Source organism: Lygodium microphyllum, chromosome 25, assembly GCF_053477565.2.
Source record: "Lygodium microphyllum isolate KBCC chromosome 25, Lygodium_microphyllum_v1.1.10, whole genome shotgun sequence".
In the NCBI taxonomy this organism is placed as follows: domain Eukaryota; kingdom Viridiplantae; phylum Streptophyta; class Polypodiopsida; order Schizaeales; family Lygodiaceae; genus Lygodium; species Lygodium microphyllum.
In genome coordinates this window covers 117955437-118090901 of record NC_141159.1, presented here as the reverse complement: position 1 = coordinate 118090901, position 135465 = coordinate 117955437, and the positions used below count along the sequence as shown (strand labels likewise).

Genomic DNA, 135465 nt, shown 5'->3' with positions numbered 1-135465 from the left:
AGATTATGCAGCCACTGGCGAATATGGAAAAGCACTGGGATCCTGCCAGTGAAGAAGAGTATAACAGCATGGTCATAAAATACTGAAAATGAACGCAATATATTTTTCGGGCCCATCCTGGCTTCCAGAACATCTTCAGTTCCAGAGTCAGAAAAAGCTTCATGATTATGTTGGACATAATCGCCAAGCTGAGTGTTGGCAAACTCCAATAAATGCTCCCAGTCAACATCCTGAGAATCCACAGAATCACAAGCAACCTGAGCATAAGAACGATCCTGATGATGGATTCTCTCTTCCGACATATGCTTGGTACGTTTGCCCGCAGGCTGGAAGTCAGGACCAGGAGACATCTTCTCTGTGCAAGGGACCATATCCTTTGGTTCCTCTGTATCAGAATCCGGACCAAGGGCTGCCACCGTTTCGTCAATAAAAGCCATATCCAGACCAGCCATGTTGTATCACCCATGTTGTATCACTACTTGTACAGGTCAGATGCAGAGGCAGGAGCTCACGAGCGGTAGCAACGAACACAGCTCTCTCTATTTTTTTTTCGTAAAAGGTAATTGTATTAATTACGAAAAAAAGGTACAAGATTACATGATTACATGATTACAAGAGACACGAGGGCCCTAGGCCAACGTGTGGGAAATCCCCGTATTAATGCACTAAAAAGGGTTACACCAATCATGGCAACCACCCAGAGGCAATTGCCATATGCCAGGGAAGCAAATCCTCCCGAGGGAGCAAGTCGGAGTGCCGGATGAGATCTAGCTGCCAATGCAAGAGGCCTTTAAGCCTGGCAATATGTCTCGGTACATTAGAGGCCGAATCAAAGAGAAAAGCATTGCGCGTGGTCCAAATGTGCCAGCATCCCCAGTATCTGAAAAAGTGAAATAAGATCTTCATATGTAACTGTGGCAGTGTGGGGTACTTTGGGCGCACAAAAACCCAATCGAAAGGAGTTAGTGAGGACCCCACCACTGCGCGCCAGATTTGCGACAAGAGTGACCAAATATTCTTGGCAAGCGGGCAAGAAAGAAAACAATGTCGGGCCGATTCCGCAGTAGTGGTACAGAAGAAACAATTGCCATTCGAGATTCTACGCTTGGAAAGGGCCGAGGCAAGAGGAAGACCACCAATCATTACCCGCCAAAGAAAGACCTTGCATTTGAAAGGTGCCTTATTCAGCCAGCCCTCCATCAGCGTTGCCTGCCACCATGACTGCAATTTCCGCAGTCCCCAAACAGTATTAGCTTTCACACCCAGCCATTGGTGATCTTGAATGAGAAGATGATACACCTAATTAGTAGAGGCCTTTTCCAAACTCAACCGGCCTGCAAGGTCCCAGTCCTGCCAAGGACGATCCACAACCAGGGCAGGAAAGGGTTGCCTACCCTGTAGCTCCGACAATAGTTGTTCCCATAAACCACGATATCCGCGCGGGATCCTGAAAAGTCTCCTAGCAGTCCGAAACGATGCGAGGACATTGCGAGTGGCAAGGGTAGCATCCGCAATCGAAGTCACACCTAAACGGGCCATGCGGTTAAATCTCGGTCTGAGCTGATGTTTGTCTTCCCATGAAAGTAATCTCGATACTGCCAACAATTCCAGCTGAAAGGAATTAGTCTGCAAGCGGTCCCCAACTGGATGCCAACGGGCCTTTTGGAGCACCACTTTCCAAGAGCCAACCAAGTGCAGTAACAGAGAGGAAGAGGGACTCGAAAATCGAGAGTCAACATTAAGGACATGCCACCAGGAGGCCCGAAGCCCGCTGTCCTCAAGAAAATAACGGGCTATGATGGTCCACGGGTGATGATCCACACACATGGCACGAAAAAGAGACCAACGAAGAGCCAGCATATGAGTTTCTGCATCCAAAATAGCTCCACCACCCATGCGTTTAGGGGTACATGTATGTGACCATGAAATCCATGAAATACCTGCTTGCAGTGAATCCTTCTTCCATAGCATGAAACGAATGGGATGAGTGAGAGCCTTCAAAGTAGTAGGCGTCCACGGCAGCAATGGCAGGGAATACGTTAGCATTGGTAGCATAATTGTCTAAGCCACTTTGAGGCGGACATGGAATGGCCACGCTTGCGACTTCCAATACATAAACTTCGCCGCCAATTTTTGTGAAATCCACTCCAGTAGGTCCTTTGGCCGTACATCCACCCCCAATGGGTATCCAAGATGCGTGACAATGGAGCCACGGGAAACCACCTGGCCCTGCCAGCCTAATGACTGTAAATCATGCTCCGTGCAACTGAGTATGGCTGATTTAAAGGCATTGATGCGAAGACCAGAGGCCTGACCAAAGAGCGCCCAAACATCTTATGCCTTTCGAATGTTGTCCCTGTCTGCCCGCAAAATCATAAAGGTGTCATCAGCCAAAGATTAGCTAATGAAGTGCTGCCCCAAAGGAAGAGACAATCCTGCCAGCTGAGTAGAAGCCGCCATTGAGGAAAACATTGAAAGGACCGGGTGAGTCGCCAGGGCAAAGAAGAGAGGACTCAAAGGGCAACCCTGTCTGACCGAGCGTGCAAGGACAAATGGCTCTGTAACCCCACCATTGAGCATAACTCTTGAAGAAGCCGCAGCACTAATGGTGTAGATTAATCCGGACATCCGAGTACCAAAACCCATAGCAGACATGAGATCTGCAATGAAAGACCAATCCACATAGTCAAACACCTTTTCCAAGTCCAATTGAATCAATACCACTTCCTGACTGGAGTGCCGCGTATAGTCAATAGCCATTTGCACATTTAAGATATTATGCAGAATGTTGCGGCCCTTAATGAAACCATATTAGAGAGGATGCACAATAGCTAGAAGGTGCTTGTGAAGCCGATTTGCCAGCACTTTGGAGAAGATTTTATACATCGAGCCCATCAAAGAAATTGGTCTCCAGTGTTGCAGCATTGACGGCGAAGGGACCTTTGGAATCAGTTTGATAAGGCCTTCTTTCCATGAGGAATGCATGACCCCTGTTTCCCAAACCGGCTGAAACATGACCGCCAATGGCTTTACCAGCTGCGTGGCCGAGTTCTCAAAGAATTCATTAGTGAGACCATCCCAACCAAGACTTTTATCCTTAGGCAGGTGCAACAAAACATCCATAACCTCCTCCTCGCAAATATCTGCCTCCAAAGTGGCTTGCATATCAAGTGGAACCTACTGGCGCACCAGATGATAGAAGACCGAGCGGGCATGCGTAACCTGGCTAGAAGGCGAGGGACAAGAACCAAGAAGTTCCATAAAATAATTTCTGCACATATTGACAATGGTCTGCGATTCAGTGACCATGCGACCTTCCGAATCCTGGAGTCTAGTCATATTTTCGCGAGCAGGAGAAGCATACAAGGCGCAAAAGAACTTATGAGATTGGCAGGCACTATCTTGCAAGGTGTCAGTCAAGTTATGCAGCTTGGCTTGCTGATAAGATTTCAACTGAAACACTTGAATAAGATGGGCCAAACACCTCTCCAATGACAGCAGAAAATCATCATCTCGGGTATCCACGAGCAACGAACGGACCAAAGCCAATAAGTCCTCTGCTGCATGTCGACGTCGCCGACAAAGAGAGGCATGATGAATCCCATACTGCCGAGCAACCCGCTGCACATTAGAGATCAGCCGTGCAAATGAAGCCAAGCCCTTAGAGGCAAAGTCTAATAAGAACCTCTCAATCAATTGCTGCATATAGCCCTCAAAAATTGGATGCTTCAAATAAGAGGAGTTGAAATGTAAAGGGAGTGTATCCAGCAACTGCATAAAAGGTGCAATAGGTTGTGCCCGCATCTCAAGCTGGAGGGGGAAATGGTCCGACAATGCATATTGCTGCAAGACCTTCATTTCCAGCATCTCGGGAAGAAAATCATCCCCCTGCATGATATACATTCGGTCCAACCGCGACCAAGTAGTTGCATATTGTGCGGAATGAAAAGTAAACCCTAAAAAAGAAGGGTGAAGCCACAACCAAAGATCTTGCTTAAGTATGCGCAAAGCAAAGGAATTCCACACTTGGCTTTCCGGCGTATCTATTACCGAATGCCCTGAAGTGGACTGAGAAGAGTCAACACACATATTGAAATCTCCCATCAAAAACCCCCTTCGGCCAAGTGACATCGAGCCCTGCAAAGTCGAACCCCCTTCGGCCAAGTGACATCGAGCCCTGCAAAGTCGACCAAAGATCCCATCGGGATACGGGATCATTCGGAGCATAGAGGCCCAGCAACCATAAAATCTCTCCTTCAAATAAGACTTCGATTACCAGAAAGCGGCCTTGCACATCATTTTTAACAAGAACAGGATGGTGTTTCTCATGGACAATCATGAGCACGCCCGAATAGTGCGTAGCATGTGTCCCTGCATAAAACAGACGGAATCCATGACAATCCACAACTTTTCCTGCTTCACCATGACTTTTGTGCTCAACTGCACACAATACATCCCACCGGTTCTCATGCAAGACAGTCCACATGGCATTTCCGGCGTATCCATTACCGAATTCCACACCCGGCTTTCCGGCATGTCCATTACCGAATGCTGAAGGGCCTCCTGTGTCGGGGCATCAAGCACCATGCCATCCTTAGGCAGCACAACATGCGCATCCTGAGAAGACGGTTGTCTTTCGGGGCATTCGGCCATAAAATGCCCCAATTTACCACATGAAAAGCAGTGTCCTGCAAAGTTGCCCCATTTCAAGCGAAAATGCAAAGGATGCATGCCAGAACAATTGAGGCGAAGCCACGCACGCCTTTTCCTGGCCGTGTCCCATAACATGCATAAACGGTTTCGATTCATAGCCCTGAGGCTTGGGGGAACCAGCACTGTTCCCACAACTACTATCGCATCCTTCAACAATGGCCAGTAGACCGCCGGACAATTTTCCACTTCCACCCACACCGGGCATTCTCGTTGAAGCAGACGCTGGAAGTCGCCCATAGGGCGCCATGGTACAACATGGACCAAGCGGCAATCAAAGAATAATGGCAACTTGGACAGGAGCTCTGCTCGATGTGTTTCCGATTTAAACAGTACCTCATAAAAGCCGCGAGGTCCAAGGAAGATCTCCTCAACACACTCCCCTTGCAATAAATGGTGCATCCACTGGCGAATATGTGAAAGCACTGGGATCCTACCAATGAAGAAAAGTATAACGGCACGGTCATAAAACACCGAAAACGACCGCAAGACTGATTTCGGGTCCACCGTGGCTTCCAGCACATCATCAGTTCCCACGTCAGAAAAAGTTTCATTATTATGCTAGACATAATCGCCAAGCAGAGTATTGGCAAAGTCCAACAAATGCTCCCAATCAATCTCCTGCGAATCCACAGGATCACAGGCAACCTGCACATAGGAACGTTCCTGAGGACCCATTGGCTCGTCAGAAGTATGCTTGGAGCGTTTGCCCGCAGGCGGCAGTTCAGAAGCCGGAGGCATATCCTCCGTGCACGGCACCATATCCTCCAGCTCCTCTGTATCGAAATCAGGGCCAAGGGCTGCCACCGTCCGGTCTAGAAAATCCATATCCAGGCCAACCATATTGCTGTCTTCTCTCTGAAGAAGCAAGTAGGAGCAGGCTGCGGCTAAGCATGTGCTCTATGACCACAGGCTTCAGACGGCAGGCGTCAGGCGAGCAGACAAGCACAAGCGGAGCAGGCGGCCACAGACGAATACAGGCGGGTGGATATTCAGGCGCGCGGGCAGTCATCAGGCCATCGCGAAGCAAGCACTCGTCAGGCGCGCTCGTCAGGCAGGCAGTCATTAGTCGTCGCGCGGGCAATCGTCAGGCGTGAGGTGGCAATCAGGCGCACTCGTCAGGCGGCAGTCGTCAAATGGGTCTTTAGGCGGCGCACAGGTCTAGGCAATCCTCTCTCTCTCTCTCTCTCTCTCTCTCTCTCTCTCTCTCTCAACGCGGCTTCCTTAGCTCTGCACACGGACGTAAAGCAGGAGACCACAAGCAAACAGGCGTGCACTCGTTCAGGCGTCGATGGGGCAGTCTAACAGGACGCGTAGGTCTAGGCGAAGGTAGGGGCAGTGACTCGCAGGTCAAACGAGCAGCGGTAGGGATAGGCGCACAGGCGACCGCATGGCTGCTCGCTCCGCGATCGCACGCTCTCACCGTTAAAACTCTCTCTCTCTCTCTCTCTCTCTCTCTCTCTCTCTCTCTCTCTCTCTCTCTCTCTCTCTCACACACACACAGAGGGTGATCGAAGAATTGAGGCATGAGCTCGATGAATATAGAAACCAGCTGGACCTACTCAAGAAGGAGGAAGGAGAAATCACCGAAACAACGCCCACCAACGTCCAAACCAAGATCAACGAGCTGAAGACACAAGTAACAAAGGAGCTCAACACATGGGCGAATATAGTGAAACAAGCACAAGCCGAAGTGGCCAAGAACTCCAAATGGATTGAGGTAGCCAAGAAGTCACCAACAAAGGAGGAGAAGTTTGTGAATGCAGCACTGGAGGAGGAGAAAAGGAGAAAGCTTAGAGCGCTCCACATCCGAGTGGTCGGATGGAAGGAAGGGGATAGTCCCCCTGGCAGACGCCAAGCAGATATGTGAAAGCTGGGAGTAGAGGACCCTCAAATAGTGGAGAATGCATGGTGCATAGGGAAAGACCTCACCAAGGGAAGGCCTCTTATCCTCAAATTTGCCAACTTAGAATCCAGACGAGCCTTCCTCTCTAAAAGGACAGCTCTAAAAGGTGAAAAAGTCTACCTGGAGGATGACCTCACACCCGCACAGGTGGCACACCGTAAAGAATGCATGCCACAGATCCTGGAGACTCGCAAAGCGGGAAAATGGACAGTATACAGAGATGGTCGTGTCATCATCACAGATAAACCCCAATGACAGGGCGCGGCCTATGAGACCCACCTGAGGTTTGCAGTGTGGAACTGCAACGAAGCTATGAAAACAGATGCAGGATTATTCCAGGAGACCTTCACCGGCAAGGACATCGTCCTCTACACAGAAACCCACCAAAGCCCAGGCACCTACTTACCAGAAGTGAGGGGATATAGATGGGAGATGGCATGCCGCCCTAGAGCCCGAACAAAAGGAGAGACCCGAGGGTCCAGAGGGGTGGCTGTGTTGTACAGGGAGGAGTTACAGCCCATGGTGCAAGTCATGCGGAAAGATGAGGAAGCCCGGTTCCTGTGGATCCGGATACACACAGATCGCCCCCGAGACATATATATGGCGGTGTGCTATTTCCCACCAGCACACTCCCTATACGCATCACCGAAGGGCAAGTCACCATACCTACCACTGTACGAGGATATCATGCACTACTCCAGCTTGGGGGATGTCATGTTGGCCGGAGACTTCAATGCATGCACAGCACAGAGGCAGACCCCCTTCTTCGAGAGAGAAGACCACATGTACAAAGAGATCGCACTGGAGGAGATAGGACTCAACCGGGCATCACAGGACACAGCTGAATGCACCGAATATGGTGAACACCTACTGGCATTAGGGGAGGCACACGGACTAGCCATCCTCAACGGTCTCGACAGATGGCCCGGGTCGGATGCCCTCACATGCTTCCCACACAAGCACGCGGCCAATTGCATCGGACGGGGGGCACATGGAGCACCCACATAGAAACTGGGAGCAAGCACAATGGACTATATCCTCGGCCCTCTATCACTTATCCCCAACATCCAGTCCTTTAAAATATCACCTCGCCCACTCGCAGTGGCTGCCGACCATGCCTACCTGCAATTTGACATAACCTGCAGGTATGACCTACCCCCCCCCCCCCCCCAACAAGCAACCCCCCAAGATTCCCCAGGTACCACTTTACCAGGCTAACTGCGAGCGCATACTCCGACCATCTCTACTGGAGCCTGCAGGAAATGGACCCCCACGCACCCCTAGAGGAGGTCACAACACAGTTGGTGGGCACACTACACACCTCAGCTGCCGAATACTTCCCCCACACATCCTTCACTCCACCCCTCCGAACAAGAATGTCCCACAGAATAGCTGGTACGACGCAGAGTGCAGGGAAACCCGGTTCCGTCTTCAACAGGACGAAGCACGGGGAGTACACACACATAAACAAGCACGCTTGATCTTCCATCGTCTAGTGCAACGGAAGAAACAAACCTACCTCTCCAAAGTGGAACACAAATTCTACCAGCTATTCTTAGGACAGGACAACAAAAAGGCATGCAAGGCGTTTCAGGAACCCCGAGCCCAGACGCCCATCACCTCCCCGGACACTTCGCACACATATGCAACCTCACTATACCAAGTACCCAAGCAACCCCAGCTACCCCGGCCCCCAGGGAGCAGACCCGGATCATCCACATTCTTTAGCACGGAGCGGGTTCGGGACGCCATTGATAGACTCCAAAATGGCCGTGCCCAAGACCACGAAGGCTTGGTAGCAGAGCATTTGACCCATACCAAAGACATACTGGCACCTCTCCTAGCACACATGTTCAAGAGAGCCCTATGCGAAGGCTTCCCTGCCAGCTGGTCAGCCAACACCATAATACCTATCCTGAAGGCCGGAGACCCCATGGTTCCCACGAACTACTGAACAGTCATGGTTGGCCATGTACTAGCCAAGCTCTATGGATCCATACTGGACCACGAGCTGAGCAAGTGAGCAGAGCAACACCAACATCGGGTGGCAGGACAAGCAGGGTTTAGGAGGGGGTTCTGCACCCTTGACCATATCCTCACACTGAGAGCCATCCTAGAGGAGGGCACAGCACATGGAAGACGGGTGTACTGCTGCTTCGTGGACTTCCCCAAGGCCTTTGACATAGTCCCACGAGCGAGGCTCACGCAGAGACTACAGGAACTGGAGGTCCCAACCGAAATGCGATGGGGGATACTGACACTATACGAATCGGTAACGGGCCAAGTTCGGGCACCAGGAGGGCTATCAAAGGAGATAACCAGCACCATCGGAGTCAAGTAGGGATGCCCACTCTCACCCACCCTATTTGGCCTCTACATTGATGAGATCTCAGAGTACATAGATAGATTGGGCGAGGAGGGATCGAGCCTGGGAGGGACACTAATACCCATCTTACTATATGCGGACGACATAGTCCTCATCTCCAGCACACCCGAAGGGCTACAGCGCCAACTGGACGCACTATAGGCCTTCTGCCAAGACAAAGACCTAAGAAAACCAAGGTCATGGTGTTCAACACATCAACCCAATGGCTCCGATAGTCAGTACCCCCCTTCACATACGGTGGAGAGACCGTGGACGTGGTCCAAAGATACGTCTATCTGGGGATTACATTCTCTGGACCGAGATTTACCCTGAGAAAAGCAGCAGAAGATAGACTAACCCGAGGCTATGCAGCCCTCGGGTCAATGGAGAACCAATGTCCCCGCATACAGTTCCAGGAACCCCGGATAAAGCTCTGGCCTTTTGACACCTTGGTCACACCAACCCTCCTGTACGGGGCTCCCATATGGGGGTCCAGTCTCTACCACACGCAGAGGGCCCCACAGGATCAACCACTGCCTAAGGAGGAGGCCACCTATGAGAGATGGGAGTAGATGGAGAGACCCTTAATACTTATGATCTCACGAATGATCCGAAGCAAGCCCTCCGTACCACACAAGATCATCTGCGCAGAGCTGGGGGCACTGCCCCTCGTGGCTGAGGCCCTCTTCCAGACCGTGACCTTCTTGCACCGAATATGGGACCTGCCCCGGCACCGGTACCCCAGACTCGCGCTGGAGTCATCCAAACAGCTAGCAACACAAGGGACACTGAGTGCTGATATGCCCGAACAAAGACCTGGCTACGGCTCCATGGCCTACACATGGACCACCTCCCCCCACTATAATACAGCCTAGACTGCCCACACCTGGAGCTCAGCCGAGAGGAGGTGAATCGCATCATCAGAATGAATATCATCCAAACAGGACGTGGGTGGCCCCCACATCGGAACTAGGAACCAAGAAGGCTTTCTACCGAGAGCACCTCCTGTACATCTCCCTCGATGGCTTCATCACCCGCCCAAGCTACATGGAGACACACCTGTCTCACAGGGTCAAAAGTGCCATCGGATAGATCCGCACGTCCTCACACCAACTACGGGTCAAAATGGGCAGATACGGGGCCAACCCCCTCTCCCCAGAAGACCGAATCTGTCAGCTCTGCCATCTCGAGCTAGAGACAGAGGAACACTATATCTGTAGATGCCCAGTGTACTATGAAATCCGAGGACGCTTCCACTGCCTATTCAGCGAAGGATTCGGACCACTCTCCAAGGTGATGGAATTCAAAGACCAGAGATGCCTGGGGCTCTTTCTACTGGAAATACGACACCACAAAGACCACCTCCTACGAACCACGGAGCAAAGACAAGGAGCCACCAACCAACGCACACTCAACGAATTCTACCAAATACCAGCTACCCACCCCACCACCAAGTCCCCCACCAGCCCAACCGGCCTCCCGACCTCGGGGGACCACCTTAGAAATAGCCACAGCGAGAGGTAAAGCCCGGCGCCCATGCCCCACCGGCCCCCGTCCCCGCAGAAGACACATGTCAAAGATACAAGGGATACTACGCCACCATCGGAGGGCCCTGCCCTGCCGCTTTAGTCTCTCCATGTTAGACCGACCCATGCGGGACATCCTAGGATGAACACTCCAAGAGCAGTTCCACACCGCACTGGGAGTACCTCTAGATTGTATCTAGTCTAGATATCATTTTGTACCTACTCAATTTAGTTCAACATAGCATAAATGTTAGCTTCACTTGGACTTTTGAAATCTCCCAGACATTTTGTATGCAACATTTTGGTCTCATAGGCCAACTTGGCCTGTTGTAGACGTTAATATAACTTTCTTTCTTCTTCTTTGTAAGCTCTGCAGATTCCGCACAACTGCAAAACTAGGTAACAGCACGGCTGCAGCAACAGGACGGCAACATGGCGCCTGTGCAGAACAGGACGAGCTCGAGCAGGTGAACCGCAAACCAGCAAGGCGTGTGAAATCGTGGGCGTCTGCAGCGTGGCGCACGTCCAGACGACTAACGGCTCGTTCTGTCAATAGGCTCAGCAGGCAAGATGTCGAGGGCAAGGTGTGACGTGGACGTCAGGGCAGAACGAACTCCACGCAGGTCCGGGGGGAGATCGCCCACATCGCGCAAGAGGCACGTCGCCAGGTCACGGGGGAGCCAAGTCCGCCATCACTACTCTCTCTCTCTCTCTCTCTCTCTCTCTCTCTCTCTCTCTCTCTCTCTCTCTCTCTCTCTCTCTCTCTCTCTCTCTCTCTCTCTCTCCCGCATAAAAAGTAATTGTATTAATTACGAAAAAAGGTACAAGTTTACATGATTACAAGATACACAATGGCTCTAAGCCATCGTGTGTAAAATCTCAGTACGAAACGACAGAGTTACACAAGTCATGGCAATGACGCAGAGGAAATTGCCATATGCCAGGGAAGTAAGTCCTCCCGAGGGAGCAAGTCAGAGTGCCGAATGAGATCTATCTGCCAATGCAAGAGACCTTTAAGCCTCGCAATATGTCCCCAAACATTAGAGGCTGAATCAAAAAGAAAAGCATTCCGAATGGTCCAATTGTGCCAACAGCCCCAATGTCTAAGGAAGTGAAACAAGATCTTCATATGCGACTGTGAAGGTGTGGGGTATTTGGGGCGCACAAAAACCGAATCAAAAGGGCTTAGTGAGAAACCAACCACTGCACGCCAAACCGCTGACAAGAGTGACCAGATTTTCTTAGCGAGAGGGCAAGAAATAAATCAATGACGGGCCGATTCCACAGTAGTGGTGCAAAAGAAACAATTGCCGTTAGAGATTCGATGCGTGGAAAGGGCCGAGGCAAGAGGAAGACCACCAATCATCACCCTCCAAAGAAAGACCTTGCATTTGAAAGGTGTCTTGTTCAACCAGCTCTCCATCACAGTTGCCTTTCACCATGAGTAAGATTTCCGCAATCCCCATACAGTATTAGCTTTAGTAACCCGCCATTGATGATCTTTAATCAGAAGATGGTACACCTGGTTAGCTAAGGCCTTTTCCAAATTCAACCAACATGCTACCAAGGACGATCCAAAGCAAGGGCAGGAAAGGGTTGCCTGCTCTGGAGCACTAACAAAAATTGTTCCCATAAATCATAGTATCCACGAGGGATTTGGAAACGCCTCCTGGCTGTACGAAACAATATCAAGACATTATGACTGGCAAGGGTGGCATCTGCAACTGAAGTCAAGCCCATACGGGCCATGCGGTTAAATTTTGGTCTGAGCTCATGTTTGCCTTCCCACGAAAGTAATCTCAAGGCTGCCAACAATTCCAGTTGAAAAGAGTTAGTATGTAAGCAGTCCTCCGCTGGATGCCAACGCGCCTTCTGGAGAACCAATTTCCAAGAGCCGACCAAATGAACAAGCACGAATGAGGAAGGACTAGAAAACCAAGAGTCTGCATTAAGAACATGCCACCAAGAGCTCCGAATTTGTATATTACCATGCAGAAGCCCGCGGTCCTGAAGAAAATAACGGGCTATAACGGCCCACGGGTGATGATCCACGCACATGGCACAAAAAAGAGACCAACAGAGTGCCAACATATGGGTTTCGACATCCAAAATAGCCCCACCACCCATGCGTTTGGGGGTACATGTATGCGACCAAGAAATCCATGAAATGCCTACATGCAATGAATCCTTCTTCCATAACATGAAACGAATGGGCCGAGTAAGAGCATTCAAAGTAGTAGTAGTCCAAGGCAGCAATGGCAAGAAATATGTGAGCATTGGTAGTATAATTGTCTGAGCCACTTTGAAGCGAACATGGAAGGGCCAAGCTTGCGACTTCCAATACAGAAACTTAGCTGCCAGTTTCTGTGAAATCCACTCTAGTAGTTGCTTTGGCTGAACATCAACACCCAAAGGGTACCCAAGATGCCTGACAATGGAACCACAAGGAACAACCTGTCCCTACCAGTCCAATGACTATAAATCAGACTCTCTGCAACTATGTAACAAAACATCCATAACCTCCTCCTCACAAATATCTGTCTCCAAAGTAGTTTGCATATCTAGTGGAACCTGATGGCGGACCAGATCATAGAAGACTGAGCGTGCATGCGTAACCTGGTCAGAAGGTGAATGCGAAGAACCAAGAAGATCTAGAAAATAATTCCTGCACATATTGACAATAGTCAGAGGATCAGTGACCATTCAACCTTCAGAATCCTGGAGTCGAGTCATATTTTCTCAAGCAGGAGATGCATGCAAAGCGCGGAAGAACTTATGAGACTACCAAGCACTATCTTGCAAATTCTCAGCCAAATTTTGCAATTTGGCCTGCTAATAAGATTTCAACTGAAACTCTTTAATAAGATCAGCCAAACGCATCGCCAGTGACAGCAGAAATACATCATCTAGAGTGTCCGCCAACAGAGAACGAACCAAAGCCAGTAAGCCCTCCGCTGCTTGTCGACGCCGCCGACAAACAGAGGCATGATGGATCCCATACTGCCGAGCAACCCGCTGTACATTAGAGAGCAATCGTTCAAAAGAAGTAGTGCCCTCAGAGGCGAAGTCCAATAAGAATCTATCAATCAATTACTGCATATAGCCCTGAAAGATTGAATGCTTCAAATAAGACGAGTTGAAACGCAAAGGGAGTCTATCCAGCAATTGCATAAAAGGTGCAATGGGTTGTGCAAGTATCTCAAGCTGGAGAGGGAAATGGTCCGACAAGGCATATCGCTGCAACACTTGCATTTCCAACATCTCAAGAAGAAAATCATCGTCCCGCATGATATACATGCCATCCAACCGCGACCATGTAGTTACATACTGTGTAGAATGGAAAGTAAACCCTGTAGAAGAAGGGTGTAGCCAAGACTAAAGATCTTGCTTAAGTACAGCAAGAGCAAACGCATTCCACACCCGGCTTTCCGGAGCGTCCATCACCGAATGCCCTGATGTGGATTGTGAAGAATCAACACACATATTAAAATCCCCCATCAAAAAACCCCGTCTGCCAAGTGACAAGGAGGTCTGCAAAGTATTCCAAAGATCCCGGCGGGATAAAGGGTCATTCGGAGCATAAAGGCCCAGCAACCATAAGATCTCTCCTTCAAATAAAACTTCAATTACCACAAAGCGGCCATGTACATCATTTTTAATAAGAACAGGCTGATATTTCTCGTGTACAATCATAAGCACACCAGAATAATGCATGGCATGTGTTCCTGCATAAAACAAGCGAAACCCATGGCAATCCACAACTTTTCCTACTTCACCGTGACTCTTGTGCTCAACAGCACACAAGACATCCCACTGATTCTCATGCAATACAGTCCACATGGCATCCTGTGATATTTTGGCACCAACGCTGGCTCACATCTTTAATAGGGAAATTTGTGAGGGATTTTCAACCTGTTGGTCAAACCATATTATTGTGCCGCTCTTTAAGAGTGGAGACCCTGCGCTACCTAGTAACTACCGAACTATCATGATTGGACACATGCTGGCCAAGATATATGGCTCTATCGTGGAACAAGCATTGAGTGAATGGGCCGAGATGCATGGCCTGAGATCAAAAGGCTAGGCTGGCTTTAGGAGGGGATATACAACTCTAGACCATATCTTTACATTGAGGGCAATCATTGAAGAAGGCAAGGCATTCAAGAAAAAGATCTATTGCTGTTTTGTGGACTTTCGCAAGGCCTTAGACACAGTGTCACGTGCTAGACTCATGAGAAGAATGCAAAACATTGATGTGCCTGTAGAGATACAACGGAGTATCTATGCCTTGTATGAGACAGTGACGGGCAGATTACGAACACCTGAGGGCATCTCAGATACAGTCAATAGCACCATTGGGGTGAAACAAGGCTGTCCACTTTCACCGACGTTGTATATAGATGAAATTTCAGAATATGTGGATAGGACTGGTGGGGCCAGAGCCAACCTAGCTGGAGTGCTGATACCATTACTGCTTTATGCCGATGATATTGTACTTATATCTGACTCACCTGAGGGACTAAATAAACACATGGATGCATTATCAGCTTTTTGCAGAGATAGAGATCTTAATGTGAACCTTGGGAAAACTAAAGTTATGGTATTTAACACTTCAGCTGCTTGGGTGACAAGCTGAGCACCAGTTTACTTTTGATGGAGAGCCAGTGGAGGTGGTTAGGCAGTATGTCTATTTGGGGTCACATTGAAGGAACCACAGTTCTCTTGGAGAGAGACATCAGAGGCTCGTTTGGCAAAAGCATATGCAGCCTTAGGTGCATTGGAGAGGCAATGTGCTCACATACAATTTCATGAGCCGCGCACCAAGCTGTGGCTTTTTGACACCCTGGTTACGCCCACACTCCTATATGGTGCAGCTCCTTGGGGTCCGAGTCTCTTTAACACGAGGAGAGAGCCTTTGGAAAACCAGGATGGACCAGAGAAGGAATACTATGACAGATGGGAGCATATGAAAAGACCACTGGTCATGATGATCTCACGTATGATACGAGCAAAGAGCTCAACCCCACATGAGATTATCAAAGCTGAGTTGGGAGCATCACCCATGGTGGCTGAGGCCTTGGTCCAAGCAATGACATTCATACATAGACTATGAAGCTCCCCCAAGATAGATACCCATGGCTAGCCTTGGCCTCTTCTAGACAACTAGCAGCAGACAGTGACAAACACTGTTGGTATGCTCAGATGAGTACATGGATGAGTCTACATGGGCTGTAGATTGACAAACTACCCCCCTTTGACTATAGCCTGGATTGCCCTACACTTGACCTAAGCCGATCAGAGCTAAACCATGTGATCAGAGCAGACATAGTGAAGTTAGATACGGAGAAGACCTGGATCCGCCGACCCCCCTCCCCCCATGGCACGAGGATGGCACACTACCAGACCCACTTCCTTCAGGTATCTGAGGATGGTTTCATCACCCAACCTAATTACATGGACACACAATTGCCTCATGGACTACGCACAGTCATTGGTCAGATCCGCACCTCATCCCACCACCTGAGGATTGAGACAGGCAGATGGGAGGGTATACAGACAGAAGAATGCATATGCCCACTATGCGATAGAGAGCTAGAGACAGAGGAACACTACATCTGCCGATGCACTATATATTATAACATACGAGGTAGATACCACTGTCTGTTTCGAGAGGGTTTTGGACCCCTGAGACGGATCATGCAGTTTGAGGATCAGAGATGCTTGGGATTCTTCCACTTGGAGCTCCAGAGGTGCAGAGCAACAATTCTACGGAGTAGGAGGCCCCCACAGCTCGGCTCACATAGACAGAGAGGAGTTACTGACTTTTTCACTGATACACGACAGAGTGTGGCAGATACCACTACTACTGCCACACAACCTACAGGAGTACATCATCATTGGACCTCATCTTCTGTAGGTGTCGCTTTGGATAGAGCAGTGGCACTTCGCCGGTCTAGGTGCCCACGTCCACCCGGACGAAGGCCTAGACATCCACACCACAGACAAATTAAAGCCATCATTAAGCGCCACAGGAGACTGATGCCGAGACGCCTCAGCCATGCAGAGATACACCTCCTTAGAGAACATACATATCATTGATGGATAGTTTTCCTCTCTCTACTCTCACTTTCAAATCACTGACATGTTTCCCTTTTATAGGACACTATTTCATTTTTTTCCAGTCTTATAGGCATGTTTTTCATCTTTTTCTCGTTCCAGATGAGAAACACACCATCATTGTATGTATTGCTTTGGTCTCATAGGCCACATTGGCCTTTTAGAGACGTTAATACTCTCTCTCTCTCTCTCTCTCTTTTAATGGGTAATTTTTATTATATCAAATCACAAAAGGCGCTGAATCCTCCCTAGGGAGAAGATCAACATGTTGCACAAGATCTAACTGCTAGTGTAGAAGACCCTTGAGATTGGCACTATGTCCTTCGACACCCACAACAAAGTCTAAGACGAAAGCATTCGAGATGATCGGATTATGCCAACAGCCCCAAATTCTAGAAAAATGGAAGAAGACCTTCATATGTGGCTACACGGGGTGGCATATTTGGCCGTAGCCAAAACCCAATTAGAAGGGTATAGCGATAGACCAGCAACTGCTTGCTTCATATCTGTTAGAAGAGCCCAAATTTTCCTAGCTAAAGGGTAGGAAATAAATCTATGACACAAAGATTTCATGCTGGTTGTACAAAAAAAGCAATGGCCATTGGAGATTCTGCGCTTAGAAAGGGCTGAAGCAAGGGGAATCCCACCAATAATCTCTCTCCAAAGACAGACCTTGCATTTGAATGGGGTCTTGTTCAACCCTCCTTTCATCATTGTCATTTTCCACCAAGCCTTGGATTTATGCATGCCCCAGATCGCATTGGCTTTAGTAACCAACCAATGCTTGTCCTTAATCAAAAGATGATACACTTGCTTAGCTGAAGCTTTTGAAGACAAAGACAACTAGCAAGATCCCAATATTGCCAAGGGCAATCCGAGTCAGCTGAAGGAAAAGGTTGCATAGGCCACAATAACCTTTGAATCCAGCCCCATAAGTCACAATATCCACCAAGAATCCAAAAAAGTCTCATGGCCATATGGAAAGACATCATGCCCCCATGGCTCATCAAAGTGGCATCCACAACAAATGACAAACCCAAATGTGCCATACAATTGAACTTGGACCTATCCTCCTGTTTCCCATTGCAAGAGAGCAAGCGCGGCATTGCCAACAATTCCAGCTGAAAGGAATTTGCGTGCAGGATGCTAGTGGATCTTGTGAAGAATGAGCTCCAAGAAGAAACTAAATGATTCACTAAGATAGAGGAGGATGTGGAAAAGTAAGCATCGGAGTTAAAAACGTGCCACCATGATGCCTGTATGCTAGTGTTACCATGTACAATACCTCGGTCTTCCAGAAAAAAACAGACTCTAAAGACCCAACGATGATGATCTGTAGATATTGCTCTGAAACATATGGGTCTATACATCCAAAATCGCCCCAGTACCCATGCTCTTTGGGGTGCAAACATGGCTCCAAGAAATCCAAGAGATACTTGCATGCAACGACTTCATTTTCCACAGATATGTTTGGTAAGAGCATTCAAACAAGCGGTAATCCAAGGCAGGGTAAAAACTAGGTAAGCATGGGTAGCATAATGGCTTGGGCTACTTTGAGGCATACATGAAAGGGTGACGCCTATGTTTTCCAATAGATAAATTTTGCCTCCATCTTTTCGGAGATCCGTTCCAACAAGTATTTTAACTGAACATCAACACCCAAAGGATATCCCAAGTGCCTAACAACATTGCCATAGGGCACCACCATCCCCTGCCATCCCAAGGGCTAGATGTCAAATTCAGTGCAGTTGATGAGGGATGATTTCTCAGCATTAACATAGAGACCACAAACATGCTCAAATAGAGTCCAAACATCCAATGCCTTACGAAGATTGTCCTTCTCTACATGCAAGGTCATAAAGGTGTCATCTAATAGCGACTATGCAACAAAATGCTGTCCAAAATGAAGAGATAAACCCGCCAACTTGTTGAGAAACCCTTCACCCGCCGTTTGCGTTTTTAGCGTTTCTATGTTTTGCGTTTAGGGTTTGCAGCCCCAAAAAGAGGCGCCATCCTAGACTGACTATGCCTATTTATAGGCCACTCTCTCATTCATTTCTCATGGCTGATTCATTCAGTCCGTCACCTCTTCTCTCTAGCCTCTCCGCCGCCCTCACACCCCTTCATGAGGACATTGCGGTTCGTGGTTCGTGGCTTTCTTCATCATCTTCCTTATGCTACGTCACCCTTGTTCCCTTGTATCACATTCACTCCATGATTGAGAACTTCATCATTCCATTCATCAGAGTTTCTTCTCTCCTCTCTTAAGACTCCATGTTTGCCAAGTTCACTCCGTGTTCCTCCCCGCAAACCCTACTGTCTCGCTAGTACGTCATCTTTTGACATGGTATCAGAGTTGGATCAGCTCAAACAGTGGCAAAGACCTCCACTCCAGTGGAGGCAAAGACCTCCACTCCAGTGGAGGCAAAGACCTCCACTCCAGTGGAGGCAAAGACCGGTGGCGGGTTCCACTTTAGTCTTTTCTTCTTCCTTCTACTGCGTTCTACTGCGGCATTTTACTGCTACGTTCTACTGCTACATTCTACTGTGGCATTCTACTGCGACATTTTACTGCGACATTTTACTGCAACATTCTACTACTCCGTTCTATTGCGGCATTCTACTGTGGCATTTTATTGCGTTGTTCTACTGTTGCATTCTACTACAGCGTTTTACTGCGACGTTTTATTGTTGTGCATTAGAAGATATCATTTTTCTCCCTCCCACCCTCCCTTATCCAGTTTACCACACCGGTACCATGGTGTCTCCCCCGACAGATTGCCCTTCTACTGAGTGCTCCTATTGCAGCACAAATGGTCATCCCACCGAAGACTGTCAACATCGACCTTTGCTCCCCACCCCTCCGGAGTATATGCGTCTTCCACCAAGCACTCCTTGTGCCACCTCTCCTTTCTGGGACACAGAGATCGTTCTACATCGACAATTGGAGTATTATGCTCAAGGCAATAAGCTGCACCCGACATGCACTAAGTCCTTTCGAGCACACGGAGACTCTAAGACCTTACGAGGCGATAAGCCCTCCTGGAGACCACCCCACAACGCAGAGGTTTCCCCCACCCACTTCTTGGTACAGTCGCTTCCACGGCCCACATCTCCTCTACAGTCCACTCTCCTGAGAGCTTGGGACTGTTTCCCACCCTTGGCTCATCCTAAGCCTCCTTCTTCCCACCCTCTTCCAACAGGTTCAAGAGGCCACTTCTGGGTGCTTTCTAGCTTCTTCTTCCGAGCCCCAGATACCTTCTTCGGCACGACCGGCGGCACTTCCTTCGTCATCAAATGCTTTGCAGTCCGTGAGCCATGAGTGGTTAGATTCCCTTTCTCTCTCAAACTCGGATTCAGAGGGAGATTTTCTCACTTCGCCCTCAAAGGGGGCTTCTAGTTCTTCTTCGGCTTCAAAGGGGGATCCTACTTCTACTCCTTCCGATTCAAAGAGGGACCCTAAGTGCCATGAAGTTCTTCATACACCACCACCTTTCACTTTCGAGGAGTGGCTCTCCTTTAAGAAGTCATTTCCTCTACTCATACCCAGGATCTAGAGGATCTACCTAGATCGGGGCCCTTGGGTCTTCAACAGCGACTTGGTGGCTAGGCCTTTGTATTCCTTTCAACATGGAGTCACAGAGCTAGTGGCTTCTCTCCTGAGGTTGAGTTTCAGATTCTACAGCTCATCCTGTCTCTTGATTATCTTCAAAGGTCTCCTTTCAAGTGGTATTCTCAAATTACAGGGTGGATCTTCTTCGTCCCTTGGTCAGCCTGGAGCCACCTCTCGAGATATGGGTATATCCTTATGGTTCTCGGCACCACACAGTCCGACATTCCTCCTATTCATTGCATGTTTTCATCATCTTTGTCCTAGGGTGCTTGGGCAAGTGAACAATTTCCCCATGAGGGACACTGTCCAAGTGGCACCTACTGCATGATCATTCTTCAGCATGCAACATTGCATCTCCACCTCACTCTTCTCTTGTTCCCCTTTTTGGGTCTGAGAGGGGGTGTTGAGAAACCCTTCACCCGCAATTTGCGTTTTTAGTATTTCTATGTTTTGCATTTAGGGTTTGCAGCCCCAAAAAGGGGCGCCATCCTAGACTGACTATGCCTATTTATAGGCCACTCTCTCATTCATTTCTCACGAATGATTCATTCAGCCCGTCACCTCTTCTCTCCTGCCTCTCCAACGCCCTCACACCCCTTCAGGAGGACATTGCGGTTCGTGGTTCGTGGCTGTCTTTATTATCTTCCTTATGCTACGGCACCCTTGTTCCCTTGTATCACATTCACTCCATGATTTAGAACTTCATCATTCCATTCATCAAAGTTTCTTCTCTCTTCTCTTCTCTTCTCCATGTTTGCCGAGTTCACTCCGTGTTCCTCCCCGCAAACCCTATTGTCTCACTCGTACGTCATCTTTTGACACAACTGTCTAGTCCTTACCATATGGGATAACATGATCAGCACTGGATGTGTTGCCAAGGAAAAACACAGAGGGCTCAATGGACAGCCCTTTCAAAGCGAGCATGCAATGGGAAAGGGGTCAATAATTCCATCATTTAACATAACCCTGGAAGAAGCATCATCACTAATGGTATAGATCAACTGATACATACATAGACCAAAACCCATAGTATGCATCAGCTCTACAAGAAAGGGCTAGTCCAAATAATCGAAAGCTTTCTCTAAATCCAACTGCACTACTATCACCTCCTAGTTAGACTGCTCGGCATACTGAATTCCCATTTGTACATTCAACACATTATGCAAAATGTTTCTATATCCCCCCCCCCTTTTTTTCTCAATGAAGCCATGATCATTGGGGTGCACAATGGTAGGGAGATGCCTGTGGAGGCAATTAGCCAATGCTTCAAAGAAAACTTTATACATTGAGCCATCCCAATGAGGCCATCCCGATTCCCAAATAAAGGCATAGGTTTCAAAAACTTCATTAGTAAGGCCATCCCGATTCCCAACCGAGGCTTTTATCCATAAGTAGGTGCAATAAGACATCCATGACCTCATCTTCACGAATGTCACTTTCCAATGCAACCTATATATATCAGATGAAACGTGGTCCTCGACCAAAGCATAAAAAGCCAAACAGGCGGTAGAAATATACTTAAGAGGGGTGTTGGGCCCACCAAAGAAGCTCCCAAAGATAGTCAAGACACATGCAACAAAGAACTACGACTCCATAACCATATGCCCATTTGGATGCTATAGTCGAACCATATACTCATGGGCAAGGAAGGATGTAGAACCCGAAAGAATTTATGAGACTAGCAAGAGGCATCTTCCAAATTGTCAATCAAAGAAATTAATTTAGCCTGCTGATAAGATCTCAATTGGAACTAGAAGATAAGATCGATCGATCACATAGCCAGTGAGGACAAGATTGTATCATCTAGGGACTCGAGAAAGCAATGAATGCATCAAGGCTATAGTTCCTCTACTGCCTGTCGACACTGCCTGTAAAGGGATGCACTCCTCTTGATGGGAAGTCAAACATAAATCAGTCAAACAATTGCCCCATATAATCATTCCAAAGAGGGTGCTTCAAATAAGCCGAACTGAAGCGCAATATAAGCTTTGCCCAAAAACTATTCAAAAGGAATCATCCACGATGCAAGCAGCTCAAACTAGAACATGGTCTGACAAGCCGTAGCATTGCAAGACCTGCATATCCAAGATCTCTAGCATGAAGGTGTCATGATGCATGACGTAAATACAATCCAATCTAGACCATTTAGTGTTATGCTGCGTCAAGTGAAAAGTGAATCTTGGATCCAATGGGCAAAGCCAAGACCAAAGATCTTGTTTAAGAACATTCAAAGCAAGCTCACACCAAACATGGCTCTCACGAGCATCCATCACTAAATGCTAAAAGATAAACTACAATGCATTGATACACACATTAAAATCTCCCATCAGCAAACCTAGTCTACCAAGTGCCAAACAAAGTGCCCAAACAAAGTGCCAACCTATCCCACAAACCACATCTACACAAGGGATCATTTGGGACATATATGCCCCATAGTTACACGAAAAGGCCTAAAATGGCACTTAGGAAGGGGCAAAATGCCAAACAAGGTCAGAGTCTCTTGCAACATGTCTCCTCAACCAAAATGTTTTGTAATGCCCAAATGGCACCACGTGGTATTTAAGCCCGAACCCGAAACGTTTCAAAAAACGTTTAAGGACATAAAAAGTGTCCATGGAATAGCATGCAATATTTATGGTCAAAAATTGAAATTTTGTGCCCTTTTAAGAAAAGATATTCTTTTTTAGGCCACAGATGTGCTGTTTTGCAAGTTGAGCAAGTGAAATCAGATGAGCCATATCAATCACAACCTTTACAAGCAAAAACGGACATACCCTTTCAATCATTATCTTTCATAAAAGAAACATTGTGATTATCCCATATGTGAACATTAAAAGCGAACAACTAAAATAAGGAACATGGCCATGATTTGGTTCCAACTACATTCTACCAATCAAGGCCAACACTTATGACTATCAAATTATGACGCACTAAAATAAGGATCATAACAACGATTTGGTTCCACCTACAGTCTATCAATCAAGAGGAACTCTTATGACCATCAAATATGACCAACAAAGAATCTAATCCCTCTCTCTATCTCTTTTTTCGTGAAGGTAATTGAATTAAGTAAATATTTTACATCAGACCATCAGGTCAGCTTAGAACTCTCTCTCCGAATATATACATCACACCATCCAGTCAGGATTCTCACTAAATCTCTTACATACTGTTACATCAGATCATCAGGTCCTCCAAGAAGGTGACGAAAGACTATTGGGACTTTAACACAAGAAGAAAGTCACACTGCTGGTGTAGAGCGAACAATAGCCAGCCAGGGAGCAGCAATGTCAGGAAGAACGAGGTCAGTTGATATCATAGAAGAAATCTGCCATAACACCAAACCTCGAATACAGGCCACATGACCATGGATGCCCGAGACCGAATCAAAAATAAAGGCATTCCGAGTACGTCAAATATGCCACATGGCAATCCATCTCACGAACGGTAACAGGCAGGAATAATCAGAATGCAAAGAAGGATTTAGGGAAGCTTTCCCATAATCCAAGAATGGGCTGATATGCGTAGCTAAGTAGACGAGAGCCACACGCGAAAAATAAAACACCAGACCTGTCGCACAACTGGACAAGAGACAAAAAGATGAAGCAATGTTTCATCACATGTAGTGCAGAATACACAACGTCCAGCACAAATCTTCCGAGCACGCAGCACCTCTCCAGTTGGAAGACCACCAATCAACAATCTCCACAAGAAGAATTTCCTCTGATAGGGAACCTTGGACTTCCATAGCTTAAGGAATATTTCCTGCCACTTCTTTTTGCCATCCCTAATATGCCATAATTTATTCACATTTGTAGTGACCCATCTCTTGGCCTCCACCATCTGATAGTAAATCTGGTTAGCAGACCTCTTCTCAAAATCATCCGATATCACAAACTTCCAGTCACACCATGGATACAAAGGCTGTAGAATCGGTAACGGAGAGAACCTCTAAAGTTTGACTTGTATGGATCACCAGATATCACCATATCCTCAGGGTACCCGAAAATGTTGACGAATACGCCAAAAAGAGTAAAGCCGGGACTGGCTAGGAATAACACCGTCCAAAATTGTCTACAACCCCAAACGAGCCATCCGATTAAACTTGAGTCTGTGCAAATCTTTGTCCAGCCAATCTAACAATCTGGAGGAGGCCAAGACTTCTCCTTGCAGCGAATTCGTGTCCTTACAAATCTCAGGAGGGCGCCAAACTAAAAAACGTAAGATCTCCTGCCAAGATGCAATCAAATGAGAAAGGAGAAAAGACTGGGTGATCTTAAGAGGCCTCGAGGAATTAAGCAAATGCCACCAAGAGGCACGAATGACCGTGTTACCATGGGAGATGCCAGTCTTTTCAATGAAAAATTTTGCTATGTCTGACCAAGGATGACTCTGTACACATAACGCCTACAAAAGGGCCAACCTCAAGGCTTTCATATGCAAATTAACATCCAGCAAAGCTGCTCCCCCCATTCGTTTAGGCGTAGTCACATGCTGCCACGAAATCCAGACCTGTCCCAAACGGTTCCCCTTCTTTTTCCACAACATGGACCTGATAGGCTGAACAAGTTCCAAAAGGGACTTCTTAGTCCAAGGAAGCACAGGCAAAAAGAATGATATCATACTGATCATAATACTTTGAGCAACTTTCAGTTTGACATGTAAAGGCCAACCTTGAGATTTCCAGTACATGAACTTGTCATGAATCCGGGAGCCCATCCAACCCAATAAGGCCCGGGGTGCTACCTCCACACCAATAGGGTATCCCAAGTGTCTAGTGATATTTCCCTTTGAGATCACAATTCCATGCCAGCCCAAGGCTTGCAGATCAGTCTCCGTACAAGATAGAAGGGTAGATTTCTGAGTATTAATATGAATACCACATGCCAAAGAAAAAAGATTCCACGCCACCATTGCCCGAGTAACATTAGTGCAATCAGCCTTAAGGAACATAAAAGAATCATTTGCCAAAGATTGACCCACAAGTTGAGTGCCACTGGAAAGAGACAAGCCAACTATCTCACCTTGATCAGCCAGCTTATCCATCAAGGAGAGCATCAGGTGAGTGACTAAGGCAAACAACAAAGGGCTGAGAGGGCAGCCTTGCCTAAGGGACCGAGATAAGGCAATTTCTTCTGTGATCCCTCCATTAAGAGCAATATGAGCCACAGCTCCCTGACCAATAGTGTCAATAAGAGAAACCATGCGAGGGTCAAATCCCATTGTAGACAATAATTGCCGCAAAAAAGACCAGCTAACATGATCAAATGCCTTCTCAATATCGAGCTGCAGCATAATTACTTGCTGTCCTGAAGCTTTAGCATAGTCAATACCCAGTTGAACATTCAAGATGTTATACATTATATTGCGGCCTTTAATGAAACCATATTGGCATGGATGAAACAAGTGCGGAAAAACTTTCTGCAATCTGTTAGCAATGATTTTGGAGAAAATTTTATATAACGAACCCATAACAGAAATTTTATATAATGCGGGACGCGGGGGCGCAGGAATTTACGCGGAAAGAGTACGCGCAGGCCAAGTGGCCGAAATAGGCCAATTTTATCGTACGAAATCGTACCGTACGGTACCATACAGATCGTACTATACACACCGTTCCGTCCCACGTACAGAGGCAACTATGATTGGCATGAACATAATCCGACATAAGATTGTTGGCAGCGACCTACATAAACTGAAGAGACCCATCAGTTCTGTGAGCATGAAGCATGAACAACTTGCTGAGGCAAATTCGGGGCACATAAAACCGGTTCATCAACCAACATCTTACGACATTTACCCATCTCATCCCCATCCATCAACTATCCAAAATCTTCAGCCAACAATTCACCATCCAATTCCGCTAAATCTTTGTCTATATGCTGGTCGAGAAAGGCCATATCAATACCATTTGACACCTACAGATTTGCCATAACAAAAATCTCTCTCTCTCTCTCTCTCTCTCTCTCTCTCTCTCTCTCTCTTTTGTTCTCGACCCTCACTGGCTATCTCAAATCTGAACAGAATCCGTCTCCTTCTTCAATCCCTGCATGTATACTGCACCTAGTATACAATCAGACTGTGAAGGACCGCACTTCTGCAACTTGTGCAACAAAACCTCACAATGTGCCTTCAAGCCCTTTGCGCAGGTCGTGAATAGGCAAATGTTCTGTTCGTCAATTAAGCAAGCCGTCAGTCTACTGGCCTTCTCTCTCTCTCTCTCTCTCTCTCTCTCTCTCTCTCTCTCTCTCTCCAAAAAAGCTTGCAACAAAGAAAGATAGACAGTGTTGCTATGCACATATAAGCACATGGTTGAACTTGCATGGCATGAATATAGACAAATTGCCACCGTGTGATTACAGCCTTGATTGTCCCACTTTGAGTTTCAGTCGTTCAGAGTTGAATAGAGTGATCAAAGCAAACATCACTAAAGTGGAGACAAAGAGGACTTGGTCCAAGCCCCCTTTCCCATTAGGCACAAAGATGGCACAATACCAATGTCACTTCCTGCAGCTTTCCCATGATGGTTTGATAATGAGGCTGATATATATGGATGCTCAACTTTCTCATGGGCTTGGAGTTGCTATTGGACAGATCGCACCTCATCACATCAGCTGATGATTGAAACATGTCGATGGAGCCATGTTGCAGCAAATGAGAGGATGTGCCAACTTTGTGGATGGGAGCCAGAGACGAAGGAACACACATTTGTAAATGCATTGTATACTATGATATCCGAGACTCGCTACCATTGCCTCTTTAAGGAGGGCTTTGGAGCACTGAGACAGGTGATGGACTATGAGGACCAGAGATGTCAAGGCCTTTTCTTACAGACCTTTTCAGTATAACTGACCCCCCATCCACTACCACCTTAGACACTACATCTCCTACTGATAGGCGCCATCAAGGGACATCATCAGGCAGCATCATAGTAGACAAAGCTACAGCGTTATTCAAAGCACGACACTTCAGCATACCTCTGCATTTTCTTTTCCACATTGGATGCATGGCAGCTGTCTCCAAGCTACACAGGCTCTCGGATGGGAGGATCCAGTCACTCCTGTGGGATTGGTTTGTTGTTTGTGTGTGTGTGTAAGATTCATGCTTGAAAAAAAAAGGAGGTTGGTGGGTGTGGCCAAAAGTACCCTGTTTTTTCATCCGAAATCGCCATATTGTACGGATCATACTGTACTACATATGGACACAACTATGGCCTTACCAAGCCCAAATCAAGCTGCAAAGAAAAGAGGATCTAGACCAAGCCACAACTTGCACTCTTAAAAGCCCTCCTAGAAAAGGTCTTTCCATGTCTATTCACTTGGTATGAGCCCTCAAATTTTAACATTAACATTAAATGTTAATGTGAAAATAATCACTAGGCCCGCGAGAGCTGCCCATGCATGCAGCTCTTAGGCATGTACAATAGGATCCCCATGCAACTCCTAAAGGAAACTTAGAATAGCTGTTAGATTCCTCCAAAGGGCCCTCTCCTCCTCCCAACACTGCTATTGAGCTCTGAGGACCCAAATCTTGCTCAACTTCTCCATGGCCTCTAGAACCTACTCTAAAATCCATCCATCCTGTGCCCACCCTCTCGTCTAAAGCTGCTCAACTTGCCTTCCCAATTCCTCATTCCCATAGGTCAAGCCCGGATACGATAGGAATGAGGATCCAATTTTGAAGCAAGGGCATCAAGCATGAGGAGCACCAAGGAATGATCTTATAAAGTGGTCCTTGTCAACTATCCCACCTATGCTCTAGTGTACCCCCATTCCCCTATTACACTTATCATGTTCCTCCGAAGTTCTAGTGTGAACGCTCCCTTACCCAAGGGCAGGTTTTACCTTCTAGCTGGAGAAGGGTTTTTTCCTCATCTGAACACCCATCAATGGGTGCGGTATGTCATACCTTAGGGATTGTACTTTCACATCATTTTTACATAGCGGATGTGACATTCTCTTGTTGTTCACTTGTTCACTGTTACCGCATGTGTGTGTGTGTGTGTGTGCATGCACGCATGCACACGTACGCTGCTGAATCCAAACCTAAGCCATACCTCCTCTCAGCCACCGCCGCCGCCACTGCCGCCATTGATCCTCACACTCAGCTACTCTCTCATATACCAGTTTCTGTTCCAGCCTATCAATCGGCACGCTTCATGCCAAAAATGTCCTGCCTGCTGCGCATCAAATCAGTTCCCTGCCAAATCTGTCACCAGCTGTCCCGTCTCCTGCACCATGCCCAATCTGCCCCGACTCTCCTATCAGCCATTCCTGGAGGGCACAGGTGGAAAGGTGGAAAGTGGACAGTGAAAAGGTGGAAAGGGGGCCAAAACGGGACGTCGTGTGGCAGGACAGGTGGGTAGTAAACAGTGTCCAGCAGCACGATGGCATGCGGGGTGGGTGCATGTAGGGGGTGCCACGATATTCTGTCGTGGGGCACCCACGCAGCTTTTGTTTTGTGGGGGTGGGGTGTGGGCAGGGCAGCAGCTCATCAATCCTTATGCTTATGATGTTTACTTACTATATGAGATAGAGATACATGATACGATCTAGACTTGCTCATGTTGTCATAGGCCTAAAGGATTTGCCCAGCCCTCATGTACTAGAGCCTGCAGCATCACGATCAAAGGCCTAGTGGATGATTGGGAGCCTCATAGAGTGGCAAATGTGGAGGGCACAATGCCAGATTACTGCTGGAGAGTGAAGTGAAGCTAGTCACACAGCTTCCCAAATGAAGTGTCTCAACTCCCACCATCTGTCCAAAGACCAGTGCAGATACTCCATTGCTCTCACTGACTAGACCTGCCCATCTTAGAAGTTAATGCTCAAGGTCAACGGCTGGGGACAGTAATAGGCTGCATCGATGCTGGACTAAAGGTTTCCCTGCAGAAAGGGGACAGCCTGATCTCAATCTCAGTGTCAAAGGAGGGAGGCTGGCAGCTCCAAAGAGGAGCAGCTCAAGACAGTGAAGTAAAGCTAGTCACAAAGCTTCCCACATGAGGCATGTCCAAACTCCCAGCATCTGTCCAAAGACCATTGCAGAATACTCCATTGCTTGCGTTGACTGGAGCTGCCCATCTGAGAAGATGAGGCTGCACCAATGCTGAAGTAAAACCTTCCTTGTGGAAAGGAGACAACCTGATCTCAATCTTGGTGTCGAAGGAGGGAGGCTGGCTGCTTAAAAGAGGAGCAGCAACTCCAGAAAGACCCTTGGAGGAGGAAGAGAACAGAAAGAGGTGATGGGAGAGGAAGGGACAAGATTGGGAGATGGCGGCAGCAGTTGTGCAAGCACATGTGGGAGATAGGCGGGAGTAGCGGCTCCCACAGGAGAGTCAGGCAGGATAGGTGACAGCAGCAGTCATGTGCAAGGTCAGAAGTGGCTGAGAGTGGTGCATGACAAGGGGCAGGCAGGGAAGAAGGGAAAGAAAAAATGAAGGGGGGAGGAGGGTATGATGGGGTCAACTCGTAAAACTGTCAAATTCAAAGATAGAAAGGAATCAATCTTGCTCCCTAGCACCATCAGTAAGCTCTACCAAAACCATCTCATTATCATGTAACAATGATGCTAGAAAAGAGAAAAGCCGTCACAGAGAATGTGAAACGTTTAATGAACTATCACATAACAAATATTTAACATGTCTCATAGTGCTGCTATTCACAAAACAGTCTGTTGTGCCCTAAAGATTGTTACACTCTTGACATGAATGAGCAGTAACAGCACAAACCTTGTAGATTAGCACTCTGCAAGTTGGCTCCTGCAAGAACTGATCCTCGGAGGCTTGCTCTTGTAAACACACACCTATCGCAAACAAACTCCATTCAGGAATATTCAAACTAAATAGAATTGGCACTGCTTAACTTAGAGCATCAAAACTACACAGGAATATTCAGGAAGAGCGCATTAATACAGATGTTTTAAAGAGTACTTTTGTAAAGAATGTTCAGAATCCTCTTCTAGTGAATATTGCCTCATTATGATTTACATTAAAGAACAATATTTAGCTTGGATAGACAGCTTGGACTGTTTGGTTGATTCAAATCCAGCAATCTGAAGATACAACCAATAAGCCAGAGACTGATTTGCTGCAAGAGAGCTGCTTGAGAATATAGGGCTTTAATCTTTAGGCAAGACTCTTCATGAAATTAGGATAAAAATAAATGACTTCTAAAAGAAAAGGTGACCATGTTCAAGACCCAAGAGTTCATAACAATCTGAACCATCTTACTTTTATGAATGTCTGGTTCTACGAATCTATTGCATTGTCCTTGTCCGGGCAATCCTTCTCTCAATGGCATGTTTTGCCACACTTGTGAAACGTCGATTCCTCCTTGGATTTATCATCCTTCTTCTCCTTCCCTTCTTTTTTGAATTTGTGTTTTAGCCTGTCACAGTCTCTAAGTTCCCCTTCTATAGAGATTGTAGCTCAAAACAGTCGTCATGATCCAACACAATGGGCACCAACTCCTCCCATGTGATTGTATCAACCCATCTGGAAGTGATCAAAGAAGAATAGAAACCACTCTATCCAGGGGGTAGCTGCACCAATAAGGTAACAGCAATGTCTTCAGAGTATATCATCTTCCTTGAATTCAGGGTCTCCATCTGCAGCTACTGCAGCTTGTTGTTGTGATCTTTCATGGATGCAAACTTGATGGCATCCATGGTCTACATCTATACCCTCATCATGGGTGACGTCCTGTTGTAGAGCTGCTCCCTGTGCCGCCATAAATACTTGCCACCTATCATATGCTCCATATGCACAATGAGTCATGACCAATGGTGTGCAAGAGAGAAATATGAAAGAGTTTATGTGAGTATTCAACTTGTTCCAATGCACTTGTGCCTTTTCCATAATGCTTCCTCAAATGCAGACAGAGTTTTGAGGACTTTGACCGTTGACAGTCAATTTGTATGGTCACCAAGTGCGCAAGGTCAATTTCACTAGTTGTGTGTCTCTCTGTAAAACCGCACCCCCCACCCCAAACACACCTTTTGTTTTGACTACGCTCACTTTCTATAAATGCCCCAAACAACATAGTATGCTCAACAATTATACTATTTTCTTATTTTCAAGACTTAATGTTTCAAGAAAATTAAGAACAACAAATACTTGAAGCTGAATATGACAATTATTCAAAGAATTACAGGCATGAAACAAATGCCCAATGAATTGAGGTAGCAAGAAAGAACAAGAGGAGACATGCAAACAAATAGAATCAATGAATGCAACCATAGAAGAAGAAGCAAGATGAACGAGTTAGGCACTCCGAATCCATGTAGTGGGATGGACCAAGAAAGTTAAGGACCCAAGGGATAACAGAGGGCATATTCTCATGCTGAAATTTGAGAATTTGGATAAGAAGAGAGCTTTCCTCACAAAACAAGGCACTCTAAAAGGGGAAAAGATATACCGCAATGAGGATTTGACACACACCCAACTAGAACATAGAAGGGAAAGCATCCCTAACATATCGGAGGCACAAAAGAAAGGAAATACTTATAGGGATGGCAAAGTGATTATTACAAAACACCGGCCCACAATGATGGTGTGGCCTATGAGATACTTAGGATGTTAGTATGGAATTGCAATGGAGCATTATGCCTAGATACTAGATATTTTGAGGATAATTTTCAAAATTTGGGCATAGCTATGTATACCCAAAAACATCAATGTAGAGGGGGTAAATTGCCGAACATTCCTGGGTACATATGCGAGAGCGTATTACACACACAGGCTAGAAAGCCTGGACGCACTAGGGGTTCTAGGGGCATGGCCACACTCTTTCATGAAGGTCTCAGAGATATCATCCAACTAACACGGAAAGAAAAAGATACACAATAGATGTGGGTTAGGATACACACAAATAGACCACATGATATTTTCATTGCTATATGCTATTTTTCCCCTCCAAACTCAAGATATGCATCACAGGATGAATCATCACTTGATGTATTGTACGAACATATCATCAAATATGCCATCTTGGAAGATGTACTATTAGTACAAGACATTAATGCGCAAATTGGGGCTAGGTAAGTGACTTTTTTATATAGGATGATGCCATGTTCAAGGAAACTCATGTAGAAGAGGTGGGTCTACATAGGATGTCCCTAGATAAAGAAGTAAACACCTACGGAACACACTTACTAGCTCTGGGCACTGTACATGCATTAGCCATTTTCAATGGCCTCTCATGCTAGCCAAGATCAAATGCCTCAACATGCTGAGAACACAAATAAGGGGCGAGTACAATGGATTATTTGATGGGATCACCAACACTCATACCACACATTACAAATTTTGAGATCTTGAGGTGTCCCATTGGAATAGCAGCAGGCCATGCCATCTTAACCTTCTCACTCTACTCTGGATGCATTAGAGACACATTATCATACCTCCCTAGGCACCGCCGATACCACTTTACATAGAAGACCTCACACGTATATAGTGGATCTATGCATGACAATATAAAAATGCTAGCTAAGGACAAATCGTTAGAAGAATGCACAAGAGACTTGGCAAAAGCTCTACATACTTTAGTAATGTATGCATTCCCATACACCATATCATAAAGCAAACCTCCACGCTCTATAATCCCCCAAAATGGGTGGTATGATCATGACTACAAAGAACTAGCACATGCCTACAGAAGGAAACGGATTTAGGCATTTGAACACATGGCTAAGCAAGCACACTTTTCAAACACCTCATATGGAAGAAGAAATGTGCTTGCTTGGAAAAGCTTGAAACAAAAATATATCGGCTATTCTTGGGACAGGACACCAAAAGAGCATGAAGAATGTTTCATGAAAGAAACCCCCTATATATATTCTATCACTTGATGTTTGGTTGCATTATGGGAGACAACTATATGATATACAAGGACAGACACCCATATAGCCTCCACAAGTCTACAAGCCAAAATAATGTGCATTTTTCACCGATAAGATGGTCAAAGAGGCAATTTATGAATTGCAAAATGGAAAGGCACAAGATGAAGATGGTATGGTACAGCAAATCACTTCTCACATGTGTGCAGCATACTAGCACAAACGGTTAATAAGGTGGTTTGTGAGGTATTCCCTAAGATTTGTTAAACCATACCATAGTTCCACTATTTAAAAGTAGTGATCCTTTGATCCATAACTGTGAGAGGAAGCACAGATCAAAGCTCAGTTGGGAGTACAGTTCATAATGTAGAGTGTGAGAGCATGACACCCAGTCTAAAGTGTAAGCTACAAGTACAAAGTACAACCCTTCAACCTTAGAGTTGTAAGAGAGTGTTCACACCCGAAGAGTGTGAAACACAATAGTGCCTAAAACTCTGTAACATAGGCACATAAAGTAAAAGAAATAAATCTAGGGGAAAAAACCTCTCGTACAGAGAGCAAAAAGTACCCCAGTGTCCTACTGAAGAACATCGACACTCCTCTGTGAACATAGGCGTGAATCAAACCCAACAAATCCCCCTCGAGTGAAGAGTGATCAAGGTACAAGGGTCATCCACCAAAGGAGATCAAGTTTAAAGCATTGCAAAATGCTTCGAATTTGTCACTACAAAGAGCTTTGGTGAAGATGTCTGCCACATTATTGGTGATAGGACAGTAGACAAGGCTGATATCACATGCATGTAGCCTCTTTCTGACAAAGTGATAATGGATCTCAATGTGTTTCGTGTGTGCATAAAACACTGGGTTCCATGCCACTGCAATGGCACTCTGACTATCGATGAAGAAAGGAGTAGACTCTATGACAAATACATCCAAATCAGCTAACAATCGTCTAAGCCATACACATTCAACTGTGGTAGTGAAAGCTACCTTGTATTCAGCTTCACATGACGATGTGGCAACAGTGGATTGTTTCTTGCTAAGCCAAGAGATGCACGATGCGCCAAGAAAGAAACAATTACCACTAGTGGAGTGATGAGAATCATAATCACCAGCCCAATTAGAATCACTGTAAGCATGCAAGTGCAGTGGTCCCCCCTTGGCATAGAGCAATCCAAGAGTCCTAGTACCGTGCAAGTAACGAAAAACATGCTTGACAGCTTGCCAATATGACATGCATGGCTAATGCATATATTTGCTCATGGCTGAAATTGCAAACTGTATGACTGGCCTTTCGTTGCATAGATAAATAAGACATCCAACTGCTGGAGCATATGTATGGATATCAAATAAGTCACTCTCATCATGCAATGACGCCTTCAGTTCAGGTTCCATTGGTGTACAAACTGACTTGCAAACTTTTAAGCCAAACCTCTCAAGAAGTTTACCAATGTATCTCGACTGTGAGAGTCCAATGCCTCTAGCATCATGAATGAAATAGACGCCCAAGTAATAGTGTAAAGGCCCCAAATCTAACATCTCAAAAGTTTGCTGCAAATTTTGTTTGCTTGCTGAAATCTGATCAGCATGTGTCCCTGTAAGCAAAAGATCATCAACATATGGACATAAGACCAGCAAGGATCCCCCCTCTTTACATACGTAAAGGATAGACTTTGATGAGTTGTTTATGAACCCCTTGGCTGAGTGAAAAAGCATCAATCTTTGCATACCAAGCTCAAGTAGCTTGTTTCAAACCATATAAAGCCTTCTTCAGTTTGTAGACCAAGTTGTCGGATCCCTCAACTGCAAAACCAATGGACTGCTATACATACACTTCTTCTTGAAATTCCCCATGCAAAAATGCAATCTTTATATCAACCTAATGCACAGTCCATCCATAATGGGCAGCCAAAGTAACCATAGACCTAATGGGGTACTCATGCAGGATGTAGGAGCAAATGTCTCCTCATAGTCAATGCCTTTCTTCAGTACGTAGCCCTTGGCCACAAGCATGGCCTTATATTTGTCAATGGGTCCATCTGCATTCCTTTTCAGCTTATAGACCCACTTTGTACCAATGGCTTTCTTCCCAACAGGCAAAGACACTAAATCCCATGTTTGATTCTTTATGATGTTATCAAAGAGAGCTTGCATTACTGCCATCCAATGCACACTATGTTGTGCATCCTCAAAACATCCAAGCCCCTCATTATCATATGTATTTGCTGCCACAACAAACTCCATGGTATGTGCACCATCATGCATACGAGCTTGTCTTCTAGTACGACCAGCAATAGAGGCATCCAGATGACTATCTTTCATAGTCTACAAATACCATTTAGGCATCTGCCTAGCCTCCTAACTATGTACAAGCTCTTGCTGAATTTCAAATTCAGCACTTTGCTGAATATTCAGATCAGCCATGGGCTAATTTTCTGAATTACCCAATGGAGCAGCTGGCTGAACATTAAGTTCACTTGCTGAAGCTCCAGCTGTATCATCGAAAGAAATGGGCAGCAGCCCTTCAAATACATCATTGGCAGCCTAATATGTGTCAAAACCAGCAAGGGATAATTCTGATTTTTTATCAAAAACAACATCCCTACTGACAAACCTTTTTAGAGATAGGATCATATAATCTATATCCTTTGCTCTCACTGTTGTACCCCACAAAAATGCATTTAACAGCCTTGTTATCCAACTTCTTCCTGAGTATCTTGGGAATGTGTGCATATGCAAGACACCCATAAGTATGAGAATGCCCAACAGAAGGTTTCCGGTTGTTCCAAGCCTCACAAGGCGTGACATTCTTTAATGCCTCGGTGGGCACCTATTCAAGACATGCCAAGCACACATAACTGCTTCCATCCAAAAACTCTGGCAAGCTCTTTGCTTTCAGCATACATTTGGCCATCTCCATGAGTGACCAATTCTTCCTCTCTGCAACCCCATTCTGCTATGGAGTATAAACAATAGTGTACTAATGAACAATGCCCTTCTACTTCAAAAAAGAATTCAGCATAGAGAATATGTATTCCCCCCCTCAGTGTGAATGGAGAGTCTTTACCCTACAGCCAAATTGATTTTCAACAAGTGCTACAAAAGCCAAAAATGCATCATACACTTCGGACTTTTTCACCAAAGAGTAGACCCAACAAAAACGAGTAAAGTCATCAATGAAAGTGACAAAATAGTAATAGCCACCCAATGACTTTGTTTGCATAGGGCCACGTACATGTAAGTGCACAATCTGTAATCTGGCAGTTGCCCTAAAAGCAACATCACAGGAAAATGAAAAACGATGCATTTTCCCCAAAATACTTCCCTCGCATATATGCTCAAGAGGTCTCTCCAAGAGAGATAAACCATCAAGCATGTGTGTACATTGCATAAGCTTTAAGCTACCATAGTTTACATACCCCATGTGAGCATACAATAACTCCGCACGTGACATAGTAGGAGTGAGAGTGGATGCTAGATAGACTAACTAATCAACTAAAAAAGCATCCAACTCATTTAATCCAAGACATAGAGTGCCAATCAGAACCAAAGTCGTGTGTTCCTTCTCTCTCACCATACATCTGTCATCATCAAAGGTGACCTACAAGCCACACCTGGCCAAAGAAGAAATAGATAACAAATTCTTATTTATGCCTGACACAAACAAGGCATCCTGCAAGCGGAGAATAAACAGGGTATGGTGCATTGTTGGCACATTGTACACAGACTTGCTAACTGGGGCTGCAATAACAGAAGCAAACAAATCTCTGCGAGATGTGATGTGCTTGGAAGCACCACTACCACAAAAACCATATGCTCACATCCTCAGTAGAGCTAAATGCTCTATCAGCCCAAGCAGAGTCATAACTACATGTGTAAAAACAATAGTTCTTGTCTACAACAAAGGATGCGGACTCAATGGCAGTAGAAGCTGCATGAGAAACAGACATCCCTGACTTCTTTTTCTCCTTGGCTATGTGCTTTCTAGATTCAGTGTTATAGTGTCCTGGCTTCTTGCAATAGTGGCACTTGCCCTTCTTGGCATGCATGTCCCCCTGTTTCTTGCTGCCCTTTCAAGTGTCTGAAGTCCTAAAGCTCTGCGAAGCATTTTTTGCTTGGCTGCCCTTGCCCTTCTACCTTGCCATAAAAGTCTGCTCAGAGTCTATAACATCCACACCACTGTTCTTTCATGCCTGCTCTTTCTCTAAGAGCAAACTGAGCAACTGAAGGAAAGTAAGTGGCTATGGGGAAATCCTCATGGTGAGGTTCAAGGCCGTATGAAAGGCCAAGTACGAGGGCAGCAATGAATTCAGGGTAGTAGATATCAAGTGCGCATCTAAGTAATACTCATCTACATTCATAAGCTGCTCACGCAAGTCCTAAATTTTATTTAGATGATCTTGCATAGAATCACCCTCATCCATCTTCACAGCCTCAAGCTCTTTCTTCAGGAAAGAGATGTCTCTCTCATTCTTTCTAGCAAACATCTGCTCTAAGGTCAGCCATGCTTCTCATGAAGCTCCTGCAGACCGAATGTGAGGAATGATAGACCACTAAACTGCCAATGCAATCAGCAACAAAGCTTTTGCATCCCACGTATCCCATGCCTTTTGTGCTGCTGATCTCTGGGGAAGTGGCTGAGCTGGAGCAGGCTGAACAGGCTGAGTTGAAAATTATCCACATCCTCCTGGAGGAGTAGCAAGAGCCACAACTCCGGGCCTAACTTCTTCACTGCTGACATCATCCCAAAGATTCTTTGCAATCAGCACATTCTTTATCATGAAGGACCAGAGGGAATAGTTGTTGCCATCCAACCTATCCTCCTTGGATACATATGTAAATACATCACCTCTCTGATTTGCCATGATAAATGTCATTGATCAGAGAGCAAAAGAGCAATATCTCAAGCTGGACCAACCTGGAAATCTCAAAATTTTCAAAAATTACAGCAAGTACTTTGCTATAATTAGCAAATTCAATCACACTCTGGCATTAACTGTCTCAAATGCACGATGTCCAAGGTGCAATAAGTGCTCAGCAGAACTGAAAATACAAAAGTCCCAAAATTTATCATCCCAAAATGCACGAAATCGGTCTATTGCAGACTGACATAGATTTACATTTCTCATACACTAAGCTGACTGCAAAAGCCCCAAACGTCTAGCCCAAAATGCACAAAATATCTGCAGTAATTATGTCCAAGCCACACACGTTGGAACTGAGATTGCATGCCTAGGCAAAAAGTCCCTTCCGAAGAATTAAATGTCAATAAAATTTTGATAAATTTTGCCCGTTTGTTACCTCTTATACGGACTGAGTTGGTCATGGAGGTGACTAAAGGCGGTGCAGACCAAGCTACATCAACAAAAACTGGTAGGGAGACCTCTGGCGGCTCAGCTCTGGCGAACCAAAAAACAGAGGTGCAGGTGGCATACAGATGAGGCGAAATAAGTAAGACAAGCGGGCAGCAGCTCACTGGACCAAAGCTGACGGGTATCTATACTGGTGCAAGTGGTCTGGGCGGGGCCGCGACAAGACTAGGATTGGAGGCGAAACAAACAAGGGGCACTGCACGCAAAGGCGCCGCTTGTCAAAAGATGACATACCAGCGAGACAATAGGGTTTGCAAGGAGGAACACGGAGTGGACTCAGCAAACATGGAGAAGAAAAGAGAAGAGAGAAGAAACTCTGATGAACGGAATGATGAAGATCTGAATCATGGAGTGAATGTGATAAAAGGAAACAAGGGTGTTGTAACACAAGGAAGATGATGAAGACAGCGACGAACCAAGAATCGCAATGTCCCTCTGAAGGGGTGTGAGGGTAGTGGAGAGACTAGAGAGAAGAGGTGGCGGACTAAATGAATCAACCGTAAACAGGTATAGTCAGTCTAGGATGGCGGCCCTTTTTGGGGCTGCAAACCCTAAACGCAAAACGCAGAAACACAAAAACCCAAACTGCAGGTGAAGGGTGAAGGGTTTCTCAACACCCCCTCTCAGGCCCAAAAAGGGAAAGGAGAAGAGTGAGGTGGACATGGAATGCTACATGCTGAATAATGCTCATGCAGCAAGTGCCACTTGGACAATGTCCCTCATGGGGAAATTGTTCACTTGCCTAAGCACCCTAGTACAAAGATGATGAAAACATGCAATAAATAGGAGGAATGTCGGACTTTGTGTGGTGCCGAGAACCATAAAGATATGCCCGTACTCGATCTCGGGAGTTGGCTCCATGCTGACCAAGTGACCAAGGCAAGAAGAAGAGAAGGAAGAAGATGTAGAGGATCCCTAAGATCCAAGATTTCCACTTGAAAGGTAACATGTAGTAAAGAACAGTAGACAGTGCGAACTAGAAAACCCAAAACTCAACCTTAGGAGAGAAGCCACTAGCTCCGTGCATCCATGCAAGAAGGAATACGAAGGCCTCGTCACCAAGTCGCGGTTGAACCTCCAAGGCCCCAATCTAGGTAGATCCTCGAGATCCTGGGTATTAATAGATGAGATGACCATTGGAAGAAAACCACCCATCCAAGGGTAGAAGAAGAAGGTAAAGGCCTCCGCCAGGGTCTGCGAAGGATTGAGAGAGGGGTGGGGATCCCCTTTGAAACTGGAGGAATAGGAGTCCCCTCTGAAGTCGCAGTAGATGTAGATGCATCTGCTCCGGGGATGGGAAGCAAAGGTTGAAGTCGACAAGCATCGGTGGTGTGTCCGATGATTCCACAGAAGGAGCACCCAATAGTCTGATCATCTGTTGATAAAGAAGCCATGGGTACCAGTGTGCCTTGCTGAAGAAGGAAGAGGTCAGCCACGAACCACGAACCACGAACCGCAATGTCCGCCTCAAGGGGTGTGAGGGCAGTGTGAAGTACAAACCACAATGTCCACCGCAAGGGGTGGGAGGGCAGTGGAAGGGTTGGAAGTGAGCTACCAATGGGAGGAGGATGCGACCAGCAGTAAGAGGTTGCAACCAATAGAAAAACACAGGTGAGGAGAAAGAAATACTAAAAACGTAGGAAAAACAAGCAATAGCAATCCGCATGCTAAAATCAACTCCGAACAGTGTGTGATAGGCTCGAAACAAGTGCTAAACTGTTGTAGACAGCAATGGCCAACTTGGACCACGATATCTTCCGTATCCAAGAGTAAGTTGAAATACCTCAAATCTGCAAAAACAAGATTGTTTTCTGAATGGAGAGTGATCAACAACAGTTGCTCTCCTCTAAACAGCTGCAAACTACAGGTGGAAGGCTGGAAACATGCGCCACACTGTAGATGACAACAAGGGACGGTTGATACTGCGATGTCCTCTGCGAAAGGGATGTGAGCAGCAAGCTGAAAACACCTGAAACCAACAAAAACGAGATTCTAATACACCAGAAGACGAAGAGAAGTGGATGCCAAACCCGCCACCGGTCTTTGCCGTCACTGGAGTGGAGGATCTTTACCAGTGTTTGAGCAAATCTAGCTCTAATACCATGTCAAAAGATGACGTACTAGCAAGACAGTAGAGTTTATGGGGAGGAACACGAAGTGAACTCCACAAACATGGAGAAGAGAAGAGAAGAGAGAAGAAACTCTGATGAATGGAATAATGAAGATCTGAATCATGGAGTGAATGTGATACAAGGGAACAAGGGTATCGTAGCACAAGGAAGATAATAAAGACAGCCACGAACCAAGAACCACAATGTTCTCTTGAAGGGGCGTAAGGGTAGTGGAGAGGCTAGAGAGAAGAGTGACGAACTGAATGAAACAACCATAAGGAATGGATGAGAGAGTCGCCTATAAATAGGCATAGTCAGTCTAGGATGGCGCTCCTTTTTGGGGTTGCAAATCCTAAACGCAAAACGTAGAAACGCAAAAATGCAAACTACAAGTGAAGGGTGAAGGGTGAAGGGTTTCTCAACACAGCCTGCTCAGGTGACGAGCCTGGCAAACTGGGTGCTTCTAGGCAAACGTGCTACTTATGGAGCGCTACAGGCGCTCTGGAGTCTTGGCAGTACTGGAGTTCCTAGCGGTACTAGCCAGGAGGGCTACGGAGACCAATGGACCAGCTGGAAGAAGCTAGAGCTATGAGCTAGTGGGTCAGCTAGCAACGGAGCTACTGATGAAGATTGAGGAGCTACTAACGATGGTAGCCGAGAGCTAAGCTAAGCTGAAGCTAAGCTCGGATACCAAATGTGAGAGGAAGTACAAATCGAAGCTCAGACTTAAGGTACAGTTCATGGTGTAGAGTGTTAGAGCACGATACCCAATGCAAAATAGTCTAAAGTGTAAGGTGCAAGTATAAAGTACAACCCTTAAACCTTAGGGTTGTAAGAGAGTATTCACACCCGAAGAGTGTGAAACACGGTAAGTGCCTAAAACTGTGTAACACAAGCACATAAAATAAAAGAAATAAATCCAGGGGAAAAAAACCTCTTGTACTACGGAGAGTAAAAAGTGCCCCAATGTCCTACTGAAGATCATCGACATTCCTCTGTGAGCATAGGCATGAGTCAAATCCAACAATAACAACTCCAGAACCATCATGGTTGGCCACACATCGGCCAAAATATACGGATCCATATTGTAACATCAACTTAGCACATGGCGGAGAGGAATGATACAAATACATAGGCTAGTCTTTGGCATGGACACACCACATTGGATCACATCCTCAAACTCAAAGCAATCATTGAGGAATATTGGACTCCAAGCAAGAAAATCCACTATACTCCTGTAAGACATTCAATACAATACCTCGAGCATATTTCATGCAAAGATTGCAACAGTTAGTGTGACAAAGTGTATGTTATCCAGCATCTATGCATTGTATGAGAATGTGATAGGCCATATATGAAACCAACCTTCCTTATTTGATGAGGTGGTGGTGAAGACCTGATTGTGTACTTAATTACAGCATTTAAGAAATTCACACACTCAAAATACAAATTTTACCATGCAATCTTAGACCTTCGACACCCCGATTGGCCCCAACACTGGCACCCCTCGCAGTATTTCTTTATCTTATATTGCAATTGGATGGAGGACAACCAAACTTCTACAATCTCCTCCGTTGATCCAAATGCCCCTTTTTATCGTAAATGATCAGCAAGCCTTTTGATCAATTTGCCCCTTGATTTTCACCCAAGACTTGTCTAAATATGACCCTTAACTAGCCCAATGCTGCCCCAAATCAATTGGGATGGACTAGCATATGAAATCATCCGCAATTTTTCCAATTTCAGCTATTGATTTCAGTCTTCAATGCCTCTTATTGCTGGCACAGGTCCCAAGGTAGCTGCAAAAGCCCAATTCTTACTAAAAACTAGGGTTCAAAGCAGAAATTCCTCTGTTGTCCACCGGATCCGGTTGAGATCTACTCCAAATGGCTAAGAATATCAGAGCATAGGCTACAGAAGGTAAGAGAATGTTGTAGAAAGATGAATTTCTGAATTTCATCATGGGAAAACCTTGAAAATGGCTACTGCCTTGTCAAAGACTGCTCAGAAATTGTCACCTATTGTCAAAAGGCTTGGAGAATGCTGTCACCAGCCCATGGCTGCTGTCGCCTGCTCCTAGGAAGGTCATAAATGCTGTCATCTGCTGTTGGTAGCATATTTTTTGCAGTTGCCAGCCTACAGATGATCAGCAGCTCTCTCTCTCTCTCTCTCTCTCTCTCTCTCTCCTTACATCCACAGAATGAGGCTCCAACCACCCCCAAACAGCCTCTCCCCTCTTGCATGGGAAGTTTTGCCAAGTGGCAGCCTTCTTTATCCATATTCCAGCTGTTCTCAGCCACATAATTAATTTTCAAAACTAATTAATTCTGAAAATTAATTCAGCCCTATCTGAAAATTAATTCAGCCCTATTTGAGCCTGCCCAAAATTAGATATGCCCATCCACAAAGTAATTGCCTATGCCATTTGCAGCCCCAAGTGGTCCCAAGCCTTAATTGACCCATGAACAGGCATTAATTAATTTATTAATGCCTAAACCCTAGTGTCACCACTGACACTTATAGGCCAATTAATTATCCTAGGGCCAAACTAACACCAACATTCACCTAGGTGACATAACTTCTAACAACTTTTGCCTTTGACTCCCACTCTCTCCTCAGGGCCTTGGGACTATTTTCGTGAAATACTTGCTAGCACAACGTGTGCAAGATAACAAGTGTCTGTTAAAAATGACAAGTGTAGAGAAACTTTGTCTCTTCAAAAAGACACATGTCCTCTTCTAAATACCACATGTCACTTTTCTAGAGAAAAAAGCTTTCAAACCTTCTACTCTAAAAATCTCTCAAATGGTTAAAATTTTGAGATAGCTACTGAAGTCAAAATTGTTCCTTGCAAAATTTCGAAGCCTTTGTCGCGAACAAAATTTCCATTTGAGAAACTTCCAAAATTACCAACCTCCTAAATTTTAGGAGTTGCAAATTTAGCTTTTGGAGAGCTTTATTATATAGGTCACTAGTTCATAGTTTGTTTCTTCAATCATGAGTATCTGGTTTCACTTTCTAAAACCACTCATTATATAGGCTTCTAGTCAATGTGACTATCTAAGTGTAAAAGCCTTAGTCATTTGAGCTTTCTGGTCAATCTAATTGCCCAACTTAACTTTTAATTTTTCTTGGGCATCTCATCAATGACAACCCAAGTATAATTACAAGGCATATTGGGCGCTGGCCACCCTTAAATACAAAGATACACATTTAATCATATTTTGAAACACTTAAATAATACAAATCGCCTTTCAAAGTACATAAGCATCAAATTAATTTGGAATCGTTGAGCCAATATGTCTTGGTAACAATTGATATACAAAAGGTTTATCACATCTCCATCTGTCATCTTTTTTACCCTTGTCTTTTCAAAATGCAATAGTACAAAATCAACATCATCAAAGTGTGAAGCACGTCTATGGCGATCAACTACTTTCTTTTGCTTTTCCTGAGATCTCTAAAGTGCATACTTTATCTTTGCATAGGTTGCATCCAAGCTTTCCACATAGTCATCAACCTCAAACATCTTATCCTTACTATGCAAGATAGGTTGTACCTTCTTGCTACCCTCAACAACCTCAAATGGAACTTTGCCATTGGAACTATCCACCATGTTATTCTATGTAAACTCTACCAAAGGCAAGTACTGCTCCAACTATGTCTTATACTCAGATACATAGCACCTCAAAAGATCCAGCACTGTGGAATTTGCCTCTTCAGACTCAGCAACTATTTGCCGATAAAGGGATTATAGAATTTCAACATGATACCCATAGTCCCAACAGCCCCTCCCAAAATAAACTTGTCATCCAAGGATCTCAATCACTGACGATCAACTCTCGCATACCATGGTACTTACATCTTGCAAAAATAAGTGTGTCATAAACTTGTCATCAAAGGATCTCAATCGTTGACGATCGACTCTAGTATACCATGGTACTTATACCTTGCAAAAATAAGCATGTCACATGATCAGTTTTTATCTTCTTCCTTACTAGAATGAAATGGGCCTATTTCCTAAACCTACAAATGATAGCCCATATCCCATCATTCCCTGTAGGTGTCCTAGGAAGCTCAAAGATAAAGTCGATAGCAATGCTCTACCAAGCCTTGTCTAGAATAGACAAGGACAACAACAAACCCAACATCTTTTACCTATCATACTTCACTTTCTGGCATATGATGCATGTCCTGAAAAACCGCTCTACATCATGCCTCAAAGCTCGCCAAAAAAAGAAATGCTCCATTGCCTTGATTATGGCATCAATCCCTCTTATCCCCTCCATGAGGAGGAGAATGACTCTCAATCATCACCCTAGGCCTCAGTTGCTCTGTGTTGCACAATCATCCATGTATCATCACAAAACCAACTCTAAGCACAAAGTGCTCATGCCTCTAGCCATTGCAAAGCTGATCGTACACATTAACAAAATCCGAATCAGCAACATACTAGTCCTTCATGGCATCTAGCTCAGTGTGGAAAACCATAATAACCACTAATATGTGAGGCTTACCGAACAATGCTTCAGCCACAACATTCTATTTTCCATCAATGTGTACAATCTGAAAAATAAAACAGGGAGAGTTTGTCTATCCTATATGCTTCTATGACAAATTCATCTACCTCAAAAAGTATCTCATTCTCTGATGATCTATTTGCATTGTCAAATCAGCCCCTAACAAATAATGTTTCCATGTAGATAGAGCATGAATTACAACTAAGAGCTCTTTCTAATAGACCTGCAAATTTCTCTCTGCACTATGTAGAAGACAGCTCACATAAGTCACAACTCGGCCATTCTACATTAGAACAGTCCCAATGCTCTTCCCACGTGCATCACACTGGACCAAATGACTTCCTCAAATTGGGTAACACAAACACAAGATCCAAAGTCATCTTTTCCTTAAACTTGTCAAATGCTGAAATTTCCACTACTATCCATCTAAATGGTGCATTCTTCTTTTGTAAAGCATGCAATGCAGATGCAATTTCAGTAAAGTTGTGCGCAAACTTTCCCTAGTAAGAGCATAGCTCTATGAAACTACAGTTCTCGTACACCTCTCAAATGTGGCCATGAGAGTCTTGCCTCAACCTTTTTTAGGTCTATACGAATACCATCAACTAAAACAACATGCCCCAAAATGTAAATCTCATACAAAGAGAATTCACTTTTCTTGTCATTAATAACCAATCTAGGCTCACACAGTTCATTGAACACAATGTCCAAGTGCTTTCTATGCTCTGCTTCATTCTTTGAGTAGACAATCGTGTCATCAAATAAGGTGCCCAAAATCCTGTATGTGGCCTAAAGACACAATCCATCATCCAATTGAAAGTGGAAAGAACATTCATAAGTCCAAAAGGCATGATAAGAAACTCATACAACCCAAAAGATGTCCTTAAAGCAATCTTACTTAGATCTTTCAGTCTGATGCGTATCTGATGATACCCACTTTTCAAATCTATACGGCTAAATATGGCTGCCCCCTACAATCTATCCATAATATCATCAATCCAAGGGATCAAAAACGCATTCTTTATCGTGATTTTATTCAACGCACAATAGTCAAGGAACATACACCATGAATCATCCTTTCTTTGAAACAAAAGTACCAAAGAATCAAACGTTGAAGAGCTAGGATGAATCAGCCCTCTTTCTAGTAGCTCATTCACTTAGCTCATAATCTCCTCCTACAAGGCTGCACTGACCTTGTAGGGTGGCTCATTAGGTAGGCCATTATGAGGAATAAGATCTTTGCCATGATCTTCTAGCCTTCCCGGCAGCACATGTCGTAGAATCAGCATACATTTTCAAAAATGAAATGTGTTCCTTCTCCAACTTTGACATGTTCTCAATATTTTCATTATCAACGTTATCATTAGTAAAACCAAAGTACATTCAAAGGTGATTTTTTGTTATTTTGAAAATGGCAAGAGCCAATACAATAGAAACAGACTTCCCTTTCAGCTTTACATCCAAAGTATGGGTCTCACCCTTTTGCTAAACAGTGATCATTTTAGCATGTAAATCAATCACTACATGCATACAATATGAGGGATGTGAGCCGCTCAAGCCCTTCCCTCACTCACAGTGTCAAGTCGCCGTGTTGCAATGCATATCGATAGCGCCAACCCTTGCCCGTGAAACCTATCCCTTGCGCCTTTGGCACCTTGTAAAAAGCTTCCAAGCCTTCATGCCATCGTGTAATACAACTTCATGCCCTCAAGAGTGGCCTCCGTTTTTAAGCCTCTTTCACTTGTTGTATCCTCATGTCGTGTCATGATACGCTTCCGCGTGCTTGTGGTCATGCCGAGTGGTGGGTAATACCCCATGAGGCGGGTTCTGCGGGGTGGGTCCCCCCTACCCCTAGACGGATCCATGGCGAGTTCATCACACTTTGTATCAGAGTAAACTCCGCGGCAAGTGCGCGCTGGCCACCGAGAGGTCGAGCATGGTCTAAGAAAAACGGCCCTTGTGAGAAAGTCTAAAGCTCCTATGCTAAAAGACAAGATCAAATGGATGTAAGCCAACAAGAGGTAGCCCCTAGTAGATAACATGACGTTGGATCCTCAAAGAAGAGAAATAGGGCAAACCAAGGTGGATCTACTCAAAGGTAGTGAAAAGCCCCTTAGGACGGTGCTATCGGACCTAGCGCATCGATGAGGTTACTAGCAACCTCGCATGGAATCATGCCAACTTGAAAAATCTGAATGCTAGTATTGAAAAATGGTGCGACCACCTCAGTGAAGCGGGAGATTGAGATACCCTGGACCTATGAGAGCACCCTCAAGAGAGGGATTGCAAGGGATTACAGTGGGGAGATTGCCGCCAGCGTCATGCCGAGTTTAGTGTCCCAAAAGGTCAACATACTCCCTCAAACTCAAAAATAGGTGACCCGTCGACCCCGACTTCCCCCCATCGCACTCAATCGGGTTCGAGCTCGAGTGACGATTTATTAAGCGACTACACAGGAGACTTTGCGGAGTCAAGTGATCAAGACGCCAAGTGCCTCTACTTTTTCCAAGAAGGCCGCAAGGGCTATGGTCATGCTGAGATGGGCTGAGGCCCAAGAAACGATGAAGACGCAGGTCCGAACGGAGCCGGGTTCGAGCTTGCGTGGAGATGACACCCAACATGGCACGGAGCCTGGTTTGAGCTCTCGTGACCACTTCGCACGCAATGCCGCCCCAACCTTTTCGACAAGGCCGGGCACGTGGTTATGAGGTCCACCATAAAATAACTCTTACTCATGATGCATAGGGGAAACAAGACTCCTTGAGTCGTCGGGAGGGTAAACCAATGGCCGACCCTGAAGCGATCACCCGTGAAGACTCCTTGAGCCGGGAGGATAAACAAATGGCCAAATCCTATGCAGAGACCCGAGAAAACTCCTTGAGCCGGGAGAATAAACAAACAGCCAACTTCAAAAAGGAGACCCGAGAAGACTCCTTGCACCGGGAGAATAAAGAAACACGAAACCCCCATGCCAATGATGGAAACCAAGCAAGCTCCTTGTGCCGGGAGGATAAACAAAAGGCCACCCACCCTGTGTCCCCATCAAAGATCTCAAGAAGAAAGAACTCCTTGAGCCAGGAGTCTAAACAAACGGCCACCCTTGAGACTGCAAGGCTTCATAGTCGCGCAGCAGAGGACTCACGGAGCCACGAGACTAAACAAACGGCCATCCCCAATGCAAATGAAGGTGATCCAGCAATCTCCTTGTGCCGAGAGAATAAAGCAACAGCCCCTGCAGCAACGGACAGGACAGAGGAGCAAAGCTGAGCTCCAAGAAGCGAAAGAATATCAAAGCACAAGCAAAACCTGTGAACTCAACGCCCTCTCCTGAGGTGAAGGATGAGACTTCCAAGTCGACTCCCGAACCTCAATCCAAATCCGCAATTAGAAGAAAGTGGGTGGCATTTGCCACGCAAGTGACTATCCACTCCTATGAACGCGATGAGGAGATAACTCCCTATACCCAAATGGCTGAATCTAAGGGGACCGAACCCTCATACAGCAAAGCAAAGATAACTGCCGGGATGCCTCTTGTGTGGACCGATCATGGTGATTGGGTCTTTGTGAATGGATCCCAAGTGGTTGAGTTACACGTCAACACAGAGTTCGTGCTCACCATGAAGGTGAATTTCAAGGAGATCCCTTTGCCTGAAAGACCTACTCGTGCATTCAAGCCCATTCTGGTCTCTAGACATATGCATCAAACCAATCCTGCCATACATAGAGTTATGCATATTACCAATCTTTTCCCAATACATCAATACATTGGGCCTTCCATACCATGCACGTGTTGCATACCATAAGGAGTCGTGCCACACATTCTCATATGCGGTCCTTGACCCACCATAGCATGGAAAATCCATGAAACCAACCTTTCTTCTTGGAAAGGGTGATCAAGATATTATTATGCACTAAAATACAGCATTTATCAAAATTCACATAACTAGAAATACAAACTTTACCATGCAATCTTGGACATTGGGCACCTTGTTGCCCCCAAAACTGGTGCCCCTTGCAGTATATCTTTATTTTATATTGCAATTAGTGGAGTACAACTGAGATTCTACAATCTCCTCTACTAATCCAAATGCCCCTTGCTGTAATAAATGATCAACAAGCCTTTTGATCAATTTACCCCTTGATTTTCACCCAAGACTTGTCTAAATTTGACCCTTAACTAGCCCAATGCCACCTCAAATCAACTGGGATGGCCTAGCATATGAAATCATTGGCAATTCTTCCAATTCCAACTGTTGATTTCAATCTTCAGTGCCTCTAATTGTTGGCATGGGTCCCAAGGTGGTTGCTTTGTGCGGGCATGGAAAACTAGGTTCCATTGAATGGCCAAAGCACTATGGCCATTAGTGTAGATAAGTATTGGAGATGTCTCGTGCACATAAAGATCTACAAGTAATTTGTAACCAACGCACTCCACAGTAGTTATGAACGTTGCTTTGTACTTAGCTTCACAACTAGAAATGGCAACTGTAGTTTGTTTCTTGCTAAACCAAGAAACAAGAGATATACCCAAGAAGAAGCAATTGCCACTATGAGAGACACGAGAATCTAAACGTCCATCCATTGTTAGAATATCCATGCAAAGATAGTGAAGAATCAACCTTGTACAAAAGGCCAAGGTCCTAGGTGCCTTTAAGATACCCAAAAATGTGCTTCATTGCCTGCCAATGAAGTACTCAAGGCCTATGTATAAATCTGCTCAATTGGGAGATAGCAAACTAAAGATCGAGCCTCATGTGACATATATAAATCAAGTATCCAACAGCTTGTTGATATGACGTAGTATCTAAGGATTCGTTATTATCATCAAAAACGAATCTAAAACTGAGCTCCAAGAAAGTAGACATGGGCTTGCAATCCTCAAATTTAAAACGTTGAAGAACCTATCCAATATACTTGGACTATCTCATAAGATGCCCCTCTCAATATTGGCACATTGGATACCCAAGTAATAGTGAAGTAGACCACAATCTCTCATAGCCAAGGTTTGCTATGAATAACCCTTAAATGCTGCAATTTGACTAGCATTGGTCCCAATGACAAGCATGTTACCAACATCAAGTACAAGAATAATAAAATCATATCCCTGATGTCAAATGTAAAGAGTAGCCTCATTAGGGCTATTCTCAAATCCAAGATACAATAGATGAGAAATTATGCGGACATACCAAGCCCTGGAGCTTACTTAACCCATATCAAGGCCTTGCAGAGATGACAAACTTTGTGCTCCAAGCCTCTCACTTCAAACCCTAGAGGTTGAGAAACATAAATCTCTTCAGTGAGATATCCATGGAAAAATGCCGTCTTAATGTCCAACTGATGCACCTCCCAATGAAAATGGGCAGCAAGGGTAATATTACTCCTCATGATAGTAATGCAAGAGGTAGGGGCAAAGGTATCCTCCAAGTCGATTACTTATTGTTGGGCATAGTTGTCACAAGGACATTAAATTTTATTACTTTACTTAACATTTGATAAAAAGTTAATCAAATGTGTAAATGTGACTTGCAAATGTGAGGTGTAAGTTAATTATTTCATACTGTGGGACCTAGGACCCCAAAATATCAATTGATACCCAAGGCAAAACTTGTAATAAGTTATATATGAAAAGTACTAGGTGGCACTCGGTGTGAGATTTGGGCCTAGACCAATTTATTGGCCACTAATGTCAGTGGTAACATTAGAGACTAGGCATTAATTAATTAATTAATGTCAATTTAAGGGTCAATAACTAACTAGCCAATTTAATTATTGATTGGTGGATACTTGAAAGACAAATTAGCCCAGTCAATTTAATTATTGGCTAGTGGAATTATATTTCTTGATACTAGAATAATTTTTAAATTGATTTTTAGAATTAATCTTTTGAAAATTATTTAATAAGTTGAATAATGCCGAAAAATGATATTAAAGGCTTGCCACTTGACAAGGAGGGTGTTAGAGAGCATGGAAATGCTAATCATATGATTTGCAGCCACCAAGGACCATTCCTACAATAGGTAACAGCATTGTGGAGCCCTCTAAGAGCATGTGACAGCAGCCCAAGATTTCTTCTAGTATAAGTGACAGCATACAGGAGGGGGCAGCAATCTTTCTGGTAGTCCTAAGCTATAGGTGACAGCTGTCATGGCAATTTAAGTAGAGTAGCAACAATTTTTCAGCGTTTCTCACAATGAAACTCTGAAATTCTCACTTGATAGCATTCTCTCTCATCCCCCAACCATCTTACAAGTTATCAAAGTAAAATCCACCCATTTGAGTCATCAGAGGTGGAGATATTGAAAAATATTTGCTATAAACCCTAATTTACAGCACAAATCAGGGTTTCATAGCCACATCAAGATGCATGCTTGGAATTGAGGGCCTAGGACTTAAATTCCAACAGTTGATATTAAGGAATTTCAACTAAATTCAAGAGGCCAACCAAGCACTATCAAATTTGGGGCTAAATTTGTCTTCCAAGGAGCAGGGTGAAGCGATCCTCGAGCAAACCAAGGGGCAAATTAGTGTGGAGACTTGCTTGTCAGTTTTCACAGCAAGTGGCACTTCGATTAGCAGAGGTGTTCAGAGGACCTCAATTCTACTGCATCCATTTGCAATAAAAGTTAACGAGATAACATAAGGGGCACGAATTTTAGGGCCAACAAGCTATCCACAATTCAAGAATAAAGTAGTAACTTTGCATTTTCAATTTATGTGAATTTTATGCTTGCTGTAATTAGTGTTAAATCGGGTCATTTCCACCCTCTTCCAGAAGGGAGGCTGGTTTCAAGGTTCCATTGCTGGGATAGCATCAACTCTCTTGAATTGGTGGGCCTATGGTATCTCATCGGAAATCTAAAGCTTGCTCTAGTGCTGAAAATGTGATCAGCTGAGCATTATAGCAAGAATGTCTCCAAATAGTGAGATGAAATGAAGCAAGGATGATGCCTCTCAATCTGAACATTCATATGATGAAGGGGAAAATGCAATGCTTGATCTTGGACCATGCATGTAGCATGGGCAGCAATTTGAGAATGAGACAATTGAACAAGAGGTGGGTTCTTCTAGGCCTCTTAAAGATAACGACCAACTAGAGGAAGAGGAATTTGATGATCAATTTAAAGATCAACTAAGGACACCTCATGCAATTGGCAAATGATTCTCAGTTCATGTGCTTTTTGTGCCCCTTAAATGAGGGAAGCAAAGTTAAAAAGAGAAAATTGTCTCCAAGAGCTTCACGACAGCAAGATGCACCAAAGGAAGAGCCAACACACTAGCATGATGTTCCAAATGTGAATAGTGACCATAAGCAAATGATGCCAATGGGCCAATTGATGCAAATACAAAGCCAACTTGAAGGTGGCAATCCAATACTTTTTGGACAACATGGCATGCATGCAATGATGGAGCAGCCAAGGTACTTTGATAATGGCACTAGTTTTCATGCTATGGTGGGTCAAGGACCTCATACGAGAATGTATGACACAACTCCTTATGGTATGTAGCAACCAATGCGTAGTGTGTAAGGTCCAAAGTATCCCAATATGGTTGGTAATACAGCATGATGCTAGGGCACAAAGTGGCAAGTTTGGTAGTGCATATATGCAGCCACTATATTTGAGACTCCTAGTATTAATGTTGATCATGCAAATGCTCCGCATAGTGCTAGTCATGAGGAAAAATGCAGCTAGTAATGCCTACATGAGGAAAAATGCAACCATTCATACATACAATGTATGGGAAAATATATATTGGTATGGTTCGTAGTATGGAAATTCCCATGCATAGTCACATTGCAATGGTCCAAAGTATACAAATAAGAATGTTGTCTAATGCATCTGGTGCTCCTAGCATGTCAAGTACACATAAGGACTAGTCAACTAGATGAAATGTTGCATATTAGTTAAGTTGGAATTGTAGCAATGTGAAAGTATAAAGCATCGCAATGCTCAAGAAGGAAAAAGTCTTAAAACCTAGTGGAGGTTTTGAGGTAAGTAAAGCTTGAGGTAAAGTTTCAATGTGCTTCTTGGTGAAATTTCAACATTGTTTCACCTATGTAAGAATCCAACTAGATGGAGGAGGGTAACCTGGCAGATTATCCTTAGTGATGCACTTTATCTTAATGCGTCTCAATTAGAGTCAATTTTGGATCCGGCTCTTTTAGGTTCACCAAAGGATAGAAGGTCCAACGTATTTCCTGATGCTGAAGGGGGAGGCAACATCTCCACTCCCCTAGTGATGGACAACTTGGTTATATAATAGATCTCAGATGTACTTGGCTTGCATCCATGGTACTATGAGCTAACAGTATTTCTACCATTGGGATCCCTATTGAATATACTAGCCATTGAGTTGGTATGCAGATGTATATGATTTGCACCTAGGCTTTGAAACTATATTATTACAAGGTTGCTAGCATATATGGAATACATGGAATGTACATTTGGATGCAATGTGCGTTTGCAAGGCATGTGTGGAATACCTCGATGGCATGCAATATACATTTACAAGTGATGCAAGATAAGTTACATTGCATGAGTTAAATGTGGTTTGTGGTTGATGTATGCCTTGCATGAGTATCATGTAGTACATCGTTGCGATGCGGCACTATTTATGCTTAGTTGATGCATTATAATACCTTGGTGGTCAGAACAACCTTGGGTTTAGGCTTGTGGATGCATCCCTTACGGTTCTAACAGTGGTTATGATTCATGTGTGTGGATTGTAACTAGTTTAAGTGACAGTAATTTCAAACATGCAAAGGGTATGAGGCTCGTTATGCAATATGTGCACATGTTGTTTGACTATGATGCCAACACATATTTCCACTAATGGCCACAGATGCTTTGGCACATTGTAGTGCAATCGAGAACGATTGCAAGGATTTTAAGAGCATGGTCTACCAATGAGCACATAGAATTTTGTTGCTTTGCTTAGCATGTGATTAAAACTTAATCAAATGTGCCAATGTGACTCAAACATATGAGGCACAACTTAATTATTTCATGTGTGGGACCCAAAACCATGAAATATCACTTAATGCCAAAGGAAAAAGTTGTAATAAGTTATGTGTGGCATGTACTAGGTGATACTTGGTGTCAGATTTGGACCAAGACTAATTTATTCGCCACTAATGTTAGTGGTTACATTAGAGACTAGACATTAATTAATTAATTAATGCCAGTCTAACAGTTAATAATTGCTTAGGGATACTTGGAAGACAAATCGGCCTAGCCAATTTAAATATTGGCTAGTGAAATTATATTTCTAAGAACTAGAATAATTATTAATATAATTTTCAAAATTAATCTTTTGAAAATTAATTTAATAAGTTAGATAATGCTGAAAAATGGAATCAAAAGGCTGCCAATTGGCAAAACTTGCCTATACAAGTGGAAAAAAACGTTTTTGGGATAGGTGGAAGTTTATTCCAGCCATTATGGAAGAGGAGGCGATTAGAGAGCAACTAGATGTTGCTGATGTAAATTGCAGCCACCAGGATCATTCCTACAATAGGCGACAACATTTTTGAGCCCTAACAGAGCAGGTGACAACATCCCACAGTCCTAGTACACATGACACAGCATACAAGAGGGGACAGCAATCTTTCTAGTGGTCCTAAGCTATAGGTGATAGCTTTCATGGAAGTTTGAGGAGGGCAAAAGCAGTTTTTAGCATTTCTCGTGACGAAACTTTGAAATTCTCTCTCCACAGCATTCTCTCTCATCCCCCAACCATCTCTCAAGTTATCTCAGCAAAATCCACCCATTTGAGTCATCAAAAGGTGGTGATATTGAAAAATTTCTATTATAAACCCTAATTTACATCAAAAACTAAGGTTTGACAACCACCTGGAGAGGTGTAAACTCAACTATATGTGATGCACAAGTACTCTTAAAACTCCTCCTCTATCATGTGACTAAAATCTAGAGCAAGAGAAGAAAAAGAAGATGAAGGTGAAGGTAGGTGTTTGCTCAGTCCATAGTGCCTCTAATAAGACATCATGGGATCCTGAGAAGATGGTGTTTGAGATATTATGAATCAAATTACATTTCGCTCATGTACCTTGCACAAAACCAAGCCTCCGTAATATCCGTAGCATACTCTTTACAAGAACACCGCCTGTGATACCTTGTGAAGATATGCTAGGGTTCGCATTGAGGAAACATAGAGAGTAAGACTATAACTAAAACACTGACTCAAATAGTGACTGACATTCAAAAACTCAAAATGCAAACACAAATAGAGATAGAGAAAGAAGAACTCAAAAGTGAATGAGTGTTGTAAATGAATGCCAGACTGTACAAAATGCTCAAGGACAAAGGTGAAGAGTGTCAAAGTGTAACATCCACCAAAGATGGATCCCAAGTGCTATAACCACTAGTCAAAGATGTCGTAATGTGAGAAACTCCAAAATGCTCATCACCAAGGCAATAAAAATCCCAGACAACAACACAGGAAGGGGAAGATGATGTAGGTAGTCACAATAGCTGCAAAAACGCAAGCTGATTCCATCGCTAGATGGAGATCAAACTATCGTCAAGTCTAGTCTAGAGTTGTAAATGCAAGCTGATTTGGTTGTCCATGGGAAGGAAACTGCACGCAATAGCTACTAGAATACTAATGCTAGGTGCTCGAGAGGATGCTAATAATGTGGCAGCAACTGCATAGACTGGACCACCACTGAGTGAAAGACTAATGGCTGAAATCCATATGTGGGAGGACGATTGCAAGGATTTTAAGGGGGTGAGCAACTTGTCTATCTGTAGATGCAGAAGGATCCTCCCAGATTAGGGCTTTGCATGTGGGACATCGAAACTCTCTACCGCTCCCTATTTACTGAAATTTTGGGGTTTTCTCAAAGAGCTAATCAATATGTAATGGATTTTCAGCTCAACACCTTTAAACCAATTAGCCCCTTGGCTTGCACGGGGATTGGCCTTCACCCTGCTTGCGAGACATATTAAGCCCACACATGAGATTGGCTGGCTAGCCTCTGAGATCCCCCTGACATTCTTCACTTTCAGCTATTGGAAGTCGAGGCTTAGGCCCTCAATTCTAAGCACACACCCCGCGGCAGCCATCAAACCCTAATTTTTGTTGTAAATTAGGGCTTACAACATAGATTCATCACAATTTCCACCTTTGATGACTCAAATGGCTGGATTTGGCTGAGATAACTTGAAAGATAGCTGAAGGATGAAAGAGAATGTTGTAGAGAGAGAAATTTCAGAATTTCATCGAAAGAAAGGCCTGAAATCTTCAATTACCCTATTCAAACAGCTATGGAAGTTTTTCCCCACAACAAGGGAGCCTCAAAACTGCAATCTCCTCCTGTTGGCCATTGTAATATCGGGCTTACAACATAGATTGGCCAAAACCTCAACCTCTAATGACTCAAATGGCTGGATTTTGCTGAGATAACTTTAAGGATAGTTGAGGGATGAGAAAGAATGTTGTAGAGAGAGAAATTTCAAATTTTCATCACTAGAAAGGCCTGAAATCTTCTACTACCCTATTCAAACAGATATTGAAGTTGTTTGCCACTGCTAGGGAGCCCCAAAACTGCAATCCCTTCGTATTGTCTATTGTCATCATCCTATCTAGGGCCTCCCATTCCTGTCACCTGCTGCAAATGACCTCTTGGTTGGCTGCAAAAGCCCCCTGGCTGCTAGTGCTTGCTTGGGTAGTCCTCTCCCCATCCCAAAACCCCTTATCACCTACGCCACCTCAGCCCTTTGTCGCCTGCTTTATCTGCACCACCTAACGCCAGCCTCTCCCAGCATCCATCAGCTCCTCACCCACCACCTCTACAGCCCCCAGTTCCCTGCTACCATCTCCTAGTCCCACAGTCCCTCCTGTTGCAGACAGTAGACCTGTAATGAAATGGTTGTTTCTCACATACACTGAAATGGTTATCCTCTATTCTGAACTGTGAATCGAGCTCCCCTACAGGCCCAACACAACAAGAAAGAGTTCGCCCCCAGAATGGAGAAGGTCCAAATAGAGCAGATGATTACCAATGCCATCAACAAAGTCAAAAAGGAGTATGACAACGGACTGAGCATAGTGAACAAGCAGCTGAACGATAAGATTAAAAAGCTGGAATTGAAGATAGAAGCCAAAGATGGTGAGATTCAATCACTTAGGCAGCTACTAACTGACATTCAACTCAGCCCCAAGCTAGAGGAAGGAGAAATGCAACCTAGCATGACTGAGGAGCTCACCCGTATCAAAGAGGAAGTACAACAACTCCAAAAAAAGGAGGAGAAGACGATGAAGGAGGCTGTTTCTTGGGTAGAGATGCTCAAGAAAACCCAACAGTAAGTAGAGGAGGTGGAGCAATGGATTCAAATTGCAAAGAAGGGGGAACACCTAGCACACACACCTGCAACAACCATAATCAATGACACATTGGAGGAGGAACAAAAAAGGAAAATCAGAGCACTCCATGTTCGGGTGACAAGGCTGAAGATACATGAAAAAGTGGATGAGGACACCAAGGTGCTATACGCGTTAATGAATATTAAGAAAGATACGCATGTCTCCGCTTGGAGAGTAGGCAAGAAAAGCACAGCAGGGGAGAGCTCAAAAGAGCATCCACTCATTCTCCGCTTCCCCACCATGGAGGCTAGGAGAGACTTCCTAGCTCAACGTCGTACATTTAAGGGGACCGGTGTGTTTCTGGGTGACGACCTCACACCAACCCAACTAGCCCACATGAGGGAGTGCATGCCAAAAATTAAGGCAGCCAGGGAGAAGGGCAAACTCGCCTTCTACAAAGGAGGGAGAATTGTACTCATGGAGAGGCGCCACAAATGACGGTGTGATACCTATGGGACCAGCCTTGCAGTGGCAATTTGGAATTGTAATGGAGCCCTCTAATTGGATGTGGGAGCTTTTGAGGAGACATTCAGAGGGAGAGATATAGTGTTCTACTCGAAGACACATCAGGGACCACATACTACACTTCCACGGGTGACAGGCTATAGGTGGGAGTCAGCTTGCAGGACGGAGACATGCACAGACAACAGTAATCAGGGGTCGGGAGAAGTGGCCGTGTTATTCAGGGAGGAGCTACAGCAGATGATCCAGGTAGTTCGCAGAGATGAGCAGGCCAGATACATGTGGGTGAGAGTGCATGGTGAGGAACGCACTTTGTATGCCCTGATACGCCCCACCCAAGGAGCAATCACCATATGTGGTTTTGGATGAGGATATTTGGGAGTTCTCAAAGGAGGGAGAGGTTATCCTACTAGGAGACTTTAATGCCAGGACAGCCTCCCCATCAGGTGTCTTTCTTTGATGCATTTGAGGAGATGCTACAAGAGCAGGATGTGTCAGAGCTACAGCTGGAGAGGACATCTCAGGATATGGGGGAAGTCACCGAATATGGGAGATACCTTGTGGAGACGGGCACAGCACACAAGTTGGCCATTCTCAATGGCCTGGCTAGATACCCTCTATCCGGCATCTTCACATGTTATCCTCACCGACACGGTGCCAGCACAGTAGACTATGTTCTTGCCCCATCAATCCTGATATCTCACATCTAGGACCTCTCAATATCCCCACGCCTTCTCGGAGTTGCAGTGGATCATGTCTTCCTATCATTCACCATCGACCTCCAATTCACTCACACGTAAACCCATCATGCAACTCCCCGACACCCGAGATACCTCTTTTCCAGAGAGACAGAGGATATCTATGAGGCGGAGATCCTTAGATTGTTACATGATGCAGACCCTAACGTTCCATTACAAGGGCTAACTCAGTAGTTCAGTGAGGCCCTACACATCACTACAGGTTAGCCTTCCCACACTCATGACTCACACAGAGAGCCTCCACCGGGGTGACACCTCAGAACAGCCGGTATGATGATGAGTGCCGTGAGACCAGAGCACGGCTACAAAGAGAGATAGCACTAGGGTTCACTATCCACAGACAAGCACAGATACTCTTTAGACACCTCACACGGTGGAAGAAGAGAACATTCTTGGCCCAGCTAGAGCAAAACCTGTATCAGTTATTCTTGAGCCACGACTCTAAAGAGGCTTGGAGGCTTTTCAGAGAGCATTGCCCGACCACACCTATTACGTTCACCGTTGTATGGGAGGAGTATGCAGCTAGTCTTTATACTGTGGAGGGTCAGCCACCTCTTCCTGACCCACTTGAGCCTTGTCCAGAGAAGACCACTTTCTTTATAGAAAGTAGGGTCCGAGAGGCCATTAACAAACTTAGCATAGGAAAGGCACAAGATCATGATGGATTAGTAGTTGAGCACTTGATCCATGCTAGAGATTTGGTGGCAGGATTCCTAGCTTACATGTTTAACAGAGCCATATGTGAAGGCCTACCAGAAAGCTAGAGCACGAACACTATTGTGCCTATCCTCAAGTCAAGGGACCCTACTCTACCCAGTAACTATCGGACTATCATGGTTTGGCTAAGTTATATGCTTCCATCCTTGAGCATGAGTTAAGCAAGTGGGCAGAGAGGTGGGGTACAGGCTGGCTTTAAGAGAGACTTCTCCACATTGAATCTGTGAGAGTGCGCAACGGAAGAGGAAATACGAACACGGAGGGGGAGAGAGAGAGAAAGCAGAAAATAAGGAAGAGAAATCTGCACTGACTGAAATGAATGCTGAATACACTGAAATGGACTGATCAGTCCCTGCACGCAGCCCACAGCGTCAGTGAGGGCACCAGATCAGGCTGATGACGATGGCAGCACCACCACGGGGGAGAAGGAGTGTCGGAATCTGCAAGAAGACAAGTGACCAAGTGGGGAGGGGGGCTGCCAATATATAGGCAACGGACAAACCCTAACCCTAACCCTAAAATGGGCGCAAACCCTAAAATGGGCGCAAACCCTAAAAGTGCCCTAAAATGGGCGCCCCACAACAGTGACCAAAAAGGTGGCCGGGCAGCCAGTGGCTGCCCACTAAAAGAGGCCAAAAAGAAATACACAACCTAAGACAGCCAGTCAAGAGTGACTAGCCTCCCCCATCATAACACATGACAGACATGTCAGAGCTCCTAATGTCCTCGTCTGACTCAGACTATGGCTCACAGGCAGGAGATGACAAGGCATGACAAACATGACTGCTAACACCCCCTCTCAAATCCTGGATGTGGCTGAAGGCCGAAGAGGAAATAGATCCTGGGGTGGCAAGAGGAATGCCAATGTGGATGAAGTCCGTCGATGTAGACTGCCGCTGAAGGAGCTCCTCACGATCCTGGAAAGCCCCCTCTAAAACACTAGGGGCCAGGGAATCCACAGCCGCATCACCGAGATCGTCCCCCTCTGAAAGGGATGGGGGGTACGAGGGAACCACCGGAGGAGAAGGTGGGGGATGGGAAGGAACCTGTGGAATAGAAGGTGCACAAGCGGGAACGGGTGTAGCAATAGACTGCCTCGGAGGACCCTGTATCAAAGAAGGGGAATGGAGCCTGTAAAGCCCGCGCTCCTGCCAACCTGTAGATAATACGGCTCCTGTAAGAGAATCCTCAATAACAACGGCATGCTCGGTGAAGATCACTCGTGTGCCAAGCCTCGTAAGGCCATAAACTGAGAGGAGGGGAAGGCCCAAGTCCGGAACATGTAGGGCCTGTGAAAGGAAGCTCGTAGGTCGGTCTGTAAACAAAGGCAATGTGCCAACACCACTAATAGGCACCGATAAAATGTCACCAACAGTGACTGAACCCTCTGATGGACGGAGATCCTGTAACAAATCACCTCGGGGAGTCATATGACTCGAAGCACCACTGTCCACTAACCAAGGCTGCGCAGAAGACACTACAGCCACAGAAGAAGGATCCTCCTCCAAAGCATGGATATAAAGGAACACTGACTCATGGGTAACAACTGGTGTAGAGGTAGAAGAAGGCTCCGATATAGATCCATCCTTCGCTCCCGGACGAAGGTGAGGGTACTTCTTCCAGCATTTCTCCTCTGGATGTGTCCATTTCCCACAGTGTGGGCACTTCGGTCTCTCTGAATCTAAGTCAGAGTCTGAAGAACTGTCCTTCTTCTTAGCCTTTGACTTCTTCTTCTTCGTCTGTCCTCCCGAACCTGCAACAAAGGCTCTAGTGGAGTCGGATCCACTAGCACTGACCTCTCTGAGTCGCTCGTCATGCTCCAAGACAAGCGGGGATAGCTCCTCCCATAGAAGCTTCTCACGGGTCCTCGATGTAAGTAGGCTGGTGTAGAAGACATCAAACCGAGGCGATGGCAACTGAGTCAAGAGAATCATGGCCATATCTTCAGAAGATATCGTCCGACCGAGGGATGCAAGCTCATCCCTCATATCCTGTAATCTGTTGATGTGGTCCTTCATGGAAGGACTATCATCAATAGCGAGCATCCGCAACTTCTTTTCAAGAGATATCCGGTGGGCAAACGTCTTCTGCTGATAGAGAGACGCTAGCTTCTGCCACACGTCCGCTGCAGTCTTCAACCTGTGAACATGAACAAGGACAGAATCCTGCAAACTCAGAAAGAGGAAAGATCGGGCTCTAGAATTGAGCCGATCCCATAAGGCTGCACGATCCATAGATGTCCCATCTGAGGGATCCACCATAGGCCGGGGAATAGGAACAGAAACAAGCTCCCAAAGATCGAAGGAGTTCAAGATACACTCCACCTTGCAGGACCATAGAGAAAAGTTGGAGCCATCCAACCGGTCCTCTTTGGGCAGCTAAGGAAGTACGGATACCTGTACAAGGGGTACCAAAGGCTGCATCTTCGGCCCACTGGAAGGGGATCGCCGAGATACATGAATAGAAGGGGGATGGGAACGAGGAAGAGACTCCATATGACGATCCTCGCGATAGAAATCACGCCTCCGTTCAGATGAATGTCGAGACAAAAGCTCATCATCTGAGTCATCAAAACCTGTAAACTGATGAGAAGACATCTTCCAATCTGCAAACACCAAAACACAACAAGGGAAGGTTGCCGGTGCCGAAACACAAACACCAGAAGCTCCTGAGCTGGCCGCCTTGCACAGAACGCAAGGATGATGTCAAACGCAAATGCTGATGATGCAATCACCACAGAAAAACAGCCGCCTGCCTGAAAACGCAGCCTGGGAAGAAGTTGCCAGCAGGAAAAGAGCCGCCGGACGATGGAACAACAACCAGAACAGCAAGGCGCAGGCTGGAAGGATGTCGCCCAGCTGGAGGAGGGCCGCCCAGGCTGAAAACGCAGGCAGGAAGAGGGTGGTGATGACGTGGCAGCCACTGGAGAAGGCGCCAGCAGCAAACGCAAATTTGTTGACACCAAAACAGGCCGCCCTGATCAAGGAGATGATGCAGAGGATGACGCCTCAGCTGTTGGAGACGTCTTGACCAGCAAACGCAGAGTTGTGGGTGTTCTCCCGCGTAAAACTCAGCTCCGTGTACTCTCAGTTTGGCGATGATACCATGTGAGAGTGCGCAACGGAAGAGGAAATACGAACACGGAGGGGGAGAGAGAGAGAAAGCAGAAAATAAGGAAGAGAAATCTGCACTGACTGAAATGAATGCTGAATACACTGAAATGGACTGATCAGTCCCTGCACGCAGCCCACAGCGTCAGTGAGGGCACCAGATCAGGCTGATGACGATGGCAGCGCCACCACGGGGGAGAAGGAGTGTCGGAATCTGCAAGAAGACAAGTGACCAAGTGGGGAGGGGGGCTGCCAATATATAGGCAACGGACAAACCCTAACCCTAACCCTAAAATGGGCGCAAACCCTAAAATGGGCGCAAACCCTAAAAGTGCCCTAAAATGGGCGCCCCACAACAGTGACCAAAAAGGTGGCCGGGCAGCCAGTGGCTGCCCACTAAAAGAGGCCAAAAAGAAATACACAACCTAAGACAGCCAGTCAAGAGTGACTAGCCTCCCCCATCATAACACATGACAGACATGTCAGAGCTCCTAATGTCCTCGTCTGACTCAGACTGAGGCTCACATGCAGGAGATGACAAGGCATGACAAACATGACTGCTAACAGAATCACATCCTCACACTCAAAGCGATCATTGAGGAGGAAAGGGCCCATGGCCGACGGACCTACTATTGCTTTGTGGACTTCCGCAAAGCCTTTGACACAATACCAAGAGATAGGCTGATACATAGATTGCATGCCATGGGAGTACCAAAAGAGCTCAATTGGGGTATTTTGGCACTGTATGAGAGAGTTGTGGGCAGAGTCCGGACACCTAAGGGCCTTTTGGCACCTATTTAGTCCACCATTGAGGTGAAGTAAGGATGCCCCCTCTCTCCGACATTATTTGGCATGTACATTGATGGGATTGCTGATTATATTTCACAGGAAGGAGATAGAGAAGCTCCACTAGCTAGCACTTGATAGCTGACTCTCCAGAGGGTCTACAGAGACACTTGGATGCATTACACTCCTATACTTTGGACAATGGACTTTCAGTGAACCTTGGTAAAACCAAGGTGATGGTATTTAATACTACACCACAATGGGTCAGGAGATCAGCACCTAAATTCACATATGGATCTGAGGAAATGGAGTATGTGGATTCTTATACATACCTGGGAGTCTTATTCACACGGCCCACCTTTTCTATGCGAGAGGTAGCAGACACTAGACTGACTCGCGGATACACAGCACTAGGTGGTTTGGAGAGGATGTGCTCACAGGTGCAATTCCAAGAACCCCGCACCAAGCTATGGTGCTTCGATACACTCGCCACATCCACACTACTTTTTGGAGTACAAATATGGGGGCCCAATCTTGACCACCGTAGCAAATCAGGGCGCACTTACGACAAATGGAGGTCGATGGAGAAACCCCTAGTGTCCATGATATCCAGGATTATCAAATGTAAGGCCTTAGTGCCACATGAGATCATCAGAGCCGGGATAGCAACTACACCGAAACCCCTAGTGTCCATGATATACAGGATTATCAGATGTAAGGCCTTAGTGCCACATGAGATGATCAAAGCCGGGCTAGCAACTACACCGATTGTGGTAGAGGCCCTCACCCGATCGGTCGCATACATACATAGCCTATGGGACTTACCCAAACACAGATATGCACGGTTGGCCCTTGAGTCCTCCAGGCAGCTTGCCAAATAGGGTGATACTTCATGTTGGTATGCACAGATGTCGGTCTGGTTCAAGCTACATGGCTTTAGTATGAACAAGTTACCCCCTTTCCAATACTCCCTTGATGCACCATCTCTTGATCTGAGCAGATTAGAGATTTGCAAGATCATCAGGATGGATCTTACCTAGTTGGGATATCAAGCGGGCAAGCGGGCATGGTTGATGCCAAGGCAGGAGCTAGGGACAAAGATGGCTTTCTACTGTGAGCATTTCCTTCATACTACAGATGATGGATTTATTGTTCGCCCAAGATACATGGACACCCACCTTTCCCAGGGGATCAGATGTACTATTGGCCAGTTGCGCACCTCCTCACATCAGCTAGAGATTGAGACTAGCAGATATAGATCCATCCCACCTGAGAATTGCATATGCCAGATATGCCAATTAGAGCCAGAGACAGAGGAGTATTATATCTGCCGCTGCCCAGCGTATTATGAGGTCCGTGATCGTTTCCACTGTCTCTTTGGAGACGGATTTGGACCACTATCCAGAGTCACAGATTTTACCGATCAGCGATACCTTGGCCTCTTTCTTCTTGAGATACGACGGCTTCATGACATGCATCTCAAGAGTACACCTGCTCCAGGATATCGAGGCCCTTCACAGAGACAGCTCACAAACTTCTTTGCAAAGGAGACTCAGAAGACTTCAATATAGTTATACCCACAGACCACACGAGAGCCTCCTCTCCCTCAATATCTATTTTTCTCTCTCCTTCCATACTGCCACCATTCAGTCATAATCCCTTGAGCAAATTTCCAGCCATCATTCCTCCTCCACGTGATTGTCCAACCTTCACGACTGCTGCTATCACTCCTCTAGGTGCTCTAGCTTCTGGCGACTACTTTTCCTATTGCCACCTCCTGCCTACCATGACTCCCAGTGCTACGTTTGATACTCCACAGTCATCACCTCTCCAAATAGTCCAGCGCAGCTTGCATTTGATCTCCATCAGCGAGTTGACAGATACTTCAGTCCTCCTCCCTGCGATTGTTGTCCTCCAACTCAGGCGACATGTCTCCCTCTTCAAGTGACAACTTCACATCTGCATTTGCAATGTGTCTGGCTGGTGCTTGCCTCCTTTGCAGCTTTCTTTGCTGACATCAAGTGTTCCAACAACCTCTCCCATCTGTGTTTGACAATTTTCTCACTTCCAACACTCTGACTGGTGGTCACAATACTTGGAATCCATCTCCAATGGACATCACTCTCCGACACTACTGCTCTACCCTTGGGCACTCTGTATACTTTTACGTTCATTTACAATATTCATTCACTTCAGAGTTGTGTTGTTTCTCTCTCCTTCTGCTTATGTTTGTTTCTGTGTTTGAGTTTTCAGTTTTGCTTTTAGGGTTTGAGTTTTGCACGTCTGTGTCTGCATCGTTGTGTTTCTATCATGGTCATACACTCTGTGTTTCCGCAGTGCAAAACCTAGCACCTACTCCATAGTCTTTTTCACATGATATTAGAACTAGTGCTCTTGTAAAGAATATCCTACAAATATTGTGGGGGCTTGGTTTTGTGACAACTCGTAACCAAATCACAATGTCTCAAACTCCTTGGGACCCTATGATGTCTTATCATGCTTCTCCATAATTGGAGGCCTTGAAGAGGAATAATGGACTCAGCGAGAAAGACGACATCCCACCTTCATTGTCACTTTCTTTGTGTTCTCTTATTCCAGATTTTAGTCTCATGGTTGAGAAGGAGTTTAAAGATTACTTGCACATCATGTGTAGTCAAACTTACGCTCCTCCTACCAACTTTGCTACTCCATCCAAACCGGTTGGTGAGCCGAGCAACCTCTCCGATCCTAGAGAACATACGACATTTGGGACAAATAGCAACCCATCTTCTTCATCTCAACCAAGTCTAATGTCAAGTTCGTACAACCGCTTTGAGTCGTATGAATCAAAACACTCTCCTGTTTCTCTTTTGGAGGCCTTGAAGAGGCATTATGGACTCGGCAAGAAAGACAACACCCCACCTTCACTTTCACCTTCTTTGTGTTCTCTTGTTCTAGATTTTAATCTCATGACAGAGGAGGAGTTTAAAGATTCCTTACACATCATGTGCAGTCAAACTTACACTCCTACTAGCTTTGCTACTCCATCCAAACCGGTTGGTGAGCCTAGCAACCTCTCCGATCCTAGAGGACATACAACATTTAGGACAAATGTCAACCCACCTTCAACTCAGCCAAGCCTAATGTCAGGTTCGTACAACCCCTTTGAGTCATATGAATCAAAACCCTCTCCTATTTCTCTTTTTGGTGTGCAAGATCCGGATGATTTTCAATATGTAAACTTCAATAGAGGGGCCTCTCAAAGCAATCATCCTTCATCACATATATTGACATCTTTTGTTTCATTTGAGGATGCAAGCCACTCTTCTCAAATCCTTTCCATCCCACCCTCTTCTAGCCCACACCTCAATTTCCTCTCCTTCATTCCAAAACCTAGGATTACACATAACTTCTACATCCCACACCCTACGAGTTGGATCCTGCATCTCCACTCCTATGTCTTTCTCTTTCTCCACACCGTATAGTACCTACCCTCATTGTTAGGGGAAATGCCACCCTTTAACATTGTGCCTTCCACACACCCAAAAGGGGCACTTTCTTTCATCCTCGGACAGTTGTGATGGGCATCCCTCTCCCTACCCCTGGACACTCACATCCCCATTTTGACCTTCCAAACGCAGGGGTTTCCCTCCTTTGCATACGGTGCATCGTCGCACATTCCTTGGGTCACTCCTACACAAGGATTTCCCTCTTCTACTCCCGGTGTGATTAACATGGCCATGCATAGTCAGTCCATGCCCACATTCGCATCCACTGTGTACCCTTTCCGCATGCACAGTGGGCACTTTGGAATTAATTCCCAAGTGTACTCCACTCCCCCATCCTATCCCCCCTATCCTCATTACACACCTTATCCATCTCTTGGAACTAAACTCTAGTTGCAACGGCCAAGAATGTCTTCATAATAAGACCTTCTACAAGTTTGAGTATTGATTCTTGTAGTATGCACAGCTACATGACCAAGTCCACAAGAAAACCAATAGTGGCAAGAACTTGCAAGATGCAAAGGCAAGCTAAACCAAGGGTGACTCCTCTTCTTCAAACGGAACCAAAGAAACAAAACCCATCAAGCAACAACTCCCTAAGAAAAATAGGTTTTGCACACGCTACCAAAGATTGGGCCATGTGGACGAGGAGTGTCGTACCAAGGCCCAAGGTCTTCCTCCTAAGAAACACCAGCAAACTACTACAACTACCTCCACTCTGACTGGCTATGCCTCCCATTGCTGCTCCATCTGCTCCTTTGGCCCTAGCAGCTGCTGGACATGTGGAACGCGGACAATCTCAGCACCATTCTTCTCTATTCCTGAGCAGCTAATTAATTGATCTCCAAGTACCAATCCTATTGCACTTAACGCATCCACTTCACATTCACCTCCCCCTCTAGGACTGTCTCACCACCTCATGATGCATTTCATTAGAAGAGACCTGCTAGTGGGCATACGCGACGATGGTCACATCCTTACATTAGCTCCATCTTCGCACTCTTAGGTCTTAGGGTTATTGATTCAGACTCATAGGATTTTATCCTTAGCTTTCATTCTTAAGTCTTCTGCTGCATTTACTCATACATGCATACACATTTGCACCATTGCATTCTTCATTCAATTAGCTTTTCATTTCAATTTTATTTTGTTTTTCAGAGCATCTCCCTACTAACCTTTGTGCTTGCAGATCTTCCTCTCTTTTGCAGGGTTTTGTTTTCAATGTAGGGCTAATATGCACGTTTGCACCCTAGGCTAGAGACTTGAGATGCACACCGTTCCATTCATGGTTTCATCATTCTACAAGTTTTGCTCTTCTACCAACATGGAGGAAGCCCCTCTCGAGGTGGCTCATGCATTATCTCTTGATGCTATCATGGCAATGACTTCTCTCTTGTTCTTCCAATTGGGATGCTTCCTCACATCCTGGTTCTCAATACCACACGATGACCAACATCCGTCTCCTCTTCCTCCTATGGCATCAACATCCAAGGTTGAGGGGATTGCCACCCTTCTTAATAATCTAAAGGTTTTGGCACTTGTCTTCAACATCAGCCTCTGCTCCCCCCCCCCCCCCCCCCAATTGTACCTTCTTTTACATACATGATTTCATCATCTTTGTAAAGGGTGCTTGGGCAAGTGAACAACTTTCCTACTAAGTGGCATCTATTGCATGAGTATTTGACAGTATGTAGCATACTCATTGTGTAAAGTCCCACTAGACGGATCCTAAGTTGTTTCCACCAACAAATTGTATACCACACCACCATTACCTCATCACCCTTCCCTCATCATCGACACTCTTGAGTGGATGGATAGCTTGTCTATTTTATGATGGGTTAGACCTAGCCATCCCTTCTCATTCTCCCATATAGTAGTACACTTACTTAATCGACTACAAACCATCTCTCAAAACACTTTATTATTTTATTTTATTTTTTTTAACAGCAACAACAAACAAAGTTCATTGTAGTTCCATCCACCTTTGCACGACTTGGTAGGCCACTAGGCAACCGATGAGCACCCTTTGTCCTATGCCCTATCCTCTCTAGGGTGACTACTTGGACTCCCTTGGTAAGATAACCATTGACTTTGTAGTCTTGGTAGGCCACTAGGTAGCCACCGTGCACCCTTTGTCCAATACCCTAGCTACTTTAGGGTAGGGTGCCTTGGTCAAAACCGGATTGGCCTTCCTTTCTAGCCATGTCTTGGGCCTAAGAGGGGGTGTTGAGCTAAGAAATGCATTACATGCTGTTTAGCCTCTTCAACAGCCCCAAAACATGCTTATTTAAAGAAAAACCCTGAAACATGGCATAGTTCAAGAGAGTTTATTTAAAACCCTATATTCGGAGGATCCATCTACATCTATGTATTGACAGAATGCCCCCATTCAGTCATAATATCTTGTGCAGATTTTTAGCCATTAGTCTTCCTTCACGTGGCTATCTAGCCTTCGTGATTGCTGCCATCACTCCTCCAAGTGCTCTAGCTTTTGGTGGTGACTACTTGTCTTGTTGTTGCCTCCTGCCTGACGTCACTCCTACTATTGCTTTTGACACTCCACTGTCATCGTCACCCTCTAGACAGTCTCCTGCAGCTTGCGTTTAATCTCCATCAGCTAGGCCACAAGTGCTCCTCTCCTCCTCCTACCTACATTTGATGTCCTCCAGCCCAGGCAACAACTCTCCCTCTTCAAGCAACAACTCCACATCTGTATTTGCAGATTATGGCTGCCACTTGCCTCCTCCATAGCTTTATTTGATGATGTCAAGTGTTCCAACAGCCTCTAGCATCTACATTTGACAATTTCCTCACTTCCAACACTCCGACTCGTCACCGGCAGTCACAGTACTTGGGATCCATCTCCAATGGACGTCACTCTTCGACACTCCTACTTTGCCCTTGGGTACTCTGTACACTCTTACATTCATTTACAGTATTCATTCACTTTAGACTTGTGTTCTTTCTCTCTCCTTCTGTTTGTGTTTGTTTCTATGTCTGAGTTTTGGGTTATGCTTTTAGGATTTAAGTTTTGCACGCCTATGTCTGTATCGTTGTGTTTTTGTCGTGATCATATGTTTGCTCAGTACAAACCCTAGCAACTACTCCACAATTTTCTTCACAATTACAACTTTTGCCTTTAGCACCAATTGATATTTTGGGGTCCTAGGTCCCACATTATGAAATAATTATCTTACATCTCACGTATACAAGTCACATTTGCACATTTTATTAGCTTTTAGTCAAATGCTAAGTAAAGCATTAAAATTTGACGTCCTTGTGACATTGAGTTTGGCTAGTATTGGTGTTCTACATATGTCAAAGTAGGATACACTCCTTTAGCATTCCTCAACTGACTCCTCTAAGAAGTGGCTGTCGGACAGCCCTCCACTCCTTGAGCATTTCTTGTATAACCTACCCCACATGCTCAGTTTGTTCATTGAGACCATTCCTTGTTTCATTCATTCTCATTTCATTCCAAATCTTTGAGTTCATTTCTTAGCCTTGTGGTTGTTCATACATCACATTTTCTCTACAAACCTTAGTATATCCTCGCATACTACACACATCTATAAGAAGGATTTCATCAATCAAAACTCTCTACATTCATTGGGATTGGTCTACTAGTGTCCTTTGCGAGCCCAAAGTTTTCACGAATTGTCCAATTGGTACAAATATTTGCATCATGTAAATATGTTGTGGTAAGCAATCCTCACCTTTCATTCTAGAGCAATGTTGTACCTTGTCAATATTGTAGACTAACCCATAGTTGATCATTCCTCCAGGATTACTAAACTCACATATTCATGACTCCTTTTGTTTATATGTACCAAACAAGAAGCTCCCAAAAGCAAAAGATGCCACCCAGGAATATCTCTGGAGGATCTCACTAGCTAATGCGATTTCAAAACACAAGTATCTCAATATCATCTCATCAAGTTCAAGTCATCTAAGCCTATCATCCTATGTATCTAAACACATGCTCAAACTAGAAGCCAATCATAGAAAGGCATACATTTTAAAGCCAACCATGTGATAAAAGACAAAGTTAGCCAAAGACTTTTATGCCTCAAACCCTTCAATGAAAGGGGAACTCTAGTAAAGGAGAAGATTGAAATTGTCCTTGGTGAACAATCATCGATGCTTCCATGACAATAGGATGTAAATACATTTCAATAATTTGGGCATCAATAGCTCCTGTCAAGGTTAAACTCTAAAAGAAGCCCTTAGCAAATAGTTTGCACAAAGCCTAGGATGCACATTAACAAAGCTAAGGCTCTTCCTAGAAATAATCACGAGCCAAGGTACAATAGCCCTTGTTTGTTTGCCGTTCCAGTACCAAATGAAATCCCTAATTATGTGTATCCCATGACCAATACAAAAGCCCAACTAGATATAATGTGCCAAATAGTAGCTAAAAGAACCTTGTCCTTTGCCGCCATTCTTTGCCGACAAGGAAGAGCTTTACTATGCAGTGTGCTCCAGTGCATCAACTCTTCCTAATGCTACCTCATACGTGGATTTTCAAATGATAGCCAAGACCTATCAATTAAAAAATTCAATGGCTATAGAATCTTCTAGATCTGAAGACAGGTGGAGTGATCCTATGGTGCCAAATGAATCTTGCCTCCTCTCCACAAGGAATGTCCTACTATCCAACAGACACCAGAAGGTCCTACTATCCAACAATAAGGAAGGCCTCAATAAGTTGCACCTTTTCCCCATTGCCTCTCAAGGGATGATAGCACATGGCTCAAATCATCTATTGGAGTGTCATTTGCCACCTTATTCTTTGTCTGTATCTTCCAGTCACTTAATTATGTTGCCATTGCCTAAAAGAACTCGAAAGTAGCGACTCTCATAGTTTTACTACTAAGACCACTTTCACTACCCAATTCCGAGGCTAATGATGTGCTCCACGCAAATGCTTTTCAAGTGACTATCTTCTCTAAAATGACCTGGGCTGAAGAGATCTAACAAAGTGTTCTTAAATGGCCCTATTAATATGTCATCAGTTTCTATGTCATGCTAGCATATACACCAATTTTCAGTTGAAGAGTCTAGCTTTTATATATGTGCGCTGTTCCAAAGTCTATACCAAAACTTTCTGGAAAATGGGAGAATATCCTCAGTCTCCTCAACTCTCTACATCTTCATAAATACCATCAGTTCTCAGCATCTAGACCATCTTGTACCAAGCCAGCTCATCATTGGAAGAGGATTCTGCTAAATGAATCTAATATAAGGGAAATCCATGCCAACAAACACTTCAGAATAACATATCATTGTATTATTCTTCCACTACATTCCTAAGTCAGTTTGATGGGTGTCTCCAATGCCAAAGAGCTGATTAAACAAAAATATGTGCAACACGCAAATAGAAAGGCATAAAAGGGCATCATCTAGCAGAGTAAAAACCCAAATGCAAAAAGATGTGTTGACTTTGTGCATGTGAAAAAGCCATCTAGGGCTTTGAAATCTAGTAAAATAATATGTCTACTGCTCATTGAGGAACATCAAATTTATTGTGAAATTTCAGAGTCTTTTTCATTGTTTTCTTGCAATCATTCAAACACTACGCCAATGATGATCTCTTTTTGATTTGCAAGCAGAAGGGTCATATGTAGCATAGCATTGTAAGAAGAGAAGTCAAAAATTTACAAAAAAGAGGGTACAAAATACAAAGAGAGGCCAGCCAAGAAATGTTTATGGTAACAATAAAACGGCATCAAGAGCATCAAAATCTAGCAGGGTAAGCACCCAAATGCAAAACCATGTGTAGAGTCAGTGGTTGTGAAAGGGCATCTAGGGCTGTGAAATCTAATAAGACAGTAAGATGCCTGTTGCTCATTGAGGAACATCGAATTTAATCTGAAATTTCAGTCTTTTTTAATTGTTTTCTTGCAATCATTCAGCCCCTATACTTCTTGTGGATTTACAAGCAGAAAGCCATACATAGAGTAGGATTGTAAGAAGAGGAGAAGTCACAAAATATTTGCCAGATGCAAAGAGATGCCAGCCAAGAATGGTTTTGATAAGATGAGATACACATTATTACTAAAGAAATCAAACAGGAAAAGGGGGACCTCCATTCAGCTAGATGATTATACACGTTCAACATAAATTGTGTCAAGCAGGCTTACTCTCGAAGAACAGCATGGTGAAAATTTGAGCCATCTGCCTCTGCATCCTGTTATTCATAAAACAATGTTCTATCAGCCTCCCAGACAGCTTTGCTGCTAGAGAAGTCAAACATACAGCTTATTTCAACAGGGAAAAAGCTTATTGCACTCAATTAGGCAGACAACTTTGACTCACACAGGAGTCAAGCATACAGTAACTTACAGTAAAGTTTGCAGAGAGAAGATTAGCTTTCGAAAAGAATGTGTTGATTAGCCGAGCAGAGGTGAAATCTGCTTTTTCTAGATCCTGAAAACCCCAAGACAATGTCACAATGAATGCCTTGCAATAAGTTATTATTCCATAGTGCAGCTTCACAAAACACCATATATATAGCACATGAGAGAGCTTAGTGGTTACACATTCACACCAAAGCAATCTTTCCATACCCTTGATTGTTTTCTATCCCAAGTTAAGTTTACACAAAGCCATGGGTGCCTGATTCTATCAACATTTGTGCGTAGAAAATCTTGACTAAGGGTGCCTGTCAGAATATCCAGAGTAATGCCTTGTATTAAGCACTATCATTTTTAACAGCGCATATAACACCACTCACTCCTGCTTTAAAGGCATCCAAACTATGTGTGATTCTCAAGGCATGGCTCATAGCTGCATGCGTCAGGCATTCCATTGTCCACATAATCATCTCAACATAACTCCATAGTTTATTTTAGCAGCTTGTATAAACTCTGGTATTCTGCATCTACCACATGCCTTTATGCACAGATATAGAAACTATCTTCAGCCAAACATGACGGTGTGTCATTTTCTACTGTGCACAGACTGTGCATCTCAGGTTTCAACCTGCTGCTGATATAAGCAAAAGGTTTAAGCAGAGGTGTGATTAACTGTATTAATTCTTGACAACCCCAGACCACATCCAGCTACCTTAATCAAAGCTGTAAAAAGCAGAAAATGTCAGCTCTGCCTATATGAACATAACATAAATTTGAGACTATACACTTCGACGGTACTGTTAGTTTATTAAAGGTACCTACCTACCCTAAGGTCTCAAACGCATCACATATACTGGACTCTGACTGAACAGAATCTTGGAGACTGGGAAACTGTGTAAGGCAAGGATGCCCTCTCAACTCAGAGACTTGAAAGCTATAGCAATGCACCTATGCCATAATGCCCTGACTATCACAAACTCTAATGACTTTCACCTTCTGCATTGAGCCCCCTTCAAGACCCAAGCTTATGTGCATAATTTTCCTACTCATCTAACAATGAAGAAGCTGATCTTAAATGCTTCATTTGCTTTGGTTGCAGGTTTGGATGTCAATTTTAAAAAGTCCAAACTAGTGCATCCGAATGCCAAGCAGTGGCATGATGCTTTATGGCAGGTGAAATTCCAGATGAACATTTTTTTACAAGCCTTCCTATTAAATAAAAGCCAAGGCAGTTATGAATGCTAAGGTGAGTAAAATATGACACAGTAAATGTACAGAACTTGCACAGAAAGAGCTCACTAGTTTTGAGAGATTTTGGCCAGACAAGTTGATGCCCCGAAAACGAATGTGTTGTGATTGTATGCATTTGATTATTTCCTTTCTTGTCAGCTCAGGTTGATCATCATCTTCTTCCTTCTTGTTCATGAGAGCACCAATGCTTTCAATTAGACCCTGCTCAAACAAAAAGAGCATCAAGCTATTAATTAGTCTAAGCAAAGCTTTTACTATGAACTAATAAAGGCCACCCTAGACTTTTTGACCCCTCATACATGGACCCATTTCCAGATGCTCAAAAATCCCCAGCATATACAAGAGCACACAAATTAGGCAACAGTAACAGACTTATTGAGTGTTAGATGATAGCACATGTATATTATTAACTCATGCATTGTGCTTCACCTTTATATTGTAGCCTACACTGCACTGTAGCCATGCACATAGCATGGTAGGAATTAATGATTGAGCATTGGAGGTGCCTACAATCTATTAGAGTGTGGTACTTGTGAAAACTCCCCATCCAGACTTAGGAGTCCACCTACATGTATGCACAACTACTACAGACATCCTTCCCTCATAATCTGGTTGCTGCATAATTACAGGCATCCTTCTCTCATCCATAAGATGTGTATAGCCTATTGGTCGCAACGCAAAATTACAATGCTAATTACCAACAATGGCTATGGCAAGATAGGCAAGATAGACAATTATTTATACTGAAATGCAAATGATTGGGCCAACCAGCCAACAGTTCGCTAAAGCCAATCTTTAAAACACACTGAAGAACAAAAGACGCTCAATATGTGAACGTTTGAAAAGAAGTTCTATTCAATGCAAGTATACCAGCAATGTTAAGCACATCATGAGTGGTTCTTATTGAGATGCTATTTACCCACTTTAAGTAAGAGTTTTTACATAGAGACAGGGGATGGCGGTTCCAGCCCTTAAGAATGGCTGGAATGTTTTCCTGGACCCCCTGACCCTTGGCCAATTCCCAGCCCTTAAGAACCGCTGGGATGCCTTCCTGGACCCACTGACTCTGAAAGCAGCCATTCCCATTCCTTGACCCGCTCCCTGCCCACTAGTCCGCTAGATCAAGATTCTCAATATTTCTCTGTAAGAAAAATTTTAAAAGTATCTACCCTTTTGGTTCCGCTTTTATGTCTCCACTTCCTTTCCCCTGCCACATCTTCTCACCTTCTTATATTTAACTAATATGTCTCTGTAACATAAATATAGTATATCACACACACATCCAGATATCAGATTGCATGACTTTTTGTCGCAATATGAGATTGAAGGCCCATAGTGGAGAGACATAGGATTTATAGGGTCCGGGCTCCACACCATGAGAACTTGACTTTAACTCTTCTGCATTTGATACTTATTATTCTGCTCATTGGATTTACAGGTAGTTTGTCAGAGTGGGCACACTATCTCAGAATGGTGTTGCAGAGTGCAAGAACAGAGCCATCACACAAATTGATCAAACAAAGCTCAAGCATGTGTGCTATTTCAACTCAACATTTGACTTTCCACTCTCATCCTTTGACCAAAGGCAGCACATCCCAAAATTATGCAACTAATGGCCTACCCCGATAAAGCCTCACAAGGGTTCTTACCTTAGACAATCATGTGGAAGACCTATTGCAGATGTGAAAGTACATTTTGAATGAGATGACCAGACGATATCATCTCAATGAATTGGAGATAAGACAGATGATTTTCATCCAGGATATTTCCCAAGAGGATTCCCCAACTTTTCAGTGCCCAGTGCTTCGTCATCCTCAAACTATCCTTCAAACAAGACTTAGCCCATAGCATTTAGCCAGACACACTCGTGTTTGTTGCACTTAATGTTGGTAAGTGGGATTATAGTCAATGAGATGTGAAAGCTCAGTTTCCAAGATTGGACCAGAAAAGTGAATTCCCAAAAATTTGAAACTGGAGCTATCATAAAAAGCTAAAAGTAGCATCCAAACACAAAGCTGAAACAACGTTTAAAAGAAAGAACTACATGAGCACATAAACTCAACCAAAACAGATAATCACAGTTTTATTAGAAACTGCAGTAGAGGTTCAACATATACAGCTAATTGGTAGTACTCTGCTTCTCTTAACAACTCTTGATAGGAAGGGAAATCCATGGTAGGAAGGGAACCATCACGCAGCCAGTTTAACAAGCTAAAAGAAGCATCCAAACACAAAGCTGAAACAACATTTAAAAGAAGGAATTACATGAGCACATAAACTCAACTAAAACGTATAATCACAGTTTTATTAGAAACTGCAGTAGAGGTTCAACATATACAGCTAATTGGTAGTACTCTGCTTCTCTTAACAACTCTTGATAGGAAGGGAAATCCATGGTAGGAAGGGAACCATCACGCAGCCAGTTTAAAATGTGCCGGAAGTGCGTTCCATCTCTGTCGATGAAAACTAACCCCTGACAGCACCACAAACTTCCATTAGCATGTAGGCAATTGTTTCAAACTTTTACTCATTTTATAGCCAGACTTTAACAGCTTCAATAAATACACACAGCATACAGAACTGTGTATGTGATAACTTTTAGAGGTTCATCTCCTCATAAATATCAATACAGCACCGGTTTTAGCATTCTAGCAATACAAAACATGTAAAAGCACAGCAATATAAAACATGAACTGTAGAGAGGTTCAGGGCTCTTTGAAAATTTTGTAAAATGTTAACAAGCTCAAAAACTACAAGAAAAGATGGCATGTACCACATGACATTAGAAGAAAACACTGCACACAATCAGCCCCTGCATGCTGCTGAGGTGCGTTACTGAGGGTGCCGAACTGATGGCAGAAGATGAAAGTCTGACTAATGAAGACGCATGAGAATGGACCCACCTCCTCCACTTTCTTTAGCACACCTATGATCTAAGACACCATCAACAAACTCTAGAACGGTCAAGCACAAGACATGATGGACCAGTAGCAGAGCACCTCTCACATGAAAGAGATGTATTGCCGCCACTTGTAGCCCATCTACTTAACAGATCCCTTTCTAAAGGCTTCTGCAGCACAATTGGTCAGCTACCTAATACTATAGCACCAATCCCAAAAGGTGGACACTGGAGATACTATGGTTTCCACAAACTATAGAACCATCATGGTTGGCAACATGCTAGCCAAGCTTTATGGATCGGTACTAGAGCATGAGCTAATCAAATGGGCAGCAATACACCAACACTAGGCATGTGGACAAGCAAGGTTCAAGAGAACATATTCTGCACTTGACCACATCCTCACATTCCAAGCTATCAGGGGAGGGTAAAGCATAGGGGAGATGATGTTACTAGCATGTATATATCATGTGTGAATCTTGTGAGAGTGCATGCGCAACAAAAACACGAACACAAAGGGAAAAGAGAAGAGAGAGACAGCTAGAAGAGAAGAAAAATCTCCACTGAATATGAAATGAATGCTGAATACGATGATGGACCAATTAGTCTCTGCACACATCCCAAAGCATCAATGAGAACACCAGATCAAGCTGATGATGGCAACACCAAAGATAGAGGAGTTTCATGTCAAAGTGTCAAACCTGCAGCAAATTACCAAATTTGGCCAACTTGAATGTGGAGGCAAAGAGGATGCAGTCTGAAACCAGGGTTCCTTCTCGGAGAGGGTGGTAAAACTTGATGAAGCACTTACAACAATTAATAAATGAGCATAAACTGAAAGGCACACATTAGCTTATCAATCTTGGACTATGGACACTAGGTTGGCCCCAAAACTTGCGCCCCTTTTGTTATTTCTTTGAGTATAATTGCTGATGGATTGAGTGCAAGTTGAGATTCCATAATCTCCTTTGCTGATCCAAAAGCCTCTTGTTGTACAAACAATTAGCAAGTAATTTGGGCCAATTGCCCCTTGATTTTCACCCAAGATTTGCACAAATGGAACCACCAACTTGCCAAAATATTGCCCCAATTCACAATGGATACCTTGGCATCTAAAATCCCTATCAATTCCACGAATTTCATGTATTGATTTGAGTATACAATGCCTCTTCCTATTGGCACAAGTCCCGAGGTGGTTGCTAAAACCTAATTTCTACACAAATTTAGGGTTTACAATAGAGATTCCTATGTTGTCCACCAAATTTGGCTGAGAAATGCTAAGATCTCTTGAGAATGGGTTGGAGAAGGTAAGAGAGAGCCAAGATAAGAGAGAAATCATATTTTCTTCATGAGGCAACCCTAAAATTTGCTTGATGCCTGCTTCAGCCTGCATTTAATGCAGTCATCTACTGCCAAGCACCTCCAAAGTATTGTCACCTGATCAGCAATGTTGTCGCTAGTCCCTAGAAGGTGTCTCCTTGTTATTCCTTGCCTGTCGAGGCCTCCAAATGGCTATCTTCTGCAACAAATTGTTGTTCTCTGATCAAAAAATGGACCAGCAACTCTCTCTCCCCCTCGCTGTAAACTAATTGAATGGTTGACACCCAACCCCCAAAAATGTTTTCTCAATTCGCATGGGCATTTTTGCCAAGTTGCAGCCTTCAAAACCCATTTTTCAGCATTATCTAGCCATTTGATTAATTTTTAAATTTTAAAAAGTAAATTCAAACCTTGTAACTTTGCCCAAAATTAAATGTGCCCATCCATAATTAAATTGGCTAGGCCATTTGCAACCTAGAGTGGTCCCCAACCTCTATTGACGTCTCTATCCCAGGTAGGACCAAAGCAATCTACAAGTTAGCCCTACATTGAAAGACAAAACCCTGCAAAAGAGATGAGAATCTGCAAACACAGAGGTCAACGATGATGAGATGCTCCAAAGCAAAACATAACAGAGAGAAAATCTAACTAAAAAGACTATGCAATGAATGTGTATATGTGTGAGTAAATGCAGCAGAAGACTTAAGAATGGAAAAGCTAAGGACAATGAATCCTATGGGCCCGACTCTAAGATTGCGAAAAATGGATGCTAGATTAACCTAAGGTATCCTAAAGGACCTAGAGACATGCTAGTCTAAGAAGGTGTCCACCATCACGTACGTCCAGTAGCAGTTCTGCCAAGGGAACGCCTGACGAGGTGGAGAGGAAGATGAGATGGATGCATAAAATGCAATGTGATCGGAACCTGCAGACCAATCAGCCAGTCCCTCAGGGGTAGTGAAAGAGACTGTCTGCTAAGGCTGTGCTTAGACCACATGTCCAACAACAGCAACGGATGCTAAAGGAGCAGATGAAGCAAGAGCGGAAGGTGTAGCTCCGTTGGACTATGGAGTCGCAATTATCTGCTAAGGATTTTTAGATGAAAGACCTTAGGCCTTGGAGCAACACTTCTCGTCCACATGGCCTGCTCTCTGGCAACGTCTGCAAAACCAGTTTTTCTTAGGGAGTTGCTAAAACCAATCTATGACTCACACAAAGCGGTAGTTCCTTCAATAAACACCTAGTCTTTTCACACACACACAAACAAAGACCTCACTCCCTCACTCAACAACAAATTGGCCCCGAAGACCGGCGCCCCTCTCGGTTTTTCTTTATCAATTAAAAGATGGAAAGTTACAAAAATGAAATGTTCCAAAATACATAACTTGTGAACAATTGGTTTTTGTCTTTTCTGAGTAAATCCCAGCTGCATAAGGACAGTACAGCATGACCAGAACAACATCCCTTTTAGGAAAGCATTTTCTGTAACCATAATTCAATGATTTATGTGCAGAATTGCAATCTGCAGATCTCTGAATTCATTGTTCTTACTGTCCAGCATATCCAAAACAACATCCCTTTTAGGAAAGCATTTTCTGTGACCAAAACTCAATGATTCATGTGCAGAATTGCAGTCTGCAAATCTCTGAATTCACTGTTCTTACTATCCAGTGACCAAAACTCAATGTTTCATGTGCAGAATTGCAGTCTGCAGATCTCTGAATTTACTGTTTTTACTGTCCAGCATGCCCAGAACAACATCCCTTTAAGGAAAGCATTTTTCTGTGACCAAAACTCAATGATTCATATGTGCAGAATTGCAGTCTGCAAATCTCTGAATTCATTGTTCTTACTGTCCAGCATGTCACCAAAACTCAATGATTCATGTGCAGAATTGCAGTTTGCAAATCTCTGAATTCACTGTTCTTACTATCCAGTGACCAAAACTCAATGTTTCATGTGCAGAATTGTAGTCTGCAGATCTCTAAATTCACTGTTTTTACTGTCCAGCATGCCCACAACAACATCCCTTTTAGGAAAGCATTTTTCTATGACCAAAACTCAATGATTCATGTGCAGAATTGCACTCTGCAAATCTCTGAATTCATTGTTCTTACTATCCAGCATGTGACCAAAACTCAATGATTCATGTGCAGAATTGCAGTCTGCAGATCTCTGAATTCACTGTTCTTACTGTCCAACATGTCCAGAACAACATCCCTTTTAGGAAAGCATTTTCTGTAACCAAAACTCGATGATTCATGTGCAGAATTGCAGTCTGCAGATCTCTGAAATTCACTGTTATTACTGTCCAGTATTAAAACAGTCCCACAAACAGCACTAAATCAGAGCTGAAAACCTTGTTCCTACATGGCAAAAACTGCAGCAATCTCCCCTCAGCTTCTCAAAACTTTATTCTCAGATCTGCCCCTTTTGCCTATTACATTTTCTTTAATGCTCTCTCTCTTTTGGAAATTTGTGCCACATGGCATACATGTAACAATTTTCACGTAAACCTTCCGGTCTGAAATTCTCCATGATCGGTGCAAAATTTGACCTCAGCACAGACCAAAGAATTAATCCTCGTGTAAAAACAAAGATAATGACGCGAACAGATTCTAGGGTCCAAAAATAGTAACTCCCTAAATTTTAGGGATGGTGACCCTTGCATTCCTCAAGTTGTTCTAAGCTACTTTTATTGTTGCAACCATTAAAAAGTGTAATGTGGCTCACTTACGGTGACTTATATTCCGTGAGCATTCTTACATGTGCATCTTCAGTCTTGGCCGGACTCATTATCATGCACCATCTCCAATGGCTAAGCACACAGTCCCAAACCACTGGCATTCTATTCTTCAGTGCCCATTCAATATGGAACTGGTCCTAAGGCTCAAACAAATCATTAGTCCAATTTGTCCCAATGGCTGCCTCTTCTGGCCATGCAAAGATCCTAGCTTATTCCAAGAGAACTCTGAGGGTAAAAAGCAACAGCAACTAAAGAAAAGAAAAATAAAAATTTTATATAAGTAAATAAGAAAAGCAACTGCAAAAAGTATCACCACCTGGTGACAATTGCTGCCAGATAGGTCTAGATTATTTGGTTCCATCTAAGGAAAAGGAGTCACCCTTTGATTGGCTTGCCTTCGTGTCTTGCGAGTTTTCACCACTGGTGGTTTTCCCTCCCAAAGAAGAGGCAACCAACCCCCTCTGCTCTGAATAAGGCTGTGATGAGGATTTCTTGTGGACTTGATCATGCAGCCTCGCATAACACAAAAACTCACACACAAACTCATAGAAGGTTGGCAATCGAGGCTATGAGATAATGTGCTGAATGAAAATGAGTATTTTTCGGGCAACTTTTTCAAGAAGAATGTAATATGATTATCATCTGACTTTGGAGAGCCAGTAGTGGCGAACTCGACGGATAATCGTCTATATTCAGCCAGCTTGACTTTCAGATCATCCCCTTCCTTAATAGAGAACTTTTGAAGCTCAAAGTCGAGATTTATGCGCCGAGTACTATCTCGGGCTGCATAGCGGTCGAGAAGGTAACTTCAACGCTCTGACGTGAGCGGGAAGTGCTGTAACTAAGAGTGAAACTCCGGGATCAATCCCTCCATCAGCTCAACATTGGCTTTGGTATTGCGGGCTCTCCATTGACGGATGTAGTCAGGGTGAGCTAGTCGAGGGTCTAGCATAGGCTCTAGACCAATGATGAGGTCCCAAAGACCCTGGGACTCAACCACTTGTTGCATGAAATTCGACCAAGTGGTGAAATTCAACCCGTTAAAACGAGTCTTATCCGTGAAGGCATTCTTGGCCGTTGCAACAAAAGTAGTGCTCGAAGATGGGTAGTGTCAAAAAGTGTAATGGGGGTAAGATGGGAGAGTGGAGTGCACTTGGAAATGGGCCCCAGAGTGCCCACCAAGCATGCGAGAAGTGTGCAAGGTGGATCCATAGGATGGGCTGACTAGGCATAGACATGGTAGCCACATGAGTAACCCAAGGAGGTGGGATGGGAACACGTGGAGCAAAAGATGGAAATCCCTACATAGGTGTAACCCAAGGGAAGTGGGATGACGCACCATAAGCCGAGGATGGAATCCACTGCATCTGAGTGGTCATGTGAGAGGTGAATTTGGGGGTAGCAAGGGGGATACCCATCACAGTCGTCCCAGATGCTATGGGTGTGCTCATTGGCGGAAAGGTAAGAGGCACGGTGTTAGGGTCGCATTCCCCCTAACGAAGTAACCTGGTACAAAGAGGTAGAGAATGGGGTAGAGAAGGAGAAGGTGCTAGGAGTGGAGATGGAAGATCCAACCCCTAGTGTGTGTGAAGCGGATGTGGAGTGTAATCCGAGATTTTGAAACGATGAAGAGAGATGATCAAGGCTGGAGATAGAAGAGGGTGGGATTGAAGGGAAGTGAGAAGTGTGTGTTACATGCTCAAATGAAACAGAAGCTGTAGATGTACCTAAATTACGTTTGCTTCAAGAGCCCCCTCTATTGAAGTTCACATACACAAAGCAATCCAGATCTTGTACCTCAAAAGAATAAGCAAGCGAGGATTTTAATTCATGCAACTCAAAAGGATTGTACAAACCTGACATTGGACCTGGCTGAGATAATGAAGATGGATCACTAGACGCTCCAAATGTCTTATGTCCTCCATGATCGGAGAGGTGGCCATCCTCACCAACCGGTCCGAATGTGGTAGTAAAATTGGTAGCAGGGGTGTAAACATCACCATACTTGTTGTGATAGTACTCCTTAAAGTCCTCCTTTGTCATGTTAGTGAAATCTAAAATAGGAGTCAAAAAAGAAGGTGAAGGTGAAAGTGGAGTGTCGTTCTCCTCACCAAGTGTATAATGCCGTCTCAAGGCCTCCACTGATGGAGAAGCTTGATAGGACATCATAGGACATCATAGGAACTAGAGAAGGTGTCGTATTGTGTGCCTCGCACAAAGACTAGCTCTCTACAATGTCTGCAAGATACTCTTTACAAGAGCACCGGCTCTATTACCATGTGAAGAAAACTGCTAGGGCTTGCACTAAGGAAACACAAAGTGTACGAGGACCACGTCAGAAACACAAAGTGACAGACATAGACACAGAAAGCAAAACTCAAACCCTAAACGCAAAACTAAAAACTCAAACACAAATAGTAGAAGGGAAAGAAGAACACGACTCTGAATGAATGAATACTACAAATGAATGTAAGAGTGTACGGTGTGCTCAAGGGCAAAGCAATGTCGGAGTGTGACGTCCATTAGAGACAGATCCTAAGTCTGTGAACACCACTCAGAGTGTTTGAGGAGGTAGATGTTGTAAACGCAAGTGAGAGCAGATGCTGATCAGCAAACGCAAACAGTAGGAGTGCATGCGATGGCTGGCGGCTGTCCCAGACAGCAAACACAGATCTGAATATGCCACAGGAAGATGAACAGTGACAGTAGATGCTGATCAACATACGCAAACAGTAGGAGTGCGTGTGATGGCTGGCAGCTGTCCCAGACAGCAAACGCACATTTGAATATGCCGTAGGAAGATGAGCAACTGACACCTAGGCTGCACAGGTGCAAATGTAGGCTGAAACAGTGTCTCATGTGGCCTGAATGGGGGCAGCCTGTCTATTTATAGATGTTGAAGGATGCCCCAAAAATTAGGGTTTTTGGGGGACTACTGAAACTTTCTTGGACCGCTCCCCTTTTTAGGATTTTTCATTAATTAAGTGTGTTTTGGGGCTGTTTAAGAATGTTAATCAACTAAAAAACGTATTTTAGCTCAACAGCAGAAGGCTGCAAAATGTAGAAAAGAATGCTACTACCTATGAAAAGGATTTAATGGTTATTATTCAAGCTTTAAAAAATGGAAGAAACTATCTTTTAGGTGGAGAATTTCTCATCAAGATAGAGCATGACAATCTTAGACATTTACTCAACCAACTAAAGATTTCTGGGAAGCATATTTAATGGGTCAATTATTTAGCTCAATTTAACTTTCAAATACTGCATATTCCTGCAAAGCAAAACAAGGTAGCTAATGCCCTATCAAGAAGACCTCAAATTCATGCAATATGCATGATTCATCATAGAAATTATAGTGATAGGCTAGGCACGGAGATCGAGACAGTCAGTTGTTATGCGCAGTGAGAAACAGAGAGAGTAAGATAGAGTAGAGTAGAGAGTAAGCACTTTTGTAGGTACAATGACGAGTGTGTACCTTTAGGTTTTTAGATAGATATATATATATGTGTAAGTACAAGTACTAAGGGTGTGTTCACACCCGAGCACATTAAAAGGCACGAGGGCCTTTATTCCCAACAATCTCCCACCTAAAGGCAATGTACCTGAAGAGGAGAAAAGAATCAGCTAAGTCTAGATATGTACAAAGCTGAAATACATATATCTATCCAACTCCCATCACCTATCGGGGCAATGAGCAAACCGCTCCAAGTACATCTCTAATGAAGTGGTACTTCACCTGTATGTGCTTTGTCTTTGCATGAAAGACAGGATTCTGTGCTAGCATGATAGCACTTTGACTATCACAATGGAGAACAAGTAACTCTGTGATATCAAGCTTTCCCACCAGATGTGAAAGCCATAAAGCCTCCTTGCATGCCTCAGTGGCAACCACATACTCTGCCTCTGTAGTAGACAATGCAACACACTTTTGTAGCTTGGAGATCCAAGAGACTGCTTTTCCTGTGAAGGTAAACACATACCCAGAAGTGGACTTTCTGCAATCCGCATGACTAGAATAGTCTGCATCTATAAAGCCAACAACAGATGCCTTCTGCTTTCCAAAGCAAATGCACAACTCCTTTGTGCCTTTGAGGTATCTCATAATACCTTTCATTGCATCCCAATGCTTCTTGCCAAGGGTTGCTATGTATCTGGTAACCACTCCCACTACAAAGGCAATATCAAGACGTATAGCAACCATAGCATACATCAAACTGCCAACATCTAAAGCATATGGTATCTTGGTCATTTCAGCCTTCTCATCATCAGATGTAAGGTTGTCCTCTGCACTGAGTTTCACATATGGAGGCAATGGAACCCCAATTGTTTTCCCCCCCTCCATATTGAAACACTACAAAACCTTGGAGATATACTCCTGATGAGATAGATAGAGTAAGTCTTTCGATCTATCTCTAAGTATTCGCATGCCAAGAATGTGATTTGCATCACCAAGATCCTTCATGTCAAAGCTACCATGAAGACTTTGTTTCAGTGAGTCCAAGGCATGAGTATCCCTGGCAACAATCATTATGCCATCAACATACAAAACCAAGATAATCAGGTTGCCATCTACTGCCTTCTTGATGTACAAGCAATAATCCAATTGACTTCTATGAAAGCCTTGGGACTGCATGAATGTATCAAACTTATGATACCATTCTCTTGGTGCTTGTTTCAGCCCATACAAACTCCTTTTGAGTTTACATGCCATCTTCTCTTTCCATTTTTCCACAAACCCTTCAAGCTGCTACATATATATGTCTTCATGCAGATCACCATGTAAAAACGCAGTCTTTACATCCATCTGTATGAGCTCCATATCCTCAACTACAACCAAGCCCAAAATGGTTTTCAATGTAGTGACTTGAAAGTCAAGTTAGCTAAGTATCAGTGTCTATTCGCTGAGTTCTCAACCATTGGGGCTCCTAAGTCCTCTGACAATCACATTACCCTATTCCTTAACAAGCTGCCAAGAAAATATTTCCATTTAATGCAACAGGTGATTTCACAGCCTCAAATGCCCATATTTTATGAGTTTGAGTGTTAGCTATTGTGTCACGCACAATTATTCGATCAATTTCATAACATGTTCTCAATAGAGGGGCTCAGGGGAACAAGACAAGGGCAAACAAAATTCAAATCAAAATCAAAATAAGGCTAATAAATCCCAAGAAACCACACAATCAACTCTTAAACCTGGATGGGAGAATGTACCTAAGAAGAATAGATATTGTCAACACTATCAAAAGGCTAGCCTTTATGACGAGTGTAAATCTAAGGTAAGAGGCACGTAGCCAAAATCTAAGAATCAAACCCCCGAAGCCCAATCATGTAACCCCCAGCAAGGGACGTAGGGTGGCAGCAACCCCCAACACGAGCAATGGCAACCACCAATCAACCCCCAGCAAGGGCAATGGCAAGGCCAAACCTACATGGCCACCAATCAACCATCACAGTTGGCGAACTACTCAACTCAAGAGGGTTTTTCTGACTGGTCTGCAGAGGCCCGCATCATCTCCTTAGAGACGTCGGAAATAAGTCTCGTTTACATCTGCGAGTTGCCTCTCGATGAGGTGAATGTAGAAGTTGAGTCGTCACAACCGAGCACATCCTCCCCTGTTTGCCTTGTGGATAGTGGAGCCACTCATCACGTGACTCCTATAGAGGACATTTTTATTTCCTAAGCCCCTACAACCGAGAGAGTCCGCGAGAAAATGACTCCTTGGTCACGATTCAAGCCCAAGATCGCATCAGTTTTGCCACTGATCAAGGTCTGGATTAGGCTTCCCTAGATGATGTCTATAATGCCCCCCAGCTTAGGGTAAACTTGTTGTCCGTTCAATAACTTTATTAATTGGGACAAGCAATTTCCTTCACAGCGACCACAGTCGAGGTCCTAGACTCTCTGACTCGTTTAGTGATTGCTCGAGGCAAGGCATATCCCAATGGCCTTTACCACATGACCCATTTTCTTACCAGGGGACTGCCAATGATTCAGAGTTCCAACTTCCATCACTTCCAAGCCTTGGCCACCACATAGGAGCCCACAGACTCTAAGCATCTTTGGCATTTTCACGTAGGACATCTTAGCTACAACTCTCTTTATGAGTTGTTGCATCGGGGGATGCTTGAGAGTCTTTCACGTCTAAAACTATCTCAAGAGGTTTGTAAAGCATGTTAGCTCGGTAAGCAGCATTGTGCACCCTTTCCTCAGCAGTCTACCACACATACTGAGGACCCCTTAAGGCTCATTTATGTAGATCTTTGTGGTCTCACATCCACTGCTGCCTTAAATGGGGCACTGTACTTCTTTTCTATAGTGGATGATTTCTCTAGGTACATGTGGATGTACTTCCTCACATACAAGATAAATGTCTTCACTTATTTCAATGCTTGGGCGCTGCCGGTTCATAACCAAACTAGTCATCATATGGGTACTATGAGGAGTGATTCTAGTAGTGAGTTTACCTCCCACGAGTTCTTTGAGTTTCTACAGGAGCAGGGCATTGCACTCCCAACTCACCTCTGCCAACTCCCTTGCGTAGAATGGAGTCGTAGAGCATAGAAACCAGACAATCATGAATATGGTACGCTCTATGCTAATTGCATAGCAAAGTTCACTAAGAACCTTTGGGTTGAGGCTATTAGCACTTCGGTGTACATCCTTAACCGATGTCCAACTATGGCAGTCCCTAAAAGGACTCCGTATAAGGCATTCTTTTGGCTCTCAGCCTATTGTTTCTCACTTCAAAGTCTTCAGTAGTGGTGCTTATACACACACCCTAGATGACAAGATCGGAAAGCTCACCTCTCGAGCTGATCTCTTGATCTTTGTGGACTATTCTTCCGAAGCAAAAGCCTACCATTTGTTTAATCTTCGCACGAACAAGGTGATAGTTAGGAGAGATGTCACATTTGATGAGAGGAACATCATGCAATCTTCTGCACCAGACTCTACGCCCTCGTCTCCACTCATATCACATGAGATCGCACCTTTTGAGCTAGATCTACTACCCGTTGCTGACCTTCCTACAGACACTTCAGCTCCCAAGCCCACTATGCGAGACCTGTTAACTCGTTGGTTCCAATAGACCATGCGAGATTCATGGATACTTCCACCAGATTCCACTTTGAAGGTGTGAGAGTGCGCAACGAAAGAAGAAACACGAACTCAGAGGAAGAGAGAGAAAGCAGAAAATGAAGGAAGAAAATCTGCAGTGACTGAAATGAATGCTCAATACAAAGGTGTGGACTGATCAGTCCCTGCACACAGCCCGGAGCATCAGTGAGGGCACCAGATCAAGCTCAAAGCAATGGCAGCACCAATGCCGGAGTGGGAGAGAAGGGAGAGTGTGCTGAAATCTGCAAGACAATGTAAGGGACTGATAGGGGGGGCTGCTATATATAGCCCCCCAGCCTCCAAACTGGCCGACTTGGCCCAAAACTGGCCGACTGCAACCATAATGTCCAACCTGCCCATAAAATGGGCCGACTACCTACACCCAGGAGCTGACCAACTGGCCAAGACAGGCTAACACCCCCTCTCAGATCCTGGGAGGGTCTGAAGACCTAACATCCGCATGTGATGAAGCAAAGAAGCCTGAGACAAAGGCTTCGTGAAGAGATCGGCCGCATTGTCCGCCGTGGGATAGTAGGCCACCACCAGCTCCGAATCCACGATCCGTTCTCGAACATAGTGGTACTGAACCTCAATGTGCTTCGTGTGAGCATGAAACACCGGGTTCTTTGCCAGAGCAAGAGCACTCTGGTTGTCCACGCGCAGCTCCGTAGGTCCTGTCGGGGAAAAGCCAATCTCTGCCAGCATACGACGGAGCCAAACTGCCTCCATAGAGGTCAAATATAAGGCCCGATACTCAACCTCTGTCGAAGAAAGTGCCACAGTAGGCTGCTTCTTGCTGCTCCAAGAGACAGCACCGGATCCAAGGGTGAAAGCATAACCTGTAGTGGACCATCTAGAATCCACATCACCTACCCAATCAGAATCACTCCATCAAGAAAGAGTGGTCCCATCACCATACATGATCCCATAGGATCGAGTCCCCTGCAAATACCGAAGGGCACGCAAGGCTGCGCGCCAGTGATCCTGAGTAGGAGTCTTCATGAAAGAAGACAACAAAGCCACCACAAAAGAGATATCCGGTGGAGTGTGAAGAAGCCAGATAAGTGAGCCAACAAGGCACCTGTAACAGGTGGGATCAAGAAGGGGAACTCCATCTGCCAAAATCTTGGACTCAGGGTCCATGGGGCATGAAATAGGCTGACACTCGGCCATACCAAACTCCGAAAGAATCTCGGAGATGTACTTGTGCTGCGAGATAAATATGCCCTGTGCCATCTGATAGATCTCCAGACCAAGAAAGAAGTGAAGGATCCCTAGATCCGTCATGTCAAACTCCTATTGTAGAATAGACCGAGTGTGCTCCACCTGCTGAGTGTCACTCCCTGTAATAATAAGATCATCCACATACAAGATCAGCAAAACACAAAGGTCACCCACAACCCTAAAGTAGAGGTTGGGATCATGATCGGAGCGCTGAAAACCACACTGTAGAAAGAAGCGGTCAATCCGCCAGTACCAAGCACAAGGAGCCTGCTTCAGGCCATAAAGGGCCTTCCGCAGCCTGTAGACATGATCCTCCTTCCCCTGCACAAGAAAACCTAGAGGCTGTGAAACATAGATCTCCTCCTCAAGGATGCCATTCAAAAAGGCGGACTTGACGTCCATCTAGTAAACAGGCCAATAGTGGTGAGCTGCAAGAGCCAAAAGAACTCGAATGGTGAACATCCGAACAGTAGGAGCAAAAGTCTCAAAGTAATCCAAACCTGCCCGTTGTGCAAAACCCTTGGCAACAAGCCGAGCTTTGTGCTTGTCCAAGGAGCCATCGGCAAGATACTTGGTCTTAAAGACCCATTTGACACCTATCACCTTCCGTTTCGTGGGACACGATACAAGGTCCCAAGTCTGATTTCGCTCGATGGACTCAAGCTCTGCCTGCATAGCCTGTCTCCAAACATCCTGTGCAAGAGCCTCCTCAACAGTGAAAGGCTCAAAATCCTGAAGAATCTGGGACATAAGAGCATAGTTCACACAGAGTGAACTATCTAGCGGGGCCCATAATCGGGCTGATCTATGTGGACCTATAGAAGAAGTAAGAAAGTGAGTAACACCGGAATCCTGCATAAGCCGGTGATACCACAAAGGAAGCCTGAGAAACTCCCCTACTGTGAGGGAGACCGAGGAGCCTCCGGAACCTGCAAAGCACCTGTCTGAGAAAGGGACTCCCCCTCACCAAGGGAAGGTAGATTCTCCTCATCTGAAGAAGACTCCCCATCGGATGGCAGTGTATCCCTAGAAGACTCCTGAGGGGAGGCTGAAGGGGTGGAAGTACTCAAAGAGGAAGGAGTCACATCCGCCAAAGGGGGAGGTAAAGCAAAAGTAGAGGGAACACGAGGAGGAATAGGAGGGGGAGGAGCCGAAGAAGGAGGGGAGCTAAGAGGCATCCGGGAAGGAAGAGTAGGGAAAGAAGGTGGGGGAGGGTCCGTCAATGACGAAGAAGCACCTGTAATAGAACCATCAATCGGATCCTCGGAGGCTAAAGCCTCATCGAAGATCACATCCCTGCTCACCTCAATCTTCCGTGTTGTCGGGTCGTAGAGCCGATATCCTTTCGTGGTCGTGCTATAGCCCACGAAGATAAGCTCTCTCAACTTAGAGTCGAGCTTCATCTTCCTCTTCTTTTTGTCCACATGGACAAAAGCATCACATCCAAAGATACAAAAGTGAGACACGGAAGGCTTCCTCCCAAAGAAAGCCTCAAAAGGAGTCATGTCTTGCAATGCCGAAGTCGGAGAGCGGTTGCATATATGCACCGCCGTAGCCACCGCCTCATCCCAAAGGGAATGAGAAAGACTCCGATGCTCCACGTGGATCGGGCCATCTCCACCATGGTCCGATTCGCACGCTCCACCACACCATTCTCTGATGGTGTGTTCGGATGAGAATACTCCACCCGAATGCCGTGATCCCTGCAAAACTGAGAGAAACGGTCAGAAGTGAACTCGCCACCGTGATTAGCTCGAACGCCACGAACTTTGAAAGAAGTCTAGGTCTCCAAAAACACCTTCCACTTGCAGAAACGGAAGTACGCCTCGCTTTTGTACTCCAAGAAATAAGGCCACACATAACGACTAAAGTCGTCCACAACTAGCACCAGATACTTGGCCTTCCCAAGGGAGGCCATGCCTATCGGTCCGCAAAGGTCAGTATGGACCAACTCAAGCGGGAAAGTAGCCCTCCTGGAAGCAACTTGTGGGGTGAGGCTGCCTATGCTGCTTGCCCCTCAAGCAGCTGGGGCATAAAGTGTGAAGAGGAGGAAAATCTAGAAGTCCCTCCACCATCTTCCTCTTGGAAGCCCGCCGAATGGCATCAAGATTTAGATTCAAATGCCCATAACGAGCATGCCAAAGTAGCCCAAGCTCGTGGGAAGCCCTCGCAGCCAAGGCTGTGAGCGTGTAGAGCCCACCCTTCCATGTACCTGTCCAAAGGCATCACCTATAGAAGCATCCTCCATTGTGACTGCATCCTAGGTAAAAATGACTCGGGTACCTAGCTGAGTAAGACCATGCATAGACAATAGGTTAAAACCCAAATCAGGTACATAAAGAACTTTGGCGGAAGAAGACCGCTTGTCAAAAAACAGAGGTAAAGTCCTCATGCCACGAACAGGAACTATAGAGTTGTCACCAATGGTGGCAGTGCCCCCTCTTGAACGAAGATCTTGAAGCCAATCCTGCCGAAAGGTCATGTGAGAAGATGCTCTGCTGTCCACTAGCCAAGGCTTCTCCTGAGTGGAAGAAGCTAGGGCTATATCCTCCTCAACAAAGACATGCACAAAAGCAGACTCTGTTATGGCTGGGGCCACCTTCAAGTCCTTCTCCTTGGGCTTCAGATGGAGGTACTTCTGCCAACACTTCTCCTCGGGATGAGTGCCCTTCCCACAATGTGGGCACTTGGGCTTCTTCTCCTTCACATCCTTCTTGTCCTCCTCCTTCGTGTCCTTGGCCTTCTCCTTCTGTTGCTGCTTCTTGCCGCCACCAGTACATGCAATAAAAGCCTTGGTGGAGCCACTGGCACCCACCTCTCTGAGACGCTCATCATGCTCCAAGACAAGCAGGGAAAGTTCCTCCCATTAGAGTTTCTCGCGGGTCCTCGAGGTGATGGGGCTAGTATAGAAGACATCATACCAGGGTGAGGGCAGTTGAGTCAAGAGAATCATCGCCATATCCTCGGACGAAATCACCTGACCAAGAGAGGCTAGCTCGCCTCATCTTCGTGATGTGCTCCTTCATAGAAGAAGAATCATCAAGACTGAGCATCCGCAATTTCTTCTCCAACGAAATCTTGTGGACGAACGTCCTATGCTGATACAAAGACGCAAGCTTCTTCCACACTTCCGCCGCGGTCTTTAACTTGTGAACATGAACAAGAACAGAGTCGTGAAGACTCATAAAGAGAAAGGAACGGGCTTGAGAGTTGAGCCTATCCCACAAGGCTGCACGGTCCATAGAAGCCCCATCTGACGGATCCACCAAGGGATGGTCGATGGATGAAGAAACAAGTTCCCATAGGTCGAATGTGTCGAGGATGCACTCCACCTTACACGACCAGAGGGAGTAGTTGGAACCATCCAACTTGTCTTCCTTCGGAAAGGAAGGGAGTATGGGCACTTGTATCGAGGGAATCAAGGAAGGCATACGGACATCTGAAGCAGTCTTTGCCGATGGAACCTTCACGGCAAATGGACCCTTTGAGATGCATGGACTGAAGAAGGACGGATACGAGGAGACTTCTCCCGTCCTCGATCACAAAACTCCTAATAATCCCGTCTCCGCTTAGAGGAATGATGAGAAAGAAGCTCATACTCTGAGTCATCGAAGCCTGAAAACTGGTAAGACATCTTCCAAATCTGCAAACACCAAACAAAGTTTACCGATGCAGAGGGATAATCACCAGAAGGGTCACCAACCACCGATCAGACTATTAACGGCAAGAAACTGAGGTCGCCAAGAACCAGAAGCTGTAAACGCAACTGGAAATGATGCAAACGCCTGGGGGGGAGTCTGAGTCGCTTACAAGAAGAGAGCCACCAAAGGAGGAAAAAACCACTTGAAGAGCAAAACACCATCAGGAGGAGTGTCGCCCAGCTGATAGAAGGCCGCCTTGCAGCAAAACGCAACCAGGAGGTAGATGGTGACGTGGCAGCCACTGGAGAAGGCTTCTGCAGCAAACGCAAGGGTTGGGACCTGCAGGAAGAGCCGCCTTGCTGATGGTGAAGGTATGCCAACAGCAGAAGAAAAGAAATGGTGTCTCTCTATGAAAGCTCTCCTCCGTGCTCTCAGTTAGGCAATGATACCATGTGAGAGTGCGCAACGGAAGAAGAAACACGAACACAGAGGAAGAGAGAGAAAGCAAAAAATGAAGGAAGAAAATCTGCACTGACTGAAATGAATGCTGAATACAAAGGTGTGGACTGATCCGTCCCTGCACGCAGCCCGGAGCGTCAATGAGGGCACCAGATCAAGCTGGAAGCAATGGCAGCACCAATGCTGCAGTTGGTGAGAAGGGAGAGTGTGCTGAAATCTGCAAGACAATGTAAGCGATTGATAAGGGGGCCGCTATATATAGCCCCCCAGCCTCCAAACTGGCCGACCTGGCCCAAAATTGACCGACTTGGCCTAAAACTGGCTGACTGCACCATAATGTCTAACCTGCACATAAAATGGGCCGACTGCCTACACCCAGGAGCTGACCAACTGGCCAAGACAGGCTAACAGAAGGACCCTAGAAAATCTCCTCGGCTCACCTCTCACGTTTCATATGCATCACTGTTTACATTGCACATTCCAAGCCAAACAGTTGGAAGGAGGCTCTCCAAGACCATCTGTGTGGCATGAGGCCATGGAAAAGGAACTGGATAGTATTTACCGAAATGGGACTTGGACTTTGGTAAGTGTCATCGGGACAAAGTGGATTTTTAGGACCAAGCTAAAGGCTAACAGTACTTTAGACAAATACAAGGCTCGTATTGTAGCACAAGACCTCAGGCAAAAGCACGGCATTGACTATGAAGAAACCTTCGCGCCTACCACTCGGCTAACATCATTCCGTCCGTTGGTTTCGCTCATCGCTCACCACGGTTGGCTGATCTATCAGATGGACGTCAAAGGTACCTTTCTGAATGGTTATTTGGAGGAGGAAGTCTATATGGAGCAACTTCCTGCCAACTTCTCTTCCCCTAACCGGAATGACAAGATATTTCACTTCCGGAAAGCTCTTTATGGGCTGAAGCAAGCACCAAGGCCTTGATACCACAAGATGGACACGTTCTTACAGATTCATGGTTACCATTTCACCCCCTATGATCCAATCCATATATGCACACCACAAATGCGGGGGTCGGCTATATCCTGATGTATATTGATGACATACTTCTCACTGGCTTTGATTCTACGGCCACAGCAAAAATCAGGGCAAAGATTTGCACTACATTTAAGATGACCCACTTAGGTTTGTTATCTTATTTCTTGGGAATGGAGATTGTTCACTCCGAGCAAAGTATCTTTCTATCACAGAAGTACGCCTTACAGCTGAACAATATTGCACCAATCAAACATGGCCAATGGCCACACCTCTTTATCCCGCTGTCCATCTCCATAAGGATACCTCGAATCAGCCTTTTGATGCTCACACCTATCACTCTATTGTAGGGAAACTACTTTAAATGATACATACTAGACTAGATCTCGCATACTCAATTAGTTTGCTTAGTTGGCTTCTCCTCGTAATGGGGGCCTTACAACTTAGAGCCTCATGGATCATTGGTGGCACCTTATGAGGATGGGGCATTGAGCATATCTAACAAATACAACGGAGCCGAAGCTCAAAAGATGATTGCATTGTCTGGTCTAAACCAAGCAGCAGCACCTATGGGAATCTGCACAATCCTCAAATGCCAAGAGATGAGCCAGGCTGCAAATGCAAGTACTTGAGATGTATGAGCTGCCAAACACACATGATGAGAGCCCAAATACTAACACCAAGAGTGTGGTTTGTTAATGCTAGGCTGAGGAAAGGCCTCCAGATGCAAAACGCAGATCATAGGAAGACACCAAACTGCGGGGAGCTTTTGTCAGCTGGTGAAAAGTCTCCAAATGCAGCAAATGCTAACTGTAGGATGATGCCAATTGGTGGAGACTGACACCAAGGTGGTGGAAAGCTAACACCTATGTTGTAGATGCTGACACCAAGCTGGAACGGCTCCAAACACAAGACTTATTGATGGAAAAAGGGAGAGGTGGCACAACAAGTGCCACGGGGGTGGGGATCTTGCGGTGTAGGGAGAGGTGGCACAACAAGTGCCAAGGGGGTGGGAATAGATGATTATACTCTTGCGGTGTAGGGAGAAAAGGTCTGTGTCAACAAGCATCAATGGAAGGTCTGGTGATGCCGAAAGAGAAGCACCCAGTGGTCTATCCATCTGCCTATGGAGAAATCATAGCATCGGAGTGTCCGCCTATAAAGGGAAGAGTGGGTGGGAAAGGAAGAGAAGGGTATCTCTGTCTCCTATTGTTGGTGATGCAACGAAAGAGGGAAAACCAGTAGATGATGCCGAACCCACAACCTGACAACTATGAACATTTTAAGCAGAATCGGTACATGACCAAATGTTTTAGACTCAATTCATACTCTTATGCATGAACACTTCATGCATGGATCCGTGTTTCCAGTTAAAGGGGCATAAGAAGTCAAGGAAAACGTTTAAATTTATGCATTGGCACCAGGTGAAAAAATAATAAAGCTAGCTTAACACTCAAAAGGCAGGTTTAGAAACTAACTGCAAAAAAAAAACGACATTCCAAACTTGAACATCACACCTTTGAGTCCCTGTGAAGCTGATGCCGACCACTAAACATAGCCGAAATCATTGAACCTGTCTCTTGTCTGGTTAACGTCTCTAAAGTTGTTGCAAACATGGTCCCTCCTACATAATTTATTAAAATCAGAAACCATTTCATTTCTCATCTAGTAAATATATATCAAATGTGTAGAGATCTTCCTTGAACTAGACTCAAGCCTCTAAACATTGAAAGGGTAAAAACTCTAATCTCACTTAGATTAAACTTCAAAAACCCATTTACCCTTTAGCTAATAAATGCGCAGGTTCAAGAACCAAAGGGAATATGGTTGCATTAGTGTTTGAAAAACTAGTTCAAAAGAACTGTCGATAAAGAGTGGCATACTTAGATTTATTAACAAGGCTTCCTTTGTCTGCAGCATTGACTATTCTGCCATCATTTATGTTAATGATTTAGGCTAAATCTCAACAGCATGCTCTCTTTTTAAGTGCAATGTTTTGTGTAGCACAGTTGTAAATCTGCAGGGGTTCATAATCTCCATTACATGTACAGAGAATGCAAGAGTTGTTAGAAGAGCAAAACAAGTAGCGGAATAATGAAAGGCACAACATGTAACTAAGAAAAGGAATCCATTATGACAAGAGTACAATGGTTAAGCACCAGCTTGCACACTCCAAATGCTCCCTCTCCACGCCAAGAATCTGCAAGTACAAGTATTATGAACTGTGGCCACACTACCTCCTTTTATAGACAAAAATTGAGTTGTTCTATCACCAACTAGGTTGGCCAATTACCAAACAAAGGATAACGAGAGTGCCCATAAATTAGGCCATGGGTGCCCATGAACATCTGATATGACCACTTCTAACACCCTCTCTCAAAGCATAGGTGAACAAGCAAAAATCAAGAATACCTAGGATGCACCATGGATATTCCAGCAAAGTGCACTCTGTTGGATGTGCCTCAGGGATTTCTCCCTTGAAGAAGAAGTCCGGACTCCGAATGCCATAGTCCCTCTCTGAAAGCAAAACAGTCAAGCTAGCCAACTTGCACCTCGTATAGTCGCACAAGCAGCATGGACAGCTTGCCATGACACCAAGATTCCTCCACTAGAGCATATGCATGCCCTTCGGGTCCCCTCATGCAAGACCACATGAACACATCATGTCGCACATCCCAGCATGAACTTCGTGCTAGACACACCAATCCAAGGTTTGGATTGCCAAAACGCATGAACTCAATGACACACATCAAATCCACCAACAACCAAAGAGCATTAGCATACCCTTTCTCTATTCTCACACCTGTCCCTTCTGGCTAGGAGCATGTGAGGGCATCCAACATCATTCAAGTAGAGAAGAACCGTCCACTCAAGCCAGCTGTAGCCCCCAAGTGAACCAAGAGAATGTAGACATATACATCATTCCTTCTCACCACCTTCACATGCATGACCAATGCTTTGCAACATCGTGATGGAAACAAAGACTCCTCCAACAACTGGAGCAATCCAACACATTCTGTGAAAAACACTATTAAGTATCATAACACTCTACCACAACTTCCTGAGATTGCTAAAATAGGGAATCTCTCAATCATAAGAACATGAACAGGATCATCACAAAGTGAAATAAAAGGGAAATTACTTGCGCCTTACCTTCAGCGGGTGAGAGTAGCAAAGGGAGTTTGATTAGCCTATAAGAGAATACACGAGTTATACCACGCAAAAAATTTAGAATGCATGGGAAAACCTGAATCACAACACTCAAAAGCTAAAGAGCACAGGAACAACCGTCAAAAAAGGACTCCAAATGTGAATTAAGGCTTCACAAGTTAAAAGTGCAAGAATGTAAATCGACAATATGCAATTGTCAGAGATGCAAGAAAACAGATCACCAACTACAGATTCTTAATGTAACATCTCCACTTGCATGGCCCACCACCACTACTACACCAGCCTGATAATTCAAAGAGACAGCAGCTAGTCCAGGCAGCACTTTGCGACCAGAATTCATAGTGCAGGCAGCCATGAAGAAACAGAACATGAACACACATGATCATCAAGCGCAAAAGATGAGGCAGGTCAGATGCAAATCATGGAGATGACACTGAAATGCAACACAAGACAACACATTCAATGGCAGAATCGTCAACAGCAGCACAATGAAATGTTGGACTCTCCATCAGCCAAGCTTTATGTGACAGCCCTCCCTCGTCATCAGCAGGCATCAGCCCTACAGTCTGCATTCGGCCTTTTCACCCCCAAGTGGCAGCTGGGGACCATCCTCTCCCTATTTGCAACCATCTTCTCCCTACAAGCAGCCATCCTACAACTGCATTTGCAACTTCCTACTGCCGCCCTCTCCTCCAAGCACCTTCCATACTATCGCCTTAGTCATCTGACCCTCTGATGATTAGCATTTGATGTTTTTCTCGACTTCCGCACTCTAACTGGTCGTCCTAGCACTTGGGATCCATCTCTGGTGGACGTCACTCTTCGACACTGCATCCCTCTGCCTTTGGGCATTCTGTACACTCTTACATTCATTTACAACATTCATTCACTTCAATTTCTTCTCTCTATGTTTGTCCTTGTGTTTGAGTTTTGAGTTTTTGTGTTTTGCATTTTGCGTTTTACGTTTAAGGTTTGAGTTTTGCTCGTCTCTGTCTAAGTCTTTGTGTTTCAGTCTTGGTCGTACATGATGTGTTTCCTTAATGCAAACCCTAGCATATCTTCACATAGTGCTCTACTCTGACTATATGGATCAATAAGTGCTCTACTCTGACTATATGGATCAATAACCCCCAAAACACCCTGGATCTAGGCTGGATGATAACATCCCAAGCTAACTTGGCCCTCACAAGACTACTATCTCCACCTGACCAAATGAAATTTCTAATGAGACACTTCACTTGGCCAATGCATGACCTAGAGAAGGCCCAACGAGAAGTTATGTACCACATGGTGGCTAACAGAACCTAATTTACAACAACCACCCTGCCTGCTAGTGATAGTCTTGTTGTGCTCCAATATAGTAGCTTTTGTCTTATGCTAAGTAGTAAGGGTGACAACTACTGCTCTAAAGCCTAGGTACCTCACAAAAGTGCCACAAGGAACCCAAGAGAAATTCTCATGTGGTTTCCAATCTATCTATGTAATGTCTCCTCCCCTCCCCTGTAAACCCGTACTAAACCCTCCATAGGAACCCCCACCCCCCCCTTTTTTTTAAAAATTTTTTCTCTCTCCCTCTCTCTCCCCTTGCCGTGTGCATGGCGAGGAGAGAGAGAGAGAGAGAGAGAGAGAGAGGGAGTGAAGTTAAGGCGGGGGCGAGCGGCATGCAGCCCGCCCCAGGTGCCGGGTGGCACTGCCTTGCCACCTCCCCCTCCACTTATAAAGCTTCCCCCCCCCCCTTCCCTCGTCGAGGGACGCTGAGCACCCCCCTGTTCCGCAGAAGCTTCGCTCCCCTCTCCGTCGGCAACAGCAGCAGCAGCGCCCTCGTGGGCCTGGAGAAGCGCCTCCCCCTCCTCCCTCGACGACAGGCAGCCCCTCCCCCCTCCGTCGGGCTGAGAATCCCCCACGCCCTCCCCTGGGGCATGACGTCAGCACCCTCCCCCCATTCGTTCGACAGCTGTGCCCCTCCCTTGTGAACAATGTAAAGAGAGGGAGAGGAAGAGGGAGAAGAGAAGGAGAAGAAGAGGGAGAAGAAGAGGGAGAAGAGAAGAGAAGGAGAAGGAGAAGAGAAGGAGAGGAAGAGGGAGAAGAGAAGGAGAAGAAGGAGGAGGAGGAGGAGAGAAGAAGAGGAGAGAGAGAAGGAAGGAAAGGAGAGAGGAGGGAGAGAGAAGAGAAGAAGAAGGAGAAGAAGAGGAGAGGGAGAGAAGAAGAGAAGGAGAGAGAGGAGAGGAAGAGAAGAAAAAGAGGAGAGAGAAAAGGGAGAAGGAGAAGAAGAAGAGGAGAAGAAGAGGGAGAGAGAGGAGAGGAAGGAGGAGGAGAGAGTGGGAAGGAGAAGAAAAAGAAGAGGTAGAAGGAGGAGAGGGAGAGAAGAAGAGAAGGAGAGAGAGAAGGGAGAAGAAGAAGGAGAGGAGAGGGAGAGAAGAAGGAGAGGAGAGGGAGAGGAGAGGGAGAGAAGAAGAGAAGGAAGGAGAAGAGGAGCAAAAGAAGAAGGAAAGGAAGAAGAGAGGGAGAGAGAAAGAAGGAGAAGAGAAGAGGAAAAAGAGAGGGAGAAAGAGAGAAGGAGAAAGAGAGGGGAAGAGAGTTGGAAAGTGAAGACGGTTCGAGGAGCCACACTCAAGCCACCCCCTCATCGGCAAAGGATCCCCTGCCCGCGACCTTTCCCTCCCGAACCGGTCATCTTGAAGGCCGCTAAGGCCCGGATTATCGAAGGCCCGAGTAGAAATGGCTCCCAAGAAGAAAATCACGGGAAGAGTAGGTGTCAAAGCTACCGTTGGTACCGGTAATGCGGGAGAGGCGAGCGGAGCGACCAACGCAATAAACGCCCCTACGAACACGAATCAAACCCAGGTTCTTTAAGCGTTATAGTTAATTATGTATTATTTCTCGTGGAAGAGATAAAAGGGTTAGCTACGTGCATGGAACAAGGACGAGTCGTAGGATTTTTGTTTACTCTAAGCGCTCGGTTGCATGCGTGAAATGGTAGAGTATGGAGTTCGCATAAGTTTATATGCATGAAATGATAGCTTTTACACACATAAAATAATAAGGCTTTCGTATTATTTCACATAAAATAATAGCTTTTAAACCAGTTCAGTGCATGAATAGTCATTTAGAATTCATGCTTCGCGATCATGACTAAAAGAAACACATGAAATGATAGTTTCCGATGGATACAAACCTAGACCTTTATGAGATCCGGTGCATTAGGAATAAGTATAATTGCCTGCAAATTGTTTTATCGATCATGCTGTGGACTATCGCAAATGGATACGCTCCTAGCTTAATTGAAGCTGGTGACCTAACCCTAAATGGATTGTTGACCGAAGTTATGCTTGGTTGTTTGAAAAGGTTGTAAATCCCTTGAGCAAGTGTTTTGATACATCCAAGTTAAATTCTGATTGTGCATGCACTGGGATTGCAATGCCTTGAAGCAAGAGGTTGTTCATTCAATTGTTTGTTAATGTGGTTTTGGATGTTAAACCAAGTAGGGTGTGTTTGATGATTACATGGCCGGGTCTGAGATGACTGATTGCCATGGAAACAAAAGGGATGTTTTCCCTAGTGATTGTTTTTAACCTGGGTGCTTTAGCTGTGGTTGATTTCCTAAAGGGATAATTAAGGAAGGATGGCGCTAGCTACCCCCCGCGAACCGCCAAACCCTAACCAAGGGGGTTATGAATCCACGCCCGGAATATGGACCGAACCCGTCGCGAGAGGTCTCTCTGTGGAAATTACTTGGCGTAGGAGGACGCTTGGGTGCCAGTGGGGGCTCTGGCCGTAAATCCCAATGCCTCCGGACCCTACACAAGTGTTCTACATGACTCAAGATGGGATCTCTGTCAGAGTGCAACGGTGCGGAAGCGTAGGACTGAGAGAGAGAGAACACAAAGAGAGAAGAGAGAGAAAGAGACAGTGGAAGATGAAGTTCTGCTGTATAAAGTGTGCTGAATACAAAGATATGCAGATATATACACGGACGCAGTGCGTTGGGCTGTGTGTCTCCACCTCGACGATGCAACCTGCTGTTCACCTCGAAGTCCGCTGTAGTCTGCACTGTCTCCTCTCTGAAATCTGCGAACAGAGACGGAATCTGCACGTGCCACCGGTCTGTAATCTGCGAGTAGAGAAGTGTAGGAGACTGCTGAAGAACTCGGCTATTTATAGCCGACTACACAGTCCGACTGGATTGTGCAGTCCCGTACCCGTACAGGCGCTGATCTCTAACACCCCCTCTCAGAGCCTGGGCAGGGAAGAAGCCTGAGGGATCTGGAATGTCTCCGAAGTAGAGCGTGGGGAAGTGCCTTCGTAAACAAATCGGCAAGATTGTCCTCCGTCTTGCAGTACTCCACAGTGATGGTCTCATCCAAAAGCTTCTCTCTGATGAAGTGGTACTGGATCTCTATATGCTTCGTCCGAGCATGAAAAACAGGATTCCATACCAAGGCAATGCAACTCTCATTGTCACATTGCAGCAAAGTAAGACGAGTCTGGGGGCAGCCAAGCTCCTCCAACAATCTCCAAAGCCACACAGCCTCACATGTGGTGGAAGACACGGCCCGATACTCTGCCTCAGTAGATGAAAGGGCTACCGTGGGCTGCTTCTTGCTACTCCATGAGATAACACCTGCACCCAAGGTAAAACAGTAACCTGTAGTAGACCGCCTGTGGTCCACATCACCGGCCCAATCCGAGTCACTCCAACCTGCAAGTACAAGATCTGAACCATCTATCCCTGCGGGATAATGAATCCCTAAATCAGACGTCCCCCTCAAATACCGAAGTATCCTCTGAGCAGCCTGCCAATGCACCGGCTTAGGTTCACTCATGAACCTTGCCAAGAGCCCAACAGCAAAACAAAGATCAACCCGAGTGTTAAGAAGCCAAATCAAGGATCCAATCAACTGACGATAGTGGGAAGCATCCGCCATAGGAAAACCTGAATGGGAAGTGGCCTTCTAGTTCGGATCCATAGGAGTAGAAAGGGTCCGACAATTCTCCATCGCAAAAGACACCAAGAGCTCCTGTACATCTCTCTGCTGAGAGATGAAGATCCCCCTCTGAGACTGATAAATCTCATGGCCCGAAAAGAAATGGAGTAGACCCAAGTCCGTCATCTCGAACGTCCGATGTAAAGCTGACTTCGTCTCTTGAACCTGCTGTGCATGATCACCTGTGACAATCAAATCATCAACATACAACACAAAAAGCACACAACCATCCTCGGAATTGTGAACATAAAGCTGCGGATCGGCCTTAGAACGCTGATATCCCAACTGAGACTGAAGGAACGAATCAATCTTCTCGTTCCATGCACGTGGAGCCTGCTTGAGGCCATACAAGGCCTTCTTCAACCTGTAGACTTTCCCATCTGAAGATCCAAAGCCAGGAGGCTGCTCAACATAGATCTCCTCCTTCAAATCACCATTGAGGAAAGCCGACTTCACATCCAACTGGTAAACAGGCCATCTCCTATGGCCAGCCAAGGCAAGAACAGCTCTAATGGTCGCCATACGAGCAGTGGGGACAAAAGTATCATGACAATCAATCCCTGGGCGCTGTGCAAAACCTTTAGCAACAAGGCGAGCCTTGTGCTTATCCAAAGAACCATCGCTAAGGTATTTGGTCTTGAAGACCCATTTGACGCCAATCACCTTCTTATTCGGGGGGCGGGGCACAAGTGACCAAGTGCCATTCCTCTCAATAGCCTCCAACTCGGCTTCCATAGCTTTCTTCCATGGTGCGGACTGTAAAGCCTCCTTCGCGGAGGTGGGCTCTCGATCCTGCATAACACGGGTCATCAAACAATAGTTAGAGCAAACAAGCTCTGTAGAATGTGCCTGGTGCCTCCGTGACCGCCGCGGACCATCCCGCGGTCCCCACTCCTCAGGAACCCCCTCGATCCCTGAATCACGAAGTGTGTCACGGGCCCAGCGAGGAGGCCGAATCTCCCCTCGTCTCTCTCTATCAGCTGAAGACTCTGGAATATCCACCGGTGGTAACTCCTTAGGGGTGACCGGTGGAACAGTAGACTCTGTGTCAGAAACAGAATCATAATCAAAAGGCACGGGCTCCAATGGAACTATAGCAGGAGCCCAACTCTCCCCTGGATCTCCAAGAACGGGATGCTCCTCACCCATTGATATAGCCGGAACCTCCACAAACTACACATCTCGACTAGTGTACACATCCCGCTTGACGGGATCATACAATCGATAGCCTTGGGACTGGGAGCTGTAGCCAACAAATACCTGTCTTCGGGAAGCTACTTCAAATTTATCACGGTGAGCCTTGGGAATGTGAACATAGGCATCACACCCAAAGACCCTAAAGTAAGAAACATCGAGCTTAGTCCCAAAGTAAGCCTCAAAAGGGGTCATCCCATCAACAGCCGAAGTAGGGGATCGATTAAGGATGTGGACTGCAGTAGCCACAGCCTCGGCCCACATAACCTGAGGGGTCTGTCAGTGCTCCATCATGGTGCGCGCCATCTCGATCACACTATGGTTTTTCTGTTCAAGAATGCCATTTTCTTGAGGAGTGTTGGTATTGGCAAACTCCTGGTGAATACCTTTATCTGCACAAAACCGAGCAAACTCATTAGAAACAAATTCACCACCCTTGTCGGATCGCAAGGTCTTCAACTTCTGGCCCGATCGGTTCTCCTCAAAGAGAAGCCAATCCTTGAAGTGAGAGAAAGCTTCTGACTTTAATGCTAAGAAATAGGCCCATGTCATCCTGCTATAGTCATCTACGATCAACAAGAAGTAGAGCTCCCACGCAAGGACTCGTTCCTCATAGGGCCACATAGATTCGTAGATACAAGCTCCATCGGTGAAGTAGACCGCCGCGAAGCTATGTGGGGAATGGCATCCCTATGCTGCTTCCCACGAATGCAGGAGACACATGGCTGCTGGCTCACCACTATATCCGGCAACCCTCGAACAAGCTGTCCACGTGATGCCCTCCGAAGATAATCATAGTTGAGGTGACCAAACCGAGCATGCCATAACTCTGACTGTGTCTGAGAGGTAAGAAGAAGAGTAGAGAGGGCGGTGGAAGACTTCAATTTATAGATGCCGTTCTTCTCATATCCGGATGATAGAACCTTCCTTGACCCACGATCAAGGACTCGCACCGAATTACTGTCAAACTCCACCAAAAGTCCAAGGGAGCAAATCTTATGAACTGACAGGAGATGATACCCTAAACCTGGTACATGCAAGACCTCTGAGGTATGGGTACCACCAGGTCCATCTAGAATAAGTTGCATCTTACCCCGTCCAGCAATAGATACTGAAGAGCTATCTCCAATGAGAATCTGCCCTCGCCAGGGCCGCAACTGGGCAACACTATCTGATGAAGGAGTCATGTGCCAAGAGGCACCACTATCAACGATCCACTCTCGAGCCTGGGGAGCCGTCATCGCAGCATCAGAAGCATTCGGTGAAGAGTCCTCAATGACAGCTAGATGAAGAAATGCAGCTGATGAGGGTACAGCCACCGCTCCAGAATCCTTGGTGTCCTTCTTGTCTTTGTCAGGGCAATCCTTCTCCCAATGGCCAGTCTTGCCACAAATATGACATGTGGATTCTTTGTCCTTGTCCTTGTCCTTGTCCTTCTTTGACTTGTTATCCCCCTTCTTCTTCTTTTGGTTCTTCCCCTTCTTCTGAGAGGCTTGACCTGTCATCGGCTGCACAGTCGGACTATGCAGTCAGACTGCCACATGGCAGTCCGACTGCCTGCACTCCAGTCGGCTGCATTTAATGCAGCCGACCTGCCCTGGTTTTCGCCCAGATTCTGGCTATAAATAGCCGAGTTCTTCAGCAGTCTCCTACACTTCTCTGCTCGCAGATTACAGACTGGTGGCACGCGCAGATTCCGTATCTGTTCGCAGATTTCAGACAGGAGACAGTGCAGACTGCAGCAGACTTCGAGGTGAACAGCAGGTTGCATCGTCGAGGTGGAGACACGCAGTCCAACGCACTGCGCCCGTGTATATATCTGCATATCTTTGTATTCAGCACACTTTATACAGCAGATCTTCATCTTCCACTGTCTCTTTCTTTCTTTCTTTTTTTCGTAAAAGGTAATTGTATTAATTACGAAAAAAGTACAAGATTACTTGATTACAAGATACATGACGACAATCTAAGTCATCATGTGAAGAGGTTCTAAGTACTACAAGTTACAACTCATGGCAAAGATGCAGAGGAAATTGCCATATGCCAGGGACGTAAGTCCTCCCTAGAGAGCAAATCAGAATGCCGGAGAAGATCCAACTGCCAATACAAGAGGCCCTTAAGCCTCGCAATATGACGCGGAATATTATAGGCGGAGTCAAAAAGAAAAGCATTCCGAATGGTCCAGTTATGCCAGCAGCCCCAATATCGAAGAAAATGATACACGAGCTTCATATGTGGCTATGCAGGAGCGGGGTATTTGGACTGCCCGAAAACCCAATCAAAGGGGCGCAGGGTGAAACCAACCACTCCTTGCCAAACAGCCGACAAAAATAACCAGACTTTCTTTGCGATGGGGCAAGAAATAAATCGGTGGCGGGCGGATTCCACAGCAGTGGTGCAAAAGAAACAGTGGCCATTGGAGATTCGTCGCTTGGAAAGAGCCGAAGCAAGCGGAAGACCACCAATCATCATTCTCCAAAGAAAAACTTTACATTTGAAGGGTGTCTTGTTCAACCAGCCCGCCATCACAGTTTCCCTCCACCATGACCGGGATTTACGTAATCCCCATAAAGCATTCGCTTTGGTGACGAGCCATTGACGATCTTTAATCAGAATATGATACACTTGGTTAGCAGAAGCTTTGCTTAAAGTCAGCCGGCCTTGTAGGTCCCAATCCTGCCAAGGATGATCCGAAGCAAGGGCAAGAAAGGGTTGTCTGCTCTGGAGCACCCTCAAAAGCTGTTTCCATAAAGGCCTGTATCCACGAGGGATCCTGAAAAGCCTCCTAGCTGTACGAAAAGATATAAGCACATTGCGACTGGCAAGGGTGGCATCCACAACTGAAGACAAACCCAAACGAGCCATCCGGTTGAATTGTGGTCTGAGGTCCTGTTTACCTTCCCATGCAAGTAAACGCGCGACTGCCAGCAACTCCAATTGAAAAGAGTTAGTAGCTAAGCGATCCTCCGCTGGATGCCACTGAGCCTTCTGGAGGACGTGTTTCCAGGAACACACCAAATGAGTAAGCAGCGACGAAGAAGAACTGAAGAACCGCGAATCAGCATTAAGAACATGCCACCAAGAACTCCGGATTTGGGTATTGCCATGTAGAAGCCCATGGCCCTCAAGGAAATAACGGGCTATATCGACCCATGGATGATGATCCGAGCACATGGCGCGGAAAAGCAACCAACGGAGTGCCTGCATGTGAGTTTGGGCATCTAAAATAGCTCCGCCACCCATGCGTTTGGGGGTGCACGCATGCGACCAAGAGATCCAGAAAATACCTGCATGCAATGAGTCTTTCTTCCATAGCATGAAACGAATAGACTGAGTAAGAGCATTGAGAGTCGTAGTAGTCCAGGGCAACAATGGCAAGAAATATGTGAGCATTGGCAACATAATAGTCTGGGCCACTTTGAGGCGAATATGGAAAGGCCAGGCTTGAGATTTCCAATACATAAACTTAGCCACCATTTTCTGAGAAATCCACTGCAGAAGCTGCTTTGGGGGAACATCAACACCCAAAGGGTACCCAAGGTGCCTGACAATGGAGCCACGAGGAACAACCAGACCCTGCCAGGCCAGGGACTGCAAATCCGACTCCATGCAGCTGAGAATGGCTGATTTGAGGGCATTGATGCGAAGGCCGGACGCCTGACCAAAGAGGCCCCAAACATCCAATGCTCTTCGAAGGTTATCCCTGTCCGCACGCAAAATCATAAAAGTATCATCCGCCAGGGATTGGCTAATGAAGTGCTATCCTGTAGGAAGCGACAGTCCTGCCAACTGAGAAGAGGCTGCCATATGAGATAACATCGAAAGAACTGGATGTGTTGCAAGGGCAAAAAATAGAGGGCTCAAAGGGCACCCTTGTCTGACAGAGCGGGCAAGGACAAATGGCTCAGTAACACCTCCGTTCAGCATGACCCGCGAAGACGCTGCAGCGCTAATGGTGTATATTAGACGAGACATCCGCGGACCAAAGCCCATAGCAGACATAAGTTCAGCAACGAAAGACCAGTCTAGATAGTCAAAAGCCTTTTCCAGGTCCAGTTGAATCAGTACGACCTCCTGATTGGAATGCCTGGCATTATCAATTGCCAGTTGAGCATTCAATACATTGTGTAGGATATTTCGGCCCTTAATGAAACCATACTGTAGAGGGTGCACAATGGCCGAGAGATGCTTATGGAGCCGATTCGCCATTACTTTGGAAAAGATTTTGTACATTGAACCCATCAAAGAAATTGGGCGCCACTGTGTCAACTTAGATGGCGAAGGAGCTTTTGGAAGCAGTTTAATAAGGCCTTCTTTCCATGAGGAAGGCATGATCCCCGTTTCCCACACTTGCTGCAAAGGTTTCGCCAGTTGGGTAGCAAAAGCTTCAAAGAACTCATTAGTGAGACCATCCCAACCCGGGCTTTTATCCTTAGGCAAGTGTAACAAGACATCCATAACCTCTGCCTCACAAATATCGGACTCCATAGTAGCTTGCATGTCCTGCGGAAGCTGATTGCGGACCAGGTCGTAAAAAGCCGAACGGGCCTGAGTAATTTGGGCCGAAGGTGGAGAAGTGGAACCGAGAAGGTCACGGAAATAATTCCTGCACACATGCACAATAGTCTACGGATCCAGGATAAGGTGGCCTTCTACATCCTCGAGTCGGGTCATATTTGCTCGAGCAGAAGAGGCATGGAGAGCTCGAAAGAACTTATGGGTCTGACATGCACTATCTTGCAAAGTTTCCGTCAAATGTTGCAGTTTGGCCTGCTGATATGATTTCAACTGGAATGCTTTAATAAGATCAGCCACCCGCATGTCCAGTGCGAGCAGAAATGCATCATCCGGAGTGTCCACCAGCAGAGAACAAACTGTTGGGAATAAAGGGCCATCGTGCCTTTTATATGTGCACGGGTGTGAACGCACCCTTAGCACACTTGTACTTTCATATATATCTATCTAAAAACCTAAAGTGGTACACACTCCAATTGTACCCAAGAACATCTTGCATCTCTCGCTCTCACTCGCTGCTGTTGCTCACGTGTTTGCTCTTTACCTGACATTTCATCGCCGGACATTGCATCTCCGCAGCGCATCACTCACTTCACGAACCAAAGCCAGCAGATCCTCTGCTGCCTGGCGACGCTGCCGACAAAGAGAGGCATGATAAATCCCATACTGCCGAGCAATCCGCTGCACATTAGAGAGCAATCTTTCAAAAGATGCAGTGCCCTGAGAAGAGAAGTCCAAGACGAATCTGTCAATCAATTGCTGCATATAGCCCTGAAAGAGTGCATGCTTCAGGTAAGATGAGTTGAAGCGCAAAGGGAGTCGGTCCAGAAATCGCTTGAAAGGTGCAATGGGTTGTGCAAGCAGCTCAAGCTGCAGAGGGAAATGGTCTGACAAGGCATATTGCTGCAACACTTTGATGTCGAGCATCTCGGGAAGAAAATCATCATTCTGCATGATATACATACGATCCACTGTCTCTTTCTCTCTCTTCTCTCTCTACGTTCTCTCTCTCTCAGTCCTACGCTTCCGCACCGCTGCACTCTGACATGGTATCAGAGCAATGTTAGAGGGCTGACTGAGCGCAGAACCAACCTGAAGAGGAGTTTCTATCGCGGCACAAATTTGCATTTTCAGCGTTTGAGGGCAGGCAGGAGGGCTGCGCCTCGGAACAAGACTGAAGCGAGCGTGGGCGCGCAGGAAAGAAGTCCAGGTGGTGGATTTGCTGCTGTTTACTGCTGTTTGACGAGGAGGAAGTTTGAGTTTTCAGCTTTCAAGTGCAGGTTTTGCTTTTTCATCGCCTCCAACGGGTGAAGAAGTTTCAGGACGCGGAAGAGCCTTAGCAGGCTGAGTTTTCACAGTCAGAGGGGGCTGCTTTTGCATTTGTGAAGGCATTACAGGTGAAGATGTCTATAGAGATTGACTTGGAGTTCCAGACGATTATGGACCGGAAGGTGCCAGTGGAGCATTTTATGCACCAGTCGGCCAGCATTAATGCTGTCCGACCAGCATTTATTGCTCCCCACTTTTCAGCATATTTATACTCAGTGGCTCCTCCTCAGTCATCATCGTCATCTTCACCATCTGCAGACTCTGTGGAGAGAGGAGCCAGTGCCAGTGCCAGTGCCCACGCAGCCAGTGACTCACTGTTGTATGCGACTGTCTCGTGTTCAGATATATGGATTCCATTTCCCGTGCATACATCTGAGTTCTCATCTGTATCGTGTTCTTTTCTTTTCTCTTTTTGTCTTGTGTTTCAGCAGTTTATTTCAGCACATGTTTATGCTTCCACCGCTGCTCCACTTCTGACATGTTAGCAGAGTATTTGTCAGCTCATGTGTGAGTCTGAGCTTGATCTGGGCTGGGCATTTTTATTCGGTATTTTAGGTTTTATCCGGTGTGGCATTTTATGCCAGTGGAGCATTTTATGCACCAGTCGGCCAGCATTAATGCTGTCCTACGAGCATTTATTGCTCCCCACTTTTCAGCCTATTTATACTCAGTGGCTCCTCCTCAGTCATCATCATCATCTTCACCATCTGCAAACTCTGTGGAGAGAGGAGCCAGTGCCAGTGCCCACGCAGCCAGTGACTCACTGTTGTATGCGACTGTCTTGTGTTCAGATATATGGATTCCATTTCCCGTGCATACATCTGAGTTCTCATCTGTATCGTGTTCTTTTCTTTTCTCTTTTTGTATTGTGTTTCAGCAGTTTATTTCAGGACATGTTTATGCTTCCACCGCTGCTCCACTTCTGACATGGTATCAGTTTTCAGGATTTGTGTTTCTGCTGTGTTTTATTGCTGATTTCAAGACTGTTTTCCCCTTTTCTGCTCAGGCGGCTGCTGCTCAATACAGGCGCCCTGTTTGACCTGCGTTTTCTACAGTCTTACCATCGCCTGCTGCCTATGCACCCTCTACTGCCTGCGTTTTTCATCTGCAGCTGCTGACGACAGTTTTCTACCTATTTTTCTGCAGTTTACAGCCTGCGTTTTGCTGATTCAACATCTCTCGTGGCTGGGTGACTGTTCATTCAGGCCGTTTTTGCTGTTTTTGGCAGTTTTTGACTTTCTGCAGCAGATTTTGTCTTCTATTGATCAGATTTTGGGTTCTATTGCATGTGAACTCTCATTTTCTGCAGTCTGTGCTTGTGTTTTGGCTGTGTTTCCTCTCTCAATTCCATCTGTTCTCTACTTCTCTTCTTATCCTCTCCGTATGGCTCCTCCATGCACTTCCACTAATGATAAGTTACATGGACCTTATTATCTCACATGGAGTGCTGTCATGAAAGCTTGGTTTGTGCAGAAGCGGTTATGGTACATCGTCTGTGGAGCTCTTCCTCGACCTCTCCGTCCTTTTCCTCTTCCTGAAGACTTTGATGAGGACAACCATGAGGAAGCGGTGCTCACATGGGACTCGGACAATGCCCGTGCTTACTCGGCGTTGCTTCGGTGTATTTCTAAAGCGGTCTTACCGATGGTTACCTCCTGTAGGACATCTCCTGAAGTATGGCAAAAGTTGCAACAGATGTACGAGGCACCTTCCACCATGCGGGCCGTCACACTTTATGGCCAGCTCCAGCAGATGAAGTTTGAGCCGAAAGATACTATTCAGTCTTTTCTTCTTCGTGTTACGCAGGTACAGGACCAGCTTCGGCACATGCAATCTGCTCTTCCCGAGGCGCATCTTGTCGGGACGGTCCTCTACAAGCTCCCCCCGGAGTTTGATGGAGTGGCCAATGCTTTGCGGGCGCAGACATCATCGACTCCTGTCAGTTTTACACATATGACCTCAATGCTTCTTGAGCATGAGACATCCTTGAGATTACAGGGGCGGCTTCCACAGAGTGCAGCGATGCGGAAGCGTAGGACTGAGAGAGAGAGAACACAGAGAGAGAAGAGAGAAAGAGACAGTGGAAGATGAAGATATGCTGTATAAAGTGTGCTGAATACAAAGATATGCAGATATATACACGGGCGCAGTGCGTTGGACTGCGTGTCTCCACCTCGACCATGCAACCTGCTGTTCACCTCGAAGTCCGCTGCAGTCTGCACTGTCTCCTGTCTGAAATCTACGAACAGAGACGGAACCTGCGCGTGCCACCGGTCTGTAATCTGCGAGCAGAGAAGTGTAGAAGACTGCTGAAGAACTCGGCTATTTATAGCCAGAATCTGGGCGAAAACCAGGGCAGGTCGGCTGCATTAAATGCAGCTGACTGGACTGCAGGCAGTCGGACTGCCACGTGGCAGTCCGACTGTGTAGCCGATGACACAGTCCGACTGGACTGTGCAGTCTTGTACCCGTACAGGCGCTGATCTCTAACAATCTCGAGGCCTTGATACTAGTTACAAGGCGGAATCTTGGTAGGATAAACCTTCGGGTTTTATTGCCGAGAGACAAAAGGATTTTTTTGCAGAGGCAGAAAGGAACACTTAATTCTCCTGTATGGGCAGGAGACAAACATTAATCTTAAGATAAGTTAAAGAAGTGTTTGATCTTGTTTTATCTTGTCTTCGTGTTAGTGCCCTAAATTACGTAAAGGAACCTACGATTAACAGGTTAATTAAGGAAGCTGCTTTTATATGTCAAACATAATGTGGTACGTAATTAGATAACTAAAACCACCCCCGGGGGAAGTGTGGTGGATGTAACCAATGGGTCTATCCTACGGAAGGGTAGTCTCGGTTAGCCGAGAGCTTTCCTCAAAGGAAATGTTAACGATAAATGTTAGGAAAGGTCGGACGATGACCATAGATAATGTTGGTTAGAACCCTGATTCATACCGTTTTAGGGGACCGGAATGGGACTATGCCCTACGGGCAGAGAGGTCGAGCGATGCATCCCTCTCGTTACCCATTCTCTTTGAACCAAGTGCGGTATGAGTCTGCTTGGGTCCAGTTATATCTACGCAAAGTGGAGCGGCTGTCGACCGACGCTAGAAGGTTGTTAGGAAGACTCGACTGCTAGGAACCCGGACTTTAGGTCGATCCTAGTGGGAACGGCCAGATAAGTTCCGTTGCGAAGCAGACTCGAGAGACCCTAGTTGGCAAACCCCGTGTCATTCCTTGGGAGTGCCGGGCGACGTCTTCTAGATTGATCTCTCGATGGGCTGCTAAGACGTGTCCTGCAATCTGAGGGGCGGGCACGTTACAATCTACCAAGTATCACAAACCCAAAATACATAGGATTTGTGCCAATTAATAAGAGCTCCTAAAGCTCTGCAGAAAACCTCCATCACAGCTACAAAGGCCCTAAAAGTCTCCTCATCCCCATCTAGGTAAATAGATGTGCCATCTTCAAACTCTACATCCAACGACTCCTCAAACTCTAGAATGGTAAGTCTAATGCCTCGAATACATGTATTCCTACCCCTCAGGAAGGAGCTTATAGCCTCTACCAACAAATAAGAAAAGAAGAGGTGCAAGGGGACATCCTTGTCTCACTGACCTCTAAATACTAAATCTGGCACCTCTAGTTCCACCAATGAGGACCTGGCTGTGAGCCAATGAGTGAATATAGAACCGAAACACCTTTAATCCACTACTCTAGAAAACCCATCCTCAACATGGTGCCCTCTAGACAACTCTATAAAAGGCCTTCTCAAAATTGAGAAGCAAAACAATGAAGTTTTGTCCCCTGGATCATGCAAGAGCTATGGATTCCCAAAAGGTGAAAATATTATCAAGGATGCTACGCTCACCAACAAAACCAGTTTGGGTAGGGTGAATGAGCCTTGAGGTTTGGCATTAAGAGAGAGAGTTTAAGGCTGATCATTTTGGCTAGGATTTTATACATTGTTCCAAGCAAAGTGATTGGTCTCCAGTGGGTGATCTCTAGTCTATCTCTGCTGCCCTTTGGGATGAGGTAAATCAATCCCTCTGACATCCTTTCCCGCATATCTCCAAATGCCATAATCTCTTGAAATGTTGCTAAAAGTCCTATGTTGATCATGTCCCAAGCAGTAAAGAAAGCACATAGAGAATGAATCAACAGTACACACAATGTGATGTGTAGAACACAACAACCAGATACACAAGAACCCTCTCTAAAGCTGAGTAGAGAATCAGACACAAGATGATCAAAAAGACAACTACTACATAGAGAGATAAAACAAGAGGATACAAACAAAAACACAGCCAACGACTGGATAATCATAGAGATGTCAGCCACCAAACAAACCTGACAGCCTGAAAACACTATCGCCCAGCCCTATACGGGATCAAAACATGAAAATACAGATGCTGATGATCAAAACACAAACAGGACAGGCATTAACTGCACTTGACCAGGCCAAAAACTGATCAGTGCAGCAAAACACAGGTACAACTGATGAAATGCACGTATCTAGTGCTGAAAACAGGCTGAAATTTGGCTGCAGGTGGTTGCGTACGGTGAATGTCAGTCACAGCAGACAGTAAACGAATAGATTGGCAACAGAAGAGGTAAAACGCAGACCTGCAGCAGAAGGAATCAGCACCACAAGACCTAACATGGACGTATGATACCATGTCAAAAGTGGGTGCAATGATGGAAGCCTATGAATCTACCGTAATGGACTCCACAACACGAGAAAATAAAAGAACAAGAGAAAAGAAAAGAGAAACATTGCAAAAAAAAGAACATTGAAAAGAGAGTTCAAACGAATGCTCAAGAAATGGAATCTATATACCAAGTCGAGACAATACAAAATGATAGTGAGTCATCAGCTGTGTGGGCACTAGCACCGGCTCTCTCTCTCCAACAGAACCTGCTATAGAAGTATGTCGACTGATGAATAAAGAGGGAGCCATTGGTCCTATAAATAGGACAAGATCATGAACGGGTCAGCTAGATTTGATGGGCCCACGTCAGCCATAAAATAATGACTATAGGCCTCAAAATCACTCCACAAAAAAAAACGCATAGACCAGATCACAACTGAACATGCACAGACTCGCACATTGCCATCACCTCCACCTCTTGCAATCACCATCCACAATAATCGCCTTCATGCTGCTGACTTCTTCAAGCTACATTTTGCCCCTATTGCTATCCTCTCCATTCAATATGCTACCGCGGCTATCCCCAACTATCGCCCTTCCACCTTGCAACTCCTACAGGCTATGTTTTGCCCTAGCTTGCTAACATCATCATCATCATCTACAAACACGTCGTTTTTGTATTTTCAGCACTTTTCTTCATCAGACTTTACTCCAACTAGTGATTACTGCACTCCAAATCCATCTCTAGTGAGAGACACACATCGGCACCTCCCTCGGCCTGCTCCCTCAAGACTATTTGGCAACTCTCCCCTTAAGCATTTTGTACATTTTCATTCATTTCTTGATTTATTATTCAATTATCTTCATTTTGCATTTTGGGTTAGTGTTTGAGTTCATTGTGTTTCAATCTGTGTTTCCTTTTGTAAAACCTAGAATACCTCCACAAGGAATCAAGGTATGCTCTTCTAAAGAGTTACCTAAGGCTATCATGGAGTGCTTGGTTTGTTCTTGATCACATTATACTTCATGTGCTACTTCACAATGGCTTAGACCACACTCCATCTTGGGATCCTCTAATTTTTTCTAAAGCTATTCCTACAATGGAAGCCCTATTGAGGCATTATGGTCTTGATTTGAAGGACAATGTTCCAAAATCTTCATCTACTAACCTTTTAGGGATCATTCAAAGAAGCCCACTTCTAGTGAGACTAGTCGCTCTCAGTTGAGGAAAGACTATCCACTTAGGACACAACCAAAAGTCCAAGCTCTTTATGGTCAAGCCCAATGGCAAGTTTGTGCAGTCTATTTTTGTGTGATCTTGATTTTGTCTATACTACTCCTTCAGCCATACACGAACCAACCGTAAGTCACCATGGAGACCAAATTTGGTACCAACATAGATTTGAAGGACACTCTATGACCAGAGACGTTCCACAAGGTAATCTTCATCTTTTGTTTCATGTGAGTATGAGTTTGGTGCTTCACATTCACCTTCCCACTTTTCACCGTTCCCTCCCACTCTTAGTTCACATTTAGATTCATCAAGCAATTTTTTTTCAGTGTGATTGCTCAATAGTACATGTAATCTACAACTTGTTTACAGATAAAACTCGTGTTTGCTTCTTGGCAAATACCTCAAAACTTACAAATTTGAAATTCATAACCTAAACACCTACTTTCAATCCACACAACTGAAATTGTAGTATACCCTGAAACTAATGGCAACCTTGCAGGTCTCAAACGGGACCCAAAATGGCCTCAGATGGCTAGAAAAGCAGCGAACATGCCCTAATGGGCTTTTCTACCATAGGTTTAGCCATACTCTTGCATTTTTCAAGTCTTTCTTTGCATACTTAGTCACTTTTCCATCTCTTTCTACTAGCCAAAGCATCTCAATATGAAAAACTGCTAGGTTTCTTTTCCAATCCTTTCGTGATAGGTTTTGTATTTCAATTCAAGGCTAACATTGCAAGTATTCACCAATCCTAATTGGACTGAAAGTTTGTTTTTTTGGATTCTTGCATGGGTGAGGATTGTGTTAACTGAGTTGAAGATTTGTTTTTTTGGTTTTGCCTCCATCAACATGGAGACAAATATGGTATCTTCTCTTTTTGAAATCCGGTCTTGGACATTCTTTTTCCTTATTTCAACATTTGTCTTTCTTTCCTTTCAACTAAGGTGTTTTTATCATTTATTACACTACTAGATTGTTTATTTTTCATGTCAAGTGGACCACTACATTGATGGTTGTGCTTACTAGACTTAGTCAATATAGGAGCCATCTCTTGAGTCGAATATGGGCCCATTCGGACTGCCTTGGTGGCTGACTGTGTTAGCAGATATTTTCAGTCTGAGAGTGAGTCCATGCGTATTTCAGTGGATTGGGAACGGGCACATCTTTACTAGATGTGATGTAATCACCAACATTTTTGTGTGCCTATTTTTGGCCATCTGGCACATTATTTCCTAGAATACTACATTAATGATGCCTCATTTATACTCGCCAATCTATTCATATTCATGGACTATTTATTCTACACACTCCCTCCTCTAGTCAATCACATCAGCATACACCATATGAAGATCCTGTTGGAGAGAGGGGAGGGCCAATGCCAACACAACCAATGACTCATTGTTGTCTTTGTATTGTCTTTGTCTTAGTTCATGGATTCCAGTTCCCAAGCATTCCGAGTTTGAGTTTTTTTGCGGTAATTATGTTTCTTTGCAGTGTCTCTGTTCTCTCTTGTGCTCTATTGCAACAAATTCTCACATTTCCATCATTGCACCCACTTCTCACATGGTATAAAATGTAGGCCATCTCATGGGCTACACGTTGATACCCTTTCATCCATGATCCACGCTCCCTATGCATTTAAACTATCATTAAATGCAATTGTTGCCCCTAGTGCCCTACGAACTAACACTAGGGTTAGGGTTTTATTTTTCTTATGATGGTTAAGCCATTAGAGTTTATAAAAGCACACTTTGTGCGTCACTAGCACACAAGTGTGGCATTTGTCATTGTGATTGCCTTGAGCATTGTATTCTCTCTCACTCATTAATACATCACCTCTCATTTTGTGATTGAGTTATTGTGCATTAATCTGTTAATTCATTGATTATCCAGATGCATTGCATGTGTTCTATGAAGACAAAGGTCTCAAAGTTAATCTTGGAAAGACTAAAATTATGGTCTTTAACACCTCGGCGACTTGGGTGACACGCTCAGAGCATCACTTTATGTATGACGGTCAGCCTGTGGAAATGGTTAGACAATATGTATACCTCGGGGTCACTTTCAAAGGGCCACAGTTTTCATGGAAGGAGACTTCAGAGGCTAGGCTTGCACGGGTATATGCAGCTTAGGGTACTCTAGAGCAGCAATGTGTATACATACAGTTTCAGGAGCCTCTTACCAAATTGTGGCTTTTTGACACTTTAGTTATGCCCACACTACTCTAGGCTAGGCTTTTTGACACTTTAGTTATGCCCACAATTTTCATGGAAGGAGACTTCAAAGGCTAGACTTGCATGGGCATAAGCAGCTTTGTGTACTCTACAGCAGCAATATGCACACATACAGTTTCAGGAGCCTCGTACCAAATTGTGGCTTTTTGACACTTTAGTTATGCCCACACTACTCTATGGGGCAGCCATTTGGGTCCCAAGTCTTTATCATACTAGACGAATGCCATTTATGGACTATGATAGACCAGAAGCACAACATTATGATGGTTGGGAACATATGGAAAGACCACTGGTCATGATGATAGCACGCATGATAAGGGCAAAAGCCTCAGCACCACAAGAAATCATCCGAGCAGAATTAGGCACTGCACCCATGGTAGTTGAGGCATTATTCCAAGCAATTACTTTCCTCCAGAGGATATGGCAGCTCCCTTAAGACCAATATCCTAGACTAGCTCTAGAGTCTTCAAGACAGCTTGCAACTGAGAGAGATAGACAATGTTGGTATACACATATAAGCACGTGGCTGAACTTACATGGCATGAGTACAGATAGACTTTTTCAGTGTAGTTGAACCCCCAGCCGCTGCCACCCCAAACACTACATCTCCTACTAATAGGCGTCATCGAGGGAAATCATCAAGCAGCATCACAATTGACACAGCTACTGCATTACGTAGAGCATGACACCCTAAAGTACCTACTCGGCAACATAGGCATGCCCATATGTGTCACATTCGCATCACGATTGCTCGTTATAAATGCACATTGGCATGCTGACTCACTCAGAGGTAGCTTGCACGGTCTTGGTGGATTCCATAGACTGAGGGGGAGATACTCTACACTCTTTTTAGTCTTCTTAAACTTAGTTTTTTCAATTTTTCATACTTCTCATTCCAATCTACCATGTAGACCTACACATAAATTTTATATCTTCTTCTCTGATGAGAGATGATGATACTAGTTGTATTGGTTATGGTCTCATAGACCATTCTGGAATTTTTGAGATGTTAATAGATCTTATCTTCTCTCTCTCTCTCTCTCTCTCTCTCTTTTCATGAATAAATGTATATTAATATTGGAATATTTACATCCGGCCTTCAAGCCAACCAAACAGAAAGGATACGTCTCACATTTTTTACATCAAACCATCAAGTCAACAAAAAAAAAAACACAAATACAACTAAAAGTCCACCACAACTTTAACAGTGAAATGATTAGCAGGAAGACGTTAATAGATCTTATCCTCTCTCTCTCTCTCTCTCTCTCTCTCTCTCTCTCTCTCTCTCTCTCTTTTTTCGTAAATCTCTCTCTCTCTCTCTCTCTCTCTCTCTCTCTCTCTCTCTCTCTCTCTCGTACCTAAGGGGAGTGTAGTTATGTGCGAACAATGCCTGTTATGTAGTAGGTTGTCTTTGTTTTGAGCACTCCTTTGACATTGTATGATGTCCCCTATGTGCTTAGCATCAAGAAAAATCTTATTATCATTTCAGCCATTGCAACTTCAAGGTTTCGTGTCATTTTTTATGGCCTCCAATGTGCGGTATATGATCATCAAGTTTCTTCTTCGATAGTGTTAACAAGCACCATCACCGAAAGATCTCTATCGTCTTGATGAAAACCCTATTGATCATGCCTTATTATAGATGTTGACCACAAGAGGTCAACGACCGGATATTGCTTTACTTTGAGTATAAGTGCCATCTCTTGAAGTAGTAAGAAGCAACCCACAGTTGCCCTATCATCTACAAAGGCGAAGTGTAGAGCAACATCTTCTACCACATGTGAGATAATATGGCTTCAGAGGTTGCTAGGAGAGCTTGGTTGTCCTCGGACACTTCATTGCAACAATGAGAGTTGCATTGCTTGGCACAAAACCCCATATTCCATGCTAGGTCGAAGAACATTGAGATACAGTACCATTTCATTCGGGAGAAGATCTTAGACAAGATTATTGATGTGGTGTATTGCAAGATGGAGGATAACTTGGCAAACTTGTTAACAAAGGCTCTTCCTCAAGCCGTTTTTCGACAGCACTCCAAACCCCTAGGCCTTATGCCACATCCAAGATCTCAAAGGGGGTGTTAGCAATTTAGCCATCCTCTGGATGGGCACAGGCAGAGTACAATCACTCTAGGGGGTGTTAGCAATTTAGTCATCCTCTGGACATGCACAGGCAGAGTGCAGTCACTTTAGGGCAGATTTACACATTTCTGGATCAGGTCAGACAGTTTCATGCAGTCGCCAGCTATTTGCAGCAGTTCTGGGTAGTCAGGCAAATGATGCAGCTGTCGAGCAGGTGCCACATGGCATGCAGGCAGCATTTTCACTGCAATTTATTATTTTATTGTTTATCTTGATGCAGGCAGACTGTTTTGTTTGCAATCAGCCAGTTTTTGCTCGCTGACCTCCACATTTGTTGTTTCTCTATTGGCCTATTTATAGGCTGGCTGCTTGAGGTCACATATCAATTTAGTTTTGGTGTGTGCAGGTCAGAGAGCTCCAAGGTCCCTGAGCCATACATCTGCATCCAAGATCTCAGAGGGGATGTTCGCAATTTAGTCATCCCCTAGATGACCACAGGCAGAGTACAGACACTCTAGGGCAGATTCGCACATTTCTGGATCGGGTCGGGCAGTTTCATGCAATCGCCAATTGTTCGCAGCAGTTCCGGGCAGTTGGGCAGGTGATGCAGCTGTCAGGCAGGTGCCACATAGCATGCAGGTGGCATTTTCACTGCAATTTATTATTTTATTATTTATTTTGATGCAAGCAGACTGTTTTGCTACAAACTTGCTGACCTACATATTTGTTGTTTCTCTTTTGGCCTATTTATAGACTGGCTGCCCGAGCTCACATATCAATTTAGTTTTGGTGATAGTAGACACAATGCTGAAAAACTGGTAACACTGTTTTGAACCTATTAACTGGAGTGGCTAGTGGATGAATTAAAGCCTAATAAAGAATTGATAAGAATGGAATCAGTCTTTTTAATGGAGCCAATAATCGAAGAGCAAAAATTTAACAACCAATTGCTGAAAACCATTAAGAATGCAATCAAACCATTTGCTGGAATCACAAATGCATGAACAAAAGGCTAACAAAAAATTACTGAAAACTGAGAGGAATGCAACCAACCTATTCACTGGAGTCGCCAATGTATGAACAAAGAATGCACAAACGCCAGCAAACACTATTAAGTCGACTTACCAAAATGGAGGAACATATACTATCAAACAATATTGTGGAGCCACCAAAATGGATCAACCAAAACTTACACGCAATTGCTAAAAACTTGTGAAAGAAAATGCAATCTAACCTGCAGACTGAAGTTAACAGAATGGATGAACAAAAAACAAACAGCAACAACAACAACAGACATCAACTGATTAGGAAAACTGAACGACAAGATGAGTCTACTAACCGACGTTTAGCTCCACGATGGAAGGGAAGATGTCGTCATGATTGTCCATATCTGTTTTTTCTGAGGAGCTAGGGTTTGTGTGGGGAAATGGACGAGTTTCAGCACGGATCCCTCTTGCGCTTGGACTCAAGAAAGAGATCCATGGCTGGCTGGCTGGCTGTACCCCTGGCCCTGCAGCCTTGCACTTTTTTTCTTTCTTTTTGTTATTATTCTTCTTGCACAAGTAAATTTTGTAAAGTAATTGACTTTCAAATTAGACAAGAAACCAAAGAGCCAACATGCCGCCAACGGAGTCCTAGCCCAATTGGTTTTCGTGTTGGTTGAGTTTCTTTTGTGTGTGTGTGTGTGTGTGTGTGTGTGCACGCGTATGTGTGTACATGTGTGTGTGTTCAAAGCACCGGCTACATTTCCCCGTGGCATATATCTACAAGAGTCTAAGAGCCTATATATTCTTCATCGAAGTGGCCAATGGGATAGAGGACCTTTTAAGCTAGACTCCATCAATACACAAGACAAACATTGTCAATAAAAGTGTCTAAGGGTAAGAGTGCCTATCGTGTATCGATCAGGACCATTATAAAACATTTCACAACGCAAGTTGGGAGTGCAACATCTACTTACTAAACGCCAAGACTGATACCCTTCATATGACTTAGAACACTCTCATTTCTGGAGACACATATTCATTGTTCACGTCGTTGACATTATTGTATCTTCTTTGACAAAGTAATGCCCACATTTAGTTTGAATTATAAGCTTCCGTTTTCAAAGTTCTTCAACTCCAAGTGTCAATGGGGGCATTCAATACAATCAAGAATCCTGAGAGGAATCATACATGAAGGTTGTCTAGATTTTTCCAAAAGTATGTTTATTCATATGGTAGTTGTTCCCATGATTGATCAACCTCATGGGATTGTCGAAATGGTGAACATGTACAAGGATGGAAGTTCAAAAGTGAAGTTTTGATAAGGTGACGGTTGTTGTTGCTACATCTCTATTAAGATATTTCGGTAGTGATGTGTATGAACACACTTAGGACCACCAAGGTACTTTTTTCCCCCTTTAGGAGATTTTTTTCCCCTTAGCCTTGTATATATCTCTTTTAACTTTAGGGTATACTTAGTCTTTTAAATATTTCCTTTCGATACCTCTCAACATACTTTGAGTTGTGCTCTCTTAAGCTTCTTCTTCTCCTAGCTATGTACTTGCATGCTTGCAATCGTAAGTCCAATACTTGGTATCATAGCGGGCTTCGACCTCTTGGGCAAAGTCATCAACACCCTCTACTTGATTTCCTCAAATTGAGATGAGATTTTATGAGCATAGGTTGACATATACTCTAGGAACATCCTTCAATACTAGGTATCGTCAAATTTTTTATTCAAGTTTATTTTGGCCTCTACTTGCACTATTGCAAGAATTGCACAAGCTATTTCATCCTGTTGTGTAGAATTTTTTAAATGTGTTAAGTAAGAGCCCTTATAGTCTCTCGGTTCCATGTATATTTTCCCCTATACATGCAACTTTTGCATCAAGTACAGTCAATGACCATGGTTGGAAACAATGATGTATTCCATAGATTGACTATTAAGGACAAGTTGGATGGAACCAACTATCCACTATATGGTTATATGATGTGTCATGTATTGGTTGCAAAGGGGCTTTGGAACATTGTACTTGGAATTGAAAGTTGTCTTGGTGGTATTGCGAAAGCTACTAGTGCAAAAGAAACAATAGAAATAGATGTTATTGAGGATATTATCAGTTTGGATAATACTAGAGCACCATCACCACCACCTACTCCTAAGTAGATTTGTTAGGATGGCAAAGATGTAGAGGCTCGTGATTCGATTGTATTATATGCTAAACATATCATGATTCAACATATTTGCTCATGTAAGATAGTTAAGGATGCTTGGGATATCCTTGCATCTTTATATCAAGGAAGAAATGAGGCTCATGTCGCTTATCTATGTAAGTTATTAGAGAGTGAACGAATGGATGAAGGTGACTTCATGGACAAATTTTTGACAATAATCAAATACCTTAAGAGTAGTTAATTGCTGCAAATGAAATTTTACTAGACAGATCACTTATGCAGATTGTTCTTAATGGTCTTCTTGATTCTTATCAAAGTTTTACATCTACTCTTTGTTTGACAATGAAAGGTGATCTACATACTTTGTCATTTGATGAGTTGGTTTTTATTTTGCCACAAGAAGAACAATGTAGGTGAAACATGGCTATATTGTGTGTTGCATATCAAGCTTTTGTGGCTCATTAGAAAGGTAAAGGAAAAGCTTCATGTTCTACTAATAAGCAAAAATTTACAAATGTTGCTCACACAAACAAGGCTGATAAGGGTGGTAAGGAAAAAGAGAGTTAGATGTTTTGCAAGTACTATAAGGCAAAGGATCATGTCATAAAGGGCCTCGATATACTGAGTCTAGAAACAAATATATTAAAGGCCAATTTCAAAATCAAGCATGAGAAAGAGAACTACAATAGTAATTGAGGATAATAAGGAGAGAAAAAGAAAATATACCCAAGGATAATAAAAGGCATAGAAGATTTCCATTTGTTATTATAAAGATATAGTTAATGTCTACTAATGTGCAAACACGATGGTACACTTACACAATGTTTATGTGTTAAGCATATAAAGGTTAATTTTATTTAACATTATTTAAAATACATTTTATTAAAAATATATTTGTCCATGATATCATTTATATATAATAAATGTAATTCTCGACTTTCACTCAAAGAAGTATTATTTAAAGCCTTTGAAGTTTTACAAAAAAATATTTACACTTGAACAAAGTAAGAGAAAGAATGAATTAATGAGACAAAGAGAGAGAATTAATTGTTTATGTAATGTTAATAATAATAATAATAATATATAGTAGCAATACTAATATTTTAATAAACTATTAGATTTTTATATTGAGATAAGAAATTATATTATTATTATTATTAAAATATTATATTAACATAATAAATCCAACTATTATAATACTAATGATAATACATAATAAAATAAAAAACTATTTTTCTATATGAACATATAAATGCTCGTTATAATTGTTAATTTCTAGTTTGATATTAATAATATTTATAAAATAATAGTTAAATAAATATTAATTTATATTAACACATAAATCTTGTTATTATGTCACTACTAATATTGCTATTATTCAAATAATAATATCAATCTTATCAAACACAAACAATATTAACCGTGTGATATGTCAACCATTTGTGAGGTCCTATTACTAACATTTTTTGTATTATCGAATACACTAATGTTACTATAGCATTAAGATTCTTAGTGTAGCTATTAATGTTATTAGAGCAAAGGGGGAAGATGCACCCACACACATGACTAAAGAACATCTAAAATGAAGGGATGAAGATATTATTAAGTATATTCATGTTGTGTTTATATAAGGTGGTTTCTATTAATAACATATGTTATCAACATCATTAAGATTTACATTCATACCTAGAAAACACATAACTTAGGATCTATTTTAAAATATCCATGCATCAAGCTACCTTCTTTATCTATTTTAAATGGCATATTTGTTTTTTAATTACCTTTATGACTCATATATATTGCATGACATGAAAACATGAAAGCTTCACAAAAAGCACAACATTACACATAGGGTTTCATTTATTAGTCTATTTGCTTTACCACTAAACACCAAGGCACACATGTGTAGGAGTTCTTTACCAAATACTCAACAAATATAATTTGTGGTGTATAAAGTGTTGCTTAGTATGTGGGCCACAACAATAAATTATGATGCATTTGCAATGGATAACCAACACAATTATGAGCACAACCACATAATATTAGCTAGGAGTCTTTTTTGCACACATGTTTAACTTCAAAGAACAATCTAGGGGGAATGAATTTTGCCACATGAAGTCCAAGTGTATGCACCATACCTTTGGGTAGTCGGCCAATAGAGATTTTCATAGGTATTATTCTCCTTTATGTTAACTCTAATTGACTGTTATGTATATGGATAGTCTTATTTTCATGTATATAAGAATGCAATAATGCATGGGTGGGCAAGATTGAGCTAGCAATCATCCAAAATATAACCCTTTAACTAAGCCCTCTTTCCACATAAAGTGTGTCTTAAGACAAATTACTTTAATGTTGCGAACATTGGTGCAAATCATGTGCTACATGAGGTGTGTATATGTCATGTTAAGGAGTACATCTTAGATATATTATAAATATTACCATATATACCATATTGTATATTTGAGATGTATTTCTTAAATATGTATATATCATAGTAAAGAATACGGAGGCATATCCTCAAGGTATATATGTTAAATACATATGCATAATAATATTTAATATGATATATTCAATATATTATAAGACATTATATATATAATATATGAAAGATAGAGCCCAAGTGGAAGCACACAAGTAGCATTAAGAGCTATGGTGGATGGAGCAAGAGAGTGAAACACCATATGTGGGAACTCTAATAGTCACAATGTGTGATTGACCTTCCCTTATTATATGGTCATTGAAAGAATAAAGAATGAAGTGACAATGATGGGTTCCCACCACCTATAGTGTACAGGTGTGCGAGTACAATGTATAGTGAGTAAATGTGGGTGATTAGGCACATGTGCCTTTCCCCCAACAACCTCCGGTTAAATGTGAATCTGCCTTAGTAAGGAGTAAAAGAAAGAAGAGAAAGTATAACATGTACATAAAGTACAATAGGATGAGGAAAGACGTCATCTCATCTTCCGCCTATATCAACCTTCTAGGGAAGGAAAAATGTTTCACTAAGAGACTTTTAGTGAGTAGATTTGCAGGATTCTCATCAATCAAGACCTTGACAAGTTCAACAAGCTTGTCTTCTACCACCTCTCTATTGATGAAGTGATAGTGCACCTCAATAAGCTTTGTCTTCATATGGAAGACTAGATTATAGGCCAATTGATGGTACTCATCGAATCTGAATGTAGTGTAGGAGTCATCCTCATACCAAGATTTGCAAATCGATGCATAACGATGGGGCCTCTTTGCAAGCCTTAATGGTGGTTGCAATGTACTCAAACTCAGTAGTAGGTATGGCTGTGTATTTTAGCACCTTGAACATTCAAGAGATAACATCTCTAGCATAGGTGAGGTGGACTTCCTATTGTTTGCATGTCCTACATAATTTAAGTTAGTATAGCCTATGACTCTTGTATCCTGGCTACCATAGCAAATACACATATCCATAGTGCCTTTCAAGTACCTTTGTGATACCCTTCACGGCATCCCAATGACACCTACCACGTGTAGCCATATAGCATGCCACAACTCCTACTACAAATGCTATGTCAAGTCGAGTGGCTATCATAGCCCATCAAACTCCAATGGCATATGGAACCTTCACTATCTTGGCCCTCTCATAATCTAATTGCAAATAATTAGCCTAACTAACCTTCACATTAGAAGGTAAAGGACAACCAATAGGCTTATCATCTTGCATATGAAACTGCTCAAGTACTTTGTATATATACTCCTTTTGGGACAAGTAGAGAAGTCTCTTAGAGTGATTGTGCATAATGTGCATATCAAGTATGTGTGATGCATGTTTCATGTCCTTCATCTCAAAGTTCTTATTGAGTTGAGTTAAAAGAATCTAGATCAACATGAGCACTCCCATATATAAGCATATAATCAATATAAAGCACCAAGATAAGAAGGCTACCATCACGAGCCTTCTTTGTATTAAAAAACATGGATCCATATCACAACAGGAATACCCCTATGAATGCATAAAAGCATCAAACTTATAGTACCACTCCCTAGGTGCTTGCTTAAGCCTATAAAGAGTCTTCTTTAATTTTCACACTAGGTGTTTCTTACCTTTCTCTGCAAAGCCCTTAGGTTGCTACATGTAAATCTCATCATACAAATCTCCATTTAAGAAAGCCATATTCACATCCATCCAATAAAGATCCAAATTCAATTAAGTAACCAAAGCCAAGACCAAGTATAGGGTAGTCACCTTGACTGCACGAGAAAAGACTTCATTGAAGTCAACACTATGATCCTACTTAAAACCCTTTGCAACCAATCTAGCCTTATATGCAAAGTCTTTTACCATGACATGATCCATAGAGAGCTTATAGTGATCATGAGGACATGAAGCTCTAGTAGAATGCCTCGAAGCCGGCTATGGGGCATGTATAGCATATCCTCTCTGTTTCACAACATGATTAGGTACAACGGATAGATCATGGGCCACCACATCATCAACGATTGTAGTAGGCTGTCTCTGTCTCACTAGGGCTGGTTGTACAATAATAGGAGGCTCCTCCTAAAACACCACCCTACATACCTCAATTACCTACTCGGGTTACTTATGCATCCTCTCTTCATGAAACACAACATCACAACTAGGAATAACCTTCCAAGCCTACAGATCCTAAAGGCGATAGCCCATCTCACCTACATCAGCATATCCAAGACAGATGCATTTGATAGACTTCAGAACCAGCTTGTTGTGCTTGTCCTTGGCAACATGGTAGAAAGCCTCACATCCAAATATCCTCAAATGAGCATATGACGGAAGTTTTCCAGACTATATATTCTCAGCAACTTGACAGCCAAAAGCAATGCACGGGGATCTATTAATGAGATGCATCGTAGTAATAACTACCTTAGCCCAAAACTACTATAGTAAGCCTATTTAACTAAGCATACTACAAATTTCTTCTTGAATAGTCATGTTCATGCACTCTTTAGCCCTATACCTAGACCAGTTTAACAAGAGTTAAAAAATTGATGAAATGTAGCTAGGACATCAAAATTTTGCTCAATAGGATAAGCCCAAACCTTGCATGAATAATCATCAATAAATGTCACAAAGTAATTTGTGCCACCCAATGACTGTTAGGGCATAAGACCACATACATTGGAATGCACAAGAGCCATAGGCTCGTCCATTTGTGTAGAGCTACACTTTTTATGAATGTTATGTGTTTGCTTGCCATAAAGACAATGATCACATGAATCAAAATGCGAGCAAATTCAAGAGGTGCAAAATACTGCAACAACAAGTAATTCCTTTTATTCATTTCAAAGACATGTGCCCAAGGTGGCTTTCATTAAAAATACATGTGGTAAATTAGTAATATCCAATACATGGTCAAGAAACCCATATACAAACAAAGGATAGAGGCTGCCAACCTTGGCACCTTGAGCAAAAACAAGGTGACTAGCACGGGTAATCTTCCATGTAGAAACACCAAAAGGGACATGGTATCTTGCATAATCCAACTATCCAATAGAAATGTAGGCTTTTGGTTAAAGTTGATACATGATATACATTATGCAAAATATAAGAGGTACCTAAAGCAAATTGTAGTCAAACATCCCCAATGCTGATGATATCAAATACATTGGTATTTTCCAATCTCACAAAACCTGTAATGTTGCAATAGATATAAAACCAATCTCGACACGGGATAACATGGAAAGAGGCCCCCAAATCAAGCTGCCAACATTGGGAGCAAGTAGATGAAGCATCGGTCAATAGGGTAGTATTAAGAGATGAAGTACTAAGATATAGTCATCATCAAACTTAGGATGCACTATATTTATCTCTTCAATCTTCATGTTGGACTTACTAGGGACAATAGTGCTATGATCATTAGATATTGCATTATCTTGTGCTTTCCCCTTGTCTTTCTCATTGTGCTTACCATTATGCCTGTTATGACACTACAGCCTAATATGACCCTATTGCCCACAATAATAACATGTCAAAGAGGACTTGCATTTGTGGGACTTACTGTGAGATTACCCACGAGACTAAGACTTGTCCTTGTTGGGTTGGGAGTCTCTACCATGGTTATTATTACCAGTACCCTCTACATTAGTACATTTAATAGAGGGCTCTCTCCATCAGTACACTTAAAACTACCCTTAAGGGGATGAGCACTCATAGTAGTACAAAAGGTGTCCAATGACTCATGTAGTATAACAAGCAAGAATAAAGTGTTGGGGTAAAGGCGCCTCCGCCGTGCCGCCCCGTGTATTACTACACTGACAGTACCCGCCATTGCACACTGCAGGTGGCGGGCGCCCGTCACGTCACTTTATTCTTTACATTCATTTTAGTGACTAGTAAATAAAGGAAGGCCCGGTCACACATTGTGACCGTTGGAGTTCCCATTTCTTGTCTCTCTCTTTCTTGCTCTTGCTCTCCCGCCATAGCTCGCGTGCAAGCTTCGATCCTTCTCACCTTTCAACTGGTATTAGAGCTTGGCATTCTCTTGCTCGAGCTCGACTCAGTGCTTCCTGACCTTCGCATCGACTCGCTTCACGCATTGGGTCTCCATCTCGGTAGCCATAGCCGACCTCTAGAGCTCCCGACTCTCCCCGGCAGCTTCGATCCTTCTCACCTTTCAACTGGTATTAGAGCTTGGCATTCTCTTGCTCGAGCTCGACTCAGTGCTTCCTGACCTTCGCATCGACTCGCTTCACGCATTGGGTCTCCATCTCGGTAGCCATAGCCGACCTCTAGAGCTCCCGACTCTCCCCGGCTTCCCGAGCTCCATCCCGGCCTTCTTGAGCTTCATCAGGGCCTTGCCCTTGAGGTATTGCTTCAGCATTTGCAGGCATTTGAGTGTATTCTTAGTTTGAAACAGGGCAGGAACAAAGGGCAGCCACTCTTCTTGAGCTCCATAGCTCATATCTTCCATCCCCTTTGCATTGGGCCTTCATGGTTTGGTACGTGCCTACCTTGGGCCATCATTGAGCCCCCCCACACTCAACATTCAACCACGTTGATCAGTAGCCATTTTCCAGCAACTCACGCTGATTTCAGCGCACCTATTCAGCCCTCCCCTCCTCACGTGTTGAAGCTGCAGCCACTTGATCTTCATCAAGCCCTTGTGTGTGGCCTATTGGGGCTTATTTTGGAGCCCCCCCAACCATCATAACTCCACGTGATTGGCAGCATTACTCCAGGCCTCAACACGCTAAATATGGCACCCATTTTCAGACTTTGACCTCCACGTTTTACAACTGAATGCTTTGTTGCTCATGGAGCACTCATCATTGGCCTATTTGGAGGGCATTTGAGCCATTTTTTGGATGTCATTTTGATGCTTTGGCTTGACATTGAGGTTGGGAGCTGATCATTCTCAGTTTTGAAACTATCATTCACTGCATAACAGTGCTGGAAACAGGGTAGCACCCCTGACACTGACATTTGTTGCTTATGCCTCATTCCGTTGGAGCTATTTGATGCCCGTATGTGGTCTACTTTCTACCCGGATGTATTGGGGATGTATGCATTTGGTTTGACCATGATTTTGGCTTGAATTCGGGGCTGAAATCTACTGTTTAGAACAATAAATACATGCTGGAATAACAGTGGGCTGAAGGTACTTTACATGCTTTGGCACTTACCTACCGATACCGGATGTATGCTTTGAGCTTTGGCATGATGTCTCTGACATTTGGGGACGACTTGGAGCATATGTATGAGATTATGGGATGCTTTTGAGCTTCGCATTAGCTCCGTCTTCATTGGCATTTGGACCGACTTGGCATGCTCGTGGACCGCCTATGCCTCATGTCTCTGCTTGACAGTTAGGCTTTTGCATTACATGCTTTGGTTCGTGACATATGCTATTTGGTTCATGTATGCCATACCGACATTTGGAGCTTGGATTTGGATGTATTTGAGCATTCCCGGCTTACTTGATCACTGATCTTGGTTGCTATTTGGATGTCATTGAGTTGACCGAGAGCTTATTTGGGCTTATGTATTGCTTCATGGTTAATACGACCGGTGCTTCATGTATGCCATGCTCTCTTGGATGCACTTAATGCATTGACAGGGTCACTTATCACTGGTGCTTTCTCTTGGGTTGTTTGAGCTTCTGAGCTCGCTTTGTACGCCTTTTGTGCCAGTGGGAGCATTTTACATGCTTGCTTGACCTTTGACTTGACCTTTGACAGTTGCATGCTATTGGAGCACTTACATGTATTTGGAGCAGTTTATGTCTTGAGCAGCTACATACGCATTGAGACTTTGGGATCATACTCCGATCTTTATGGATATGCATTGATGTACTCTTGGTTCACATGATGCTTATGAGCTGAGTCTCATATTTGGATCTTTCTCTTTGAGCAGACACCTATTTGTGTCAGGTTTTGGTAGTTACAGGAACACTTTGCCTAGAGTGTCTGGGGGTGTGCCTTTCACTGGCAGATGTTATTTTGACATGCTTCGGTGTTGAGCTCATGTTCTTTTCACTGTCATTGGCCTTGCTTATGTCCATTTCATGCCGGCTTTGGACCTAGCATTGTTTAGTTGACATTAGATCCAGTTTTGGGACAGTTTGCTCTCATTATTGCAATTCTGAAATTTATTACAGCAAGCATTTATTGGTGGACTGAGCAGTATTTTTTATGCTGAAATATCTTGATTTGGTGTACCGCACCTAGTACTAAGTGGGCAGCATCTTTTGGCACACTTTTCTCGCCATTTGGAGCTCATTTCAGTGGATTTTGGGCATTTTCTGTAGTAAAACAGCCAGCAGTTTTACATTGTCTGTGCATTTCCAGCCTGCATTATGGCGTCCTCTTCGACTGATAATGCCATATTTAACATCACAAAGTTGGATGGTACCAACTACTCTTATTGGAAGAGTCAAATTTGGCAGGTCTTGGTGCAAAAATCTCAGATTAAGCCACTTCGGTTGAGTGGGGAGTAGCCTGAAACTATGGACAATGACGACTGGCTTGAACTTGATGAGCTATGCAAGTCCACGATTGTATTGTCTCTCACTGAACAGGTACATTATAATGTATTTGAGGAAGCACAGAGTGCATGGGATCTATGGAATAAGATCAAGAATCTTTATGATAAGAAAAGTCCGGCAAGTCAGATGTACTGGTTGAAGCAGCTTATGAATCTGCGCATGAAGGATAATGCGACTATGTCTGCTCACTTGAGCCAGTTCCATGCTATACTGAAGAACCTGACTTCACAGGATATCACCTTTGGAGAGGAAGTAAGTCCTCTTTTCTTGCTTGGGACTCTGAATGAGTCATGGGATGTTTTCCATACTGCTCTTTGTGCCTCTAGTGCTACTCTAAAATTGGCAGATGTTGAGAGTGCTCTTCTTCAGGAAGAGGTGAATCGCAAAAACTTGGATGCCTCTCGTGGTAGTCATTCTTTGACAGTTAGAGGCAGGAATGACAGGTATGACCGTGGTAATGGCCGAGGCCGTGACTCGTAGAAGGGTCGGTCTAAATCTCGTGGCAAGTCGCGTAGTAAGTCGCGTGGGCGCAATGCAAATGTCACTTGTCATCATTGTGGGAAAAAGGGCCATATTAGACCACAGTGTCATGAGTTGCGCAATGAGAAGCGCAAGGATAAGGGGAAAGATAAAGTGCAGGAGAAGTCCTCTGATCGCAGCATAGTACCTGCGAAGTCCAGCGTCAAGATTGAGGAAATTAATGTCACGCAGACTGAGGAGTCCGATGGTGGTGATGAGTTTATACTTGCAGCTAGTTCTTTTGATGCTTCACACTTGACTAAGACATCTAGTATGTATGCACAGTGCTGGTTATTGGATTCAGGAGCATCCTTCCATGTGACGCCTTACCGTGAGTGGTTCCACTCTTACCGCACTATATCTGGTTCAGTCAGACTTGGAGACGACAGGTCTCTTGACATTGTGGGCATGGGTGATATTCAGTTGCAGTTTTTCACTGGCAGTTCATTTTTGCTTAGGGATGTACGTCATGTACCTGCGCTTACGCGCAGTCTTATGTCTGCAGGACAGCTAGATGATGCAGGATTTCATGTATGTTTTGGGGATTCTGCCTGGAAGATTACTCGTGGCAGACTTGTGCTTGCTAGAGGCGCCAAGGCTGGCAGCCTCTATCCTCTTGTTGTATCTGGGTCCTCAGTTGACCATGTTTTGGCAGTGGGTTCTATCCCACATGTATCACTTTGGCATGCTCGTTTAGGGCACATGTCTTTGAAGGGAATGAAAATGTTATCTGGTTTGCAGTATCTTCTGCCTTTGGATTATGCATGTTTTGACTCGTGTGATCATTATCTTTATGGTAAGCAGAATAGGTCTACGCATAAGAAATCGGGTAGGCCACGCATGAGTGAGCCCTTGGCATTGGTGCATTCCAATGTTTGTGGGCCTATGCCTTGCATGTCTATGGGTGGCGCGAAGTACTTCGTTACCTTCATTGATGATTTTTCTAGGAAAGTGTGGGCTTATCCCATAAAGCAGAAGTCCGATGTCTTGGCAGTTTTTCAGAGATGGCTTGCTCTTGTTGAGAACCAGACTGGGTATAGGCTGAAATGCCTTAGGACAGATAATGGGGGAGAATATGTCTCGCATGCTTTTGAGCAGTTTTGTGATGACAAGGGTATTAAGCGTCAGTTGACCGCCTCTTACACCCCACCCTAGAATGGTTTGTGGCTGAGTGCATGAACAGGACTATTTAGGAGCGTGTACGCTCTATGCTTAGCCATGCAGGCCTACCCCAGAGTTTTTGGGCTGAGGCAGTTAGTACGGCAGTGCATGTCATAAACCGATCGCCTTCCAGTGGATTGGATTTCCAGGTTGTAGAGGAAGTTTGGGCTGGTAAGCCACCCTCTTATGCGCATCTCCGTGTCTTTGGATGTGAGGCATTCTGCCATGTGCCCAAGGACAAGAGGAGTAAATTGGATCCAAAGAGCATTAAATGCATATTCCTTGGCTATGGTGAGTCAGGAGAGATGGGCTATCGCCTATGGAATCCGCAGGCGCGGAAAATAGTACGCAGCCATGATGTCGTCTTCCATGAAGACAAGATGCACAGGTAGCCTGAGAAGGTGGTTGAGATCCGCAGAGTGATCTTTCAGGAGGAGCCTAGAGCTCCAGCACAGCTAGTAGTACAGCCTGCAGCAGTTCCTCCACAGGGCCAGGATATTGGACAGGCAGTTAGACAGGCAGCAGAGCCTGCGGTGAGACGGTCTGCCAGAGACAGACGTCCACCTGACAGATTTCAGCCCTCTATGCATTATGTTTTGGTTACAGATGCAGGAGAGCCTTTCACTTATGATGAGGCTATGCGCAGGGGTGACAGTCACTCCTGGGAGAGGGCTATGCAGTCTGAGATAGACTCCCTGCATAAGAATGAGACTTGGGATTTGGTTGCCTTGCCTAAGGGCAAGAAGGCTTTGCCATGCAAGTGGGTGTACAAGCTGAAAAGTACCCCTGGACACCCCAAGCCGGCATACAATGCTAGATTGGTAGCAAAGGGTTTTAAGCAGGAACATGGTGTGGACTTTGATGAGGTCTTCTCTCCTGTGGTTAAGATGACCACCCTGTGCTTAGTCTTGGCTTTGGTTGCATAGCTTGACTTAGATCTATATCAGATGGATGTCAAGACGGTTTTTCTACATGGGGACTTGCATGATGAGATCTATATGGATCAGCCTAAGGGCTTTGCAGAACCTGGCAGGGAGCACCTAGTGTGCAAGTTGAAGAAGAGCTTGTATGGCTTGAAGCAGGCACCTAGGGAATTGTATCATAAGTTTGATGCCTTTATACAGTCACAGGGCTACAGCAGGAGTGCTATGGATCCGTATCTTTACAGAAGAAAGCCCATGATGGCAGTTTGCTTATCTTGGTACTCTATGTTGATGATATGCTGATAGCAGAGAAAGCTCATGATGAGCTAGATGCTCTTAAATCTCAGCTGAAGAAGAGCTTTGAGATGAAGGATTTTGGACAGGCCTCACATATACTTGGGATGCGCATTAAGTGCGATAGGCATCAGGGGCTTTTGTATCTCTCACAGCGGGAGTACATTCATAAAGTCCTTGAACACTTCCGCATGCAAGACGTAAAGCCTATTGGCTGTCCATTACCTTCTTAT

General features: G+C 44.5%; 2 protein-coding genes and 1 pseudogene across 2 annotated transcripts in view; 1 reads left to right on the top strand and 2 right to left on the bottom strand.

Annotated features, from left to right (window-relative positions):
• Positions 1–5776, bottom strand: part of LOC148014661 (uncharacterized) — a 126276-nt gene extending 120500 nt beyond the window's left edge. The window contains exon 1 of the mRNA XM_087666575.1: positions 5551–5776. Coding sequence (XP_087522701.1) covers positions 5551–5776 — 226 coding nt within the window. The remainder of the gene's footprint in view (positions 1–5550) is intronic.
• Positions 5777–29736: 23960 nt separating this feature from the next.
• On the bottom strand, positions 29737–121824 carry LOC148014659 (FH protein interacting protein FIP2-like). Its single transcript, XM_087666574.1, has 8 exons — positions 121518–121824; positions 96304–96410; positions 76722–76856; positions 74432–74584; positions 73122–73205; positions 72920–72966; positions 29956–30038; positions 29737–29804 (listed from the first exon to the last, which is right to left on the bottom strand). The coding sequence occupies exons 1-8, from the start codon at positions 121564–121566 to the stop codon at positions 29737–29739; spliced, it is 726 nt and encodes a 241-aa protein (XP_087522700.1). The 5' UTR covers positions 121567–121824.
• LOC148014660 (uncharacterized) lies at positions 57285–58630 on the top strand (annotated as a pseudogene).
• Positions 121825–135465: the final 13641 nt, after the last annotated feature.

What these genes read in the sequence shown, in the direction of transcription:
- LOC148014659 (XM_087666574.1), bottom strand. Translation starts at nt 121,566, where the DNA reads ATGGACAATCATGACGACATCTTCCCTTCCATCGTGGAGCTAAACGTC. An exon ending in GCCAAAATCTCTCAAAACTA is followed by an intron (nt 73,206 to 74,431) that starts GTGAGCTCTTTC and finishes TGGGGTTTTCAG; the next exon opens with GATCTAGAAAAAGCAGATTT. An exon ending in TTCTCTCTGCAAACTTTACT is followed by an intron (nt 72,967 to 73,121) that starts GTAAGTTACTGT and finishes TATGAATAACAG; the next exon opens with GATGCAGAGGCAGATGGCTC.